The sequence below is a fragment of the Cryptomeria japonica genome, chromosome 8, assembly GCF_030272615.1.
Source record: "Cryptomeria japonica chromosome 8, Sugi_1.0, whole genome shotgun sequence".
Taxonomy (NCBI): domain Eukaryota; kingdom Viridiplantae; phylum Streptophyta; class Pinopsida; order Cupressales; family Cupressaceae; genus Cryptomeria; species Cryptomeria japonica.
Window position 1 is genome coordinate 475,609,027 of NC_081412.1, and position 144,179 is coordinate 475,753,205.

At 33.8% G+C, this 144,179-nt stretch overlaps 1 protein-coding gene across 1 annotated transcript; it reads right to left on the reverse strand.

Annotated features, from left to right (window-relative positions):
- Positions 1-95,618: 95,618 nt before the first annotated feature.
- On the reverse strand, positions 95,619-96,953 carry LOC131043751 (aspartic proteinase nepenthesin-2-like). The gene has a single exon (XM_057976982.1). The coding sequence runs from the start codon at positions 96,951-96,953 to the stop codon at positions 95,619-95,621; it is 1,335 nt and encodes a 444-aa protein (XP_057832965.1).
- Positions 96,954-144,179: the final 47,226 nt, after the last annotated feature.

A 144,179-nucleotide genomic window follows, 5' to 3' on the forward strand; every position in this document is an offset into this window, starting at 1 on the left:
AAATTACTCCATGTATTCCAAACGCCTTGGGAACAAGGGTAGTCTATGTTGAGATTAAAAAACTCCAATTTATTATGCATAGTAATTATAAGCTAATCACTAGTTTAATATTAATTATTCTTGATCTCAACACATCAAGATAAGTACGTCTATTTTCTATTTATATTTAAACTAACAAGTTTAGTTTATCCACAATTTAAACTTATATTATTAGTGATAATTAATTATATTAATGTACATGCATTTGTATTAACTTAGATTAGCCCAAATAATATTTTTTTCTCTCACAATTATGGTCCACTCATGGCTTAATTTGTACTATGTATACCCATGTCATTCTCCATTTACTTTTATAATCCTATTAACACAATTTCCTAATAGTAATAATATATTAAAAAAATAAAATATTATTGCATATGCTTTAGTTCATTGTAAAATTCAAAAGAATACTAAATTAGTTAAATATAAATTCTTTACACCTATATGGGACACAAAAAAAAAAAACCATAAACATTTAAATAAAATATGTATGGGCTATAAAAATGCATATGAGATGTGACATGACTATGTTAATGGTTGTATGCATCCCTTAGAAAATGCATGCTATTTAATAAATTCTTAAAATCTCTCTATCAGAATTGGAAAAAAGTTTAATATTTTTGTATTAAGATAAGTAGATTTTTTTGCATTCCTCGAACCCTATTACAAAGTAGGATGGTTATTAATTAGGTAACTAGATGAAACTAGGGAAGGAATAGAGTAAATCCAAACCAAGTGGGTAGAAAAGGTGTAATAAGACAAAAATTAGACAATAGAACAAGACAAAATAATAGATCAAATGTTTCTTCAAAATCAGAGTTGGGGGCCAAACATAGGCCCAAATGGGACAATCTACAAACAATAGTCTAAGAAGAATCATCTATTCCCATAAAACATTTTGGATTAGGGGAGGAGGAACCTTTCAAGGAAATAGATGAACCTCCAAAATAAGTAGTTATATTTATTAAAAAGGAATTTTGCAATACAAAGACAGAGATTCAAGAACCACCAAAGGAATAGGGCAAAAATCTGAATTACTAGGCAAGGAAAAAAATGAAAAAAAGTTAAATTTTTCAACAAAGGGTTGGTCTAACATTTAAGTTTCTCAAATTAACCTTTTATAAAAATGAAATTGATTTCAAACTTATTACTCATCAAGTTTACAGGTTTTAGATTGAACTTGTAAGAGATCACCATAAAAACATCAATCTACTTCTAGGCTTTCTAAACATATTAATTTTACTTGATTTAAATAAATTAAGATATATAAAACCTTAATATTTCATAAATAGGTATATATAGAATGATGTTTTAATATTACCTAGATATACAAGCATAGATTTTTCTTTGTCTATTTATCTAAATTAAAGAAACCTAGGATTTCTTTGCTCTGCACTCTATTCTATACATATTATAGAATCTCATGTTTTTAGATACATTTGTGAATGTTATTTGACATAAATATTTAGTAATAATATTTATAAGTCACACTTCAAAAAAATCCTAATAAATATATTATAAAAAGTGTGTGCCACTATGCGTGTGTTTGTGTTTGTATGTGTATGTGTGTTATTGGCCTTATCAATCCTTCTATTAATTGATTGTCAAAAATACTTAATATAAAGAATGTTGGTCTACATACTAGATGTTATATTATATTTTATTAATAAAATATATAGCATATGTATGTGACATTTTTCCCAATTTTATTAATAATAGGCATTTAAAAAATATTTAGTAGTTTCAAAATTATATCTAGAGTGTTGTAACTCTTGTTCTTTTACCATATTCAAAATTTTAGTGTGCAATTTGTATTATGTGATGATGTCCAATTTTTAGTGATTTTAGAAAAATAAGTTGTTACATTTTACTGATGTTATTTTCTCCATTTTCATGCACATATTAGATATTTTGTTCTTTGCAATGAGGAAGATTCATATGGTTTTTAATGATATTGTTTTTTTGATGAGACAATATCAACTGGATTACAAGAGATATTGTGTGATATAAAATCTAATTTCTCATTAGTTATAGTATCACATTTAACAATATTCTTTAATGTGTAAAGTATATATAGGGATGAGTTAAGAATGAGGACAATGTCATAGGTCAAAAAAGATATACACTTAGATATTTTAGTGAGATAATGAACACGTTGTTGGTATTTCTATGTAATTCATTGATGTTATTTTTGTTTAAGAACATTGAGACAATGGCCAATGAATACAAACTTACATTTAACATCAACTTTGTCTATACTTTAACCTTTGAAAACCCTAGGTAGGTTCTCCTAATCGTTTCAAATAAGATTTTTGTATTATGAATAGAAAATAATTTGTAGTAGATGAATTCTCACATATATTTGAAAAGGTTTATAAAATGAAACATGAAAACATCAATTATACTTGTGAAATTTTAAACATGATATGAGAAGGTAAAACAATTTTTAGATAATTTACAATTATGTTGTTATTTTTAATTTTTAAATATTTTTTGGGTTTTAGGAAAAATATCTCAATTAGATCGGTTCCCTTTTGGGCTATAGATTTTCAAAATCATGTAAACATTTCCATCTATAAATTTAATATCTTTCAATGATTAATAAAAAAAATTTAACACATGTTATTGTGAGGATCCGGATATTATTGAGAGGGGGGGAGGTGAACTAGTAATAACAATAGACTGCAATCTTTCACTAATCTGCAAATACTTCTCAAAAACAGTTTATAACTAGTACCGGTATCTACTCAATCAATCACTTAAAGCAGATTTACCAAACTACGCATTCATGTGTTTCATCAACATGTAAGAAATGAAATGATATCAAATCAACACATAAATAAATAAACCACCATATGAACACTAGGATTTTTCACATGGAAACCCAAATGGGAGAAACCACCGTGGGAATTGGTACCCACAAAATTTGCACTCTTTTGGAATGCACCCGGTTAAGAGAAGACCTGTTAGGAGTCACCTAGTGAAGCGATTTTAACCTTAGCCCTGTTAGGAGTAACCTTGATAAAGAATTTAAACCCAATTTAATGAGCCACTGGGTGAAGGGATTTACAAGATCAGGCCTATTAGGACCTACCTAGTTAAGGGATTTTAATACTGTTGCAACTGTTAGGGAACAATAGGTGAATGATTCGATCAATGCACTCTCTGCTTGCTAGTACAAATCTATTTTAGCTCCAATCTGCTTTACTTATGCAGAAATCTCAATCCAGTTTGACGCACTCTTCTTCTTTGACAATCGACACAAAAAACCTTTTCAAACTAGACCTAAATACACTTTTCAATCAGGTCAGTTACATAAACCTAATTTACAATGAGTATACATCATAGATCATATCAGATCATTACAAATCATTACTTTTAATCATATAGATCATTACAAATCATTACATTTAATCATATAGATCATTACAACAAATTTCAAGATAATTATAGCTGATGAATGATCATAACACATCATCGCACATTGATCTGGTAAGCTTTCAAACCCGTATTACATTCTTCTAAGCACTTCACTGTTTCCCAAGAAATTCGATCCTTGTACGCGCTAAAACAACATCTTATCACTTCACACGGATTCTGACACGTCACCACTAAGTTAAGAACATGAAAAGATTCATCGCCAAACCATAAAACATCACCGGTTAAAGATCTTGTTACCGGTTCTCAAACCCTACACTGAATATACAACAATCAATTATAAACATGACTTTTGGTTCTCCAAACATGATGAGGTTCCTATCATAGACTCATTATAATGTCATAATCATACAATCCAAACTACAAAATCTAACTCAACACAGATCTCTATCGCAACCATCTCCTTCTCTGTTCCTGCTTATCAGTTGAGTGCTACTTAGCAGTTTTGTTGTCCAACTCATTTCATTACCGGTTAGGCTAAACTGATAGACTTAGATAACTCATATGACATACCAAACATAAATAAAAATGGTTACCATCAATGACAACACAAATAACTAATCATAAAGCATCACATCACAATTATATCGTCACCAATAGTCCATCAATCTCATCATATCAACATCATCCTTTACTGGCACATCATCATCTCCATCAGTTATGCCAACATGCCAACAACATATAGTATTGAAAATGGTAACATATTTCTACTTAATAATCCCTTTAACAACATTATTCTTTACATTTTAATGAAATATATTACTGAAGTCATTGAATAGAAATTATCAATAGAAATCTTCATTAGAATAAATTTTCAAAGATGAACTCAATATTCCTTTACTATTTTATTATATTCATATTATTTTTTACTAAAATACAAATTTCTATGATAACATTTTTATTTATAAACCTTATACATCATATCCTATAATTTGATATCGACTCAAATACCCACCCATTATTACAAGTACCATAATCCTTTACAATGAGGCTCATATCTATTTAAATAGATCAAGAGAGAAAATAAATTTGTGAGCCAAGTCACATATGTGACATCCTACATTTGACAATCAAAAATCTTGTTGAGATAAAAAATATACAACTACTCAATATAAGATATTTCCCATTTACAACTTTTATGCAAAACATTGTACAATCCATTGGACAAAAAAATGAATCTAAATTTTCTAGTTGTGGAAAAATTCAATACTACTACATAAAACAATTAAGCTCAATGTTCTAAATTATTGGTCACTAATACTATAACTAGAATAAGGATGATTCAAAGTGACCTAGCTTGGTAACTATTTATGTAGATAATAAATAAATTATTTGATTATGTTGATATTTTTTCTTATAATTTTATTATTATTGTTATTTATATATAAAAAAAGATGATCTAAACTAGCTAATAATTTTATTAAAGTCAAATGAAAATTGCGCTTTCTTCCAAAAAGAGTTGGTAGCACGTGTGAATTTTATCTTCCATAAGGTGCTATTAGCTTGGTATTATCCATAACTATACACAACAAGTTAGCACCAAATAAAAATTGTAGTGAAAAATTAGAGAAATCAAATATAAAAATAACACTCAAAATTTTGGACAACTATCCTTGGAAAAACCCCAAGTTGGGGAAAACTAGTTTTCAAATTTGAGGTATATTATTAATATGTTTAGCAAACTACTATTGATGAATTGTTACAATCATTTTACTAATACCGAGAATACATAAAGTCTCCTCTCTGCCACTTGTTGAACTTCTAACAAACATTTGTGAAACCTCCCTCTGTAACTTAGAAGCTAGAGAAGTTTCTCCTCCTTACCCTACTAAAAAAATCTCCTTTGTCTCACTGAAAAATCAACTAATTCCTATCAATCTCTCCCTTTCAATGTGGCTCAAGGATCCCCTACATATAAATTCTCATTCAAAAACTGAAGGGCCACTGAGTGAAAGGGCTTGGAATCCCAATAAGTGTCGGTTCAAATTCCTTTGTGTTCCTAGACCTCACAACACCTCTCAAGGCTAGAACACTTGATGAGCTATCTAATTTAACACTCCCTCTTAGTGAGGAAAGTGTTCTCCACAACACCCAACTTATCACTGGAGAAAACAAATTTTCCTTTATTCAAGGCCTTTGTTATAATGTCTGCCACTTGTTGATATGTAGGCATGTACTGTAATCGAAATAATCCATGTTGTACATAATCCCTGATGAAATGCTATTTGATGTCGGTATGTTTAGACCAATCATGAAATACTGGAATGTCAGATAGTTTGATGCAACTTTGTTTATCACAGTGAATAATGGTCGACTCCATCTTCTGACCAAATAGAGCCACTAATAGCTTTTGAAGCCATATGGCCTCGCATGTAACCATGATTGTTGCCATGTTTTACTTCTTCAAAGCTTAATGCAACTAACTTCTACTTCCTATTGAAGCAAGAGATAACCCCTCATCCAATGCTAAAGAAACACCCTAAAGTGCCTTTTCGGTCTTTTGCATTAGTGTAGCCAATCAACTTGACACTATCACTCTAAGTATATTTCAACCCATACTCAATTGTACCTTGTAGATATCACAACACATGTTTTTCTATTATCTAATGCACTAACTTAGGTTCCACCATGAATTGACTAAGAGTGCTAATTATAGAACAAATGTTTGAACTTGTGTTAACTAAATATATGAGAGATCCAATAAGTTGTCTATATAAGGTGGGGTCTACAACCTTCTCCTTTGATGCTTCAATATTCCTCCAATTGGTTATCATAGGTGTAGACATGGGTCTAAAGTCCATCATCTTGAATTTTTTTAAGATCTCCAATACATATCTCCTTTGATAAAGGAATATTTCCTCATTTGTTTGGCACACCTCGAGTCTTAGAAAATAGTGCATCAACCCCAAGTCTTTCATTTCAAACTTTTCTACTAATTTCCTCTTGCAATTACCTATGAGGCCTGGTGATCTAGTTAAAAATAGATTATCCACATACAAAATCAGAATGAGTGCTTTGCCTCCAACCATATTATAGTATAGATTCAAATCTACCTCACTCTTCACAAAGCCCATCTTCTACAAGTAATTGTCAATCTGACTATACCAGGGTTTGGGAGCCTGTTTTAGTTCGTATAGCTATCTCTTTAATATGCATAGATGATTTTCCCTCCCATATGTCTCAAAACCCTCTGGCTATTCAATGTACACCACGTCTTTAATGATTCCATTTAGGAACATTTTCTTGACATCCATTTGATGAATCTGCCATCCCATCTCTGCTACAAGTGAGATCACAGATTTAATGGACATATACCTAGCTACCAGAGAAAACGTTTCCTCATAATCTATTCCCTCTTTCTGAGAGAGCCCCTTGGCCACAAATCTAGCTTTGAATTTGTCAATGCTTCCATCTAGAGCATGCTTGATCTTATAGATCCAACATGAACCAATCATTGTGTTGGTCTCTTTGTTATTGTCCTTGATGTCGGCTCGTGGTGGTCGAGATTACTAGTTGGATTGTTGACTTCTTTATTTTTGTGCAGCTCTTTACATAGTGGCTACTTGCTCATGAGGATACTTGATAGTAACACTTGTCAATTATTATTTTTTTTTGTAAGTGTTGAATTATCCCACTTGGCAAATGGTGTCCACAAGAGTTACTTGATTAAATGCATATCCTTCGGCACGTGGGTAGCTTTTACTATGGGCACTTGATATTATTCGGATTTCAAATGTCATTGTTATTTATTTTGGGGCTTGTATATCATGTTTTTAGATTTCTTTCGAAAGCATTTTTTCAAACCATAGCCGCCATGTATGCTTTTTGCAACCTCTATCAGATAATTGTTTCAAATGTTGCAGTTGGTTTGGTTTATCACAACATCATGAACAAGAAAGTGATAACGTCTAGCAGAAATTGGTTATTGTCATCATTCACAGAAGGTGGACTTCAAGAAAAAGATACAAACAGGTTTTTCAGTTTCTTTTTTGACTTTTTGTTGGCATAGTCAGGTATTTTTTCAAGCAAATACTAAAGATTCAGTTTAATGGAAAATGGAAAATAAAAGGGTTTTCTTTTAACAGTCGGTTGAAAAAGTAGTTTAATAATATCTCTTGAGTTACGAGCATTTAATTTTTATGAAGAAAGTTATTTTTATTGGTTTTAATATTAAAATCAGATGCATATATATATTTTCAAAGGTATGAAAGCAGTGTGTGTGAAAAAGAAAAAAAGATCATTGATTCATTACTTAGCTACTCTGTCTTAAGTGTCTAGAGCATCGAATGTTGAAAATAGAGTAAGAATTTTTCTTTTTAAAAGAAGTTATAAGGGAATGTTTTTGTCATTCTGCTATATTATGTTAAATCAATTTCGGGTTGACAAAATATGTATTGAAATAAGTTTTCATAGACTATTCTTGTAAGTTGCTATCAATCATGATTTTGGAACTACAAATACAATGCAATTGTAGGGTCAGTGTTGAGAGCAATTTTTCGTAGGTTCTTAAATTGTAAGATGTTGAGTCCAGACTCCATCAAAACACTTCACTATTGAAATTGTTCTTAAACTGTTATTGTTATTTTGAGGTGTTGAGCAGAGACTCCACCATTGTGATAAGTTAGATTTTTGATATGAAATAAAGTTGACAGGTTATGAGTGGTTTTTATACCCCATGAGGGTTTTCAACTCATGAAATTTGTGTCTTGTGAAATGTTTTGAAAATCTTGTCGTCTTTCATATTTGTTCATTAGGTCAAGCTCTGATATTTATGTCAGTCATTATATGCAAATTTGTGTTTGTAAATCTGTAGTATCACATGCATGTGAAGTTGTTTTAGTTCATCTGATAGTTGCAGTAAAAGATGTGTCTCATAGAAGCATATGAAGATTGTTTAGTCAATATATCCTAATCTTTCGTCTTATATCTTGTAAGGATTGAATATCTTTGATCAACAGTTCTTGTTTCTCTTTTAAAGCAAGTTGTATTGTGTTAAAAAGGTCTATCAATTTGTTCAGAGGTTTTACTTGTTGAATTTTATTACACTCTTATTCACCCCTCCCTCTTAGAGTGAAACCAATTCCAACAAGTCGTATCAAAGCTTAGGGTCCCGCATTTCTTAGTCTTCCTAGGATAGATCCTTGTCTTCAAAGTTTTCTATTATGTCTCAAGAGGGGTCATTTGTTACTAGAGCTCCATTGTATGATGGAACTGATTTTATTTTCTAGAAAATCAAAATGGAAACTTATCTGATATCTATAGACCTAGATGTCTGGAATAATGTTTGTAGTAAATACATAGTTCCTATTACTATACCAACAAATCATGATGGGAAAAAACAATATGAGTTGAATGCTAGAGCCAAACATGCTATATTATGTAGGCTCACTAAATATGTATTTGTTAAAATTATGCATTGCAAATATGTACATGAGATTTGGGAAAAACTTGAAAACATCTATCAAGAAAATGAAAAATTCAAACAGTCAAAAATACTCACTCTCAAAACTCAGTTTGAGGAAATGAGATTGAAAGATGATGAAAAAGTTGTTGATTACTTTCTAAGGATTGATGAAATTGTAAATAGAATGAGAGGATTAGGTGAAGAGGTAGAAGAATTTACAATGGTTAAAAAGGCTATTAGAACTTTGTTGCCTAAATATGAAACGAAAGTTTCTGCCTTAGAAGAAAAGAATAATTTCAATAATTTTACCCTAGATGATCTTCAAGGAACCTTGAGTACATTTGAAATGAGAATAAATAAGTTGATAATGCTAAGTCATTATTAAAAGAGTCTTCTTTCAAAACAGAGAAGAAAGTAGATGTGGATAGTGAATCAAAATTATCTGATTCTTTAGAAGCTCTATTAGTACCAAAGCTCAAAAAGAAATATAGAAACAAACAACTTCTAAAATATTTTGGATGTGGCAAAGCTAGTCATTTCATAGCCGAATTCCCTTACACTGAACAAAATGATGATGATCATCAGTTTGAAAAATACAAGAAAAAGGTTTTCAGTCCTAAGAAAAAATTCAACTTTAACAATTTTAAAAACAAAAGGAGTCTACTATGTAGAGAAGACTCTGATGATGAGTCAAATGAGTCTTTGGGTGATGAAGGTGAAATGTCTTTCATGGCTGAAATTAGTTCATCTAATACCACAAACAATAAAATGGTTATTAAAACCAATAGTCAATCAGACTCTGAGAACTGTGAGATAACTCTTGAAGGTGAATTGTTGTGTTCTCTTCAAGAGATTAAAAAACTCAAAAAAATTATCTCCTCCCAGGAGAAAAGTTCAGGTAACTTAACTACTTGTTTTCAAACTGAGTTAGATGACTCCAAAAGAGTTATAGAAAATCTTAGGTCAGTTATTTCTGACAAGGAATAGGAGATTCTAACACTCAAACAAAATATTAATTCTCTTAAAAATCAAGTTGAGGATCATGAAAGAACTATTTACTTGCACAACATACTAGGGAAACAAAAACAGTTCACCAACATAGGTGAATGCTCAGATTTTGTAGGTCAAAATATAAAAACGGAGAATAAGGAGCATATATTTCAAAATAAATGGAACAGTTTCAGATTTAATCCTTTCTTCAATGGATATTGTTTTTTTTGTAATAGATTTGGTCATAAAGTAACCACCTTCAAATTGTTGGTGCCCAGATTATAAAGGTTTGGTCAAAATTAATACTTTGGTTTTCATATAACAATTAGGTGTTTCAAGGGAAATGCTATAGGTCATACTTCAAATGACTGTAGACAAAATAAATCAAATACAAGAAAAGTTTGGAAACCCAAATAGGTAAATAACATAGAACAATGCATGCTTGTCCAAACTGCTTTTCTCTCTAGTAAGAAGACTCAGTGGGTTGTTGATAGTGGTCATTCTAACCACATGACAGGAGATAAAGACAAGTTCTTAAAACTTGAAAATTATGTTGGCAAGGTTGTAAAGTTTGGAGACAATTATGGAATACAAATAAAAGGTAGAGGGTCTTTATTGCTAAATGATAATACACCTCTTCATGATATGTATTATGTAGAAGGCCTCAAACACAATCTTTTAAGTGTCAGTTAGATTTGTGATAGTGGGTACAAAGTCTTATTCAACTCACAAGGTTGTACAATTAAAACAAAATCTGGTAAAACAACTGCAATAGGACTAAGAACTCATGACAATATATACAATCTCCTTGACTCATCAAATCATGAAATAAGTGAAGGTATGTTTCTTATGGGCCAAGTTGAATAAAACTGGTTATGGCATAAACATCTAGGCCACATAAACTTTGAAAACTTGGTAAAAATGAGTAAATATCAGAATGTAAGAGGTCTACCAGTACTCAGTAAACCTAAAAATGTTGTTTGTTCTAGATGTGTCAAAGGAAAACAAACAAAGGTAAGCTTCAAGTCAAAAGAACATTCCTCTACTAAACCTTTGCAGCTAGTTCATACTAATCTATGTGGTCCTACTAGGACAAAATCTATTAATGGTGACAAATATTTCATGTTGTTTGTTGATGACTACACAAGAATGGTTTCGGTAACTTTTCTCAAACATAAGTTTGAAGCCTTTGAAAGATTCAAGATATTTCGTAAATTGGTTGAGAAAGAATCAAATTTCAAACTTAAATATTTAAGATCATATAAAGGAGGAGAGTTTACTTCACAAGAATTCATAGAGTATTGTGAAAATCATGGCATAAAAAGACAACATGATGCAACTAGAACACCCCAACAAAATGGGGTAGTTGAGCATAAAAACAAAACTGTCAAGGAAATGGTCAGAACTATGTTAGATGAGGCCAAGTTACCTAACAAGTTTTGGAAAGAAGTTGTTCATATAGCAATTTATATCCTAAATAGAAAACATATTAGAGTGAATTCTAACTTCACTCCATATGAACTATGGTATGGCCATTCTACAACTATTAAATATTTAAAAATCTTGGGTTGCAAATGTTTTATTAAAAGAGATGATGAAAATATTGACAGTTTTTAGTCTAAGTCAGATGAGGGTATTTTCTTAGGATACTCTACACATAGTAAAGCATATAAATGCTTCAATATACGGCTGAATAAAATTATTGAGTCTATAAATGTCACATTTGATGAGAGGGTGTTTTTAGATAATAATCATGTTCAGGATGTTGAAGAGGAGACTACTTTAATACTTGGCAAATCTCTTGAATCTGTTGTTGTGGAAAATAGTTGGCAAGAGAATGTATCAAGTCCTAAAGTAACATCACCTCTATCTACACCCTCCAGGATTATTACTAAGAGGCATCCTAAAAATCTGATTATTGGGGATAAAGATGCTGGAATTTTAACAAGAAGAAGAGTTAAACTTGATGAACAAGCTCAAATTCCTAAACAATTATGTTTGGTGACTAAATTTGAGCCTAAGACTGTTAATTATGCTTTGAATGATGACTGCTGGTTGAAATCTATATAGGAAGAAATCATTCAGATTGAGAAAAATAAAACTTGGGAGTTAGTTCCATGACTTGATGCTGAAATTGTAATTAGTGGAAAATGGATTTTCAGAAACAAACTAGATGAATGTGGTAAAATGGTATGAAATAAAGCAAATTTTGTGTGCAAAGGGTATGCTCAACAAGAAGGTGTTGACTTTGGTGAGACATTTGCACCAGTGGCTCGCATTGAGTCAATTAGAATATTTTTAGCATATTCTTGTTTTAAAAATTTCAAGGTGTACCAAATGGATGTTAAAACTTCTTTCTTGAATGGATTTCTGGAAGAAGAGGTTTATATGGAACAGCCTGAAGGAATTGTTATTTTAGATAAACTTGATCATGTCTACAGGTTAAAAAAGGCTCTTTATGGCCTTAAACAAGCTCCCAGAGCCTGGTATTCTAGGTTGGATTCACATTTGATAGCAAATGGTTTAATCAGAGGTAGTGTAGACAACAATCTTTATATCAAGAGAGAAGGTAATGATATTCTTGTTGTAGAAGTCTACGTTGATGACATCATTTTTTATAGTAATGATGATGCACTATCTAGAAATTTTTCAAAAATAATGGCTTCTTTATTTGAAATGTTAATGTTAGGAGAACTATCTTTTTTTCTTGGACTGCAAGTTATTCAACTTGAAAATGGTATTTTTATTTTACAAACAAAATATGCCAAAGGTATGCTAAAGCAGTTTCAAATGGATGAATGCAATGCAATAGGCCCCTATGGTCACTGGCCATAAATTATGTAAAATGGATGAAACTCTTGTTGTTGATTAGATTTTGTATAGGTCAATGATAGGTAGTTTACTATACTTAACTACATCTAGGCCTAATTTGATGCAGGCAATGTGTATGGTTTCTAGGTTTCAGTTTACTCCTAAACAATCTCAATTTTACAATTGTTCAAAAAATACAAAAATACATTCAGGGTACTCTTGATTTTGGTCTTTGGTATCCTAGAAATGACAATTTTACTCTGCTAGCCTACATTGACACTGATTGGGATGGGTGTGTAGATGACAGAAAAAGCACCAATGGTGCGGCATTTTTCTTGGTGATAGACTTGTGGCATGGCACATTAAGAAAAAAGATTGTATCTCACTTTCCACAGCAGAAGCAGAATATGTTGTCGCTACATCTTGTTGTACTCAGTTATTATGGATGGCTCAAACTCTTTTGGATATGGGTATTATTGTTGACAAACGTCTTACTATTTTTTGTGACAATACTAGTGCTATCATTCTCTCTAAATATACTGTAATGCATTCCAGAATGAAACATATTGCAACTCGGTTACTCTTTCTTCATTAAAAAGTTTTGGTTACTGAAGTTATATTGCACTATGTTCCTACTCAAGCATAGGTTGCAGACATTTTTACCAAGCCCATAGCTACAGATGCATTTGAAAGACTTCAATTAATAATGTGAGCTATTTCTCAGTCTACTCTTGATTAATGCATTGTTTCTTGGTTGAGGGGAGCTTTGCTCTCCATCAGTAGATTTGCTTTTTACATCTACCTGTTCATCAATATATGCATCCTTTGTCCTTGAAGACAAAAAATGGGGAGATGTTTCAGATTTTGTATAGGTTATGTTTACAAGGTTACAGGTGTTACATGGACTCTTGGCAAGCTACACTAATACATTTGGGGTTAAATTCCGATGGAGGTTTCCGACAGACAAGGAGCATTGTGTGAAAATTTGATTTTTTTTTTTAAAAGTGCCCGTGTTCATCGGAATTCTGACGACCTCGAGCATTTTATAAAAAAAAAAACACAATGTATTTTCATTTTGAAAGCACAAGCAGCGACCGTCTTGCCTCCCTGCCCCCCCCATCAGAGTGATCTTTGCACAAGCAAGGTAAGGTTTTTTTTTAATTAATCCATTTTGTGCATTCCTGCAATCTTAAAATTCCATGAAATGACATCTCTTTGAGGTATTCCGTCATACAGTTCACATGTTGAGTGTATGCTACCCATTTTTGCGATTTTTTTTATTGGATAAAAAAAACCACTCTGATAATTTGGAAGACATTAATGAAGTAACTCGAATGAATGGAATGGGGATTGCATTGAACCACATAAGACCTGACTTCCTCCCATACCCACTATGGGTTCTCTTATTAGTGGGGGCCCTACGTCCTGAATCCTGTTGGACAAGAATCGACCTTTATTCCAATGCTCTCTCGATTATGATTTGATGGATGTCCATACCTTGTTTGAAAGCTCCTATTTTGGCACACGTAGGGAGGATGCTGGCAAACGTTGCATTCAGATAAACATGACTATATTTCATTGAGATGAACATGACTATGTTTCCCTTTGTATTGATCTAGGGCTACTCATTAATGTATCTATGGATTTCCCTTATTCACTATGTTGTGACAGTCATTTGCAGATTTGGGACTATCATCTTTCATAATTTGATGTCTTTAAGATGTGGGTACATTGCTTGACAAGAAAAGCTCAAGCATTTGTGAAGTTCAAAGAGTTTAAACCCCTTGTTGAATGGTCATCCAGTTGTTCTCTAAATGCAAAATGCTCAAGTAAATGAGAAATTCACTCAAAATGGTTTATCCACAACTAAAAGAAAACAACTAACCACTAAATATATGCACCAACAAAATAGTGTTGTATAGAGACCTAATCATGCCTTCATGGATATGTAGATCAAGTTCCTACATTTTAGACAAAAGAAATTCACACAATAATATATTTGTTAAACACACCCACCACAAAGATTTGGTTATGCAATAATATATTTGTTGTTAACTTTACCATGGAGGATTTGGTTATGCTTGTTACAATCAAGGTTTGACCAAACTAATTCTTAAATATACAAATGAAGATTGTGGTTGGTTGGTGACTAATTACTCTTTTTAACACCATTTACAAGATCATATCTAAATCAAGTGTCTCAAGAATTAAGCTACTACTAAGAAAATAGTTTTCCTAAAGCAAATGGTTTCTTGGGTGGCTATTTATTGTAGACAACTTAGTTCCTTCATGAGAATCAATCAATTTGGAACATGTATAACTCACATTTGTGACATGTCACTAATGCAATTCCTTAGTACTTGTTTGAGTACTATCTCCTCTATTGTTTTCTATCCACTTTTGTGTCCTTCTTAGAACAAATAATAGATTAATGAGAAGGTGGAAAAGGTGGATTCACCTAAGAGGGAGTGGATTTTCCCAATAATATGTTAGATTCTCCCAAGGATTGATGGACTATACACTTGAAAGGTAGATGATTAAGGATGATGACAAGGTGAATTTTCCTTAGAATGATAGGGTTGATTTTCCTAAGAACAAGTAGATTCATGTAAACTAGAGGATACAAATTTGGACAAAATAATGGAAGGAGACTAAAACTAGATAGATTCACCTAAATGGGAGTGTAGTCATCTAAGGATAGGAAAAATTCACCATTTGCGTAAGAAAGATGGATAAGTTAAATGATTTATGTGAAGTAGATTCACCTAAGAGAAAGTAGATTCACATAAGGATAGGTGGATTTTCCTTAAGATGAAGGGATAAGACTTAACAAAAAGAGGACTTAGGATGATGACAAGGAGGATTCATTTAAGGATATGGCATATTCATCTAAGGGATAGTGTATTCTCCCAAGAATATGGAAAAATTATTGATTGGTGGAATGACATACTAGATCAAGGAATGATACAAGGGTAGATTCACCTAAATATAGGGTAAATTCAGCTAAAAGGGTACCCATGAGATTGTGGTACTGAGCACCTATCTATGGATGGTGTATTTGGATATAAGTATGATGAAACCATGCTTGTGTATGATGAAACAAAGTCCAGATCTCTATTATAGGTCCAACATAATCTCTATTATTTGAGACACCATTTTATTAGCATATCCAATTAGGGTAATTTATGGGTTTAATTATGGATCATGTTGTCTATTTCCATGCACTATTGAACTTATTTGGATGTATTGTGATTATTTTAATTTTGAAGTTATAAATAAATTATGTTTGTACCTTAGAAAGGGTAACTCCAATTGATTTTTGGGCAGTTTATTTGAAAACTTAGGGTGATTATTGCCCTATGTTATGTAATGGAGTTATTTTTACACTAAGTAATTAACTAGAAAAATGAATTTGTATTGTTGTACAAGTATGATGAAACCTTGCTTGTGTGGTGACATATTGTGGCATTAGTAGGGATTATCTCTATTGACCACACCTTTCAAAGATAGTATCCCCTAGTTCTCCTCATAGAATGGACCATTGGATGGCTCATAGTGGTATCCTATCCTACATTTATCTTGATGGCATTGTTGATAGTTGGTATGTGGTTCTTGGTACGGGTTTCCTCTTACCCTATTATCTTATTTATATCTTTGTCCAACATGTGGAGATTGATTTTTGTCATGCTATGATGATTTTCATATTTGCATGTGTTTTGACATTATGCAAATAGATATGATGTCACACCATACTTATGTTTTGATATAGTGTAGGTGATGGTTACATGTTGTTGATGGTAGTGATTTGGGTTCAAAGACACAATTCCACACACACACACAAATATTTGAAGATGCATTTTATATTATTCCTTCTTAGTGGCGATTAGTGTTGGAAGATTTGCACACATGTAGAGAGGAACTCATGTTAGATATAATAGGTTGTGTTTGATAACATATGAATGTGCCTCATGATGTATACATATAGCTTTGGTGTGTGACATGCATGCACATTTTTCCATAAGACACATTGATATGTGAGATGTGCCCTATGCATGTCTTCTTTGTGAGGCACGTTGCTATGTGCAATGTGGCCCTAGGTGTGTCTTCTCTATGAGGTGTATCACCATGATATGTTAGGATTTATAGTGTGCAGGCCACAAATGCATGCATGAGGGACTATTATTATAGTCATGTTTTTTGGGCATGTAGCCTAGGCATGTCTTCTCCATTAGGTACATGGCCATGCCATGTGGGAGTTTTTGTGTTCATGCCACAAATGCACACATGAGGGACTACTATTGGAGTCATGATGAATCTTCACTCTATTTAGCCATAATTTCTAGTCGTATAGTTATGTAATGTGCACTTTTAGGGATTGTGAAGTTTTCTTCAATTATGCATGGATGCCCACCTTCCAAAGGGACTAAAAAGTTATCCCAGACAATTTAGTAGGTTGCCTTACTATGAGCAGCTACAAATTGTGCATTTGTTTGATACAATGCATATTGGAAAGAATATAACAGAGACATTATGGAAAATATTGGATGGAAGGCGTGATAAAGAAAAAATTGTCAAAATTTGTAGTGACATTGTGGAATCCAATCATGCAATTAAAAATGTCATTCAATCAAATAGCAATGGAGAATAGATTAATATAAGTGCCCTTCCTTGGTTATTAATGGAGCAGAAAAACAATTCTATAAAAGAAGTCATAGGAAAAAATTGATTTCCCACAGGATTTGCTGCAAACATAAACAATCTCATATCAAAGAAGAGTGAATTTGGGCCAGGGATGAAAACACATGATTGGCATACCTTCATTAAGGTAATTCATGTTCTTGTGTATTTACTATATATTTGTATACTGCGCATGTACTTTTCATTGTATTATGTTAGAAAACAATGAAAATATCATTTTATAATTGTTTCAGTACATTCTGCCTCTATCTCTCCCAGACCACTTCGACAATAATATCAAGCAAGTCGTATATGATCTTGGAAAATACATGAGGGAAGTAGTGATGTTTTTTCAATTTGTTGTATAGATATTATATTTTCCATTTGTTTTACTTGTTATGCAATATATTGTATATTATTTTGTAAAGTCTTGTTTATATATTTTTGCATCTTCAATCTCTTTTAAGTGGTTGTCACCTAAAGAAATCCACAAGGAAGATATAAAATATTGGAAGAGAAAAATCCCTCATCTAATGTGTGAAATGGAAAAGTGTCTACCTTCAACTTTTTTCAATGCACAAGAACACTACCTCATACACCAAGTTGAGGAGATCAAATTGTGTGGACCTATACACACTAGGTCAATGTGGATGGTTGAGAGGCACTTGAAATTTTTGAAGGCTTTGGTTCGACAAAGAGCACATCCTGAGGGTTCTATGGTGGAGGGATATATGGTATACCAAACTATGGTGTACATTACTGAATATCTTCCTAAGTTTGCAGCAAAAATCCACGTAGATCGCATTTGGGATCCCAACCCCATTAATAAATTTGAGGGGAGCACTTGATGGGAAAAGGTATATTGAAGAAAGTGAGAGGTAATTATAAGATGTTATTGTAGTAAATTAATTCTTCATCTTCTAAATAAATCAGTTGTAAGTGGTCTATTAATTATTTGTATAGTTGGTCGGGAGTGGGATGCGCTACATTTGTATATTGCAAACAATCTTGATTGGATGACGGTGTGGATTGAACGATGTCAACATTCTGGTCACACATTAACATGGGATGGTGTCGCTTCATTAGTTAAAGAAGCTCATCGTAATGGAGATTCCAATGTTACACAAAGGGAAATTGATTTAGCATATAGTTTAAGAGATCAACAGGTACGTATTCTTTTATTAATCACCCGTATGTTTATCAACTCATGATGCAATAATTTTAATATGTTAGACATATTGTAGGTCAAACACCACAAGGCTATGCGTTGCAATGGTCATAAATTTTGCATCAAACAGTTGGATGACACGAAGAAAACTTGTGATTCTGGGATAACTGCAGTCTTTGAGGTGACCAATATTTCATCTAGAAATGGCATACATCCTCAAGAGTCTCAAAATCGATACTATGGCATTTTGGATGATATACTTGAGTGTGACTTTAATTCCTTCAAATTAGTTATGTTCATCGTCAAACAGTATAGGCTACGACTGAATAAAAATGATCTTGATAGAACTATTATCAAACATGATAATGGATTTACAATGGTTAATACAAGGTCGTTTGAACGAGTTGGGGATGAGCCCTATGTTCTTCCAAGTCAATGTGAGCAGGTATTTTACTTGGAGGTTCCACATAAACCGGGTTGGTCATTTGTTGTTAGACATGATCCAAGAGGAAGGCTGATAATGTATAATGTGATGGAAGAAGAAGATACCGAAGAAGTAGAAGATGATATAGATGATGATCAAGATCGATAGTTAGTCGATGATGTTCCTGACGGAAATGTACACGAAGAAAAAACTGATGATGATGATGTTGTTGCTGTTGATGATGATGGTGATGGTGATGGTGATGGTGATGGTGATGGTGATGGTGATGGTGATGGTGATGGTGATGGTGATGGTGATGGTGATGATGATGATGATGATGATGACGACAATGATGACGACGACGACGATGACGACGACGATGACGACGACGACGATGATGACGATGATGATGATGATGAGGATGAGGATGATGATGATGATGATGATGATGATGATGATGATGATGATGATCATCATCATCATCATCATCATCATCATCATCATCATCATCATCATCATCATCATCATCATCATCATCATCATCATCATCATCATCATCATGGTCATGATGATGAGTTCGATGAAGAAGAAGATCAATGACATGAATGAAATGTATGAGATGTGATTATTATATTATCTATTTAATATTGATATCTTGATAGAAATTGATTTGACTTGTATGGTTACATAAATAATTCATATGTTTTGAATTCTAATGCCATTACTTAATTAATTCATGATGCACCTCTAGCTATGTGATAGATGGTGATTTAAAATACATATGTGATGGATCACATGCTTATGATGATACATGTGAATTTTTTTGAACTTTGTGTTTATTTATGGAATGTGGACTACTTATTAGCTATGTGATGGATTACATGTTTATGATGATACATATGTGATTCTTATGATGCTCAATTACATATATGATGATACATATGTGATGCTTATGATGCTTATGATATTGCAGTATTTATTGTTTATCAAATTACAAATATAATGCTTATGATGCTCAATTGTTGGTGCAGGAACCTGAACCCCTTTGACGATGATCCTACACAGTCTCATGGATCGACAGGTATAAGTCAATACACCTTACAGAAATAATATATTTTTTAAAAAGTTACAAGAAAAACAAACTTCCTTAGTTTTTCAAACCTCAACATTAGCAGCAAATCTAATACAGTTATCAACACTTGAGGCCCCAGTTGGACTTACTCAAATTTTAATCTCAACATCAACTTTATGGCCGACTTCTTCATCAATATTACCCTCATTTACAAAATATCTCTCTCATTACCAACTAACTCTCTCATTTGATGGTGCACAGGTATCACCAAATAGGTATTTGTCAGATGTGTCTTCCTCGAGTGAGGGAAATGTAGGAATAGAAGAGGAAAGTGAGACATGTAATAGATCTCAAATAGGGAGATAAACTAGAGGTCAAAAGATTAGAAGAAAATTCAGAAAATGCATGGAATTTTTTCTTGCTCAAGGGGGGTCATGTTCTTATGATGATGAGACCAAAGGTGACATTGAGGTGCCCTTGAGGTACAAACATCTACTAAAACAATGTGTACCCAAGGAACTTCCTCCTATAAACGCTGATTTTTGTGTTAATGAGAGGATATATTGCATAGCACCTTCATCGTTACATGGTTTGGGCCTATTTTCCATGGACACCATAAAGGTCTGTTACAACAAAGTTGTTGAATTGATGGAGTTTGTTGGACCTTGTTACAATTATAATGATTTGATGTAGATTGTTCGCTATAAAAAAAGTATGCGTAGGTATGCACTGTCAGCCAATTATATACAACAAAAAGATAATGATCAAAGTAAATGATTGGTTGTATACATTGATGGAAGACCAAAAGAAACAGGGAATATTGCAGGTTTAATAAATAGTACATGACTTGGGTCAACTAATAAGCAACCCAATTGCATATTTGAGGCATGAGAGGGAAATTGTGTGTTTGGATGTGCGATAAAATCAATCAGTGCAGGGGAAGAGCTGCTAATCGATTACAATTTGAATCGTATAGATACAAACAAAGTTACTATCATGGGGGTGGTACATACTATATATATACCATTTAAGGCAACTTCCAATTAATGAATCCAATAAACCATTGTATTATTAAGTTTTTTTGCTAAGTCTACTGGTTTCATTTCACTAACGTTTTTATATTTTTTCTTTGTCACAGGGCCACATGGATCCACCACATAGCACAGATAGGGGTGTAGGTCCGGACACTTCTACGGAGCAGGTAAACCTCATTGTAATTGTACAAATTAGATAGAAGCAAACTGCTACATTATGATATTTTCTTGAGTGTTTTGAAGTAATTTTGATAGTGTTAATTATATTCTTGTCATAGATAGATGTTTGGGATAAGGGAAAGGAACCTACAATACCTCAGCACCTCCATAGGGATGTGGGGCACTCGACAGTGTTATGCGCTGATGACATCGCACTTAGCGCAAACCCTATACAATTGGTACAAAAGAATATTATAAAAATTAGCCAAGAGATTGTTGATTTGGCAACCATAAGCCCTCAGAATGATGAGATAACAGAGAGGGTACAACTATTATTGTGGACAATGGAAAACTTGCAAGCAATAATGAAAGCTTTAATCATAACAAAAGTTCAATAATGGTTTATATTTTTTTCTCTTTTATGTCATTAACTAAAATGTGTATGTGTTGTTTTTACAAAAATTTATAAGGCCTCATCATCCTGGTGGTGATGATCAAGGTATTGCAGGTAGTTTAGGTGATGACCATGTTCTATATATTAAAACCACTCCTTTGTACTTGTGAACTTTCTTTTTTAATGTTTTATATATTTAATGTATTACTCTTCAGGTGTTGACATGGGTCCGAGGTCAAATCCAACTGTATTGCCAACTGCAATGTCGGCAACACGTAGCATGCATACATCATTTGTTGCACCAGCTCATGTTGACCCGCCCACTGGTGGTAGATCCCTCTTTTTCTCTCTCTTTCATTATGTGTTTATTACCCTTGAAGTGTTCTTTCTTGGAGGCATTTCATAGTGGATTCATTTACTATGGTAGGAGATGCACATGAGGATGCGCTAGAGGTGACTACTGGTGATAACATACCATCATTTCCTAGATCTTCTCGTATTTCTAGTATGGGAATGTTGCAGGCCACATTGGTGGTGAGCGACGAAGAATTGATTCCCTTGAAGATACAGAAGGTTCTAGGTACTTTAAAATTATTATTATATATAGTCTAATTGTAATTTACTTACTGATCACTCATTTTGGACTAATGATCCCATGTTTTTTTTGCAAGAAATGATATTTTTTATAAAAATCTTAATGACATTACATTGCAGATATTTGGGCCCACCGTACGTAAAAGGTGGAACATCATACGTGAACTAACCCTTATCCACTATTTTGATTTCATATCATTGCTAGAATAGTTTTTCTTTTTTCCATTTCTTGAACTATATCAAAGGTAGCTTCAGTTTCTTTCTAAATTTAACAGGTTTGTTTTTGCTTTAAAGGTGGAATGACCAAGAAAAAAAGTTAAAAGATGAACTCACAAACCGTATGGTAGGGTTGTTTGGAAATGAGACATTCGACAAGACTAAGCTCCTGGAAAAAGCTGGCACATATCTAAAGTATGTGAGGGACCAATACAAGACAAATTTAGAGAAGAACGTAAAGTATGAGCGTCCCCCCATGATTCCAGAGAGGGAGTGGAAGGACCTGATTTTGGATGCAAAGGAGAGAATTGAAAGGAAAAAAGGAAATACACCATCAGACTCTAGAAGAAGGTATGTGATACTATTAAGAATGTGAGTATGTACTAATTATTCATTATATTTATATAAGCTAACATATTTCAAACTTTTCATAGATTGAGTGACAAGTCAAAGGCAACCAAGGAAAGACAAGAAAAGCATGGGCAACACAAACTCAGCTCTGGTGGTTATATGAAACTTGCTGAACGAATTGTAAGAATCAATAAATTAAGTATCACATCAAAATATTTATAAATTGCAAACAATTTTTTTTGATCAAACAATACAAGCAAAATTCACAATACTAAGTAAAAATACAGGGCTCTGAATTCAATAGAGAGCCCATAGAAGATGACAAGAGAATTGGCTACCAACAAGGCTATATAGTCGTGGCTGAACGGCTACAAGAATTGAGTGGGCAAACATGAGATTCTAATGCATCTGTCACAATGGTAAATAAGCTAAATGAAAATTATTTCAAATTGAATACTTAACCAATAATCTATTTGATGTTAAGTTTCAACATAAAGTGACTATATTTTTTTTAAATAAGAAAGCAATGATAACACTACATGTGACATTGGAATGCAACATGATAATCATGGAACAAAACGTGTACATGAAGGTCTGGATGTGCATCCTAGTAGTGGAGGTATTCATTTGCTATTCAATTTTTTTTATGTAATTATTAATACAATTAAACATCTTAAATTGAAAATTAGTGTAGTAATTAATGTAACCTTTATTGTTAATATTTTAGAGCATGTAGTTGGTGGTGACCAAGTGGAGCATGATCTAGGTAGACAACATCACGAACGTGATGTTCCCCATTTAGGTAAAGAGGACCATTGTTATTCCTTTAAACAAATTTAATTGCAATTGGTGTATTGATTAATGTAACGTTTCATATTTCAACTCCAGAGGATCTAGAGGGTGTTCAACATGTTGAGGTTGAGGCTAGACAAAATGATGTGGAAGATGATGTGGCCTCATCAGGTAAAGAGTGTAATGGTTGTGTTCTTTAAATTAATGAAATACTTGTAACAATAATAAAAAAATGTTTTGAATTTAACCCAATTCTTTGTTATTGCAGAGGACCCCCCTTTGGTTCAGCATCCTCGTCCTTTGTATAGGACTAGGCATACATCAAGAGCATGAGAAGAGGGCATAACATCCGAAGATGGGGGAAATGATGAAGAAGACGATGCTCCACTTAGACTTTACATAGCTTCAAAAAAAAACAAAGAAAGAAATGATTGTAATCTACCTTATTTGATAATGACTGAATTTTATGTGCTAACAAATGTAATTATGTGCTAATGAATGTTCATGAATGATATGTGTTGATGATTATTGATGAATGTTGCATGTTAATGAAAGTTAATGAATTTTATGTGTTAATGAACGTTATGTGATAATGAATGAATGCTATATTTAAATAATGGATGAAAGGATGAATGAAAGAACAAATGAATGTTAGATGTTAATGGGGAATTTAGAGTGATGTTAGGGGGGGAATTTAGAGTGATGTTAATGGGGAATTTAGAGTGATGTTAGGGGGGCCTTGTTAAGTAGAGAATATTAAACTATTCTCGAAGCAAAGCGAAGCTCAATAAGATAACATACTTTTGAATATTTCATTATGTTGCACAGTTAATCTTATTGAATAATGTATGTATATTGAATCTTAATTGTAGGGTCCAATAGAGCCAACACGAACAACACCATGGTGCAACTGCAAAAGTTGTGAATATGCCTCATCATGAATAAAGCTGAATTAGTGCATTCTCTATAAAACCTCAAATGCTTTATACTTTGGAAGTTTTGAAATTTTTATGATCATATCGGTCCCCTGCCTAAAAGCTTTTTTCCTTGATTTGTTTGTGATACACATTGAGAGATTTTTGTTTTCCTTTTATGTATGCATGTCTTAACCATTCTCCAGATGCTTCCCATTCTTATTTAGATTGTTGTATTTTTACATATGTTGGAATCTGTAGTTCCACGTACATGTTTTCTATGTTCTTTGTAACTGTATGAAAAGGTGTAAAATGTGGGTATAGTCCAAAATCTTGATTACAAACAAGCTATTGTTATTTAATAGTTCCAGTGTTTGTATTAATTGAAACAGTTTAACCCTTTTAACATGTTTCATAGCAAACCTGCACTTTGTATGCAATCTTATTGTTACAGTTCAATTACTGAGGTGATGTGATTTTCAAAAGTATTCCGATGAAAACAAAATTGGTTTTCATTTATGTATTTTGTTAAAATTTTAGAGTTTCCTCGTGAACATTTAAACTTAGAAGGATTAAAAAATTCAATACAATAGTACTGGACATAATTTCAGGAGATAGAACTGAAACTCTCTCCCATGACTTCAGATTGTTTCCATGCTCTCTAGGCTAGTAGCTTTCAGACACAAAACATAGGTCTTCTAAATTTTGTCCCAACATTAATTAGTTCCTTTCTCTTCTTTTTCATCCTTTTGGAAAGAGAATTGGAAATTGTTAGGAATGAACATCTTCCTAGGTGATTTGTTAAAATACAATGGGGAACTCAATCAAATTTTAATTCACTTTGTTTTAAGTTATTATCACAATTCATTGAATTATACTTACAAAAGGCTTATATTTCCAAGGTAAAATATCAATATCTTTCTTGGGTGATATTAGATAGCAGGGTCTCTTGGCTTAGACAAAATCACCCTCTCATTGTATTCAAAGTAGATGTGTAGCAAAGCTAGATGCATCAATCGTTAAATCATAAACAAACACAAGCTCAAAAATTGTGTTACCAAGTACGCTTGGAACCTAGCCTGTAACTAACTAGTTCATACTAGATATTGTTTGGGTATGGTATTCAATTCTATTAGAATCTACAAAATAAATATTAACCTAGAAATTAATGTAAGTGATTACATTTTTAAAATTGTTAAATATAAATGATAATAAAATCAAAATAGCATAACATAGTTGATTTCATAAGAGAGAAAATGAAAAAGTTTGCAATATCTTCACTCGATATCCAAGATTTTTAATCCATGAGGATGAAGATGAGGATGAGATAGAAAACCAAAAGACAAGGAATTGTTTATCCAAGTTTCCAAATTTTTGAGGATAAGGAAAAAAACATAATCCTATGAAAGAAGGAGATTGTGCAAGTCATTATCTCAAGTTAAAAGAAATTACTTAAGTAAACTAAACAAACAAAAGCAATATCATACTTATGATAAAACATATCCACTTGGTGAATAAAATGGTACATTGGCACACCCCCTTAAGTGCAATTGAGGTAAGAAGAAATGGCTCACAAGGTTAGGTATCTATGTAAAATATGAAATAACCCCAAATTATAAAGAGAGTGTACCCTCTCAAAGTAGAGACTAGAAAATCCATAGGACAAAACTCCATCCCAAGTGACATATGTGAAGGATAATATAGACCCACCCCATCCCCTAAAGTTGGTGCCTCCACAAAGAAGAGAGAAATGCAATGCAAAATGTTGAATGGAGAATGTTGTAGTAGGTTCATTTGCAACAAATGGTGCACCTTCCTTTCACAATATGGAAATCTTGAGTTGTCAAATTGTTGAATTCCCATTCAAGTGGAATGTAGAAAGGAATTCAGATTTATGGTTTTTGAAGTGACTCATGTGTCTTGATGTTGATGTTAAGATATGATTGTTCCATAGAAGTTTCAGGGACTACAATCATTGAAGTGTGAGACCTTAATTAATGTGAAATAGAATGTGTCATGTTGCATGATATGGTGGGGATAGAACAAGTAAATTTAAAATGGGAGACGATGTAACTCGATGGGCATTGTCATCAATGAGAAGACAAATATTCTCAATTATTTCATCAATATTTGAAAGGTAAGAGTCCACAAACAGATGTGAAATGTTTAAGTAGGCCTCCCAATGAAGTGGATCTCATAGACATGAAGAATCCTATATAGAGAATCATTGGGAGCCCCTGAAGAAGAAAATTTGAACTTTGATGAAGCAATACATGATGGAGGAATATCTTGCAAGAGGAAATCAAAGTCATTATGGTGTCATCTAGATCTGAAATGTGGTCTACTTTTCAAAAAAGTAAAGATGCTTGATAGGAATGTGTCCTAGTGGGGTGAATCTAGAAGACATATAATCCTATTGCAAAGAATCATGGAAAGTTCTAGAAGAAGAAACTTTTAATTATGAAGTAGCAACATGTCTAAGAGATGTTCTCATTTGTAGATGGAGTATCAAGAGGAGGATCACTAGTCCATGGACCATGTCATTGTTGTTAAATACCTACGCTTTTGTTCATAGTCACTTGGTGTAGGAATGAATTCAATGAGATAGGGTAGGACATCCTACATAATGTAATTTTTCACTATCCCTTGTTTCAAGTACAAATGGTTCTCTGAATTTATCTTGACAATAGAATGTCGGAATTTAATACCATAATCCATGATGAAAATTGCCAAAAATAGAAATTTATCTTAGTTCACCATTAAAAAATGCTTTTGTATAGGCCTCTCGAAGATTAAGTACATAAAATTGAGACTTTATAAATTGAGTGTATGTATTAGCAATCTCCCAAATTGTTCAATGGTCTCCAAACCTTGTCAATTTTTTATTTTTATTTTAACTCAAATATGTATGGTATAGGCATATCATTAGTTGTGTGATATTTTTTTTCCTTAAATGCTTCTACGACCAGAAGAGATAAGTTTTAGATGAAAATGGGGTCTTATGGGCCTTTTTTACACAATGGTAGGTTCTTTAGACCTGAAAATGCTCCAAAAACTAGTCGATTGCCTTAAGTTACAAACAAATCCTTGTTTGTGAGCATGCTTCTTGATCTCCAATTTTGGTGGAATGAAAGATAATATTGAATTTCTCAAGCCTTTTGGATGCTTTGAAACCACCAAAAAAAAGCTACTTTGATCATTGAAATGTTGTAGTGACTTGGATTAAAAAAGAAAACTAAGTCTAAACTTTAGAAGTTAGTTTTTTCTTGTCAAATTGTTTTCAAATTTCAAATCATCCAAGGATGAAAGAGGAGTATATTTTGTTATGAAAAGATAAAAAAAAACTTAGAATCTCTTGAAACCATTGAAACATGGGGACCCCTTCCCCCTCTCCAAAATCCTTATTTTTTCAGGATGCAATACTTAGGGGAAACATCCCTTGTCGCACCACTAAGGGACATCCTAGGGACTCCAAGGAGTCTCTTGACCATCTTGAGGATGCCTATGAGTCTCCCATGGCCCCCAATTATAAACTCCAATTCTAAACAAAAATGGTGAAATTATTGTGAAAATGTCATCCGTATTAAAGGTTTGGCAATGCCCCCTAACCTTGATGGGGGATCTGCCCCAAACCCCCCACAAGGGGCACTACCCATTGGCCCCAAACCTCTACCCACCATTCTTATTGTTAATGAAATCATTTCCATTTTTTTTATGTTGACTAGTTTAAACACTTAGTATGCCAAAATTTCATCTACAATTCTTATACTTATTCTTAGTTTGTTCCCAAAGTTCCAAAACTCTACCACCATTGTTAATGTTCAAATTTCAATGCAATCATTGACATATTTTTAATGTTTATTGTAAAATTTACATAGTGTGGCAAAGTTTTATTTACAGTTGTTATATGTATTCTATACACATCCTTTTATAATTAATTTTTTAAGTTGTATATATATTTGCATCCCACCCTGCCCCCTTCGTCATCCCCATGTCGTACCCAAACTTAAGCCCTTGGTATGTTAAGATATGAAAGCTCACAATAGTTTCATTTCATATGTTAATTGGGGAAAAACCTACAATATATAGCTTCCAAGATTCCAAATCCATGAGGATCATGAAGAGGTAGAAAACCAAAAAAAGAAATTGCTTATCCAAGTTTCCAAATTTGTCACAAGGAAAAAGTAGAATCTCAATCAAAGAAGGAGAATGTACAACTCATTATATTATTCTACCTAAGTAAAAATATTACCTAATTAAGCTTTTTAATAGTGGAATATCACACTTAGGATAAAACATACCAAGGTAAATAAAATATTACATTGGTAGGCTTCTTTGGTTGCTCTAAAAGTGGTGCCTTATGAATTATGTTCTTGGATACTAAAGTTTCCAAATTCTAGGCACTCTTGATAGCTTCTCGTAGAGATTGTGATTCGAAGCCTTTAACCAAACCTTTCAATGGTTTTTGTTGATGTGTTTTTTATGCACTATGCAACACAAAATAAAATACTAAGTATTCTATCCTCTCTTGAACAAAATCCTCCCAAGTGCTAAACTACGTGATCAAATGGGATGACTCCAAGATTCCAATAGTCAGGTCTTGACTTTATATTGTAGATAGACTCAATGATTGTGATGTGATATCTGCTAGAATCACAAGGGGGACTTAGGTTGCTTGGGTCAAGACCTATCCATTCTCATGTTTCATGATTGATTTACACTCCATGATTTAGGTCATCCTTGAGCAACATCTCGACTTAGCCAAATTTTATTTTTTGTACCCTAATTCTTTAATTTTGACCCCTTACTAGCATTGCCTTAGGTTTTATTGGAATTATTGCTTCTCTAGCATGGGCACATTTCTCGGGTTCATTCGCACAAATTTCTCTTGATGAGCAAGCTAGTATCATGATCATGACTTAAACAAAATTTTAACTTAGTCAAATTATGTCCTCCAAACTTCTATGAGTTCATCGCCTTCATTCTTCATCATTTGGATGTCTTTTGTCATTGGAAGGTAATTCTTGACCACCATACCTCAATCTTGATCTATGCTATACCCTAAAACCCTAGAACCTAGTCATGTTTACAATTGAGATCTTGGTGACTTGATCACTTAATATAGCTTAATCATGTAGGTCTCATCTAACTCTGACTCCAACACTTAAGCAAATCAACCCTAGCAACCAAGTACTTTGGGAAATATCTTGCAACTTGACAACATGGGTAATGATGGAGGAATGGAAGGTGAGACCTATAGAGGTGTGAGAGAGAGAGAGGGTGAGAGGAAGAGATAATGACCTGGAGAGGGTAGAGAAAGAAAAGTAGAGAGGGAGAGAAGAAGAGAGGGATGGAGAAAGAGACCTAGAGAGGGGAGAGAGAAGAGAGATAGTAGAGAGGGATAGAGAAGAGAGATAGAAGAGAGATACCAATGTCAATCTTTTTCTATAAATTTTTTTTTTCTGAAAAATCGGCGTATCGTCAGAATTCTGACTCCAAAGGATAAAATTCTGATGATAGGCCGAGATCACGATAGTATTCTTTCAGGGTATGAGCATCCATGGTGGCCATCAGAAAGGTTCAAGGTGATATCAGAATTGCAATGACCACAAGGATAGTCAGAACTTCTGACACAAAGTTTTCAACGAGTTTTTTTGTCGGTAGTGCGATGAAATTGTGTCAAAATTCCGACGATTTGCCATTGAAATTTTGACCTGAATGTACTAGTGTTATAGGTGTTGCATGGAAGGTTATGTTTACAAGGTTACAGGGGTTACATGGATGGTTACATGGATTATGTTTAGGTTATTGGTTAACATGAATTTTTGGTTGGTTCAGAATATGCTCAGATTCTTATATCAGTTTACGTTGGTGTTAGACTGCTTTGTTAATTGCATGGTTTATGAATCATGGTTCATGGCTCATGTCACTTACTTTGCATGGCTCATGATACATGATTCATGTTATTGGTAGTACATGGCTCATGATTCATGACTTATGGTTCATGTTATTTGCAGTGCATGATTCATGGTTCATGGTTCATGGTTCATGTTGTTGGCACTATAGAGTACATATTTTGGCCATCAAGGACAAAGGGGGAAATCACTTCCAACACATTGACCTATCCAAAGGTCTAGGCACTACCTCCCAAATGTCATTATGAATGATGGAGTTGTACTCCTCCACCATAACACCCTACCACACTTGGTGTTGTGCAACCTCTTTATAGCTGGAAGGCTTGTTGTCAATTAGTTGACTCATTAATGCCACATAATTTGAATATCCCTCTGGAGGTCTTATGTCCCTCGTGTTTGATCTAGGGACTTCCACAGACTTCAATCCATATTTCAATGGCTAAAGCTCCTTGCAATTCCTTCTCCCACTTGTAGTGGTTGGAACTTTATGTTCTACATCATCCTATTGTTCCACATGTTATCCTCAACACTTATATTTGTGTCTTGCATCTGAGGTTGTTGTTAAATCCTTGGAGCTTCTGCTTACTAATTTTGATCAATTTTTGGCTTCTCATGAGATCTTCTAAAGGCATTCTCTTCTAAAAATTAACGTTGCTCCTTATGATGATCTTCCTACTCCCCGAAATATAAATCTTGTATGTCTTGGATGTTTCACTATAACCAATGAAGTAGCCCTTCTTTGCAATTGAATCAAGATTGGTGTGCTTCTCATTTGGAATGTGACAATAAGTGATATTGCAAATAATTCTAAAGTGGTTGACTTTTGGCTTCTTTCCGATAATTGCTTCCTCAATTGTCATCTTTCCTAAGACTTTGTGTAGGATTCTATTTTGAATGTAAACTTTCATGTTACATGCTTCTACCCGATATATCTAGGAAAATACTAATCATATAGCATGGCCCTAGCTGCTTCAACTATTGTTCTATTTTTTTTGTTCTATGACCCCATTTTGTTGTGATTTCTAGGTTGTTGTCCATTCTCTCTTGATTCCTTCCTTAGTGGAGAAATCCTTGAAAGCTTTCTCAATGTACTCGCCCCCATTATTTGTGTGAAGAACCTTTATCTTCTTTCCTGTCAAGTTCTCCACAAGAGCCTTAAACTCTTGTAAGTGACATAAAACTTCATCTGTTGTCTTCAACAAGTAAATTCAGGTCTTTTTGGAGAAGTCATCAATAAAGGTCACAAAAATATTCATAACCCCTACTAGAACTAGTGGACAATGGACCACAAATATTATAATGTATCAACTCTAAAATACCCTTGGCTCTACTATCACTCCTTGGAAAGGTTGTTTTTGAAAACTTTCCAAGTACACACCATTTGCATACATCATCATGTCCAGCACTTACTTCTGGAATACTTGTCATGGTTTCTCTAAGCAACTTAAGTTATTCATGATCGATGTGACCCATGCTCCTATGCCACAATTATCCCATATCACTATTACTATTGCTACAAACTAGTGCATTGAGATCTTGAACCTGCAACTTATATAACCTATTTCTCCTAACCCCAATCTATTTTGCTGACTCCTAATCTTGTGTTTCAAATACACCTTATGTCCTTGAAATAGTACATCATACTCTTTATCCTGAAGGATGGATACTGAAATTAGATTTATAACCATTCTTGGCACATGTAACACATTTAAAATTTGGATATTCTTGCTCAGCTCCCTTTGAATTGTGACTGTCCCTCTCCCAATCAGAGGACACTTGGACTTGTTAGCCACTTTTATCTAGAATTCTATCTCCTCTACTTTGTAGCTGGAAAAATAATCTCCAGCTCTCATCACATGATATGATGCCCCAGTATCAATATACTAGATTCCTATGGTGGTTGAGATAGATAGGCAATCTATAAGAGAGTACTCATCTTTGAGTCTTGAAGATAGTTCATCAATGTCTGCTAAAGTTGGTGTTTCCTTCTTCTTCTTCTTCTTCTTCTTATCACCCTTCTTTCTATTTGGACATTGAATAACATAGTGTCCCTATTGATCAGAGCCAAAACACTTGACTTTGCTCAAGTCTTTCTTTTTCTTCTCTTCTTTGGAGATGGGCCCTTTGCTTGAGTATTCATTGAATTTTCCCTTTCCTGCAAAAGCAACATTCTCATCATCCTCACCCTTCTGATCTTTATTATTTCCTATACTGACGAGATTCAATTGAAGCTCTTCCTAAGTGAAATTGCTCTAAAGGTGATCCTAGTCAGGTAGATCATGTCATCCATTAATTACTTGGACAAAGATGTCCCACTGCTTTGAGAACCCATTTAGGGTAGTTCTCATGAGCTCATCATCATCTATTTTTTTCTTGACAATTGCTAACTCGTCTTTGACTTGTCTGATCATGGTGAGGTAACTGACAATGTCTCCTCCCTATTTTTGTCTAGTGTTTCTTAGCTTCTCCGTAAGGATCAATTTCTTATTCATAGTTGCACTTTGGAACAATTTCAAGATAACATTCCACATTTTCTTGCACAAGTATCCAATCCTATAATATGAGAAATGATATGATCTTTAACCCCATCTTTAATAATATTTTTGGCTTTGGCATCCTTTTTGTGGTAAATTTCTAATAGCTTTGGATTTGTGGGTACAACAACATTGTTTATTGCATACTCCTTTAGTCCATTCTCTTCCAACAACAACAAAATTTTGGAATTCTAAATACCAAAGTTTGATGCACCATCTAGTTTGTCTTGATCTCTCAAGCCAACTAAAGCCATTTCTGAAACCCTCAAACAATAACCCCAATAAATCTAATATTGGTCAGAAAAAAACTACCAGTGTGAACTTTTGATTTCACTTTCAAGAAAACCTTGCACCAAGATATTAGCTTGGTATTATCCCTAAATATACACAGCAAATTAGCACCAAATAAAAATTGCAATAGAAAATTAGATAAATCAATCCTTGGCAAAATCCCAATTTGGGGAAAACCAGTTTTCAAATTTGAGGTATATTATTAATTTGTTTAGCAAACTGCTATTGAGGAATTGTTATAATTGTTTGCATAATACTGGCAATACAAATAGTCTCCTCTTTGTCACTCATTGAACTATCGACAAACATTTGTTGAACCTCCCTCTATAACTTAGAAGTTGGAACTTCCTCTTCCTTACCTTGCTAAACAACTCTCCTCTGTCTGACTAAAAACTCAACCAATTCCCATACATTTATCCCACACAATTTGTCTCAATGATCCCTTACATTTATTTTCTCATTCAGGTACTTAAGGGCCATGAAGTGAAAGGGCTTGGAAAGCCAATAGGTTCCAGTTCACATTCCTTTGTGATCTTAGCCCTCATGACACCTCTCAAGGCTGGAACACTTGACAAACTATCTAATTTAACAACACTTTTAGATTTCCTTCCTCCACAGATGGTGAACTATATTTTGTTGGTTTTCTTTGCTTTGCACAAATTTCTCATGTACAAGTTGTTGGCAATGCCCTTCATCATAGTCTTCCACCTAATGTGGAGGATAATATTTTCAATGTAGCAGGCCCTTTGATGGCACATTCTGCTTAAGGAAAAGAACTAGCATTTGAGGATGGTGTGGAGATGACATAGCATCTCTAGCTGAACCCCAAACACATACTCCATTCTCAAATAATAATTATAGGAAGTTCAGAGAATAAAACATCACCTACAAACTTCCTATCATAACCATGACATGAACATAACATAATAGCGAATAATAGAGTTCGTTAATAGAAACCTATTTAACTATTCTCTCAGCACCCAGTTAAATAGGAAAAAGAATAATCAACAAGACAACATATGAACCCAAAATATCAACTTTATTATTACTCAAGATAATATTTTTGTGACCATTATTATTACTCATATGAATGATTACTCAAAATCTCAAATGGTGGTGATAACATATAAATTTAGATGATTACATATAACAATCACACCATACCCCAATTTTGGGTTTCTCTAGTTTTGTGTCGATTATACACTTTGGCTTCTGACCCCCTTCTAACACACACACCTACTAAACTACTCTCTCCCTTTTAAGCGTTTGGTTGCCTAGTTAAAATACTCGATTCAATTTCTCCTCTGGCCGCTTGATTTCTCCTGTCTGTTCAGCTACCAACTGTTACTAAATATTCTCACTGCTCAGTATTTGTTCTGGCTTCCTTTTGCCCAAAGGTAACTAATCTATCATGTCCAATTTATTGTTGATGTGTCGACATGATTTGTGTCTCTTGAGCTGATGTTGCCAATAAGACCCAAGCAGTTAATTAGAAAGATCTAGTACAATGCTCCTACATCAAACTCCCTAGAAGACAAAAGATCATGTGCTCCTACACATGGGCTATCAATCAACACTTGCCTCTATAATGTTTCTTCATCCTTCATAAATCTTCAACTGCCTATCCTTGTCTTCATCTTCTTGCATTTAGTTTTGTCTTGTCTTCATTCATTTTGTCTTTGCCTCTCTCAACAGGTTCACAACTACATCTTCACAAGGACACATGGCTATCCTTTCAACTACTCCCATCAATTACATAATAATAACTCTCTCTAGGTTACAAACTCAAAATATCCATCACTCTTGTTGCTTCCTCACACAATTACCAACATACTACCATCTACCCATCGAAGATCCTGGAAGATGCACTACCACCCTTCTTCAGTGGTCTCTCATCTTTGAACCTTCTACCCAGCCTCATCTTGTTGGAGACAGTACCACAGATTTCTTTCATGTCTGCCACACACATACCTTCACAATCCTCTTCCTTACTGTAGCCTTGATGGATCAACCTGCAACCAATGAACTTGGCAACACAAAATTGGAAACCTTTTAGCAAGGTCCTGGTGTAGATTGCTTCCTTCGGTGATCTATCTACACACTCAAGATCTTATTGATTTGATACCAATTGACGTAGCAGCTCTGGCTAAACCCCAAATACACACTCCATTCTTAGAGAATAATGATAGGAAATCAGGGAAAATAAAACAACACCTTCAAACTTCCTATCAGAACCGTGCAATGAACAAAACAAAATAGAGAATAACAAAATTTGTTAACTAAAAACTATTTAACTATTCTCTCAACACCCAATTACATAGGAACAAGAATAACCAACAAGACAACATATGAATGCCCCAAAATCTCAACTTTATTATTACTCAACTAACAATGGTGATTACATACAAAGTTAGATGATTACATATAACAATTAGACCATACCCCAATTTTGGGTTTCTCTAGTTCTATGCTGATTATACACTTTGGCTTCTTTGGTTTGGCCTTATGTGGTTAGGCCGAACCCCCTTCTAACACACACACTTACTAAACCTCTCTCTCCCTTTTAAGCCTCTGTTTGCTTAGATAAAATGCCCAATTCAGTTTCTCCTCTGGCCACTCGATTTCTCCTGACTATTCGGCTACCAACCATTACTAAATATTCTCACTACTCATTATTTAATCTGGCTTCCTTTTTCCAAAAGGTAACTAATCTGTCATGTCTAATTTCCTATTTATGTGTCGATAGGATTTGTGTCTGCTCATTATTTGATCTGGCTTCCTTTTTCCCAAAGGTAACTAATTTGTCATGTCTAATTTCCTATTTATGTGTCGATAGGATTTGTGTCTCCTGAGTTGAGTCTGCCAATAAAAGCCAACTAGTCAATTAGAAAGATCTAGTGCGAGGCTCCTGGATTAGGAGACTTCCCACGTCTCTAGGTAATTTAGCCTTATAGTCATTATTACAGATGTTCCTCTTTTTTGGGTTTTTCATGTGCCGGTAGTACTGTTATGAAGTATTATATGGTCTTTTTGAATCAATGGTGCCTACTTCCATTTGGCCTCTTAGGTATGCATGGTGCTATCTTGCATGGGCTTAGAGCCTCTAGTTTCTGGCTGAGCAGTAATAGGCTCCATTTTGTTCAGAAAATTTTCTCCATTTTCCCTATTGTTGGTTGATATCCAACAAACTTTGATGTATTATCTTTATGTAATCTACTTTAATATTAATATATATTTTAGGCCTCATGCCTTTTGTAAAAAAAATAAAAAATTACTAGAGTCAACCTCTCTTCTATAAAAGAATGGAACATGAACTGACCAAAGATGTTGAGTCTAGCTTACTTCTCAAAAGGAGAGCCAAACAACATGGGTTCTATTACTTTACTAAAAAAAGGATTGATTGATTATAATGCCTAAATAGATCTTAAAGAATGCTTGAATTTCTTAATAAATTAACAAAATAGAGATGCAAATACATAGAAGAATAACACACAGTCACAAAAATGAAAATGGGATCCAAGGGAGAAACTATCACCAAACCATAGGATTTCTAGATAGGACTCAAATGCTCAGTGACCCTGTCTTGACATTTTACAGTACAATTTTTTGTTTAGATGTAGGGTCGATAGGCTCATTTTTGGTCTCTTGAAATCTAGGTTGAAACTGTGAGGACACAAGCATTGAGAAACTTTGTTTGAGGGTTTTATCTAGGATTCATGATGATGATCTCTGTCATTGATCGCTTTGTTTTCTTGTACCTCAACTCCATCATTAATTTCTAGATCTACACCTATAAAAAGCATAGAAAAAAAAATATGTTGTGTCTATATATGAATGAGCTTGCCTTAATCAATCCCTCATTTTGATATTTCTACCTCCATGAATAGTAGAGTTGATAACTAATAAGAGTGTGTTCTCTAAACTTTAAATATGTCTAAGATTGTGACACGCAATAAAAAAATCTATAAAAACATAAAATTCCTATTGAGATGCATTAGAGTGGAGTCTTAGATGATTCAAACAAAAGGTGGTATAATGTTGAACCCAGGGTAGCAAATTAAGCTTAAAGACAAAAATACTAATAATTCAAATCTACAGAATCTTAAAACTCAGGAATGTTATAATAGCATAATAACTAGAAACCTTGAGGAGATGTAGAAGTCAGTCATCAGTCAGCCAGTCCCTCTAATTCTTCAACATCCTTCTTGTTAGTGTATTAATATTACATTCACTAAATTGGTGTACTATTAGTTAGCAGCTAGTTGAAAGGTGCAGTTGAAAGGTGCAGTTGTAAAATCCTTATAGATATTTATTTAAAGATAATTGAAATAATCAAATAAGCACTTTTTCCTTTATATGGTATCAGAGCCATGTGAAAGCTGAGGGAAAAATAAAGCGATGTAAACTCTTATGTGTTTGAAGATGTTAATGGATATGCAATCATCTCAAAGAAATGACTCGTGCGCATAAGGATCTCCGACGTACAAACAACTGCAAAATGATGAAAGGAAAATGAAGCTAAGTTGTGATAAAGTTGATAGATTCTAGTCTCGTGTGAAGCATTACAATTGAATACTCCAAATTTATTTTTATTCTCCATTTTTTTTTTTTATTCTCCATTTTTTATTTGTGTTCTTTCTCAGATTTTACCTTGAAGCAAGGTAAAGGGGCAAAGAATGCAATTAATAGAATATAAGAATTTCAATTGTGGAGTAGTTTTTTATCTTTCAGGCATTGCTGCACAGATTTTACCTTGAAGCAAGGTAAAGGGGCAAAGAATGCAATAAATAGAATATAAGAATTTCAATTGTGGAGTAGATGTTTTGACAGTGTGAGTCATGGTGATCTTAGGGAGATATCATATCAAAGTTTGATTTATTTTTTTATATAAATTTATTGTAAGGAGATATAGCATTATGGAGATACAAGGTTGAACATGGTTGTACCTATGATGGAAGTCTTTGTTACGGGGAACCATTTTGATGGTATGAATCTTTCTTATGGTGATCTTGTAAGAGAATATATCTAGAAGTGTCTTATTATTTTTGTATATCTAGAAGTGTCCTATTATTTTTGTTGGTTAGGCTTATGGAGGTTATGGTATTTCTTTTGATGCTAGTTTTAGAGGATAAAGAGTAACAAGATCAATTTGGAGGTTGGTGGCATGAGAGGATGGAGGATTTCAATTATATCAAGCTTGCTTCTCGCTTTGTGATGGTGGTTTGGATGAGAGACATTTTTGGATTGGATTTATTGCTTTGATATCCTTGTATTAGTTGATAGATTTGATGAATACATGTATTGTGAAGTTTTATTTTTGGATACAGGTAAGGGATCTAGTGTTAAACTCAATATGGATTGTTGTCTAGAGAGCTCACAAGACTATGATCGGGAATTATAACATTACAAGGGTAAATATATAGCTTGGTTGATGGTTGTCCAATAATTTGGTGTTTGTTATTTGGGAGTTTGATGAAATGAGAACAAGAAAATTCAGCTTTTACAAGGGTCCTAATGAAGTTTGGCAGAGTTCCACTTGATTCAATATTTGGTAAAACTTCATGGAAAAATATCCAAAAAAATAGGTATTTGTTTTTATGTAATTAGATGTTTTTTTTGTGTAATCCTTAAGGGGTGTCCCTTGGCTATGTGAAGCTTAAGGTTTAGACAATGCATTTATAGGAACAATGCAATAAGGGGTGAATGTGAGAATGTTTATATTATACTATCTAAATTACTATACTATTAGTTAGTGGGTAGTTGAAAAGTGTGGTTGCAAAAATATTAAGTACATAGTTTTTTCCTTATATACATGTATTTATAGGTCATTCAAATGTTAGAAGTATGGTTTTCATTGCACCAAAAGATTGACTTGTTAATGCCCGATACAACCACTAGATTAATAGAATCCATAGGAGGTGGTTAAGAAATGTCACAAACTCGAGCCCTACGTTGCACAACACAAGGAGACCAAAGGTGCACACCTTGCAAAATCCCCCATAGTGTAAGCAAGGGGTTTGAACCTGTGACCCAAGATATGATACCACTTGTTAGAAGTACAATTGTCGTTGCATCAAAAGCTTGGCTTATTAATGCCCTATACAACCACTAGACTTATAGAGTCCACAAGAGGTAGTTAAACCATGTCACAAACCCAAGCACTGCACTGTACAACACAAGGAGACCAAGGGCGCACACATTGCAACATGAAATAATGAAATAAAAATTTTTCCATTCATTTAGAGCTTCAATCATCTTATAATAATATGGAATGATCAATTTATATAACTTTATCATGAGATTACCAATGATACTTAAGAATTGCAGAGTTGAGTAATCAATTCGATAGAGATTCATTATCATATTAAATCTATATTTTAAACTGGCAAAGCTACTAGCTTAAGTATGGGTCACAAGGCTAATTTTTTTATTGAAATTGAACACATCACAATAAAATGCAAATATTGAGACTAGATCATGAAAGAAGAATCTCGACACTTGACGTGGCCACCATTTTATGCTATTTTATTAGGACTAGGGTGTTGGGCACCCAATAGCTTCCAAAATATGACCGCCAAAAGGGAAACACAGATTTTGAGGCTTGTGATATAGAACCTATTCTTAGTTTTTGTATTTTATAAAAAATTAAGTGCACTATTAACAATGAAATTTGAGGATGGCATAGGATACATCTTATTGAGTTGGGCATAAGGATCATGCTATGAATGGTCCTCAAATGATCCAGGTGTATGGAGCATAAATAAAGTGCTAAGTAGAGTGTGAAATTGGGCTTTCATTAGTAAGGAGTACATTTTAAGATGCTATATGCTTATATTCATAATTAATTTTTAAAGTTTATTTTTTCTTGATAAGATTTGTTGACACGTCTTATAATAAGTTTTGAATCACTATAAAATATATACATTTTGAATGTTAAGAGACAAAATAACATACAAGACAACAATAATGACTTTATACTCTACTATTGTTGGTACATAGGAAATTAACACAATGAGATAGATGAATTGTCTTTCCCAAATAATCTATTTATATAACACTAGTATGAAAGAATATTCAGCATCTATAACTATCAAATAACAAATCCAACCTTTTATCCACATCCATAGGAAGGACATGGTCATCAAAAAATGCATCTTGATTTGAAAGATCTTCTGGTGAAGGTGCATTAACTAAATAGTTAGCCAACACTTGGCCCTTAATTGTTTTTTGATAAATAAATTTAAATTCAAATTCTAATTATAACATAACCATTTAGCGATATGTCTTCATGATCTATCTTAGAAATGAGATGATTGACACATAATATTGTATTAATTTCTCGGATTAGGTAAGGATTGTTGAAGTATGATATAATAATATAAGGTCATAGTGCAAAAATAATGGTCATAAAGTAAAGGAAAATCATAATTGTAATGATCATATCACTGAAATTAGAGATAGATCTTATAATAAAAATAAACAACCAAAAGATCAAAAATTGAAAGATAATGCTCAAATTAGAATAAATAAAATGAGTTTGAAATCATAAGTATGTAATTGAGATGGAAGAAATAGAAAGGATAATTAAAATCAAACTTACCCCCAAGAGGTGGAAAATATATTTGAAATAGTAACAAGGATAACTAAGACCAAGAATGCTCACCAAGTGGTTGAAATGATAAAGGAATCATATATAAATGAAAATATAGATTTTAATAAGATAATTTGATATAAAATTAAAAGATACATTAAGAAAGCAGGAAAGAATGATTGTCATAAATAAATTACCATAGTTAGTTGACCTTCCTTATTCCTTTAGTTTTGACTCAATTATATGATATGATTGTTCTCCAAAGAGGAATCATCTAATTCATCATCATATTATTGTTATTTTTTAATTATTATTTTCCTCCTACTTGAAATGATATGTGTTTCTTCTTATATCCTATCAGTTCTCTTCTGTTTAATTTGTAACATCGTTATGGGTTGGACTAACATCTTTATATCCCTTATTTGAATTCATAAGGTTAACCACATCAAGTAATGAGGCTTTAAACACATGATAAATTTTTATTTTTCATCTATCAATGAATTCTTGATATTTATTCTTGAATGTGATTCATCCATTTGTCCATTGTCTATGCATGAGAAGATAAGCATAGAGAATTATGTTACAATTGTTATAACCTCAGATATATCAATCGTGAATGAATCCTCATTGTCATCACTAGTAGCACATTTCAAAATTGGTGTCCTCATCCATCGTGATTTCAACCTAGAACCTAGAGGCAAAGACTATGTGGGATCCTCAGGGGTTGTTTCTTGATCAACTTTGAATTTTCTATAAAATTGCTCTTTTTCTGTGGTTTCACCTAGTTCTCTGAATGTCTCGGTGAGTTCATAGTCATTGGAGGATTTGTCCGAACCCCATTCCCATTCATTGGAGTTGCTGGAATAGCAGTTCTCTTATTGATCTTTGGAAGCCTTGATTTGTAATGCTTCTTCTGTCTTTCGAGTATTTACCCTAGAAGACATGAAACCAAGTCCTTTCGAGCACTCCTTTTTGAATGTCAATTCTGGTTGCAATGGTTGAATGATAGCTTCCTTTCTTAAGCCAAGAGGACTTTTACCATCATACCCAAACATTTGTAGGATCTTGAATCCTTTGCCATATTTTTCACGCGGTATGCTAATGTGATCCTATGTACCATTTTCAAGGTCTTTGTAAAGCATTTTGTATAAATCTTCTTCTTCCATTTCACCCCACTTTTGGAAGATAGTAGGATCCCACTTGAGTGTAATGATAGATACCCGTTTAGAAGGATGTGGTCATCCATATTCTTTTGGTGAACTCATAACTTGTTGTAAACACATGATTTGATTCAAAGTGTATTCACCCATGCCTTTGTCTTGATATTTCCCTTTAAGCTCACCTTGCTTTGATGTCGAAGGTTTTAATGATTTAGGGTCAATGTATGCAGAAGAAGGGATAGCTTCTCTATTAATTGGAATGATTGTCTCAGCTTTTGGTCTCAAGTTATTGCAGTATATAAATGGATTAGGATCACCATTAACTGTTATTTCAACTCCATTGTGAGGAAGCTTAATGTATTGGTGGTATGTAGATGGGACTGCCCTCATGTCATGAATCCAAGGACATCCTAGCAATATATTGTATGTGAGATCCAAGTATAGGACTTGACAAACCACATCCTTTGTGACTGGCCCAACTCTGAGGGGCAAAGTGACTATGCCCTTGGAGGAACACTCTTCATCATCATATCCCTTGATGGTAATTTTGTTTGTAGCATTGACAACTTTATTTGAATATCACAATTGTATTATTGTATTCAAAGTACAAATGTTAAGACCAGGTCCTCCATCTATCAGGACTCGTTTAATTTGATGTTTGTGTAGGAGGGCTTTAATGTGTAAAGGTACATTATATGGTTGGCTCATGGAGCCATCACGTCAACTTCTATGAATGTAAGGGAGTGTGGAATGGAAAGGTATCCCACCATGGCTTGAAACTAGTCCACATTTAGATCAGTAGGGACAAAAGTGTCTCTCAAAGTTTTGTCAAGAATGGTTTTATGTGCAGGGGATATGCGTAAGAGCTCGACTATGGAGATAAGTGTTGGTGTCTTCCCTAACTATTCTATAAGATCATACTCAGGTTTGGTTGATGAGGAAGCAGTGTATTTAGTTGGAGCACCTTGCAAAGTGAATTTACCTTGATAAGTTATGACATTACATTCAGAAGTAGGTTCGGAAGAAGATCCAATGCCTTTTAGGACACGCTTGGGTCTTTGGGTAGAATTCTCAGGCATTTTGTCCTTGATGATAATGGTAGAGACATAATTGTCCTTCGAAATGTGATTGACAATTGATTCATAGTAATAGGATGCTCTGGTATAGTTAGTTTGCTCATCTGTGGCTTTAGCTTTTCCCTTGTCATGTTTTGGGAATGGTTCCTTAGACATCTCATGTTCTTGATTGGATGAATGTCCTTCAATCACAATGTCACCTCTATCAATGAGATCTTATATGATGTTCTTCAGTTGATGACAATTTCTTGTCTCATGACCCTTGCTCTTATAAAATTCACAATACTTCCACCAATTTGGTTTGACCTTTGGCTCATATGGAGGCAAATCTGGAATTGTTATTATTTTGTTTGCCACTAGCTTCTTGAAAACTGGCTCTAGTGGTTCTCCCAATGGGATGTACTTCCTTCGTGATTTTGAAGTTGTTTGAGTATTCACTTGATTGTTTGTAGAGCTTGATCCAGAAAAAACAATTTTGGGTCGCACTGTATTGGCATCAACAACACCATCATTGACTGTGTTCTTGTTTTTATTCCAAAACCTTGGCTTATCTTTTCCTTTAAAGTCATCTTTGTTTTCTTTGAATATCTTAATTACTCCTTGTTCAATTAGGACCTTTTCTATTGCTAAGCCTTTTTCAATAACGTCCTTGAAGGTGGACAAACAATCTTTTCTCAAGTCATAACCAATGTCTTTGTTAACATTTTGGGTGAACATTTCTACCATTTATTTTTGTGGAATTTCACAAGAGCATCTGCTGGCTAAATTCCTCCATCTTTTTAAAAATGATGAAAAAGACTCTCCATCCCTTTGTTTGGTGTTGCACAAAGTAGTGACTGATATGTCTATCTCTATGTTGTATGAGAAATATTGGATAAAAGCCTCTGCTAGATCACCCCAAGACTTAATTCTAGATGGGAGTTGGGAGAACCATTCCATAGCTTGATCACCCCAAGACTTATTTGGTTGAATATATGAATGTTGATCATCATTACGTACATTTTCCTTATGCTAAAAAAACTAAATGTAATGATGTGCTTGGAATATATTTTTATAAAAGAGGTTGTTAGATTTTATATGTTCATGTGCATACATATAGTAGTACATAATTGAAAAATTGGAATATGAGGAATGTATTACTATTAGTCCTTAAATCATGGAAGTACACTATCCATGAAAATATTTCAAAACTCATCATCATCTAAGATTAAAAAAAAAAAATCAATTTAATAGTGAATTTTTGAAATTATAATATGCATTCTTTGATTGTCAAATATTTTATTAGCTCATATTTAATAAGATAAAAACCACCTCACCACACAATCAATTCTCATGAGACAAATAAACAGATAATTAAAAAGTGGTATACATTTTTTCATTCATCCAATATAACATTATATTGCTTCAAATAAGTTAGAAAAGGATCATTTGTTGATTCATAAATTAAAAAAAAATCATGCACTAAATTATTGTGTAATTTTTGTTTAGAACATTTTATGTACATGTTTGGTCTTTGATCATAATGCAGATAATGAACCTCACGAATATCCATCCCAAATAAATAATTTATTATGCTTTATTTTTGTTTGGGCTCATACATACTTTATTATTATTATAATTTTATTGTGTTCTATATGATGGTGAAATTTATAAATTTCTGTTATATTCATTTAATTTTGGTTTTATTTTGAAAAGAGTATTTTATAATATGTGTAGATAAACTGTAATAGGTCTTCTTATTTTGTTACATGTTCTTATTAATCATTTATCCACTTTACTACATTGATTTATCTCTATAAATTTGTCTAATCTACATATTTGTTGCTCCCATGCTTGCAGTCTACTATTTTTTAATCCCTTTTCTATATCATGATTATTTCACAATCATGGCGTCAATAGTTTTAATAATGAACTCATCCTATCCAAATTAAAAATTTAACAAACTTTGCTTATTTATGATTCTATTTTACAACTAACTAAATACAAAATTGGATGCTATATGTTATCTCTTTGGATTTAAAGACAATCGATTCATTATAAGAAATTAGGAGATCTTGTACTCAAGCACATAGCTAAAATAGCATTCTCATAGCAACACTTTAATTGGTGCTCTAAAAGGAATCTAGGTCATCTTTATCTATCTACAAGCATTTGAACAAATAAAAGTTATTGTTAAAGTTTTATAAAATGATCTTAGGTAGAGCACTTTGCAAATTAATGAATTTAAACTTCTTCCATATAAGTTTTAAACTTTTCACACTGATTTTCTTTTGAATATATATACATACATGCATACATGCATACATACATACGTACATACATACATACATATATTGATCTATAATTTAAATTTGAAAAAAATGGAATATGTGACTATTTTATGTTTTATTAGATAAGCATTTAAAAATCATATTTTCAAGTATAGTTGTGTATGTTTTGTGGCATGTGGACTTGGTGATTTCAATTACAAGGTGTATCCACTTAAAAATATAACATGAAAATCCACTCAAGTTGTAAGGGAAGACATTTATTTGAGTTGCTAAATTAGTGAGAAGATCCACTAATTTTTTGTTGCCTCTAAACACATGTAGAACCATGTGATTATGAAAAATATGATATTGGCATGGGAATCATCAATAAAATCACTAACCTACTAGCTATATTTAGCCTTTTAATCAAGAGATCAACCATGTTCAAGGAGTCTCCCTAAATATTATTTTTTCAACACCTTGTTTTTCTATGATGATGCCATTGAAGGCCTCTGTCACCTCAAAAAAATATGAATTTTGCACCCATAGGTTGATTGCATATGCCAAGATTAGACTTTCATCATTGTTTCACATGACTCCATTCCAAGCCACTTGCCACAGGTTCCCATTTGAGGAATTTTGGAAATAAAGTTAAAACCAATCATGGGTAGGGGCAACATAAATTTTTTTAAGTTAATGAGGCCACTTGGTTGGTTTTTTGGGTTGTTCTAATATTGTAAATTTCAATTTTCAAATTGAATCATTTTGGGGTATTTAAATGGTTAAAGAAAGGCTTATTTTATGTTTTCTATTATTTTAAGTGACCTTGGGTGGGTACCTATGGGTTGGATACCTTGGATGATGTCTCAAATATTTGATTGTGCAAGTACACTACCCATCTCACAAAGTCTCACACATGTGTGAGCACTTGTGTGAGAGTGTTTCTTAGAGAGTAAACAAAAAGGTGATAAGTGTCACCTCCCCATTCAGATTTTTTGAAATTGAGTTTCTTTAAATAATTCCTTGGAGGATGAATTAAGGGGTAATTTTTTATTTATTTTCTCATGCTATGAAAGGAGAGAGGAGTATGTGTTGCATTCTTGGAATTGTGAGAAGATCTTGGAGGGAGGTTTTTGAAAAATCTCCATCACCTTCTTCTCTAGCCATTGGAATCTTGAGAGGTAATTTCTCAATCTTTTCAAATGTTAATAATAAGAAAATCATAAATGAGTTAATTCAAAATACTCCTAGTTACCTGGATGTTTGTTGACATTTTTATGAGCGTATATATTATTATCTCAAAATATTGTTGTGGTTTATGGGGTTATGTTATTTGTATTTATTGTGGATTGTTGAGAAAATGGTGTCTCAACCTTGCATTTACATGTGGTTACTATTTATAGTAAGTTTTCGTTTGAGCATGAAATGATGCAAAAATTTCCCCAAAGCTTCCAATTGGCTAGATAAGTTTTGAAGCTATTAAAGTTTCTATTTTTGAAGTGTGCGATGAAAGGTTTAAATTTAATTTTGAGGACTTTAGAGGCTGCAAAATTCCCTAAAAAGTGGACATAACTAGTGCAATGGGTTACAAGGTAATAGAGCACTTTGTGATATTTCTGGTTCTTCAAACAATGCATCAACTAGACACAAGTTCACAAGTTATGGCCTTCGAAAGTTTGGTCTCCAAAAATAAGAAATATAAAATGCATTGGACACATAAATGAGCTATAAAATGGAGGTACATGTGTTGATGTGTGTTTGGACATGTCGTAGGGCATCTATATTGGAGATAAGGTTGGCTCTACTTTATTGGATGGTTTTAGCCCATGGTTTTGTGAAACCATTTTAACAGTTTCTGGTATTGTGTCTTCTATATATGAGGTTTGTGAAAGAAAGGTTGTGTGTAAGAATCTTATGGCTATTGAGCTAACTCTATATCTTTTCTTGGTGGTTCTCCTATGAAGATCTTACTCTACAAGTATATTATAATTTGTTATTAATTTTTAAATAATTTATTGGCTGGTTTTTGGAGTGTGGGATTTATCTCCCGCAAGGGTTTTCCCCATGTAATTCACTATGTTATGGTATGCATGATATTATGTATATTTTTGTTAAGTTTCTGTAACTATTGTAATGATCTATAAAAATTTTTGCATTACCCTCCTCTCAAGATTAGTGTAGGAAGTTGTCCTAGTACTTAACTTCCTTAGAATTGTTATCAGAGTCTGGTCACCTTTGGTTTTAGGTGTTGGTTGGGTTTTTTGAAGTAATCCAAATTTGAGTGGGATATTTTGTAGAAGATACTTTTTAATCATTTTATAGGATTTTTCAGATGGCAAACTTTCAAGGAGAATAGAGGTGGAAAATTTTTTAGGAAGTAATTTTGAGATATGGAAGCTGAAGATGGAGGATCTCCTAATAGATCGAAATCCATGGGATGCTATTGATGTGAATGTCTCAAAACCCTTAGATCCTATTGTGGCTGCTCGATATAATTCTATGGACCATAAAGCTAAGATTCTAATTATATTATGCTTTGCAGACTCTATTCTAATCAGTGTCCACAAAGATACCTCTACAAAGAAGCTATGGACCAAGCTTGGCAAGATGTATCAAGACAAATCTTTATTGAATCAAATTTTGTTGAGGAAGAAATTGTACTCCTTGAGAATGGAAGAGTATGGAGGATTACAAACCACTTGGAAGAATTTAATATGTTGGTGGCTCAATTGGTATTTGTTGGTGTTAAGATAGATGAGGAGGAAAAATTCCAAATCTTGCTTTGTTCTTTGCTTGATTCATGAGATTCTCTTGTTATGGCTATCGATAGTACTTTTGTTCTTTTGAATTCTAAATATGTGATGGGTGCCCTGCTTGGTAAAGATATGTGGATGAAGGCATCTATCAGTTTGTAGGAAGCCTTAAATATCCATGGAAGACCTAAGGAAAAAGACAAGAAGAATGAGAAGGGTAATAGATTAAAATCTCCTGGAAAATCCAAATTCATTAGCTGGAATTGTGGTAAATTAGGACACATCTGTAAGGATTGCAAAGAAGAAAAGAAGGAGAAAAAGAAGAAGATCAATTCTGATTCTAATTTTGAGAAGGAAGATGGTGATTCATTCATTGCATCTTTGGCTACTCATGCAGGTAATGATGCATGGTTAATTGACTCAGGTGCATCTTTTCATATGACTTCGAATAGAGATCAATTTTCTGAATATGAAGATTTTAATAGAGGTAGGATGTAGTTGGCTGATGATTCAAATTTAGACATTAGCGTTGTGTTGCATATCCCTAAACTAAAATGAAATTTATTATTTGTGACAAAATTGATAGATGTGGGTGTGCAGGTAGTCTTTTCTGATGTAAGATGTAAGATGATTAATGGTGCTATGGTGATTTCTAGAGGTGTCAAGGTCAACAATTTATATGGAAAGAGGCATACACTATTGACTGTAATAACACTTCTATAAAAAGACATGGATACTTCATCAAAATATTTGAGGGTTTTACCTTCAGTGGATGGACATGGGCTTTGAGTACCTAAGGGTTCTCTTTCTTCGAAAACAAAGTTATTAGTAGAGAAGACTATGTTATGGCACTAGAGGCTTGGCCACATTGGATAAAAGGGTCTAAGGACCTTGAAAAATAAAAACCTTGTTGAAGGTTTGAATGATTGTAATCTTGACTTTAATTTTTGTGAGCATTGCATTTATAGAATACAAAACTATGTTTAATTTTACTCGAGTTCTCATAAATCCTGTGGTGTTTTGGATCTTATTCATTCTTATCTATAGCCATAAGAGATTGAAAACACAATGTGATTCCATTCCCTTATACACCTGAAATATTTGAGGAGAGCTCATCTAACTCTGAATCTTTAGAAGAGGATGGAGAACCTCCAACTCAGCTTGTTTGAAGGTCTACAAGACATAGACAACCACCTAAAAGGTATTCACCTGATGATTGGAGATGTATTCTTTTTTTAAATACTAATGTGGATGAACCTAGATCTGTAGAAGAGGCATTAGGTATGAATGATGTAGAATCCTAGAAGATTGCTATGGAAGAATAAATGATAGCTTTGTAAAAGAATGATACATGAGATCTTGTAACATTGCCTGAAGGATGAAAACATATTGGTTATAAATGGGTCTTCAAGAAAAATATTGGTTCATATGGAAGCATTGAGAAGTATAAAGCAAGGTTAGTTGCAAAAGGCTACTCTCAGGTTTAGGGTGTTCACTATGGTGAGATATTTTCTCTTGTTGCAAAAATGACATCCATTAGATTTTTTCTTTCTATTTCTACTGCTTATGATTTAGAGGTTGAGAAAATGGATGTGAAAATTTATTTTCTTCATGGTGATTTGGAGGAGGATATTTATACGACATTGTGAGAGCACTATGTGGTGAAAGGTAAAAGTAATTTGGTCTATAAATTAAATAAATCTTTGTATGGCCACAAATAGAGTCCTTGGATGTGAGAGCACTATGTGTTGAGTTTGGGATTTGAATGTTCTAAATCATATCATTGTGTTTATTATAAATCTGATGGCAATGATTTCCTATATAGTGCATTATACGTTGATGATATGTTATATTTATTAGTAAAGGAAAATGTATGATTTCAGAACTAAAGTCTCAGCTTGCTGCTAAATTTGAAAAAAAAAATCTTGGTGCAGTGAAACACATTCTTGGGATGGAAATTAGAAGAGATAGAGTGAAAATAATGCTATGGCTAGGCTAAAATAAGTATGTAAATTCAGTTTTATGGAGGTTCAACATGCATGATTGTAGACCATTATGTATTCCCTTTATACTTGGAACAAAATTATCTATTTCAAATTGTCCTATATCCCCATCGAAGATGGAAAACATAAGTAGAGTGCCTTACTAGAATGCAGTTGGAAGTTTGATGTATGCTAAGGTTTGTACTAGACTAGACATTGCCCAAGCAGTGGGGTATCTTTCTAGATATATGTCTAATCCTAGTAGGGTTCATTGGGATGAAGTCAAAAGAGTCTTAAAATATTTGAAGGGTACCTCAGATTATTCTTTGTGTTATCATGATAATTTGTTAGGAGATGTAATTTCCCCTGATATTCATGGTTATGTGGATTCAACCTGGTTAAGTGATATTGATAGCAGAAGATGCATAGTTCTTATGTGTTTACTTTATTTGGTGTTGCAATTATCTGGATGAGAAAGCAATAGGTTGTGGCTGCTTTTTCCACTACAGAAGCAGAGTATATGGTAGCTACTCATGCTTGTAAAGAATCCATTTGGCTAAAATAAATGTATTCAGATTTTGGAATAAATCAAGGTTTAGTGCTAGTCTATTGTGATAGTCAGAGTGTGATATGCCTAGCTAAGAACCTAATATTTCATGCTTGGACTGAAAAAATTGATGTTCAGTATCATTTTGTCAGAGATATGGTTGAAGATGGCATGGTACAATTGGTTAAGGTTGTAGATTCTTTAAGTAAGGTTGTGAGCACAAATAAGTTTAGATGGTGTTTAGATCCTATGGCTTCATGATCCCTAGAAATTAATTTATTGTGTAGATACTCACTTTTCTCTTGCAAGGTGTTTGACAAGTGGGAGATTGTTGAGAAAATGATGTCTCCACATTGCATTTACATGAGGTTACTATTTTTAGTTAGTTTTTGTTTGAGCATGAAAGGATGCTAAATTTTCCCTAAAGCTTAAGATTGGCTAGATAAGCATGGTTGTAAATTTTCATCCCAAGATCATAACTATTTTTAAAGATATTAAAGTTTACATTTTTTAAGGGTGTAATGAAAGATTTAAATTTAAATTTGAAGATTTTAGAGAATCCAAAATACCCTAAATAGTGAGCATAAACAATGTAGTAGGTTATGAGGTCATAGAACACTTCGCGATCTTTTTTACGCTTAAAGTGGTTTGTTAATAGGACACACAGTTCACAAGTAATGGCGTCCAAAAGTTTGGTCTCTTGAAGTAAGAAAGACAAAATGCACTAGACACATAAATGAGTTGTGAAAGGGAGGTACAAATGTTGAAGTGTTTTTTGACATGTCATAAGGCATGTAGATTGGAGATACAGTCAACTCTACTTTATTGGGTGGTTAAAGACCATGGTTTTGTAATATTGTTTGACAATTTCTTGTATTGTATCTCCTATATATGAGGTGAGTGAGATAGAGCTTGTTTGTAATAGTTTTATGGTTATTAAGTTACCTCTGAATTTCTGGTTGGTGGTACTCTTATGATGATATTTATCTACAAGTATAATGTAATCTATTATTGATTTCTGAATAATATATTGGATGGTTTTTTGAGTGTGATTTTTTTCTCCTAAAAGGATTTTCCCCATGTAAATCACTGTGTTGTGGTATGTATGCTATTATGTCTATTTCTGGAAAGTTTCTACACTTATTATAACAATCTGTTAAATTTTTTGCATTACCCTCCTCTCAAGGTTAGTATAGGAAATTGTTACACTACTTAACTTCCTTACATGGATAATATGGTGCTTTTTTCATTCCTATAATTTATGGTGATATCTTATAATATGATTAAGAAATAAGGGTAAATCCTCCTTTTTCTTAGAGAATCTGGTTAAAAGATTGAATTAATGAGGTATTTTTATTTACTTGAAATGAGGTGTTTAATCATGAGTTAAAATTGGTCAAATCACATTTTTATGTTTATAGTGAGTTTGACTATAATCCTAGCTCATATGGAGGTTTCCTAGCTTGGGTAAGGTATGTGTGCATGCCTAAACCTAGGAGGTGAGAATATAGGTGGCCTTGAAATATTTGTGTCCTGATGCAAGTATGAGAAGATTAGAAAAAAGGAGTTGCGAATTCATCATGAAGGCTTATTATTCTCTTGGACAAAATGTACAATATTGGTGCCTTATTTTATTTTTATCATTGTTGTAAAATTATTTATAGGATAAAGTGTTTTCTTATTCCTATACAAATGGATGGTCATGATATATTAAATATATAGGAGAAAATTAAATTCATATTAGTTATAATGTATTAAAAGTTATTAAATGGAAGGTTAAAAAAGTTTGAACATGAAATGAAAAATGTATATATCAATATTTCCCCTACATATTTGGTGATGGTCTTGTGCAGGGATAACTTTAAGAAACCCCCCTTGGGTAAAGGTATAAAATCCTAGTGAATCTTTGATTATATTGAAAAAATAATAATTTTTTTGGGCATTTTTTTTAATAAGGAAAAAATATTAAATTTCGTTTGCAAATTTTTCTCAATTGCGTAAGAATTGTACAAAAATTAAGGCAAGTTTGTCATTCTTTTTGGGAAAGAAAAATAATTTTATTGAAGAATATTTTTCTATTGTGTGAATTTATTTGAAAAATTAAGGTGAATATTTCATTATTTTTGGGGGAAAATAATAATTACATTGGCCATTTTTCATATTACATGAAAAATGTAGAGAAATTAAGGCTAATCTTTCATTATTTTTGGGGAAAATAATAACTACATTGGCGAATATTTTTTAGTCACATAAAAATTGTAGAATAATTAAGGTGAATCTTCCATTACTTATTGGAGAAAAAACTAATATAGTAAACACATCGCATCTTAGGTGTAAGTGTCTTGCAGATCTGTATAAACTCTTTTAGAAAGATTCTTATTTGCATATACGAAATCTTCATCAAATATCCTTTTTGCATAGAAAAAATTATGCCTGTTAGAGGAAGAAAAATATGGGGGATAGCACAAATTTAATATTTAATGAGAAGCTACAAACATTAATCTGTGTTGATGGGCGATAGGATTATTGGAATGATAGCTTGCTTGTGGTATATTTTATATTAGGAAATGACAGATAAGTACATCTCACACATATTAATATAGTATGTGGAATAATCCAAAGGATAGACTTGACAGTCAGTTGCCGCCACTTTGCAAATCGAGAAATAGGGTCATTATTTGCATGTTGCATTTCAGAATGTAGAAGATAGAAGTTATATTATTCACATGTTACATTTTAGAATGTACAAGATAGAAGTTATATTATTCACATGTCGCATTTCATAATGTAGAAGATAGACATATTTCTAGAGATAAGTTTCTAGGAAGAGTTGTTATCTTAATTGCAAAGGTTTTAAAATGAAGTGCATAGAAGGTGCAGCTGAATTCAGGCATAAGGAAATATGACTGAAGGTTTGCAAATGCCATGAACTAAAGCAGATTGATGACTTAACTTTTAGCTGGGGGGATTTTAAAAGAGCCAAAGATGACCAGAGGGATATTAAAAGGCTTGAGTGTAACTACAAGATTTTCCTGCAGTTACAAATAATTTTGATCTCTCTAGCAACCACCATCTCCCCCTTATATTGGGTAGAATGCAGAGAGAAAGTTAGGTGAAGACACTAGACATGCGGTTTTGGAGTCAATCATCCCTGCTTGATCAAAACTCTCACAGTTATCCCCTACCAAGAAATGCAATGAGAATATTGTATCTTGGTATCCTCTGCATCTATAACCATGAATGTGTGATAGTGGCATGGCTCATAAGGTATTTTGCATTCATGGAAGCTTTGTGTGTCTCGGCACTAAAGTTTTTATGTATATTGGCCTGACGCTTTTACGACATCCTATACATACAATACATGTTACGCATTCTTGTCAATAGATGGTAGCTTGTTGCATTCTTTATGATTATAAAAGGATTACCAAGACTTTAAAGAAGGATTCAAAAATTTTGTTAGGTCTATTTGTGTAGGGTGATTTCATGGTGAAAGAAATTAGAATGTACACTTTCTCTTAGTAGTTTTTCAATTACTTAGTGAATAGACTACTATATTGTTGCTAAGATTATCTCCATTTGTACTTTTAGATGTTACATGAATGATGAATAATAATATAAAGGATATTTTGTTTTATCTATATATCACAGAAGGTAACTTATGGTAAGTGTGCATTTAGTGAGACATTTATGATGAAGTCAATCAAATGCCTTTATATTGGGAATATGGGTATTACCGTATTTTCACATTACATGTTTGAGTTGGAAATATAGAGGTGGGAGTGATGGACATGCCAGTTATTCTTCGAGAAAAGAAACAACAAACAAATTTTGTAGGTGAATTAACTCATAAACAGTTAGGGGGGTTCCTGGTGAATAACCACCTATGCATAATGCATGCGGTCAATATAGTGTTGGGGTTGGATTTTCTGATGGCGTATCATATGCATAGGGTCAGTTCGGATATTCTATATATTTGTCTTGCCATGGTGTTATATATGAGGGTTTCCAAGGAGTGGGCAAAAAATTTACCCAGATGATGTTCGAGCATGCATATTTACGTGACATTGATGCACTGATGAACAATATGGATGAGAACCTCCTCATTCCCCTCCCATAGAAATATTACATTGGGGGGTTTCTAAATTTTTGATTGTGCAAACACAAGATGCCCAGTTATTGCAGGGGCAAAGGAGTGATATACTATCTAGTATCAATTCCTCTTGTATGTAGCCAAAATCAAGGAACCTAAGGAGGGCGATTGGCATTGGAACCACTTGACCACTAAAGGGTTGCTAGATGTAGCTAAAAATGATGAGGTGGATGTGGCTGAGATTCTAGGGGCGTTGCAACTGCAAAGCAGAGAAGAATGGATTGAGGATGATAGACATGGTGTGGAGGAAATTGTAGCAAGTGAAGCTCATGCTAACTTCGCACAGGACTACTGCTCATCTGACAAGTCAAGAAAGATAGGTAGGAGAAAATGAAGGAGGAATGTGAAGCGGCAAGGAGGGCTCAAAATGTCTCCTATCCCTGAAAAATGGTGCAACTGCTTCATTTTGTTTTAAATTTTGTATTGTGGGTACTAGGTTATGGGTTGTTAAGTTTTTTTGTTAAGTACTTGTGCAATATTTTTTATCACTACTAGACATACCATGTAGTGTGATCAATGATCATTGGAAAATGCTACCGGGAATATATTTTTGGCTACAAGCCAAATACTGTTGTATCTCCATTTTTAATGTTATCCAAATGTAATGGGTGTTGGCCCTACCAATCTATTAACTTATTAAAAAAAAATTGTTTAAATTATTTATGAGATTGTATTTAGCTAAACTAATGTGTGAGATGTCATATGGGTGCTGACCTTACCAAATGATTTACTTTTAAAAAGAAAAACAACTATCTATTTAGAATAATGAGATTAAAATTGATAATTAAATTCTATTATTTTTGATTAATGAAAAAGAAGGTTTTGAAGGGGCCCTGAAACCCTTTACAAGCAGAACTTAAACAAAAAAGTTACGAGAAACAGAGAATAATAGAAACAACAAAAAACCAGCGGAAACCAAAGAAAACCCAAAAAAGGGCCAAAAAGCTAGCAGGCCTTCCAGCATTCAGATTTTTTCCAGGGCTTTAGCCAGGGTGTTGCTAATATCATACAACTCTTTGATGTTGTCTTTGAAGTTGGGGGGATCCTTTGCTAAGGCAGCCACAACTTTCTTGATACTGGCCCTAGTTCTCTTCGCAGTACCGCCCACCGGATTTGCATCACCACTTCCAGTCTAGACGGTCTCTTCTTCCAGGTCAAGATCCACGACCAGTTTAGGAGTGCAGGTATGATCAATGACCTTGGAGATGTCCTCCAGGTTTTTAATGACAACAGAGAGGATACTTGGGATAACTCCCATCAGATTTTTCATTGCTTCATTTCCCTCTTCCAGTGATTTCACCTTATTCTCCATTTCCTGCTTCCAATTAATCTTCTCTCTATTTTCATCCTCCCTATTTTCATCCATTCTAATCCCTTTCTTATCCAGGTTTTTCAAGGTCTCGTAGGTCCATCTATCGAAATCCATTCTGGCCTCAGAGAGCTTCTTGAGGTTATCTAGGATAAGCCCTTTACTAGAATTTCCCTTTTCCTCGCTATCCCTATCCTCAGTTAGGTCCTCCTCAGAGTCTTTGTTCATTTCCTTCTCAGAATTCCCTCTGGTTTCCTCATTATCCTTGAGTTTCGCTTCTTCCATCAGATGGTTGTTGTCCTTACCAGGGTGATCACTGAGGGTAGGGCTTTCTTGACCAAGCTCATTATTTCTGCTTTCTTCCTCATTACCTAGCTCATCGTCTTTCCAGTTGTCTTCACCATTGGAGTCATCCGTCTCCATTCCACTACTTTCCTTGACAATGTCCTCTGTTTCCAACCTAGGGATGCTTTTCCTTTTTTTGTTGGAGGATGCCTTCTCCTTGCTAATTTCTCCCTCTTCCATCTTTCTCTTGCCCGGAGAGGTGGAAATCCTCTTATTCTCTAGCAGGGTGAGGGTTTTGCAATGCTCATAGATGAGCAGCAGAAGCCCGCAGTTGAGAATCGGGCTGGAAGTGTTAGTCCTGTGTTTGTTGAGGGACCTGGAGAGGGATCGAAAGAGATAGTAAGGCAAGGAAACCTTTTTGTCATGTCTAAAATGGTTTAAGAGCATGAAGTGGTAGGTGTGGGCCCTAGAAAAATGGCCTTCAACCGTGATGTACTCCATAATTGCATTCAAAACCCAACCCCACAACTTCTTGATGTTTGCAGCTTTGTAGTAGCCCCCAGTAGCCTTGCTAATTTTAGCTCTCTCTTTCTCTTTTTGTGAGAATAGGTTAACCGCATTGTTGGAGACCTTAAGGTCTCAAAATAAATTAAGCCCAGAGTGAGGCATTCCGGTCACAGTCGAAATGAGCCCAGCATCCAACTTAAAATTAACTCCATAAAGTTTAAAAGAGCCATTAGACCAGTTTTTGGAAATCTTGGAAACGGCTAAGTTAACCCTACCTTTTTCATAGTCCTCAAGTTTCTCCATGAAGCTGGTAACAGAGCCCTTCTCCATTTTCGCCTAGACTTTAGGCATTGCTTTCTAGGTCAACGTATTGTTTGGTTCTTCCTGCCTTAGGTCTCCTTCCATCTTCAGATATGGGCTATTTGCTCTGTTTCTCTATAGGTAATCACTTTCTTTTCCAATGTTGCTCAAGTTTTCGAATAGGGTAACCCACAAAGCGTGCGACACTTTATTAGAGATAATGGAGGATCTGCCATGGCACCAAGTAATGATGGCTTTTCTAGCAAGGCATAAATGATGCTTTTTACTTATCATGATTAAATTGTCCTTCTCTCCCCATATAATGGTCCTTTCTAATGAACTCTTTGATATTTAAATTGAGATCCTCCTCATGCCAATTCATTTGGGAGTCAGAGTTAACTCCAGTATTCGCTAAGCAATCCGCCATGCTGTTTTGCTCTCTGAAGGCATGTTGAATAATGATTTCTTTGAAACTGGCAATGATCCCCCTAGCTTTCATGATGATATTTTCAATAGACCAGGAAGGCTCTGATTTCCCCTTTAGGCACTTTATGATATTGAGTGAATCTCCCTCAAGCCATATTTTATCATAATTTAGACTTTTGGCAATAATTAAGGTATTCAAGGCTATAGTGGCTAGTTTGATTCCCTAGAGGACCAGCCACTGCCTTAAGACAACTTCCAGCAAAATTCCTGACAATGCCCCCATATCCAACTTTATCCAGATTCCCTTTAGAGGCCCCATCAAAGTTGGCCTTGATTCATCCCTGCGGGGGGAAACACCAGACTAGACCTTATCTTCCAGTCTCCTTGCTAGTGGTAGTGGTAGAAAGGTTCCACCTGTCTTTAAAATCATCTTTAGCAGTAAGTCCTTGATCAGTGTTGTAGAGGCTTTCAAAGATACTCCTAAAGATTTTATCTACAACCACTTCAGGAAAAGCCCATTTATCCCTAAAGATACTGTTGTTGTGCTCTTTCCAAATATTCCAGATAACAATTGGCAAAGTTTGTTTCCAAGTCTCCACAATTTTAGGATTAGAATTAGGGTAATGCCATTGAAGCCAAGTGTCACCAAGAGAGTTCGGGAAGACCCAACTTAGGTTCCATCTAGAAAGGATGATTTTCTAGATATCCTAGCTAAAAGTACATTGATTCAGAAGGATGATTTTCTAGATATCATGGCTAAAAGTACATTGATTTAGAATATGGCAAGCTGTCTCTTCTTCACTGTAACAAATAGAACACCTGTTAGGAAAAATAATACCTCTTTTGTGGAGATTGTCGAGGGTTAATACCTTATTTTGGATGAAAATCCAGAAAAAGATATTGACCTTAGGAACTAACTTCTTGTTCCAGACTTTAGCCTAGATGGGAATTTCTTCCACTGGGGCACTATGAATAGCCACAGCAGAGGAAACTGAGTATTTTCCATCCAGAGTTTCCCTCCATATCAATCTTTCATCTTTGTTTTCTCTAGGGATTTTGGCAGAGAGAGCTATTTGAAGGAACTTGAGTCCCGGACACTGCTGGCTAAAGTCAATCCATTTCCCATTTCTCCAGTAATCTCTTACCATTTCTCCATACCTACTTTTGAATCGGTCTTTCCAATCTTTAATGATTGGGATTTCCTCCAGAGGTTTATCCAGGATCCATTTATCTTCCCAAAATCTTATTCTCCTCCCATCTCCAAGGTTCCAAGTTCTACCATCAGCAGCCCAGCTTTTAGCTGATTGCACAACATTCCATATGGTAGATCCTTCAACATTAAAAGAGTTGTCAAAGAATTCTTCCTCGGAAGGTTGCATATAGAGATATTTGTTTGTCCAGATAGAGTTCCATTCTCTTTCTCCCCCTTTGAATCTCCAAATTTATTTGGCTAGTAAAGCTTTATTCATAGAACCAATGTTGCTTAAGCCCAGCCCACCAGAGGGCTTAGGGGAGCAAATTTAATTCCAAGCAATAAGGGGAATTTTGTTTTTAGCTTCCACTCCCGACCAAAGGAACTTTTTTTGGATTTTTTCAATGGCTTCCACAAACTTTGAGGGGATTTTGAACAAGCTAAGAGCATACACAGGAAGATTTTGGAGAGTGGCTTTGAGCAGAGTGATTTTTCCTGCTTGACTTAGGACAACCCCCTTCCAGCCAGCAAGTTTCAAGTTGATTCTGTCAATTAGCTTATTCCAGAAGGAATCCTCAGGCTTGAGACATAGAGGAAGCCCCAAATAGGTAGAGGGAAACTCAGAGATGTTGCAGCCCAGAATCCTACCAATCCTTATTTTCCTTTGAGCCGAAGTATTGATGAAAAACAAAGAGCTTTTATCCCACTTGATTTTTTGGCCAGAGGCAAATTCATAGGTGTTCAGAATAATCTTCATATTTTTAGCTTCCATGATGGTGGCTTCCCCCATGGTGATAGAGTCATCAACAAATTGTTCATGAGAATAGACAACATTGGAAGAAAAGGGTTTCAGGCCCTTAAGATTTCCATCTTCCACATTTTTAAGGATGAACCTTCCCAGGCATTTAGCAAGAATAGTGAACAGGATAGGGGATATGTGGTCCCCTTGTCTGAGACCTCTAGAGCTTTTGAAGAAACTAGACAGGGAGCCATTGACAATAACAGCAGAGGAGGAAGTTTCCATAAGTTGAGAGCAGAGTTGAATAACTTTGTCACCAAAACCAAACGCTTTCATGATCCTAAGGAGAAACTGCCAGTTCACTCTATCAAAAGCTTTAGACATGTCTAAATTTAAGAAGAATCCTTGGTTATTCACCACTTTCAGGGAGTGGATATTTTCATGAACGGAAATGATGGAGTCCAAAATCTATCTTCCGAGGACAAAGCCATTCTACTGGACAAATATAATCCTTGGAAGAATTTCTAGTAACTTTGAAGTCAGAACCTTAGATAAGATCTTGTAGACAGAGTTACATAAGCTGATGGGTCTAAACTTGCTAAGAGAATCAGCTCCGAGGATCTTTGGGATTAGGACAATGAAGGTAGCATTCAGTTCCTTTAGGAGTCTTCTAGAGCCAAAGAATTCCTTAACACCATTGCATATGTCAACCTCCACTATGTGCCAGAAATTTTGGAAGAAAAACATGGGGAAGCCATCTGGACCAGGGGATTTATCACCCTAAAAGGAGAACACTGCCTTTCTGATTTCCAGATTAGAGGGGATGCAGAATAAAGGGTGGCTGTCAGCTTCCGACGGGATAGGAGGGATAGCTTGTAAAAGGGTGTTTTGCTTGCTGAAATCCAGGATATTTGCATCACCTAGTAGGGTACTAAAATGCTCGAGAGCTTCCTTCCTTATGTCACAGTGCTTTGTTAAAATGCCTTTATTGCAATTTAGTTTGGATATTCTGTTGGCTGCCCTATTCTTAAGAGCAGTTAAGTGAAAGAAACAGGTATTTTTATCACCTTCCTTTAGAAACAAAGCTCTGGATCTTTGTCTCCAGAAAGTCTCTTCATTAGAAATGATGGAATGGTATTTAGATAAAAGATCATTTTTAGCCGTCCTAAGATCTTCAGTCAACCCCACCTCTTGGATTCTATCCTGAACATACTTTATTTCAGCTTTGGCTTGAACTTTGTTCTTGAATATGTCCCCAAAAAACTCTTTGTTCCAGGATTTAATTTTGGCTTTTATGATATTGAGCTTTTTGGCAATTCTGAAAAGAGCCTTTCCCTCCACTTTAGAGTTCCACCATTCAGCTATGCAAGTTTCCAGAGAAGGATGGGAGAGCCAAGCTTTTTCAAATATGAAAGGGAAGTTTTTCTTTGCCGAAAAAGAGTTGGCAGTAAAGGAGATGGGGTAATGGTCAGAACCAATTTTGATAACAGAGGCAAGGGAACAATTATACTTAGAAAGTTAGTCAGGAGATATTAAAGATCTATCAAGCTTGACTTGAATTAGATCAGCTCCGGTTCTTCTATTGGTCCAGGTGAAATTGATGCCCTGGAGATCCACATCAATAAGAGCTTGGTCGTTAATGAAGTCCATGAGGTCTTGTTTCCCATCAAGTTGTAAGGGGATACCTCCCATCTTCTCTTCGTCTTTGAGTGGGGTATTGAAGTCTCCCATAATAATCCAGCTTTGATTAGCAAATTGGAGTCTGTCAGCTATAAGGCTTTTCCAACATTTAGCTCTCCCAAATTTGGTATTAGGTGCATAGACATTAGATAACACTTAGAGAAAGTTGTCCTTAATATGCTCAAGCTGAACAGAGATCCTATTAGAAGTAGTGATGATTTCCTTTCTAGTAATGGTTTTTTGGTTCCAAAAAATCCCAGTTCCTCTAGAAGCTCCCTCCGAGTTTGATCCTATGACTCCATTTTCTTTGAAAATTCTAATCTTTTCAACTTTTTCTTTAGACATCTTGGTTTCCTGAACAAGGACTACATCCTGTTTATGATCTCTGATGATGTTCCGTAACACATCCTGCTTATGAGGAGCGTTCAGCACTCTAATATTCTAGGATATTATCTTCATTCTTTAATTGGGGATAGGGTTGACTCAATGGAACCCTGTATTCCATCAACACAGTTCTTCTAGCTTTCTTGTTCCCTTTGATGTTTTAGGGATGGCCTACCCTGCTTTTTGTTCTAACTTCCAAAATCTGCCTTTTTCTTGATCTTGCTTCTAGTTGAGATTCCTCCATTGAATTCCTCCTTGTTCGATTTTCCTTCTCTCGATCCAAATATTTGGAGATTCCCATCGAGCAAATCCACACTATGAGAAGGGGTTTTATAGAGGTTGGGCTTTGGGCTTCCATTGGTTAAAAGTAGTAAAGGCTCAGAATCAGAAGGGACTTGAGCTTCATAAAAGTTTTCCTCAACCGGTTTTGATAGAGATAGGGCTGGAATGATCTCTTCCTTCTCCTGACTCACTGATCCAGCCTCCTGGTCCAGAGTGGATTCTTCCTTCTCCTGACTAACAAATCCAGTCTTCTGGTCCTCTGGGTTATTTTATTGTTCAACTTAGTTCCTTGCTCTACTTCTTTAGTTCTCTCTGGTTGGTCATTGGAGCAAAGACAATCTTATTGGTCATTGCCACTACTCCCATTCATCTTGGCTTCATTCAAAACTTCCATCATATCCTTATTTTGGTTACTCTTAGATGTTGATGAGTCTCCTTTTTTATTTATCATTTGCCAGGTCTTTTTGTTCTTGTTGTTGCTATCAATCTTGTTTTCCTTGTTTTTCTTGAGCGGGCATGATTTTGCCCAATGCCCCGATTTTTTGCAGTGGAAGAAAGAAAATGGTAGAGATTCATATTCAATAGCTTGGGACCATTTTCCAAGTTTAGAAATGATATCTATGGATTGAGGCATATCTGTCATTTGATTAACATTTATGCAGATGCGAGCAAAGACTAACCTTGATTTAGCCACCATCATCGGGTTGATCGACAAGAGTTCTCCGAAGGATTTTGCAATACCCTTGAAGACTTCCTCATTCCAGTGTTCCAATGGAAGACCTGGGAGACACGTCCAAACTGGTGCAGAAACAAAGAAGGACTGATTGAGGACGAGATTCGGGGCCCATTTCTGAAGAGCTAGGAATGACTTGCCAAACATCCAAGGGCCTTTGTAGAGAGCTTTATTCATGTCTTCTTCAGAGTTGAAAGCAAAGGTGAAAAACCCTTTGGGCAGCGCTGCCACTTCCACTTGTCCTTTCACAAGCCATTTTCTCCTTATGAAATTCTTAACATCATCAATGTTAGGCCTAAAGCAAGAGAATCGTCCTACTAATGTCATAGAAAGGCCAGAAATAGTCATATCGACCACTTTGTCTGGAACAGAAATAACAAACTGTCCAGAGGCAGGGTCTGAAATGTTTGTTACTTCCGGGAGTCCAGATTTAACCAACGGTTTCACTCCAAAGAGCGAAGACCATTTTTTTCTTTTACGTGTGTCCTGTGGGTCCCTTGGGTTCAAATCTTTGTCCTCTCCTAGTTTTGATTTTTCCTTATCTTCTTCTGACCCTTGAGGTGCCTGACCCCCTACCTGATTGCCAGTTTCAATCCCAGAAAAACTGCAATCTCTAGGAGATCCGCTGTTCCCAGGGATTCCGCCATTTCCCAATTTAAAATTTGGGATTCCCACTCCTTTTCACTTTGCACTCGCCATCCTTCTTGCCCCTGTTAAACAAAAGGAAGGAATTAAACTTTATTGTTATCAATTATTAGAGTTAGGGTTTATATAAATAGATACAGGTAATAGCTAGGGTTTCAAAATAAACCTTAAAATGATTCACTCTGGAACTCTCAATTAGGCTCATAAAATTGAAAGACATAGAGAAAAATGAGTAATGTAACAAATGTAACTATATCTCATGCAGAAAACCCTAGAGCATAAACCCTTACAATGGTAAATTTAATTTACAGGCGCATGTACTATTTTAATGTCTTTAATTTTATTATTTTTTATTTGCCATAGTTTATAAAAACCTTCAGCACTGTGGAGTTATCTTCATTGAGGACTTCTAGATAACTCTACCATTGTGCAAAGATCTGGACATTGATCTTATAGAAGATAGCCATGCATTATCACACTTAGGAGATGAGCATGTTGGGCCCACGTCCTAGCCATGTTATGTGGTATTCTACATGTCATTCATTTAGTGGTCCAAGTATATGTCATCATTGTTGGTAGGGCAAGTACGAGTGGAGTTGTGGAGTTAGTTTTGGCGAGAAACTTTGATTAATCGCACAACTATGCAATGATTTGGGTTGTTGGATAAACAAGAGGTGACTACTCAATAATGTGGCTTATGAGGAGGATAGATTGGGCCAACTCTTTTTGATGTCTCCTTTGATTTTTTACCTCCAACATGTAGAATCTTATTGGTCCACTTAAGAAGAGCCTGATGGTAGTAGGGTCCATGTGCCCCTAAAATGGTTTTTTAGGGTGACAAATCGATGGTTAATCATGAACAGGGGTTTTTGTTTTTTGGGTGGTTTTTTGGGAGTTTTTTGTAGAATTTATGGAACCCTTTTATAGACTATGGTGTACTTTTTTATTCTAATAAATAAAAATCATATTACCGAGCCAAGAAAAAACTACATTTCCTCTTTCATTTTTTTGTACATTTCAATTTTTTAATAATTTATTTAATTTGCAATGATATTCTTGATTTTTATCAAATAAATCTTGTCATATTTTGCTTATTTATTATTTGGTCGAAAATAGATATATTTTATTAATATTTTGAAAATAAGATGATAGTAAGTATGAAACATCTACCTTGGCCATGAAAAAAAATAGAGTAACCACACACCCAATCAAAACCTGGAACATACACAAAAAGCCCCCCCATAAAGTCCTCCCCCAAAAAACATCATAGTGAGCATGTTATCTTCTTGATACCCATCAAAGTTCAAGACATTCATTACAAAACATATTCACAAGCCTAAACTAGTACTACTAACAATTTTGAGAAACACTAAACCAAATTGCGTATTTAACTCTTTGGATCAGAATCAGATTGAAACCTGGACAAAGCCAACACCACATCCATTGTTCTCTTCCTGGACATCGATCTTAGCACATCTTCCACTCTCATCAGCTTTGCAAATGTCTTCAAGTCCTCCCAACCTCATTTTTCCAAAGCCCTGAATCTTTCCTTCAATTCATCTCATTTCCATCGAACAAAAGGTAAGTAATTCACCGACACATCCACACCTTCACAGAAATTAATGCCCACTCTAGGGATAGCCCATTCAGAAATAGAATTGATTCCCAATAGATACTCTTCTTGTTGGCTCGATGATGATTTTTTGGTGTAATAAATTGAATAATGACTAGTTTTATGTTGTCATTGATGGTAGCTATGTTTTGATAGTCACCTAAGTCTTTTAGGCCAACTGATAAATCATAATCAATAAAGGAGAAAGTTTATCAGTGAATCAACAAATAGGACTTCAACCAATAAACATGAACAAATTTTTATTCAAAGCAATCGATATGAGCAATCAATGAAGAGTTAGGTGATGCGGTTTTGCAAGAGTGTTGGAGATTGTATTAGGTAGATATGTTTCATATCGTAGCGGCAGATTAGATAGGATGAGAGAGTTAAGATGTACAGAGAAGTCAATCATGAAGACAACTAACCGGTAGAACAAAGTCACTAAGATTGATAAATCAGTACACATTATGTTTAATTTTTGAGTTGTTATGTCGGTGACCGACATAAGTAAAGCATGTAGTGCAAGATTGCCTAGATTCATTGAACCTAGGAAATTGTTCCAAGGCTAGTAGCTAACTAAGTTGATGCTTATAAAAAGTTTGATGAGTTATGAGATGAAGTATGAGATTGTAAGCAAATATTGAGAGTTTGATTGTGCATTAATTTGAGAAGCTCTGTATTGATGTGTTGTTGATGTATTGAGCACAACTGAAGCTGATCTTATCAAGCATAGAGGTGCTACATGTAGATTATTTTACTAGTGTTTTCATAACAGTTGCAACAGTCAAATCCCCTAATCGGGTAGGTCCTAACAGGCCTGAAATTGTAAATCCCCTAACAGGGTATCTCATTAACTTGAGTCTAAATCCTCTTTTGAGGTTTCTCCTAACAGGGCAAAGCTTTTAATAGGGTTGAGCTAAATCCCTTAACCGGGTGACTCCTAATAGGGTCTTCTCCTAACTGGGCATGTTTGTATGACCTTAATCGGTCAAAGATTTCTATTTTACAGATACTAAATCTTGTAGGTACTAACTCCCACCATTGTTTTTCCCTTTTGGTTTTCCATGTATAAATCTTTGTGCTATGTGGAGATTGATATATTGGGTGTTAGATTATGTGACAAAATTTATTTTATGTTTATTAAGCTTTAAGTTTAAAGTGGTGATCAGATTTGTTTTATTGTTTTTCCTTGCACTGATTCACCCCCCACCTCTCAGTGTTTTATGATTTTATCACTTTTGATATTAAATGTCGTAGAACCCTCTTCATCGTGTCCACCAAGTCCTCAAGCTCGAAACCCCATGCTATAATTAGGGAGTATATCTCCATATTTGTCTCGTACCTATGGTTGATATGTACAATCTCCTCCCCCATAATTAACTTCACCACCTACACTAGTCTCTCATCCTTGAATAGAAAAATATCCTATAGTCGTCTACCAGTGACCCTGCCCACAAAAGGCACTAGTTTCTTCTATTTTTTAAACATAAAGCTCACCTCTATTACTCCAATCACTACAATATCACTACCATTGAAATATTATCTTTCTCACACTTCAACCTAGTCTTTGAAGAAAATAGTACACATAGACTTAACGGACAAACAATGAAACACTTTCAGAGAAAAATATAACTATCATACCATCATAACAAAACTCAATACCATTGTCCTTCACTGTTGAAATTTTCTATTTCCATCAATGGATTTAACTCAATCCCTTCTGCTTGATGTGACATTAATTCCACCACCTTAATACACCAATCAGCTTGGCCAACTCCCACCACTTCGTACTTGCATAAATAATTATTTTCCACCACGTCATCTATTGATAGACTACGAAAATATTCAAGGTGATATTCCTGCATCTCTTGGAAGGATGTAGCCCACTTTGACAACACACCAACCAAATTATTCCCAATCCTTCACACATGAGAGACTTTGAAGTCTCTAAAAAATTTATATCTTTAATTTTTTTGAGATATTTATTTAAAAATCATGCATCTTTTTCTTCTTTAATAATTAATTTATTCACTTGTAATATTAAACCACATTAAATTTTATCTTTAATTTACTATCAGCTATCTCTTTAACCTCATATAAGGTGAAAGTGATAGTTAACTATAAGTCTATAATTAATTAATCAATCTATTTCATGGTCATTGAATGATCACAGATCAACAACATAAGATCTATTTTGGGCTAAAGTTCTAAAGGACAAAGGTTTCTTCAAAATATCCCTGAAATAGAGACACATGTGAGCATTGTCTATTTAACTATTATAAATTGTATACTTAATTAAATCTAAGACTCTAAATCTATACATAATTAATTTTAATCAATTTAATGATCATTGAATGATCATAGATCAATGACATAAGCTCTATTTCGGGTCATAGTTATGAAGGACACAAGTTTCTTCAAAAAGTCACCGGAATAGAGACATGTGTGAGCACTGTCAGGAATGAAGGTTTTTAATAAATGAATTTAATTTTATTATATTTGTTGGTGTAAATAAATATTCATCAAGGATATTATTACACTTTACTTAAGTTTACTTAGGTACATGCATTTAATAGTAGTTTGGGTATGAGACACTTAGGTGTTTGTGCCACATTGGGATAGTGTGTGTAGGATAATTTCCACCTTCGGTGGGTGATCCACCTCATGTGAAATATTTTATTATTTCTCCTACCTACCCACACCTATTGCCTACCTATCCTTGATTCTTATTGAGCCACTTCTCATGTTTGTGTGCTCACATATCCCTAGCCTTTCCTATATAAGCACGTTCATCTACATTATTTGTATGGGCAATTATTGAACATCTTGTAATGATCTAGTTGATCATATTTTTCATCTTGATAGAATAAAATTTATTCCGATCATATATTTTGTCTCTCTTATTTCTTCTTTCCATTTCCTCTAGATCTTGGCAAATTATCAAATGGTAACAGAGCCATTAGAGTGTCACTGGTTTGTCAATTGAGAGAAATTTGAGGCTATTTGAGGTTTGCATTTTGGAGCTTTCTATTGCAGGTTATTATTGAAGCTTGATGGGTCAAATATGAGGTCATCATTGGATTGAGGAGGTCCAAGAAAGTCAGTTTTGCCTTTTGTTTAATCCAAATCAAACTTCGGAGGCCAAATCTAGAGGCATTTGAAGTTTGAAGTTGCGGCGAAAAGTTTCCAGGAATTATAATTTTCCAAGCAATTTTCAAATAGCGATATCTCAGTCATCTAGGCTCCTTTTTTTGAGCAATTTTTTTTTTACGTATAATTTCATGATCTATATAGTGGTGCAGGAGTTTTCTAATTTTCGGATACAGGTTTTTCGAAAATCGTGAAATCCCAATTTTTACAACTTTGGAGGCTTCATTTGGGCTCATATGGACTCCTTTTCACATGTCATTTTTTTAGAGAGTGCATAATTTTTTGTCTACTTTCATAATCTACCAATAGTTTGTAGTGATTTTGAGTAGAAATTTTATTGTCAGCATTTGGTCTTTTTTTGGCCTATTTTGTACTTGTATTTTGCTTGGATCTCAGTTTAGATCACTGGCAATATTTGTTGAAGTCTCTTATATCTCATTTTGATAAGTTGTAATAATTGAAATCAGAAGTCCACTTTACCATTATTTGCAAGTGCCAACATGATCTTTGTATTGGGGTCAGTTGTTCATTTATATCTCTTAGTGAAATTCCATTTGGAGGCATCTTCATCTGCAGTAATCTACATGGCTTCTTTATTGGTGGCATCATTTTCATTTTTCCACATTTGAATATTTTATCATGGTGTATGCTCTTGCTTGAGAAATGTTGTACTCGCACTATCATAAAGTGCCACACCTCTTTGTATCTTATTATTGTTGACTATTTGATGTAATCCTCTTGTACGTGCATAGATTAGGAATATTTTGTGAGACTTGGTGCATGGCTCCAGTTGAGACTTAGATTGTACACATTTGTTCATGGCTCCCATGAGACTTGTATTGCAACAATATTTTCTGCTATTTACGAGTATCTAGATGATGCTCAAAGCAAGTTTTCTCCATGCCTAATCTTCTTTTTGTTGCAGCGAGTGATTCACCATCATCGACTTGTTACCTAGTTTTGTCACACTTTGACATTTTTGGTGCAACATTGGCTCTCTTTCTTCCTTATGGGGAGGTATTTTGGTCATCATCATTGGACCATCTTTGCAGGAGATTCGACATTCAGGGATTCATGGTCTGCTCTTCTCTCTTATAGGGTGGACATATTTTTCGTTCTTCTCATTCATCATTGAGAGTATTGTGTGCTTTAAGAATCTCTCTTTTTGGGGAGGGTTTTTTCCCATTGGGTTTTTCTCTCTTTCCCCACTTTATGGGAGATTGTATTTGCATTTGTACATGGGTACCTAACGTGGCCTCGTAGCTGAGACCCATCTTGCATTGCTTAGTTGCATTGTAGACTTTAGTGCATTCCCCTAAGTTGTACTTAAGGGGGGGTGTTGGTGTAAATAAATATTCACCATGGATATTAGTAAACTTTACTTAAGTTTACTTAGGTACATTCATTTAATATTTGTTTGGGTATGAGACACTTGGGTGTTTGTGCCACATTGGGATAGTGTGTGTAGGAGAATTTCCACCTTTTATGGTGTAGATCTTGTTACTACTCTATCATATCCACTTATTGTGGAGTGATTATTCCACCTTCGGGTGGTGATCCACCTCATGTGGAATATTTTATTATTTTTCCTACCTACCCACACCTATTTCCTACATACCCTTGTTTCTTATTGATCCACTTGGCATGTTTGTGTGCTCACATATCCCTAGGCGTACCTATATAAGCAGGCTCATCTACATTGTTTGTATGGGCAATTATTCAACATCTTGTAGTGATCCAGTTGATCATATTTTTCATCTTGATAGAATACATTTTATTCCTATCATATATTTTGTCTCTCTATTTTGTGCTTTCCATTGCCTCTAGATCTTGAAAAATTCTCACAATATTTAATTATTTATAAATTTATTCATTACTTAAATTTAGTTATAAGGTTAATTCATTCCCATATATATGATATTTTTGTAATATTAAACTACATTTAAATTTTATCTTTATAATTTTCAAATTATTTAATTTTCTTGTACAATGTGAATTCAATGCATTCTTGATTTTTAACAAATTTAAAACTAGTGATATTTTGCTCATATCAGAACTTTCAAATATAGTTAAAATTTTTTATTACAATTTATAAACTAAAGCGATAAAATATGAAAGTCAATTACTTTTAATTTTTATTATATTGTATTATTTATAAATTTGTTCATTACCTAGATTTAAATATTAGATTGATTTATTCACATGTAATATTAAACTACATTAAATTTTATCTTTAATTTACTATTGGCTATCCCTTTAACCTCATATAAGTTGCAAGTGCTAGTTAACTATAAATCTATAATTAATTAATCAATACATTTAATGATCGTTGGATGATTGTAGATCAATGACATAAGATCTATTTCGGGATGAAGTTCTGAAGGAGAAAGGTTTTTTCAAAAAGTCTACGAAATAGAGTTTAGAGACATGTGTGAGCACTATCAGGAATGAAAGGTTTTAATAAATGAATGAATGAAAGTTTTTAATAAAAGAAATAAAGAAAAAGAAAAAAAATTTAACCACAGTTTTTCCCTTTGAGGAAGCTCTTGAAATTAAGGGAGATTGGACTTTGGAGTAACTACTTAACCAGGGAGATTCAGAAATTAGAATCCAAATTCATGGATGTAATAAAGTCTGTACACACCAGTCTGTTTCTTCATCATTTAAAACTCAAATTTTTGGGTAAGTTCTTAAGAAATACAGAACACCTGCATCCCACATTTTTTAATTTTTTTAATCTTGTAGTTTAGATTGTAGAATTAGGGGACCTACATTTTCAACCTTGTCTACCATTAGTATTACTATCATACCAAGCTACCAGTGATGGGAAAAGCCAACGAGATACAAAAAATAGACTATGCCCAACTAATTAAAACCCTAGGTTTCACTGATGAATTCCATGATATTTATGATTCTATGATCCATGGTAGGAAATCCACACAACTTATATTTTCATGTGAGAATAAGGCCATAGAGGGCATGCTCGACAAGGCACCAAAGATTGTGTATAATAAAATATTAGGCCAAAACATAAATAAAATTGTAGTGTGGGATGTTGGATTAGGACACATGATGCCACTTGAGGTTTTACCTTGCTTAGAAATTGTCATGGTCTACGCCCAAAATTATGATGAAAATAGACGAGCAATTGTTAATAAAAATATTCAAAAGAAAATTTTATCCATTACCGAGGAAAAATTTAAAAGTTTGTTTCACTCAAAGCTTGGAGCAAGAGATTTTGGACACTCAAACATCCACATCAACCTAGAAAATATTGCTTGTGATTATGAAGAAACCGATGAAGAGGGGAGAAATAATTATCTCAAAGCGATAACAATGGATGGTAAATAATTGGATCAAAATCATAAGCCCCCTTATAAAGGAGATATTTTGTTCCATGGGTTTAGGATACTATTTCCATGCTAAAATTTTTGTCTGGGATTGGAAAATAATATGAAAGTGGGTGCAAGCCTCCTTGAAATGGTATTTAATATCCATTGTGTTAACCAACCTGTTAGTTATAATTTTGTTGAGCACATTGTTTAATCCATGCACGAACAATTTATAAATATTAAAAGAGGTTTCTCTAATGAATTTAGGTTTATAGCCTACCTATGCCATCTTCTTCTAATGAAATATAGTGGAATGTTTGAGTCCAACAAGCTTCATATTTAGGTGTATAAGGATGATGAGGCCAAAACAATGCATCCAATATATGAATGAACCATTAAGATAAGGATGCATGATAAGGGAGGGAACTACAAACATTTTGTAGACTTCTCTTTTACTCCAATGTATCATGCAATTACAAACACTCCAATGCCTAGATTGCGTAAATCTTGTAGAGATTGCATTCAATTGGGACCTAAAATACAATTGGCTGACTGGTACCTCATGGAAGATTATACTGTGTTTAGGTTTCATGGATTGGGAGTAGAACCCTATAAAATTCCTATACATGTGACAAATAAGGTTTTTGCATCGGAATATGTATGATAGATGGAGAGTACATAAAAGCTCTAATTTTATGGTCAAAAAAAGAAGAGCATATTTCTTTCATTACCTTTTTCATGTGGAGGGTACACATTTGAGAGAAAAGAATTCAGTGTGGTATATGAAACTTTGAATTTTTTTAATTTTGATGTTGACAGTTACTGGAAGTATGATCCATGCAAAATCATTAAAGAAATGGTTGTGGTGAATAAGAACACTGCAAGTAAAATCCAAGATGAAAGTAAACCCTTGTTAGAAATGTTGAAAAACAAGGATTCTCAATTGTCAACACAAATTATGGCATTGCACATATAGAGAAAAATAGAGCAAGATATCAAAACCCGAAGGTTCGACAATTTTTACAAAACACCTGATGTTCCATCTACTAGAAAAAATATCCTAGAATCTCTATCAAAGGCTTGTTTAGAGGCAAACTGGACATGAAACAAAATCAATAATTTTTAATCTATGAGGAAGAAGCTAGGTGAACCAAAGACTACTACAACTTTTGAAGATATCCTAGAGGATTATGAGTTTAGAAAATTATGAAATATAGAGAATCCATCTGAAGTGCATATGATGGTAGTGATAATGAGATACCCTCAGGTCAAACTCCAACAACTATTATAGAATCTGCAAAAGCATTTATTTTGAGTGAGACTATGTTAGAAAAATATTCTTTAGGGGCAACAAATAATGGAAAAATTGGGTTATCAAAATGGTGGTCTGGGGTCCAAAGGATAAGGCCTTTGTATGCCACTGGAGGTAGAGTTACCAGGAAAAGGTGCATATCATTGAGGCATTGGACTTGAATAAACAAATGAAGATGATAATTATAAACTTGAACCTCATTTTGTTATAGCTTCAAATCCTGACACTCAGATTCAATCATGTAACTAGAACATGGTGGATAATAAAGTGGGACAAAAAGACACTCAGAAGAGGCCAATAGTAGAAGATAATATACAAAATCCCAGTGATTAAGGCATGATGAAGAAGAAAAAGCTTATGATGAGTATCAATATAACTCTTACTACATGTAGTTCACCTTTGAAGGTATTGTTTCCATCTCCAGAACAAGCCCCTTGCCTTCAAACAAGTCTAATAACCCCAATTATAAGTCATAGTGGGATAGGATTGGGAATTGGTTTTGCATCTTTTTGTAGACCTCACAATGAATTGGTTAGAGCCACAGGCATAGGTGGAGGTTCCTACATCACTGTAAGTGCTATTTGATCATTCAAACATTCAATTGTGTCAACAACCCCAAATTTTAATTACAATAATATTGTTGATCAATTTAGAGAGAGAGAAGAAAAAAATAAAGAAAAAGGTTCAATCTAATGATGAAGTTTGCAAGTACTACAGTTGTAGAGGAATAACCAAAACCTACAATGAACATGGTATTTCCCACATATGACCCAAATAAAGAAATGATGGAGTAGAAGGTTGTTGTGCCCACAATTATAAATAAAAATAAACTAGAGAATCAGATTGATCCCTCCTAATTTCACGTTAGCACCATCCAAATAGATTTCTTAGGAGTTAAGAATGTGGACAAAATTAATGTGTCAAGAAAGACAAATGAAGTGGTGTACACATGATTGAGAGAGAGAGAGAGAGAGAGAGAGAGAGAGAGAGAGAGAGAGAGAGAGAGATAAGTTGGAGAGACAAATACAAAATTTATAGAGAGACATAAAAAATGAGAAAGAAAAGAGTAAGGCTATGGAAGAAAAGGATAAAAAAATCTTCCTCTAAATCTACAAGTGTAGAGAACGAGCAATCAAAGGTGGAACTGAATGAACAAAAGTAAAGCTTAGCTAAAAGCATTAAAAATTTTGAAAGTGAAATTTCCTCTTTAGTATAATAATACAAAAATCTAGAGAATGCCACTACCTCAACAAAAAAATTACACCAATTGAATAGAGAGAAGGAAAGAGAAAATCAGTAGGAAGAAAAAGTATAAGAAGAAAGAAAAAAAATGAAATACTAGAACAAGAGCTACAAGAGGCATACAATTATATTAAATCTCTCAAAGACAAATTGAGTGGATCTTCGAGACAAATAATAAGATTTATAAAAATAAAGATTTGGGAGCAAATAATGTAGAAGGTTGACCAATTATGTCAGTTATTTGAATTGATTGGAAATCTCATTGTACATTATGTGAAGTTGACTGAATACATTGCTCAGAACAAAAAGTTTATTTCAAGACAAAAAAATGCAAATCAAATTTTGCAAACAGTCTACAAATCCAATGAAAAATATTTGGTATCCAAGGGAATTCACGACTGCATTTATTCCTTAGTAAAGGCTCCATCTATCATTCAAAAATGTAAGAAACTATGTGAATCATAGGAATGTTTGGATAAGGCCTGAAAAAAGATGAAGAAGCTGCATGGAAAGGTGCGGAGATTAACAAAACTTAGTTTGTCGATGAGTTTTGATACAACACATCAATAAATTAGAGATGTTTCTTTCAAATGTAAGATGGAGGAGAAAATGAAGCTCAATTTGGACCTGTTTCCTAAGGACACAAAAAGGCTAACTTTCTAGCCATGGCCAAACCATTGATAACCTTGAATGCAGCTTTGGATGAAACATTGATGTCAAATTCCACTTCCAACTACGAATTGCTGATAGATTTGCATGTCACTTACTATATGTTAGAACAATTTGGAGTTCCATCAGATGGAGAGTGGAGCATGCTACAAAATCTCATACAATGATTTCATAATATGTATTGTATAATTTGTATTCCCAAATACATTCAGACTTTCTGATTTACTTTTTTTTGTAATTCCTTGAATATTGTAATTTATTGTGGCTTGAATTAACTATTTTATTTCTGTTTTATGATTCTATGAATATTTTGTCATGGCTTGAATTAACTCTATTTTATCTCTATTTTAATTCTCGAAAGGTCCTTAGAACTAAATTAGAGAAGAAGGTAGACCTTAGTGTTGGGACATTTTTAAAAATTATTGCCATATGGTTTAGGGTTTATCTTCTATGTTTTAAAAGGTTTAAGTCTAAAACCCTAAAGTCTAGGTCCTAGCTATGTTGCATTCTCTTTTTAATCTATTTCAATGGTCACCCCCGACAATCAGTTTCTGGTATCCTAAGTTATCCATTGAGGCCCATTATGTCATCCAATGATCGGCCCTTTGTGTTAGCCATCTAGTTCCCCTCTCTTTCATTTTTTGTTTAACTGTCCTCCAGCTTCAATCAGATCCACAACTACTATTTGCATGCAGTTGCATGATTAGATTAATGGGATGGAAAATATTAACTCTACAACCTGACTGCTTACATGGTAGATGGGACCCGCTCAATCTCACTATGCATATATGTGGACAAATCAACAAGTCCCACATGGAGGGCAAGTTGGCATGGTGGAAAGGTGAGCCTGACATGGTCACATCCTTTGCAATTTACTTAGAAGTGAACAATTTGGCAAAGATCAATGGCCAGAAGTGATTGCGCATTTGTACAACTAATAAAATATGCGTCCAAAGTCTAATTCCGCAATGCTCCTGCAGATGTGGCATGTGGGACCCATGAAGGCTAATGGTAATAAGACACGAGCATATGGACAACTAAGTGACATAATAAGATTGTGGGACCTATGCCCCCATTTTTTAAGTGTGATATACGGATACACTTTGACAGGAGATCTACGATAGAGATTGTTACATGATTGTGCAATTGCGAAAAGGTGCATGTCCAAGATAACTCCGCAATGCTGACATTTCCGAGGAGGTTTAAGAGGTAATAGTGAAATAAAAATATATTAAATCTACTATGTGCCCCAACATTCAAATATGAATTGCAACCTTTACCTCCTGTCATCACATGTGCATATGTGCCCGCAGTTAATCAATCCATTTTTCTCATTATGATCTCCCTCTAGTTCATATTTATAGTGCTCTGCATATTCTAAAAATTATTTGATGACTTTTACTATAATAGTTAGGGTTTCTAAGAACAAATTGGTGTTTGCACTTTCATTACACTACTACTATCTTTTGACTTGCTCTACATAATTCTAGTTTTCTCATTGTTGTCTTAACTACGTAGGATTTAATTGCAATTGAAATATATAAGCTTCTCATTTCTACTAGTATGTAGAACCCTAACCCTAGGAATGACAAATTCGTATAATTTAGGGAAGAGAAAGTTCTCTGAAGAAATAATTGCACAGCTCCTTGGATCATCAGAAACACAAAAGAGATCCAAGCCTTGGTCTCGACCATATGAATTCATCATTGATCACTCTGCTAGAATTAGGGATGCATTGATTCAACCATTAGGTTTTAGTCTCTAGAGGAGAGGCTACAAAAATAAGGAGAGAGTTCTAGTGTCCAACATATGGAATTGTAATTTGGAAAAACTTGTGGTGCCAAATGTCTATGTGAATATTGAATTGATTGCTATAATTGTTGCAAATTATAAGCCTAATACTAGAGAGATTGTGTCCAGTAAAGGTGACAGGGTAATAAAGATCACCAGAGATGTTACCAATGAAGTGTTCATGCTCAACCCTAACACAGATTGGGTTATTGATCCATAAGAGCCAGATATGGAGTATAAGAAAAGTGATCTATTATAGAAAAATATTTGCATTATTCAAGCCTCCACACATAAAGGGAGATGATAGAAAGTTGACATCAAATAAAATTGCCCCTTTCAACACAAATCAATCTATCAATTACTTTTTGGATGTACATACTATGATTTATGTCAAGTCTATGTTGTAGATGCAAGGGACCTGATTCCAAACTGGATGTTGATTCTTTGTATGGATATCCAAAGTAGGGCTATCAATAGACCTTTCAACTATGCTTTTGTGGTAGCTCAGGGTTTGCATAATGCCTTGTGTGATTTCAAAATGGGCAAATAATTTTTTTTCATTTATTAATCTCTCCTGATGCATATAATTTTTTGCAAAGCTATTAAGGTATGGCATCCTAATTTGGATATTGTAACCATGGTTAAAGGAGAGAAGATTCCGATTTAGGAATGTACCTATATCTCGGACTCAAATATGAATGAGTCAAATTATTTGGTTTTTAAAAATTTATTTATGAAAAAGCTTTTGAGTATTTTGTAGAAGGAAGTTAGGTGGGGTCTAAGCCCAATGGCTAAGGAATTTATCAGACCCAAAGCCCTTAATCCTATTACTCCTAGGGTTTTTGGTAGTCCTATTACTCCTACGATTTTTCCTATTACTATTAAGGATAGGGTGGCCTTTTTAGAAATCATGCATCAATTAAATGAGGTAGATATGTCTTTGATGGGAGTGTCACACAAGAAAGGATCGATGATCCCATCACAAGTTGTGATTGGGATGTATCACTTTTTAAATAGGAAAGCATATGATATCTTGGATTTTATGTTGAACAAGTATATACTTTGTTGAGCTAGATATAGGTTTTATGACTCTAAATGGTTTTTGAAAAAAGCCTGGGAAGGCTAAAACACCAGAGCATCAATAGAATGAGGAAGATGATGAGACCTCATAAGAAATGCAGAAAAATATGAGGAATTATTGACAAGAAAGGCAAGGTGTTTTGACATGCAATATGAGGAAAATAGAAGAAAGAAGGAGGCCAATTCTTACTCCCTAGCATGGGAGATGCAAATAATCCCAAAAGCAAGGATGAGAGAAATTTTTTCTACTTATATAGATGTTGATAGAATGCCCCTGCCTCATGAGAGACCCACTTGGATGTTATACCCCCAGTGCAGGTAGTAGAGGAGGAAAGCCCAAAATATCCTTAGTCAATTAGTTGTCCCATTTGCCCTTCTTCCCCTCCCTTGAGCCCTCAAGAACTACCATCCACATCTTCTCTTGATCTAGAATCATCACACCCTTCCCCCTCAGAAAGACTGCTTGCAGAGGTTGCCATGAAGAGGACCATGAGTGCACCATATTTGAGTGGTTGTGTTCTTCAATTCCTAGAGAGCCCTAGAGTTGTCACTCCCTTGTATATATTGTCTCTAGGAAGATAAATCCCTTTCTAGTCATATGAAGGATTTGAATTCCAAGGGGATGATCCCTTACCTCCTCATAGTTTTGATACAAGGACAAGGGTTACCATTCAAAATCATCCTAAGGAGTGGGCCCTTGGTTCTTTTGAACTTGGGGGAGATCTCAGTGAAGATGTGAGATTGAATGTTTCTAAATAATTCATGAGTGATGATGATTTCATAAATACCATGGAATTCAAGAATTTTGTTATAAGAAATTTGACACATGAAATAGAAAAGAGTAGAGGTATTAAAAATTTTATAATATGGGGAATAAGAAATATTAAGAATGAAAGATGAGGTCCTAAGAGTGGCAAAGGAATAATTGATTGCTATGACTACAAAGATAGGAAGGCAAATTGTAAAGAGTAGCAAGGTATTCCTTTTGGAAGGATGGGATATCTCTTCTGCTATTTTTTTTCATGAATTAAGGACATATGACATATATCTAGACTCAATGGATCTAGTGCAAAGAGAGGAAGTAGTATCAAGAGCACTATTTGATGATCATCTTGATCCACTAGTTATTTGGTTTCTTCATAGAGTCACAAAAAGGCCTAGTATGAGCTATGAAGTTGATCAATTATTTGAGGGGATGTTAGTCAAAAGAGTGGTTAACATTTACATTACAGAAGCAACATGCCTCAATATAAATGTGGAAAAATATACTCGTAAGGTGGCTTTGAAGACAAATGAAGAGGTCACAATTTTGAGAGAGAATGTAACTGCTTTGGAAGAACAGTTGAGAGAAGGACCAACATATACACCTCCACGCATGATTGAGTATACATTTGATGAAGATATGAGATTAAGGAATGATCTGGCTTAAGCTAGATTGGAGATAATCAACTTGAGTAATGAAAGAGATGTGCTAAAGATGGGCATTTTGCAAATGGAGATAAGAATGGAATTTCGGACCATGTTGATACAACATGGGATGAGCACAGGAAGTTTTTGATTAAGCAAAAATAGTTTTTGAGGCAACCCGAAACCCCATACATAATTTCCAAAGATAGAACAAAAGAGTATCTAGACCAACATTAACAACAACAAAACAAAATAGGCTGCAAGAGATAAGGACAACAAAAACACAATAGCTAGAGGAAAAGACAATAAAAAGCAAGCGAGGTGCTGGCAAAACACCAACAAAAACACAACCAACCAGCTACATGAAAATATTGAGACTATCAGTAGCCTCTTTCACCAGAATTAACATGGTCTTTGCAGCTTCCTTGAGGTCAAGAAGATCCTGAGGCATAGGAGCCTCCATAGTATTGGTGCTTTGTTTGGTCCTCCTCTACGTGGAGTGAGGGATATCCTTGGAGCTAGATACCCTAGCATCCATCTTCAGATCCACAAAGTTCCTTTCATTGTGAATTTTCTCCAATCTAGCCACAATAACTGACATATTGGTAGCAGACACTCTCAGCATAGCAGCACTGTTTTCCCTGATCTTTTTGAGGGCAGTCTCAATTTTCTACATCTTCAAGCTAATCTCCCCAAACCTTTCATCATATATGTACTTAAAAATCTCTATAGCTTCACCATTTTTTTGAAGGCAATCCAACATCATTCTTTTTTCATCTTCTTTCCATAGGGCACACTCATTGCTTTCAAAAACACTCCCTTTCCCTTGTTCCTTAGTTCTTGCTTGGCCCTCTTTCTCCATGATACCTTTAATACTTTCCAATTTAGATGAGGAAGTTCTTTGCTTAAGATGCAGGGTCTTAATTTTATGAAATACCCATCGTTTAAATTGGTACAGATCAACCGAGGCACTTCTAGCAGTTCTCAAGATATCGAACATGATTTTTGGTTTGTCTTGTAAGTCTTGGGAATCCAAGTCCATTGGTTCTTATTCCTGGTTTCCTAAAATTTAGGATGTTGCTTATCCCCAGAATCAGAATTAGATAAAATAATCCTCTTACCCTTCCTCTTGGGCTTCAACTTGCTAGTATAGGTTTCCTCCTCCAAAGAAATATCATTGTTGATCTTGGGGATTCTAACACTCTTCTTAGGGGGGTTAGAGGCGACAACCTTGTCATCCAATTGATAATCATGTAAACCGTCACTAGGGATATACTCCTCTTTTTCATCGAGACTAGCCTTAACCCTATTAACCCTAGCTTCCAAATGCTTATAAATTAGAAGGATTAATCCTTGATGAGCCAAAGGGCTCGACTTAGGGTTCTTAATATGGTCAGCTAGATAGTCATTAAGGGAACAAACCAGATAAAAGGGAAAGGAAACCTTATTCCCATATCTAAAATGATTCAGTTTCATAGAATGGTAGCTATAAACTTTAGTAAATCTCCCATCAACCATAACAAATTCCATTATCACTTCTAACATTTTATGCCAGAAGCTTTTTACCTGGTTGTGAATGAAGTAAGTCCTATCATGCTTGACAAGCCTCTCCTTTCTTTCTTCATTCTTGGGAAATGTCTTCACCACATTGTCATATAATTTTATATCCTTGAAGAATTTGACCCCTTCCATCGACAGTGCTGTCACCTCTGCAATTGACTTCTCATCTAACTTCACAATCTGCCAAAACAGGGTGACTCTCTTCTTATTCCATCCCTTGACAAAGAGTTTGGAAACCTGGTCCTTTTTCCCATGAGGATTCTCCATATAACTGGTTATCGTCGCCTTTTTGTAAGCTTCTCCAAACTTTCTATTCCTTCTTCCAACCTTAACAACAAGTCGGCTCATTCTTGTTAATATTGCCCCCCATTGTTTTAGCATTTCCAACCACACCTCCATCCCTAGATAAAACATTAACTCTGCAAAAACAACGGAGAATAGTAGAGCTGAGGTAGAGAAAGCACTTAATCGCCCAAAAAGCATGCATGATAGTCCACATCATGCAATCTACAAACTTCCCGCCAGCTCGACCATCATTAATAATATAGCTCGATCTAAGGGACATCATGAGATAACAAAGGAGCAACCTTACCATTTATACAAGTTACTAAGGTTTTCTCAAGAATATTTGAGATGGAAACGTTTTGTGGCCTGCTCATAATCTCATATGAGCAATACAATTACACTGTTGGAGATTTCATTGATTATGCCTCTCCCAAATTTCTTACATGACATGATCGAAAGTTTTAAAACCAAGTTTGAGATGTTAAAGCAACTCTTTATTATTCATAGGATGTATACATAGAAAATTAGTAGTGAACTCAGAGTCTTTCAATGTTTAGTCACTAGCCACATGCCTACTTTGTTTGCTAGAGAAAGAATCAGAATAGAAAGAGAAAAGGTCTTGAGATCCAAAGCAAATTGGAAGGAAGATTAGATGTTTCCTGGTATAACTTCAAATGATACATAGTTCATTAAGAAGTTAGAATCCTACATGGATGCACTCTCATGGTTCAACAATGGTATGACTAGAATGAAGTGATCAAGACAAAAATTGAAGATGAAAACTATCAATAGCATCTCAAAGCTCTCCATGACCTCAAACAATATGGATTTGAAGAATTCTAATCCTTTTTCCTTGATTTTCTATGTTTCTTTTAGTTTTGAAATTTTTAATTTTCAAATAAAGAAAAGGAAGAACATGTCAAGAGGCTTCAGTAGTTCAAGCACCATGGATTTGATCACTTCTGATTCTTTTTCCTCTCTTTTCCTTAGTTTTCAAATTTTGATATTGTAAAAGGCCCAAAGCTTGTTTAATCCTCAATTTTCTATAAGAGTATAATCAAGGCCTTTTTTTTCCATCTCCTTCTTTGACTTCTACATGTACTACAAAATTCCAATAGAAGTAGATATACTAATTCACCAAGGGTGAATAATATACAAAAGTCCACACTTATTATCAAGAATATTATATGAATCAATGAAATTAAAGATTTTTTGGTTGAGGTTTATATGTCTACATTGTGTTGTTGAGTTTGAATTTCTTTTAGCTTCTTCTAAAGTAGAATATTAAAATTGCTTACTCTATTCAAAGGGATTCTATCTAGAGAACAAGTAATAAGTTGCAATTGGGAAAATTCATCTCATGTTGTGATTGATATCAAATATTAATCATATCTTTTATACTAATGCAATTAATAGTCTCAATGATCCTGATGTAATTACTAGTGCAACACTACACTTTTATGATACTTGAATGTTGAATCAAAATTATCAAATAAATAATTACTAATGCAACCTTAATCTTGAACACAGAAAAACAACAGTATGTTAATTTATTAACTTGTAAATAGAAATTTGAAAAATGAAATTGCATATCAAAATTAAATGACATTCATAGAAACATAAAATATCATCAAGCACAATTAGGATTTTGTAATATGACAGATTAAATACATGATGCAATATGAAACCAAAAGTTTAATAAATACCGAGTAACTGCTAGTGCTAAATATCTTAAATTTGCCAAATCGTCTCATCATTATGATCATAAAATTGAGAGCTTCCTTGATTATTGTCTGTGTTTTCTCCACTCTACATACCTCCACTTGACCGCATCTCAAAACCAGTAGTACATGTCTCACTAGTATCCATTCTATCACTTTCAATTGTCCCACTTTGGTTCGTAGTGTTTCCCAACCCTCTTCTTTCAGTTTTGGACTTCCAGATTCCCAATGCCCTTTCATAAGGAAAACTTTGGACATCATACCTTGATGTATACAAGCACAAGAAATTTTCTAAATTCTTGTTGTGATTTTTCCTTATCTTTGATTTTAATAACCTCAAAGCACTAGTAACTCTCTCATCCTCCATCGAACCCAATATCATGTTTTGACATAAATCAACAAGTTTGAGAAACTCTAATAATGAATCAACCAATTGTGCGCTCTGACCTATCTTTGTCCAAACATTTGTTACTAATCTCTCTTCCAAGGGGTTCTCCTTTTTTTTTTATTCTTCAAATTGTTGCCTCATAGTTAATGCAAAATGGGCTAATTACTCTCTAAGAATTGTTTCATTTAAAATTCCTTTTATAGTTTGTCCATTGATTTCTACAGATTTGCAAAAATGGTTTATCGAAGTCATTATCCTATGATGAAAATTAGCTAGATTGAGTTCCCAATATTGATAAAACACAATAGACATGGCTTCGAGTAAGTCATCATGAGGAAATCATTTTCAAATTTATGAGGAAATAGAAGAGGCGATTTTCTTTAGACTAGCAGCCACAAAATCAACAATCTTGCTAAAATATTTCCTTGTAACACTTACTTCTTGCTTATTAGTGCGCTTTCTTGGTTCCATGATCATGGAAAGGTGGTGCATTAGTATCTCGAATCCCCGTACACTGACACATAACTCCTTGTTTGCTTTAAACTGAAAACAATTGCTACCATTGTTCAAATTTGTCAATGTCTGCCATGTAGAAAATTTTACATCTACAAATAATTTTTTTTGATTTATAGAGATTATCAAGGGTCATGCATGTTATTTTACATAGCTTAGAAAATTATGCAATATACATATCTCTTTCTTGGGATTTTTTCACAATATGGTTCATTTCCTCTAGCATGGGGAGAAGACTTGCTAAAGTTAGGATTGTCTCTATATCACATAACCTATGAAACAAGTAAGGAACATTGTCTACTATGTTGCGATGTTAATACATTACTGCAATAAAGGATCAACATTCTAAATAAAATCAATGCACGGGACCATGCAAGGAGATCCATCTGGTATTGACATCCTTAAGAAGCTTGTTCCCATTGGTTATTCTATCGGCAAAATTTTGAAATTCCAAAAACCGTTTGGGACTTCGATAGAAGTATGAGTAGATCTCTTTGATTAAATCTTCAAAATTTATTACTACAGGATATTTTCTCATTGTTTTAAAAGCGAGATTCATCTGTGGGCCATGCAATGAATGGCAATCATGTAGTTTGAACAAGAAGTTTGTAGTTTTATGCAAAGACCATTCTTATGACCTTGCATTATTGAAGCTCCATCCACTCCTACACATACCAACTTTTTTGCAATTGTCAACTCATCCATACCTCCATATTCAATTAATGAATTCTTAACTAGGTGAAATAGAGTTTTTGTTGTTGCACTCTCCTTCAATTTAGAAACACATAGTAGATGAGGTTGGCAGACATGATTCTTTACGGTATAAACATGCATACATACCCAAGACATATTATCTATTGTCGTAACTTCATCCAAAGATAATGAAATAGAGTTTGACTCTAATTATTTCCTTTATATCTTGTTTTTCAACCTTAATAAGACAACTTCTCCATTCCCAACCATTGTTTCTTGACCAGTGACTGTTAGGAAAGTTAGGAATTCCCAAAAAGTATAATAAAGTACTAATTTTTGGGGAGTCAGTCATAGGACTCCCTCTAGTCAAAATATGAAAAACAATAGTTAACCAAATAGATTTTCCCAGTTGTGCTATTGCCACTGCCTTTCCAAAAATATCTTCAAGAGAACCTCCAGATTCAATGAGCTTTTCCTATCTTTTCAAATGTGCATCATATTCTAAGGCACACTTAACATGCTGACATTGCTCCTTTATTTTCCATCCTATCACCAATTTTTCAATTTCATCTATGATTTTCTTTCCTTAAACTTTGTCGGTATGTTTTTCAATTGTGTCAAGCTTATGCTACAACCTCTTCTACTTTTTATGTTTTCAACTAGAAATATTACACTTGTATTCTATTGGAGAGTCACCATTGTTTGGATTCTCCACTGGTTCAATGAATAGATACTTTGATACCCAATAAATTTTAAAATGCCTCGCCATATCCCACTCCCGACCCAATTTTGATTTGGATTTTCTTTTCCCCTTTCCTACATCATCATCACCTACGACATTGTCAACTAGGTCGATTATCAAATTCCTACTACCCAAGGTATCTACTAGATCTTCTTCATTGTCATATGAGATATCACATTTTCCACCTTCTTCAATATCCAGTGTAAGTTGTGAATGTGATTGTGGTAGTTGTGATGATGTACCTTCATGATAATGTCTTTTACCACAAACATTGCTAAAGTATGAATTTAAGGTTTTGCATTTTGATGCCCTCTCTTGCCCTTCACCACATTCAGAAGTCTTACCCTTCTTACTCTTCGACATCTCTGATGAAATAAAGGCTGCCAAAAAATTATCTACTTGTTTAAAAAGCAATAATAGACTATAAGACTCTTTTCCCCTAGGGCCTCAAATCTAGATGTCTGAGGTCTCTCCACTCAATAAGAATGATCTAAAAATTACTAACAAATTGAGATTAATAATATTATAACACTTCAAAGAAATGATCACTTACCTTTAGATTCTCAGAGAGTAGAACAGAGCACTAGTAGATGACAATGCAACAATGGTTGTTCATGTTTGTAACTTTGCTATTGATCTGATTTGAGAGCTCCAAACCAAGTACTAGCCAAATTATGTAAAAATAAATTTGTTCTTTCATATAATCTTATACCAATCCATATTTGGCGAATATTGTATGAATTTTAAATGGTATACAAAAAAATTGGTGAATCCCGCTTAATTCTAACACATCTTATGGAAACATAGGGTGAATGAAACATTAACAAAACATATATGTTGTAATTTACTAGGCGATTATTGCTTGTCCATTGGGATTTACTTATAATAGAACTGGGAAAATCAATCCTCTTACAACATTGAACAATTAATGGTATTGGTGAATATTAGGGAGAATTAAGACACTCTTCCGAAAATGCCAGGTGAATTGGGTCCTCATGCAAATTGAACTATTAATGGCTATTGGCGAATTAGGTTGGTGCATTAAGGAACACTTCTGAAAATGTAGGTGAAAATATTAAAAATGTACCATTGTGAAAATGTAGACTCTATTGATGAAATCTTTAAATCGTTACAAATAACTAGGGAAAATGAAGGTGAATTAAAATGCATTTGACCAAAAATTTATAAATTCAAGGCGATCTGGCCACCTCAATCAGTCCAACTTATTTGCCATTTTTAATATGTCTGATACCGAATATTCGCCACTAAAATTTTCTTTGCCATTTTTAATATGTCTAATACCGAATATTCGCCACTAAAATTTTCTTTGGTCTTGTGTAAATTACAGTAATATTCTCTTTGAAATGAAATGCTCTTGCCTTAATTTGTATATATATACATGTATGTCCATTTATGCAATATGAGGTTCTAGGAATTTATGTGTACCTTATTTCTCCTTCCTAAAAAGGAATGCAATAGATGTTTTCTTGTTGAATTTGTTGAGGTAAATTAATATTACTTATTATACTTAAGTCTAACCTTAGGTTAGTTGGCATTTATCATTTCCTAGGATGCATATTTATTTTTATCAAGTGGCTGAGTTATAACTACTCCTACCTACTCTTGCATATGTTTGAGCCACATCTCATTGTTGTGTTCTCTCTTCTCCTTTTGCCTTACCTATATAAGCATGCTTATGTACATTGCATAATCATCTCAATCTCAATACAATGATCTATTGGTGAAACATATTTCTTTCTTTATGTGAATGTTTATATCTATTTGCAAGTCTTGGGAGGTTGATCACTCCTACATGGTATCAGAGTTGTCTTCTAGCAATTCCTTTTGTATATAAGAATCTTTCACCAATTAGCTTGAGGTCCCAAGTTTGAATTGGATATATATGCACCATTTCATTTGGTGCATCGTTAGTTCCATATTGGTCTTGGTTATATCTTGGCTACATTGGTAGACCCTAGTTTGATTAGCCTACATACTATTATTGGTCTTTCTCTTTTTTGATCCACTTCTTTTACTTTCTACTATTTGTGGCTTGTGGCAGCGTCGACTCCTCCCATTTTCTTGAATCTATAAATTAGTCTTTGGAATCACAAGTATTTTTTGGGAGATCTATTTTATTGTTTGTAGTTTTTTATGATAGAGGACTTCAATCATTCTTAGTAGTTTATTTTCTTTGCAAGCGCATTAAATAATTGTTCAAAGGAAGGCTCGCATTACATCATTCATTGAGATAGATCAGTTTTCTATGTCAATCTATTCGAAATGTATTTTCATCTTATTTTGTGGTGGTACAAAGGTGATTAATTTTTTTGTTTGGACTTTTGGTTTTAGCATTTCTTCTTCTACAAAGAGCCCATATAGGCAGGAGCATTCATAATGTTAAATTGCTATTTCTCCACTATTATTTGGGCATCATTTGGAAAATATATTACTTTGATCAACCTTTGTCTTTTGGCAGAGGTTTATGTTATTTGATCAAGTATTTTATAGTGTGGTTGGTTGCATTGTGTCTTTTTAGTAGATCTGTCACACCCTTATCATTGTTGGACCTATGTAAGACATTTTTTGTGATTGGCTTTTGTATTCTAATTGGAGTCAGATATTTTTTCTTGAAGATTGGGCATGCCTTCATTGACTTGCTACATATACATCATTGAATAAATCAATATCATTTGAAGGTTTGTGATCCTCAACATTTCCCTTGGCATGACCTCATTGGTAGTGTGCACCAGTTTTTGGATCAACTTGTGTAGCCCATGTTTGTACCTTGTGCTAGTTGTGATGGGGTGTATTATTCTTTGCATGCCTATTCACTCTTAGGAACCTCTTTAGGGTTATTTTCCATGCAATAGTATGATGGCCCCCATTCACAAAGTGTGAGGAGGAGAATTAGAGATTAGAAGTCTCACATTTGAACCATTGTGGAGATATTTTGGCTTTAAAAGCCTATTCTTTCACATTTCTTGATATGAACTTATGCTATGACTTTGTCTTTGCATAAGTTGTGACTTAACAATCTCATGTGCATAGTTGACTGGTCATATATCTCCCTAAGGGGCATCTAATTTTTCTATAATTGGGTTTTTATTTTCTACTTAAAGCTATATATGTGATGACACTATTTCTAGTTTTTTGAAGAATTATTATAATGGGTTTTTAATTTACCTTGGAGGGGGGGAACTATAGGAATGGGAGTGATTTTATCATATTCCTAGAACATCTTGTGAGTGTAGCATTTAGACAGGTCATAGGGTTTGAGTCTTTAAAGTTAGTTTTGATAATGTTGATTATGACATTTTAGAGTCACTTATTCATTTTGAGTGTCCTAATTCTCTTTGGACTCACATTCGAGATACATATGGAGATCATGATACTTCACCATCTCTTGATGATCCTCTTTCCGATTCTGATGTGCCTTCTCATTCCTTAGAGTGGATAACCCATAGTTGTGATCGTTTGGAGTTTTTGGAAACTTTGGATGAGTTTGAAAATGCTTTATACATTCTTGATTGTTCATTAGACATAGTTGATCTATCATCACAAGAGATTTCCATCATTCCTAATCAGCAAGTAACTATTTCTCTTCCTAATTGGGATTCCTATTTTATAGATATTGGTTCTTTGTTTGTGGAGTCCCACATTTCAGATTTGGAGGACACATTTAAGGAACTATCTCTCTTATTTGATGATAGTTGTGGTACAACTGTTGTCACTCCATCTTTGTCTTTGAATCTTGTTCAAGTCCAATTTACATTGGTTCCTTGGTTGTCACCTTCTGTTATGATTAGAAATGTACTTGATTAGTTCATGGCATCATCTTCCAAGGACATGGTGAAACATGAGAAACTTTCAAAGATATCATCATTATACATTTGGATTCCATTTCATAATTCCTATCCAGAATGAGAATCTCTTAAATTTGTACTTGGTTTATCTTCTTCCTAAGGGGAGAAATATTGTTTATAGACATTAGACTATGCTTTGTCTCCAAGCACTCACCATTTCTATAGGACATTATCCATTATGAGGGGCTATGTAGTTTCCTCCTTTACTTCCTATGGGGGATTCATTGATCGTATATACATGATATAGTCCTTGCGAGGTGTGATTGAGTCCTCCATTTGTTGGAGAAATGCTCAGAAGCCAAGATCAATGATAGGTACAACTTCCATAATTAAGAGGAAATATAAAATATTGGAAACGATAATGTATTGATGAGGTGAGATATCTAAAATTGTACATATGTTATGATTATAAAGTAATGAGCAAGAAAGAGAGCAACAATGAGGTTCTAGGGTATGTAAAACCACCTGACACAATTTACTAAGTGCATAAGTAATAAAACAATAATAAACTCAACCTTCTCACCTAGAAAATCGTAATAATACTATGTGACTAGGCTGGACTTACGCACCATAAATAGGTAAAGAACTATTTACACTAACAACTCCCCTTTAAGTGCAACTTAGGGAGAAGAAATGCAAAATGAAATGATAATGATGGTTCCTAGGAACTAGGTCATGTTAGGTACTTGTGTACAACTATTCATGTAACTAATCTCTTACAATTGGAGAAAAGGAGACAACCTCATGGGACAAAATTGCTCTCCAAAAAAGAGATAATATAAATCAACATAATGATAGGATGAGTGATGAATGGAGTTCTCAACACCAATACCCTCCAAGAACTGCATCCATCATTAAGATACAATGAATAGCCTCCCATAGGAGAGAAATTGAGAGACTATGTATCCCTTCCATAATGGATAATCTCCTATATTAATGGTAAATTTGTTAAGACAAAACAAGATCCAATGCTTACAAACAACTTGTCTCCTCTTAGGAAGAAAAAAAACCATGTTTATATGTAGGTACATTTCCCATTCTAGATAGAAACTAGTAGGAAGCAAAATCCATATGTATGATGATGTCTTTGAAAACTACTCAAGTGTCTCTTTGTCCATAAAAAATGATGACACCACACTCCAAATAGGTAAATCCCCAACAAAAGAAATTGACAAACTAGAACTATGTGGAAACTGGTATGGAGCAAGATCTAAAGAGAAAGATGATGTGATAGTAGAAATGAAATAATTATCATCAAAGAGGAGATAAATTCTCTCAAGTGTGTCCTCCAAACCTGATATGTGATACTCCATAGACAATGAACCAAAATGTCGCAAATAGGAATCCCTATCAGGAAGATAAATAGATACATCATGCAATGAAGAACTAGCAATTTGTCCTTTATCCAAGTCAGAAAGACAATGATGTTCATACTAATCAAGAATGATGGAAGTATCAAGTGAAGGTGAATCAACTACCTCAGAAGAAGAATCAGTAACCTTGGGACCAACCTCATCCTCGTCTGAAGTCTTAAACTACTCCAAAGTAGAAAAATCTATAATAGTATTATAATCATAGGCTATATTCTTTAAGGATGAAGAGGAACACTGCAATCTAAAAGAGGATAATCTAGGAATGGCTAAGAATCATAATCTCTATATAACTCCCAAATATAAGTTCAAAGAGCATGAGGACACTTAAAATCTATAACAGGCTCTAAGATGTCATCAGGGTCATGCATAGAAATGAATCTTAGGGCATGATTTCTCTTACGTCTCCAAGTAAATAACTTAGTAGGTCTGCTAGGTAGAGGAACTAGATCATACAAAAAAGGCATCAAACAAAACCAACAAAGATGAGTGATGATGTCATCTTGCCATTGACATAGTTACCCCTCTTCAAAGCGATTAATAATGGATGAAAATAAAACCCAATTTATAATTATGATGATTCTTCAAAAATAACCCAGAGATAAAGCCATTATAGAATAATGATTAAAAATTTCAATGCAATAAAAAGTATAGCCTATGAAGCTAGAAAGGGAAAATTAAAAACTTGATTGGTTGCCAAGATTATGCGCGCCCCACTGATTTAGCATAGTGGAGGGAGTCAAGTAAGTTGAATGAGTTGGCGTGGGGTCCATTGGACTAAGGCACAACTTGGAGTGTACATGCCGATTGAGGTTGTTAAAGATAATGAAGCCTCCGTGGGCATCGAAATTTGTTGGTACCAAAAACAATTGATTTAAAAAATCTTGAACTCAAGGATACACAGCTCCACAATTATTGAAAATGCCAACTATTAAAACCACCCAATATGATGTCGACTCATAAAAATGACCAAAACATTTCCAAAAAAATGCACTTGATCAATGAATTCTAAAGCAAACAAATGCCCTTGAAACATGCAAGCAATTCAAAGCAAGCCGACTGGAATGATCTGTCGGCAGTGATTAGAATCAGGAACAATACCATGCAACAATACACCTTAAGAAAATAGAACGAAGCTAAGAGAATAAGGCCTGAGTACAAAATAGACTTCATCCAAGACAAACAAAAATCTTTCAAATACCTTCACTACTAGAGACTGGAAAGAGTGTCCACTTAAGAAATCGCCCAAACAAAGAAAACAAGCAACCTCCAATTGATGATTGAGCTAAACAAATGTGATGTCAATGGAAATCGCATAACGCAGTATCCGTGTAGATATGCAAAATACAGGCTGTAGAAACATCAGTCACACAATGGAAACTAGCCTAGATAATAATAACAATGACAAATGAAATTTCCAAAAACTGATGATCCTTCAAACAAAAGTCGATCACAAATTGAAGCACCAGCCAGGCAAGGCAGAACTAAACCGCCATAAACTCTGAGATGCTCGATCTTAAATATATCTTTAGGCAAAGTAAATAGGGCCTCCGATGAATATATAACGTAGATGTTATGGCTTTCTTGAAAACACAGATGAAAACACAGAAAATGTGCTAAGCCGCCACCAAAGAGAACTACCCAAACAAGGATAAATAGTAGGCCGAGGAGACTTGATAGCTTCAAATATACCGAATAATAAATGCACAATCCAAAAAAAAAAAAGGATACGCCAAATAAATGAAGTCAATAGACTCTTAAATTGCTACCCGACTTGATAGCCAGGCAATTAAAAAAATGATCAAATGACAAAGAACTGAGCTCTCCTAAAAAATGATCGCAACTAAATAGTCAGGATCCTAACGTTGGTGAATGCCTTTGATGGAAAGAAGAGCTAGCCTATAGGCTCTCATACAATGTTGGAGCAATGCTCCCAAGCTAAGATCAACGAAAGCTACAACTTTCACAATCAAGAGAAAATATAAATCACCAGAAATGATATGCTCTACTTATAAAGGAGCAAGAAAGAGAGGACAGGACTAATGACACAATTTACTAAATGCATAGGTAATAAAATAATAAAAAAAACTATACCTACTTACTTAGAAAAGCCTAAAAATATTATGTGCCTAAGTTGGACTTATTCACTATAAATAGGTAAAGACCTATTTACACTAAAACCATCCACACATCTTGTTACTTTTCTCTCTTTTGGAGAGGAGTTTTGTTCCACATGTTTTTCTCTTTTTCTCTGTTTCTCCATTTGTAAGAAAATTCATTGCATTTTACATGGTTACTTAAAATGGTTTTGTTGTCGGGACCCATATTACATCTTGCATCTTGCTCATTTTACATATTAATCTTCTCCCTATGTTCCACTTAAGGGGAGTTGTTTGAGTAAATTAATATTTACTTATTATATGCTTAAGTCCAACCTTACGTTAGTTGACATTTATCATTTCCTAACATGTATAATTATTTATCTCAGGTGGTTTAGTTCTAACTATACCTAACTATCCTCATATCACATTGAGCCACATGCCATTCTTGTGTGCTCTCATCTCCTTTTACATTGCCTATATTAGAAGGCTTATGTACATTGTATAATAATGTCAATCTCAATATAATCATGTATTGGTGAAATATATTTATGTCTTTGTGTGAAGGTTTATAGTTGCTTGTAGGTCCTGGGAGGTTGATCACTCCTATAGTATCTATATATAATTGTCTACATAATTTCCTCTAAATAGTATTATTGTTTCAACTCACATTTAATAGACCTAAATCGCATTGTAAACATTACAAAATAATGTTCTAATGTTGATCACATGAATACATCTTTCTATTTAATAATTGGATATATTCTAGTTTAATTAAAGTGGGATAGGCCCAAACATTTTACATAACTGCTTAAAAGAAACTACTTGGGGTGCATGACAAGTGCAGACCTAGCCAAAAAATTACTGGAGACCAAAAAATGCCAAAAACCAATAGACAACCAGGATAAAACCACTAAACATGGAGACAAAAATAGACTAAACAACCAACCACTTTCCAAAGATAGGAAGGAATGGTCTACTGAGTGGGAGCATTATCATCTTGCTATTCATGGCATAAAACCTTAACTTTCTAAAAAAAAGAGAGATTTATTAGAATCTTTTTCAAAGGCTAGTGTGACCAGATCTAGAGTAGCCTTGACAACATAAATGGCTTTATATGAAAAAAATAAAAATATAAATATATTCATGAGTATATAACTTGAATCCCTTGCATCATTAAGTTCATAGCAACTGGAATTCCCTAGATAAATGTGCTATATATCTATATAAAATTATCCATATAGGAAATTCTTAAAATTGTAGTCTTTTTCATTCATGTGAATACTATGCACTATGGAGTCCCTTTGTACATATGTAAACATATAGGTCGTGAAGGTCTATGTAACCACCAAGAACAATGACCAAGCTTCATTCACTTAAATTTAGGATAACATTTAACAAAAAAGTATTTATGTATATATGCACACAAATTGATCCTATATTTGATATTGCTAATGATTGTCTTTTTGTATCTTACTTATGGCTTTATTTGATAAATTTAAAAAAAAAAAAAAAATTCATAAACAAAATAATAAATGGAAAAAATTAAATTTAGTTGATTCTTAATCTAAATAACCTAGACCAAAGGTATTCTTATGCTCAATAGCTAACACTAGGGACAAATGAAAATAAGATCTTGACATAAGTGATCAGATCTGAGAATGGAGGAACAAAAGAAAAAGATAATTAGCTTGTACCTACTTTGGCCCTCTCACTACTACTATCTACCTCTCTTTCTAAGGCTTGAATTGGAAGGAAGAGAAAGAGTAGCGACAGGAAAAGATAATTAAGATTAGGGTCAGCATTAGATGAAGACTTTACTATCACTTTTATCCTATCATCTTTACTAACTCTATAGCTATGGCCTTGTAGAATCTTATTCGCACATTATGTTGAATAAATTTTTTATCATCTTTTCTAACTCTATAGCTATGGCCTTGTAGAATCTTATTCACACATTATGTTGAATAAAAATTTAAGCATAGACAATACCTTTTCCTTATTATTTTATTGTATATGCCTCCACAATTATGAGTCGCTATATGGGCACGTATTTTGACCTCTCCTTGATTAAATAGGGAACTGTAATGTGGCAATGATAATATGCTTGTTTTATTCAATATAATTATGTTATTATTTAAATAATAAATGTGAGGGATCATTATCATTAATAACATCATTTATATGTATCATTTTAATTAGTTCATTTAGATATATGTACTACATAAGAATAGGCCTGAATTTATTAATTTCTTAAATAGATATACATTTAAATATCATATATATGGATTAAATGAATTTGACATTGAATATCATTTAGGTAATGGTGAGTTAAAACTAATATTTAAAACATGTATCTAAAAATATATCTTAAATATAATTTAAGTCAATAAATAGTTATGATATTTTGTTTGATATTGACTAAAAATACTTGGGAGTACCTTTCCCCACATCAAGGAGCTTTTTTAAGAATAGGTAGATGTTAACTCAATCCATTAGAGGACTTTATATTCAAAAGTATGAAAATTAAAGATATTTCCTCACATTTTATTTATTTTAAGGACATTTAATAATTGAGTGTCGTATAGCATCATTTCATAGCTATAGAAAAAAAAGAGTTAATTGCATATACCATGTTAATTTGTTAAATACTAGAATTTTGTGTTACATGTTGGAGATTAGATACACTTATTTTAATAGAACGACCAACTAAACTTGAGGGGTGGGGGGGTTATTGATCTACTTATAGTGTTGATTCCTTAAGGGAGATGAGTTGGTTGGTGATGAAAACTATATGTATCAAGACAATCTTCAATTAATGAGATAAGGAACCTATTTATGTCCTTTCTCAAATGGGAATTTTTGAGTCATAGGTTAATGTTTTTTTTCAGTTAGATTAGCTTGAATAATTACTATAGATCAACTATAGTAATTAGATAGGAATATAACATTAGACAATTTATAAAGGAAGAAACTATAGAGCTTCTTGAAAGAACCATATGAATGTTGTAAAAGATAGGAAAATCACCTACATGACTAAAGAATAAGATATTTAATATAAGAAGGGACAATCGTAATCATAAGGAGATACAATTACTAAGGGGAGAATATGAATAATTAAGAGGAATGATTCATGTCACTGATACTCAAGAAAATTTTATCTCAAAGAACAAAGTAGAATAAACATTAATATATAACAAAAAATATGTCGTGAGAGCTTTGATAAAATAAAAAATGGAACAACATTTTAAAATTAAGTTAAACTCTCATATAAAGAAGTAGCCTTTATTTCCATTCCATAGATATAGAAGGAATAACAAGGTCTATTTGGATGAACCCTCAAAGCAACCTCCTATAACGATCACCACCTCCTTTAGTCAGATAGTCTTTGGTCGCTTATAGTGCCATTCCATGTTGTAGTTACTTTTAGCAAAACATAGAGAAGAGGAGATCATATATTATATTAGGCACTGCAGAAAACATACATAGGACTGGAAAGAAAAAATGACAGAAACATAGGAAGAGGAAGAGGAAATGGCAGAGGCAGGCGAAAATAAAGCAGAAGAGGGTAATGATTATTTAAAGAGAATCACATTTAGTGGGCTTAAAGGAGAGTGAGTTCTGAGCATTGTCATAAAGGATGTGGAAGTTCTGCTGTTGTATGTTTCCTAAAATGGAAAGGGCATCACCGGATTCATCCATGGCAAGGCACAAGAGATTGCCAGGGAGCTGAATGAAAAGGTTGTCTACTGGAAGCTCGTAATCCACGCCGCCTTGGAAGTTGAAAGTTAGGGATGCCAAGGTAACCTGACCTGATGTATTGTAACACAGATCCAACTCCACGGAAGAGCCGTCTGTGGGAGTAAGATCAATGGCAGACGCAATTGCTTCCCTGACAGGATAGTAGGCATCCTCGGTAAGATAGGTAAGGCTGGTTCCCGAATCGATGATCATACCTCCAACGCCGTTCGATTTCACATCAAAAGTTCCAGGAGGAATTTTTACGGCTTTCCCATTAAGGGTGATTCCTGTAAGAGGAATATACCAGAAAGATGGATTGAAACTGTTCTTAATGAATTGGATTGTTTTGGCTCCGGTCAAGGAAGCAGTGTCACCGAAAATAAGAGGGCTGGTTTGTGAAGGAGAGTCGGTAATGGAATAGAGACAGTAAGAGAATTTGTTGTCTACCTTGGAGCCCAACTGTGAGATAAGTGAGAGAGGACCTCTTCCCAGGCCTATTAAACCGCCGTCCTGAGAGAAGTTTCCGAAAGTATCATGGCTGCATCCGAAAGCAATGCTTGTAACTAGGCTGTTGTTGCCGCTCCCGATGGAGAATGACTCGTGAGCTAGTTCACCAGCGGTGTAAGAAGCATCTCCATACCCATAATTATATGTGCAATCAGGATTGCACCCAGTTTTAGAAAGTTCTAAAGCACCGCAAAGAGAGTTACTGCAAGGAATTGTGGAATATGTAGATGATTTGGAGGGGTCGAAGATTGGCGTAGATTGATTGTGGCACTCCTTGCAAGGCATGCACTGAGTCCAAATCAGATCACTCCCCGTGTCCAGACTCGCTTCAAAGTTCACCGGGGGCGTTCCCACTGCAACGGTCATCAGATATTCATAATCTCCCAGGTGAATGGGCGTTTCGATGTCCAATCGCCCAGCTATCCGCTGCTTCACAAATGCCTCTATCATATTCATTCGTCTTCTACTTCGAAGCACAGCCCCACGCAGTCGCTCTGTAAAATTGGACTCTCCCGCTGATCTGCGCCTTAAATTCACCCTCAATTTCGACCTAGCATTATTAGACTGTGCCATATCATCGGACGGATTAGGTTCTCCTTCTGCTGTATCTGACATGCCTACTGTCAATGCTATTATTAACAGCACCCAAAACAATTTCTTTGCCATTTTCTTTTATGTTCCTAAAGGAAAATTTTGTACCTAAGCAGCGAGAGGACACCCAGTTTATAAGTTGAAATAAAGTGGAATCGAAAGACCTTTGCCGGCTGTTTGGATTGATTTAATCGTTAGTTCTACACCATTCTTGATCGGAGTTCTACACCATTCTTGATCGGGCCAACTGTGCCAAAGAATCCTTTGGTCTTTTGGAGATTAAATCAAGACATTTGTAATTTAAAACTGTGGGCATGACGTAAATTTTAATGAGTAAACGTCTTGTATAGTATTTTTAGACCATCTTAATAAAAATTTTGGGTGATATGGGAGACTTTCGACATTGGTTCAACAGCAATATTATTGTCTGGACTGGGCAATAAATAATTGGATATGGTATTTGCATTCAATGTTGCTGTACGTCACAAGATTGTTCATTAATAATAATTATTAAATAGTAAAGTAATACACCAACACAACTGTACTATATTAGAACGACATGATCAAGAAGGATACTGAGTGAAACTATATATAAGATCAAAATAAGCTTAGGCAAATAAAACAATTTTAAAGATTGACGGTTAAATTTATGTGGAATTAGATGACCTTGGGCATCTGTTTTGATTCGTTTAGTCCCTAAATCCCCCTATTTAGTGATCAGATATTTGCGGAATGATCAGATATTTGTCTTGGATATCACTACTACTAGTAGAGGTGTTTAAGACATTAATTTAAGACTATTTTAATTTCATCGTAAACACTTTTTTTTTATGTTTAATTTATATTTTTAACTATTTAAATGTTTCATATTAAGAGAATATAAAAATAGGTTTGCTAGGATAAAACCTTTTTTCCCTCTTCGTGCACTCATCCCCCTCTTCTCTGCTCCCGCGGCGGCATCGGCATGCAGTTTTCAATGGCGGGAAGGATGCGCGCCTTCTCATAATTCATTCAAGGGCTCCTTGAGAGAGCGGTAGTGTTGAGCGAGAATCAATGGAAGGGGCCCGTGTGTGAAGGTAGGTCCAATCAAGTTGCAGGACTCGAGCAGGTACTAGAATTTTTATGTTTTTTTTGTAAATCTTGCACTTCGTAGTCCCTGCTGTATTCACAAAACATATCGAATAGGGAAGTGTTCATATTATTTTGTTTATTTATTGCTATATTTTCTAATATTTATTTCTTATTGTTTTTTTACATGAAAATGATGGGAAATCATGGATGCCTCAGACCGTGCCCACATTCCCCAATTTTTTTCCCACATGTCCATTGCTAATGAAACTCAAGTTTAACATTGTGGTTGTTATGTTTTCTCTGTTCAAACAACATAAAACAGTAGGGGCCAACTACCACTAACAACCCCAGACAAATTGGGGGCTTTCTGTTGATAAGTGATGCTGCTCTAGCATACAGCTCCATGCAACTCCAGTTTGGACATGAAGCTATCCATTCATCACTATGCATAAGCTATTTTTAGTTAATAGTTTTTTTTTTGTTTATTCATGCAAATAAAGCATGTACTCCAGCATGCATGAATCCTTAGGACTATTTTTAGTTTTGCTTTTTGCATGAGTTTGTTTTTAGTAAATAAAGCATGTTGTGCATGCACTTATTGTATTCTTAATTTAGGGAGTAGTTTGCTTTTTTTAGTTTGAGAGCCTTAGTAGCTTTCCATGCAAAGCTAGGAATATATTTAGAACTCCAATTATTATTTATTCTTCTAGACTACAAATTCTTTATATATATAGCCTCTATGTAATTTTTTAATTAAGCTTCAATAAAGATATTGGTGTTTTTCTTCTTTTTGTTGTTATTGTTTGCTAATCAGTTGGTTCAAAGAGGATAGGTCAGGTTCAAAATTCTACAAGTGGTATCAGGTAAAATTGTTTTGGGTTAAAATTTTATTGTTGGAATTTCGCCAAAGTTAATATTTATTTCTTATTGTTTTTTGACATGAAAATGATGGAAAATCATGGATGCCTCAGACCGTGCCCACATTCCCCAATTTTTTTCCCACATGTCCATTGCTAATGAAACTCAAGTTTAACATTGTGGTTGTTGTGTTTTCTCTGTTCAAACAACATAAAACAGTAGGGGCCAACTACCACTAACAACCCCAGACAAATTGGGGGCTTTCCAGTTTGAAGGGCAGTGCTTATTTGCTCCATCCGGTTCATACCCTCATCGATCCCCTCTGCAATCGGTTGGGAACCATAATATTTTCACTGGGGATCCCTTTTGGAGAAGATTGTAACCATATGAATGTTTTACATCTTGAATTTATCCTTCGGGAAAATCAGATGTCAAGTGGGCTGACTGCCATTAATCAGCCCCAGCCGAATTGGGGGCTTTCTGGTTTCAAGGGCAGTGCTTATTAGCTCCATCTGATTCATACCCTTATCGATCCCCTCTGCAATCGGCTGGGAACCCTACTATATTCACCGAGGATCCCTTTTGGATAAGAGTGTAACCATATGAATGTTTTGCATCTTGAATTTCTCCTTCGAGAAAATCAGATGTCAAGTGATGTAATTTAGCAAACAATTCCTTCGCGAGGAATAATACTTTTGTTAAGAGTTAAGGCTATTGACAAAAGAAACTATAAACAAGTCCATTGAAATTCTTTCCATGAATGCTTCAAGTTGAACTAAGATGTTCCCACTCCTAAGAAACTGATGAAGGGAACATTAGCCCTGTCCTTCAACTGCCCCTCCTCGAGTGCTTTGTCATTGGATTTGGAGCATGAAGGCTCAACATCTTCTATGCTCAATGTTAATCTGCATATTTCATTTCAAGATGGGCTTGTCATTTTTTCTGACATAAGTTTGATGGAGTGGTATATTTTCCTCTTTACCCGGGGTTGTGCATTTAGAAGTCTGAGAATAGTTTATACCCACTTGACCAATTGAAAGATTATGGCTGTTGCCACTAGTAAATTTTATAACCTGTGAAGAATTCTCGTCTTCCTCACCTTCTGATGGATCTTCACCTGTATTTCTATGAGAATGTGTTAGTCTATGATGATTATAAACATGTGGCAATTTAAGTTGTGTATCTGAACCAGCTGCATCTCGTTGTTTCCAAACATAAGTGAGTGTCTCACGGTGTGATAAATCTGTTTGTGTTGGAGTGACAGTACCAGAGAAGATTGTAGGCAATAAAGAATTAGCTGATGATGATGATGTATTTTTCATGGCAGATTGTGGAGACCAATTTTGTTTTCTAAATTGGGTATTATTTTTACATTCTATTGCTATAATCCTCTCCTTCAAGGCATGGAATATTACCTGATGAGAAATTTAATATCAGCCAAACTAATTTCTATCTGAAACCCACCAAAAAAAATTTACATCAGCCAAAATAAACATGTCATTTGAACACCTACCTCATGAATCGATGCACAAAATTGGCTCTGCGATCTGCCGGTTGTAATTGGGTTCAATAGATGGATTCATCGTAAGCCCTTGATATTTTCTTCTATAATATATGTCTACAAAAGCATTGTGAGTATGTGCAAGCTGTTAGTTCCCGATTTGTCATTGATTTCTACAGTAGTCATCATTGTCACAAAGAAACATTCAAGCAACGTTCGTAGATTTCGGTTTCAAGTACATTTGATGATAATAACGAAGCATAGCATATACAGATTTTGTTTTTAATGAAATGATGGCAGTTTTACCTTTACTCTGATTTCATTCTGGATATGATCATCTGTGCACGATACTGGGTTGAATATGAATATGTTTATCTCTACACAGAACTAAGTTGGATACCCACATCAAACTATCTTTATCAGATTGGTCTTAAGATTTTGTTACTTTTGGTGATTGGAATCGGTTGAATCCTATAGCACTCTGTTCTTTTTATAAAGCTTCATGTTGATCTCTAGAGTTATATTTGTTTCCATCTTCCACATTTATCGAATCATATAGATACAACTTTCTAGTGGAATAAGTTAGAAGTGGTAGTTGGTTGTATTGTTTTAATAACAATCATTAAATAATCACTAGTTGGTTCGATGTTCTCTAAAATTGGTTTTGGTTTGTTAACATCGATGGTTTCTAAATTGGTTTGTAGGTTAGTTTGTTAACCAAAACAGTTACAAACCAATTCGTAAGTGAAGGATAGTTCTTTATAAGTTCGAGTTTGACATATGCAGATGGATATGTTAAGAGATTGAACTGAGTGAAAATTTTATTGTGAAATATGGTGATAGTGAGAGAGAAGAGGATGTATAAGAGAACAATGTTCTTTGAATTTGCTGCGCAAAATTATGATAATAGTTATTGATGTTTTGATGATAAATAATAGATCATAACTAGAACACTGAAGTTTACAAGACAACATATATTGGAGTTGCATAGAAACTCACTTTTAGATCGGGGGTCTCAGGTGATGAAATTCATATTTTGTTTAAAGTTATTTTTTTAAACATTTTTAATTCCAGAATCCGAATTTCTTCAGACTGAGTCAAGTGGAATATTCGTAGAGTTCTGAGAAAGATTCACAGGCTAACTAATGCTTGTCTAAATGGTTTTTTGAGGGCTATTTTCGGATCTCAAAGTTACTGTCCTTTCAGATCTCCTGCTATAAATATCTATCATACTTCTCACATCCTTAGACGCTCTTATTGACTATTCTATTCACTCATAAAGGCTTCAACCTGTAAGTCTATTGTTTGTTGTGTTTTGATGGTGCCACTACTTCATGGCTCACTGACTGTGGCAACCTATGCTTTGGACTGCTTTGATATTCAATCTTTGTAGCATACCAAGATGACTATCTCCTTACCTTGTCTTGACTGTCCACCATTGAGTTTAGGAATAAGACTACACTTTCTTTGTTACTTCTGAATCACTGTGTTTTTGCATTTGTCTTGCATTAAAATCATTTAAATAGAATGTTATGTGCCTCTTTTTACTTGCTAGGATGAGTCGTCTTTCTTTCATTCTGTTGTCTCTTGTGCCTGGAATCTGAAATTGTTGTTCATGTATTACTCTTGTCTTCCTTGTGCATCTGGGCCCTTTGACAGTGATCTCGTCCTTTGGTGCTCCTTGATGACCTACAACTTTTGTTGTCTAGGACAGTCATATCACTTTCTTCATAACCATGGCAATGTTCTTAACTGTGATCAGGCTCATCACAAGTTGTGGCTTCTCTACTTTCCAGAGGTATCTGTTGATACTACTGTCATTGTTGTCATTGTTGTCATTGTTGTAGGTCTTTTTATGGGTTTCATCTTTTCTTTCCATTATTTTCTTTTAGCTGATGTCAAAGTTGTGTTGTCTTCAATTGCATTGTCACTTAATGACTATCATCTCATTTATTAACTGTCTTTCTAAGAATACCTCCATCAAAATGACTTTTTGAGGGGGAGGGGGAGAATTAGTTTTCACCAAACTCAAACAAATTAACCTCAACTTTAGAATTGATCAAGAGCAGTAATACCAAAGAAAAACACCACATCAACAACACACATAACACATGGATTTTTTATGTGGAAAACTCGGTCAAGGGAAAAACTATGGTGGGAACCTACCCACAATATGATGATACTCTGTAGTAGTATGTGTAAATATTACAATGGGGAATGCACATGCATGCAGGCACACTGTCTAGAACTTACTGCTCAAAAACAAGAAGGGCAACAACCCTGAGGAAGGCTAACTATCTTACAAAGATCGGACAACAATCCAGATTACATTAACTAAAAGAATAGCATCTCCAAATGCCTGATTATAGTTTTGGTTAAGCACATTGTTTGCACAACAACACTTCTCTACTCTTCTCCACTATTGAAAGATTAATTCTCTTGTTCACGCATACAATACTCTCACACTCGCAGATACACTTCTTGCATGATTAGAACACTTATTTATACAAATCATCAACCTTAACCTTAAGGTCAGCTCAATACATAACACCTAATTACAAAATTACATCACACAATACATAAATCCATAACCAGACCAATACAATGTTGGCAAGGACATAGCATGGACACAAATCAAATCCACAAACATGCAGTACTACCAAATAATTTGCCAAGATCATCCGCAACATGCTAAGCAACTGAATATGTTGCATAACACGAAGAATACCACAGAAGCAATAAAATCTTTAATAACACACACCACAATTAATGCAGACCACCAAAACACATAGAAAGTGATCAAAGAACATCAAAAACCAATGTGAATTCCACTGCAATCACCACAACAACTAGGATAACAAGAATCATCATTATTCCATCACCAGATCTCATGAACACCAACTGACAAACTTAAAGATATGCTTGCAAAGTTCTAAATCATGAACCATCTAATCAGAGGACACACATGAACATCTCAAACATTATCCAAAATTTGCAAATCAAGATATAATCAGTCCCAAGTAATATGAATCAAATACAACAACTCTGCAACACTAAACCAACATAAAAACCATCCATCACACCGGATCATAAAACTCGACCAAATCACCACATAGAAGCATGGAACTCATACTAAATCAATTAGAGATAAGTATCTCAAAACCCATTAATCCACATAAGCACATCTACAACAGATCACCCAAACCAACTCTCTGCAACATAGGAATATGTGGACATCAATGACAACAACACATTCCAATAACTCTAATATCCAAAAATCTCCCCCTTTGGCATTGATGGAAACATATGAATGTGAAAAGAAATCAATGCAAATGAGGAAAACAACAACCAACAATCTCCCTCAAAATCAAAAGGATCAGCTCCCCCTTTGACAAACAACTCAAAATACTTCAGGGTTTTTCACATGCGTTTCTCCCCCTTTCATAGCAATACCAAAGACACATATAAATCATTATTTTTTCATGCATCTCTCCCCCTACCAATCTCTCCCCCTTAGGATAAAATCACAAATCTGAATAATTGAATCACACACTGACTACTCCCTCGGAGAAGCAACACCCACTCATCAATCCAGATATCAAGATAGGACTATGAAGTCCACCGGATCGATACAACTCAATGCATCTAGTTCATAGGAGAGGCAACCACCCCTAACTTCTCTCAGAGATATACAAATGTTTCTGCATGCAAAGGCTTCATGAAGATATCTGCAATTTGTTCCTTTGTAGATACATACTCCAATATGACATCCTTATCACTGACTTTCTCTCTCAGAAAATGAAACTTTATTGATATATGCTTTGTCTTAGAATGCAACATCGGATTCTTTGAAATATTAATAGCATTAGAATTGTTACTATATATAATAGTAGGCTTATTATAAACAACTCTAATATCCTTTAGCATCTGCTTCATCCAAAGTGCTTGAGTACAATTGCTAGTAGCAACAATGTATTCAACTTCTACAATAGATAAATTAATAGAATCTTACATCTTACTTGTCCAAGAAACCAACTTCTTTATCAAAAAGAATGCTCCACTGGTAGTTCTCTTCTGGTCATCATCATCACCTACCTAATTAGCATTAAAAGTGAAATCATCATTCTTCAAATACCAGAGGCCATAATCAATTGTTCCCTTCAAGTATCTAAATATCCTCTTCACAGTAGTAACATGACTTTCCTTAGGATCAGCCTGAAATCTTCCCACAAGACATACAACATTCATAATGTTAGGTCTAGTTGGAGTCAAATATAGCAGTCCACCAATCATAGATCTATACAAGGTTTGGTTAGCCTTCAGAGATTCATCATCTTTTGTCATCTTGTATCCAGTCACCATAGGAGTCTAGGTTTAGAATCATCTAACCCAAATTTCTTCAATAATTCCTTCACATACTTAGATTGAGATATGAAAATACCTTTGTCAATCTGTATAATTTACAATGCCAGAAAGAATTTTATCTCACCTATCATAGACATCTCAAATTCATTTTACATTTCATTAGCAAACTTCTTACTCAATTCATCATATCCTCCAAAAATAATGTCATCAACAAAGAATTCAACAATAAAAATATTATCATTATCAATGTTGAAGTACAAATTATTATCAGCAGTACATTTACAAAATCTCAACTTCATCAAATACATGTCTAATCTTGCATACCAAGCTCTAGGGGCTTGTTTAAGTCCATACAACGCTTCTTCAATCTGCATGCCATGTCTTCTTCATCTATCAATGAAAATCCATCCAGTTGTTCAATGTAGACTTCTTCTTCCAACTCACCATTCAGAAAGGCTGACTTCAAATTCATTTGATAGACCTCGAATTTCTTATGAGCAGCATATGCAAGAAATAGTCTAACAATTTCAATTCTAGCTACCAGAGCAAAAGTCTCCTCAAAATCTTTTTTTCTAACATCTTCTCCATCTTCATTCAGGTTATTCCGCAAAAACCATTTAGTACCAATTACATTCTTGTCCTTAGGTCTCAGAACAAGTTCCCATGTTTTTTGCTTCTCAATCTTATCTAACGCTTCTTCCATAGATTCTACCCAATTTTCATCTTTACAAGCTTCAGAAACAACAACATATTTAGGTTCAATTTTAGAAATCAAACATGTTATTTCAGCAACAATCCTTCTCTCCTAATCATCACACCTTTATTTTTATCACCAATAATTTAATTCTCTGAATGATTTGATCTTACATACCTGGGGGTCTTCTGATTATTCTAATTTTTAGTCTCTCGAACTTCTTCACCAGCAACAACATCTTGAACTACTCTCTTCTGAATCACTCTGCTTCATACTCAGAGTCTCCACTTGTTTTGAAGTAACATCTTGATCATCGGATTCATATCAACATGTTGTGATTCGCTTCTCATGATTCTCATGATTCTCACCAACCTTCACATTCCCACTTTCCACTAGCTATCTCAGTCTCTTGTTGTAACAACGACAAACTTTTCTCTTATTAGAAAATCCCAAAAAGATTCCTTCATCACATCTCGCATCAAATTTTACTATATCCTCATCTCTTTCGATATAACATTTGCTTCCAAAGATTTTGAAATATCTAATTGTAGGAAGATGACCAAACCATAGCGCATAAGGAGTCTTACCGGAATCACCTTTTATATGCACCTGGTTGAATGTATATACAACAATGATAACAACTTCTCTTCAATAGATATGCAGAACATTTCTTTCAATCATCATAGTTCTAACAATATCCAAAACAGTTTTGTTCTTCCTTTCTTGAAACAACTCCATTCTGTTGAGGGGTTCCTGCAGTAGATAATTGTCTTCTGATTCCATGGTCTTCACAAAAGAAATTAAACTCACCGGAGGTAAATTATCCACCTCTGTCAGACCTCAAGTACTTTAGCATCAATCCAATCTTTGTCTCCACTCTAGCTTTTAATATTTTGAATTTATCTAGTGCCTTCACATTTCTCCCTTAGAAAAGTGACCCACATCATCCTAGAATAGTCATCAAGTAGCAACATAAAGTATTTGTCTCCCTACAAGCTTCTCACTCTAGACGGTCCACATAAATCAGTATGCACAAGATCCAATAACCCATTAGATGAATAGAGTTTGCTCTTGGATGAAATTTTTGTTTCATTTCCCAATTGATATTCTTTACACACCAAATTAGTAGGCTTCACTATCTTAGGTAGATCTGTAATAGCTTGAGTAGAACTTATCTTAATCATGCAGTCAAAGTTAACATGACACATCCTTCTATGATATAACCAACTCTCATCAGTCTAATAAATCAATCGACTTTTATTACCAACATTTAGATGAAAGATATTACCTTTAGTCTTAGTTCCTGATGCAATTTCTATACCGGAGCTATTCAAGATCTTACACTTCCCATTCTTGAATTATAAATCATATCCCTTATCAACCATCTATCCAACAATCAAAAGATTATGCTTCAAACCTTCAATATATAAAACATCATCTGTATTATGCTTACTATCAAGAGAAATAGAACCTCTACCATGGATTACACAAGCTTTGTTGTCTCCAAATCTTACTGCACCACCATCATACTTCTCCATATTCATTAATTTACCTTTATCACCTATCATGTGATGTGAACAACCACTGTCAATCACCCATTCATCTTTCTCTTGAATTTTAGCAGTCAAAGCTTTCTGTTCAACAATACAACTTGTAGTATCAACATATACCAGATAATCTTCCTTGATAGCAGTGAACATAAATTCATCTTCCAAATTCCCTTTCTCATACTCTTCATCTGTCACACCTTCATCAACAGCATAATAAGACTTCTTTTGGTATCTATACTTGCATCTAGGCTTGTAAGTCTTATCATACTTTGACAATCTCTTAGCTCTTTCAAGACACCTTGAAGCAAAATGACCTATCTTATTGCATGAAAAAAATTTCAAAGGAAACTTTCCTTCATACTTACCGACTCCCTTAGGCAATCTTCTTGCAATAAGTGCTTCAAGCTCTTCCAATTCTCTTCCCTAATCTTCCATCTCTCTCATTTCTCTTTCATATCTGGAAACCCTAGTTGATCTTTCTCCCGGATCATACTTCTGCTTCCCGGATACAGTAGCTTTAAATGTAGTCTCAGTTTTACAATGCGATTCACCAAATTCACTCAATTCAAATGTCACAATATTTCCAACTAGCATATCCCTTGTCATAATTTTCACAATCTGGATCTCATCAATAGCATCAATTTTATATTTATAAGCATGAGGAAAAGATCTCAAACATTTAGCCACAATCTCATCTTCCTCAACAACTCCCCTGACACTCATGTTCAACACAAGATTATTCACTTTAGTCATAAAGGATGAAATATTCTCATCTTCTCCCATTCTCAGAAATTCATATTTTCTTTTCAAGCTCTGCAATTTAGCGACTTTTACATGTTTTTCTCCTTCATACATGGTTTCTATCATCTACCAAATCTCATGTGCAGTCTGCAATCCCATTACATTATTCATCTCTGCATCAATCAGGGAACTCAACAATGCTTCCTTAGCCCTTATATTATGATCAACATATTTGATCTCAGCTGCAGTAAAAAGACCATTCAGAGGAACAATGTATGCATTCTTTGTAGTCTTCCAATAATCCTCTCCAAGGCAATTCAAGTGCACTTCCATCCGATTCTTCCATATAGAGTACTTTTTTCCATCAAATCTCAGACTCTCATTTTCAAAAACAACAGTTGCCATCCCAGATCTCCCCAAGTGGTCAAGCTCCTTCTAAAGGATCTAGCTCTAATACCAATTGTTAGCAACAGGGCAATGACAATGCAGGAAAACTGAGAGGGGGAGGGTGATTCAGTTCTCACCAAACTCAAACAAATTAACCTCAACTTTAGATCTGATCAAGAACAGTAATACCAAAGTTAAAGACCACGTCAACAACACACATACAAATGGATTTTTGACGTGGAAAATTGGGTCAAGGGAAAAACCACAATGGAAACCTACCCACAATATGATGATACTCTGTAGTAGAATGTATAAATATTACAATGAGGAATGCACATACATTCAAGAACACTACCTAGAGCTCAGTTATAAAAAACAAGAAGGGAAAAAATGTTGAGGAAGGCTCACTGCCTTACAAAGATTGAACAACAATCCAAATTACATGAACTGAAAGAATAGCATCTCCAAATGCTTGATTACAGTTTTGTTTAAGCACATTGTCTGCACAAAAACACTTCTTTGCTCTTCTCCACTATCAAAAGAATAATTTGATTGTTCGCACATACAATACTCTCACACTCGCAGATACACTTCTTGCATAATTACAAGACTTATTTATAAAAATCATTAACCTTAACCATAAGGTCAGCTCAACACATAAGACCTAATTACAAAATTACATCACACGATACATAAATCCATTACCAGACCAATACAATGTTAGAAATGACATAGCATGGACCCAAATCAAATCCTTGAACATTCAATACAACCAAATAATTTGCCAAGATCATCTGCAACATGCTAAACCACCAAATATGTTGCATAACATGAATAATACAAGCAGACCAATAAAACCTTTAATAACATGCAACATGATCAATGCGCACCACCAAAACACATAGAACATAATCAGAGAATATCAACAAGAAACATGAATTCCATCACAATCACCACAACAACTCGAATAACAAGAATCATCATTATTCCCTCACTGGATCTCAAGAACACCAACTGAAAAACTGAAAGATATACATGTGAAGTTCTAAATCATGAACCATCCGATTAGAGGACACACATGAATGTCCCAAAAATTCTCCAAAATCTGCAACTCAAGATATAATCATTCCAAAGCAATATGAATTAAATACCACAACTCTACAACATTGAACCAACAGAAAAACCAACCATCACACTCGATCACATAACTTGACCAAATCACCACATAGCATCATGAAACTCATACTAAATCAACTAGAGATAAGTATCTCAAAACCCATTAATTCGCATCAGCACATCTGCAATAGATCACCCAAACTAACTCTCTGCATCACACCAATTCTCTACAATATAGGAATATATTGACATCAATGACAACAACACATTCCAACAACTCTAATATCCAACAGTTTTCACCTTGTGTGGCAATATCTATAAGCGATCTGAATTTTTAACTTAAATAAGGAAAGGGTTAGTTGTAATTGTTTGCTTCACTCAATATTAGAACTAAGTAGAGAGAAAAATTGTCAAAAGTCTATAAATGTGGGACTTGATCCACAACACAATTATTAAAGTTGTCATGGTTACTCCTTTCTTGATATATACAATGAGCTATTAATGGCTATGTAAATTTTATTAAAGGGGTCAAGTAGGTTTTAAAGGGACCTGAAACCCTTTTTACACAAAGTTGTTGTCAGAGTACCAAATGTTTTTCTATTAATGATTATGTTGATCCTTAATAACACTCTCGCCTTAAAAAGGGGCAGTCAGAAAGTTTCACAATTGTGGGACCTAATGCGACCTACGAAACAATCTTTGAGATTTTAGAAACTGACTCTTCGATTTTTAAAGTGGTTGGAAAGAAGAGAGAGTAAACAACATCCAAACTAATAGACCTTGAGGAAATGAAAAAAAAAATTCAATGCATGCAAAGCTTTCCCACCATTTAAAATTCTCCTTGATATTGGAAATAATATCAAATACCCCCACTAGCCAATCATGTATCAAATCTTGTGTTTGCACATTATATCTACTGAGCTGTCACCAGTAGTGATTGAAACAATTTTTTCTTGGATTTGGATGGATTCTCATGTACTCCTCCATCCTATTCTTTGTGACATCACATGTTTTCTTGGGCAGTTCAAACTACATTAGGATGTAGTTCTTTTCTCTTCACTGTATGTGCTAAATTTTCTATATATTGTAGTCTTTGTATTTTGAAACTTACTCTATTAATAGAGTCCAGCTTTGAAGAGCTGTTACAATTAAGGAGTCACATCATTTTGCAGTTGTGAGTGTGTAAGATGTTATGAAGAAGATTGCCATGTTTGAATATAGACCAACAACTCAAACTGAAGATGTAATGTTTTTCATGTTTGATATTTAATATAAAAAGTTTGTTCACTTTCTCCTCCCTCTTTATTCTTAAAATGGTATCAGAGCCCAAGGTTTATCGATAACCTGGAGAGCCACGAGAAAGATTGGTGTATATAGAGCTACAACTAAAGTCCCTTAATTTGATTGCAAGTTGTGTAGTGCTAGTTGTGCAATAGTCTAGGAGCTATGTAAAGCTCTCTAAGTTATGAGTTGTATCAACTGCAAGATGGTGTGAAATCCATGCGCTCCATTCTGTAGTGTTCTATTATATGTTCTATATTGTCATATTTTTGAAAGAGTAGAGTGTGCTTGTGTTTCTTGAAGGAAGATTAATGAAGGCACATAGAAGTGTCAAAGAAGTTGCTTCCTGTAAAAAATATTGTTTTGTAGAATCACTACTTCTTGAAAGAGGTGGAGTGGCTACTTAAAAAGGAAAAAAGAGCAAGATTGTTGATTTGTGAAGCTGACTACATAGACACCAAGCACATCAATAGAAGTTGCAACAATTATCAATTTGTCATTGAACAATGGAATTGTGCCCAAGAAAAATGGGATGTCTCAAATTATTGAAGATACTGCTACCTATCACAAGAGGAGGATATTATTTTCCCTTCAACGTGATACTTGGATTGCTGAAATGAGAAAGTAAGCTTGTCATAGTGAAGAAGAGATGTAGTTTGGATGAAAGAAACAATTATGAAGAAATCACTAAAGAGGTGTTTTTGTAGTTGATAAAGAAAGAGGAGATTGTTGAAGCTAAAGCATGCAAAGTTGCTATTCAAAATTAGTCAAAATAGGTCACTATCTTCATTGTGAAGTTGCAATGTGGAAGAATGGTTAAGTAAATGAAGCTGTAAAAGGTATAGTATCTTTTTATTGGTGTTTTGGATTTGTGAAGAGAAGGTTATAGAAGTAGCCAATATACTCCTAAGGTGTTAGTAAAAGGATTTTGATGTTGCTTGTGTTCAAGATTGGAGTAAACTGTTAATCAAAATACTAGATAAAGAGGAAGAAATCATTAAACTAAAAAAACAGTCGTTGGGTAGAAGGTTTGTTGTTTTTACTGTTTTTGGACCTAGAATGTTTGAAGATCAAACATTTATATGAAAGAACATCAAAGGTAAAAATTGATAAAGTTTTAGTATGTTTTGTGTTCTTTCTATTGTTAGTCTTGAAGTTTGTCCTATAGTGTGTGAGGATGCTGAGAGTTTGAGGAATATACAAGTATAAGTCCCTAGGTTGAGAGAGAGACTGTACGAGAAGTTGAAACGAGGATAGAAGTTGTTTGGTATTTTGAAAATATGGAAATATAAATGGAGTTGTTAATATGGTTGAATCTTTCAACATTATAGTTTTATGAAAAAATGTTTGAGGCTAGAAGAGACAACTAAGAACCCTGAGAACCAATAGTGTGACTCTATGGGAGGTGTTGATAAAACAAGTGAATCACACTTGAACCTATGATGGACTGGTAAGAAAAGGGGATAGAGCTCATGGTTAGAGCATCCCAAAAGAAGAATGGGATTTCCTAGGTTTGATATCTAGTATTTGAAGAGTTCAAATGCAAAAGAATTAACACTAGAATTGGTAGTTGAGATTAAGGGGGGTGCTGGAAATAATCTCAACCACCCCCACTATCCTGTCATGTATCAAATCTTTTGTATGCACATCATACCTAAGGAGTTGTCACAAAGAGTGATTGAAATAGATTTTCCTTGGATTTGGATGGATTGTCATGTAGTCCTCTGTTTTGTTCTTTGTCACACCACTTGTGTTTTTGGGTGGTTCAAACTTCATTATTATATAGTTCTTCTCTCTTCGCCATATGTGCTAAATCTGCTATATATTACAGTCTTTATATTTTGAAACTTACTATATTAATAAAGTCCACGTCCACAGAGCTGTTAAAATTAAGGATTCAAGTCATTTTGCAATTGTGAGTTTGTAAGATGGTATGAAGAAGATTTTCATGTTTGAATATAGAGAACAGCTTAAACTGAAGATGTAATGTTTGTCACTTTTGATATTTAATATAAAAAAGTGTGTTCACTTTTTCTCCCTTCCCTTGATCCTTCACCTGAGTGGCATGCTATAGGGGTTATATATATATTTTGAATCCATGATGACTCAACTAAATCTAGATGAAAATCCAAAATGACTCAACCACATATATATGAGATCAATTTGAACTACACATTCCAAAACCTGACATGCCCACTATCGATGTTAATGAGGCAAAAAAAAATAAAAAAATTCTTTTCCATTCTCTTTGATGCTATGAAGAAAAACATTATCTAGGTAATTAGGGAAAGGACATCCAATCTATAAACCGAATTAGATCGGAATCGAAGGCCTTTTCCATTTGTTTGGACTGTTTAAATCCACGTAAGGTTCAATTTCTAAGCCATTTTCTATGGCATTGTTGATCGGGCCAACCATTTGAAATATTCCTCTAATGTAATAGTATTTTAAAACAAACAGCGAGGCATAAATTCATATGAATAAATTTCTCATATGTTCGGCCCTGAGAAAATTTTAATATTTATAGAATATAGTCAATGATCCTTGGAATTAACATCTTCTCAATTGTTTCTATATGAATGGAAGGCATTATGCCATTCTATGCTGAATATATAGATATTATCTATGGAAATATTAATGTCATTTCATAAATAATAAATAAAAATATAGTCGCATAACACAGAGAGAAGATCCAATGTATAAGAAATGAGAATGCCTTCACTGTCTCTTTAGGTTGGTTTGATCCGTGCAAGGCCAATATGCATCCCTTAATTTCCATGCCATTCTAGGTATTATTGATGGGCACAATTTATTCCTTCTTTGGCTATTTGGGAGATTTGGAAAATGGATGTAATTGACAAATACAGGGAATCTGCCAATCAACCTAGTGAACATGTCCAAGATTTTATCAATCACAAACAAACCTACTTAGCTGGCCAGTGTAAATGTTGATATTTGAGTTTTTATTTAAGGGAGCTAAAACACTTTTATTTATTTATTTTTTAATGTTCTAAAATTAGAAGTGAAATATTATCATTTGTAGTTTGTCCAAGGATCAAATATTTCCATTTGCATTCCGTACGTTCATAAACTATTATTCAATATATACTCATAGAATTCCCTTGCACTTATAGAAACGATAAAGCAATTTGTGTAGTCCTCTTGTAGAAAAGATTGAGGACATCATTTTTTCACCATGCAAGTGATTCTAAGTAGAATTTGCATATCTGGAGTTACTCTAGAATAGTAATTGAAATGTCATTTCTTAAATATGAATTGCAATACTTACATGATGAAAGAGGAGACAACATGCGCATATGTCTGAATGAATTGAATTCAAAGACTTTAGATGTTGACACATAATATCAAATCAGACAAACTCATGTTTCATCATCTCTTAGTAGTAAATGAAGAGGTAGACGAGAAAAAAACTTAAATTTGTGAGGGTCAAGTCTACAATCGTAGTGCCAACTCCAAATGCCTACAAATTATATAAGAAATAGCAATGGTTATAAGGTGAATACAAAGAGATATTTCTATAGATCATTATTGTTAATGCATAATTGGGGAACTAATATATTGAAATGTGTGTTTGTGTGGATAATATAGGGTATAGTTACATAGGAATATGTATAAATAGATAGGTAAAGTAAATTTTACATAAGATTGTATTAGTAATGGATATATAAATCTATTGAGGCACTTTCTTTCAAATGGGTAAACAATTAAGTTGCAAACGGCATGGGTAATGCCAATTTCACAATTATATTTATCCTTCTTGACTTTAAGGTACATATGAATCCTCAAATGATCATGTACTTAAAATTAGCTAAACTAATAGACTTTGTAGGATGCTAGTGTGCATATTCATCCATTGACACGTATTATCCATGAAAAACTAAAAGATAGAAGAAAATAATGTGATTTATAGATTATATAATGCAGGTAGGAATTATTATGTCTTGTAAGTCATTATCAACAATCATAAGAAAAATTAGAGGAAATAGACTTAAAAAATTTACTTAGATGAAAATTTTTAGTGTTGCACATTGCTTAGAAATATATGAAAATATCACTTTGTTATTCAAATAATTCAATGACTAATTATAATAGCTTTGTTCACTCAATGCTACATGATCATGTATCTCAAATTAGCTAAACTAATGGAATTTGTAGGATGACATTGTGCATATTCAACCATTGGCATGTACTCTCCATGAAAACCTAAAAGATAGAAGAAGAGAATGTCATTTGTAGATAATATAATGTAGGTAGGAAAAATTATGTTTTGTGACTCATTATAAACAGTTATAAGAAAAATGGAATTTGTGTCTAAACAGAGTAATGGGATTAGTCTCCGGATAGAGTAAACCTAGGAGGAAGGCCAAGGAACCGCCGAAAAAGGCCAATTCTCAGAAGAAGGAGTAGAATGATGAAGATTTCGATCAAGAGGCTAGGCAAGACCAGCTGAGGAGACTTGCTAGGAACTAAGGAATCCTCAATAATAGATAATAATGTTTTTGATTAAGGATAAACAAGTTTTGAGGGGACCTGTAACCCCATACAACAGGTTTTGAAGGGACCCAAAACCCTTAGATTTTACCAAGATCTGGAACCCAAAAAATAATGCTGCCTAGAGGAATAATCATTAGAAAACCAACAGCCCAACCACAGCTGAGACTAAAAAAGAATAGCCTCTAAAATAAACATAAGGGTTTTACTAAGGCTCCCTTAACCTTCGACTGACAACATGAGTTCTCTAGGCACCCATAAACTTCAAAGACACTAGACTACAACAAGTAGCCATACATTCAGGACCATAACTCAGAGGGTTTTGAACAGCTTCCCTAGCCAACAGTCTGGGTTTTGAACTAGCCTTGAAAACCAGCAGAGAAGGGTTTTCCCAAGCTTCCTTAACCTACAACATAGATCTCAGGTTGCCAAAAACAAAGCCTATCCTTAACCAAAAACCAAAACAACAAGTGGTCAGGCTGAGCCCTTGAAAACTACTAGTATCGAGCTTGCTTGTGGGTTTTACAAGTCTCGTACAACCTCAACAAGACATCAATAAAATAAACAATAAACAATAACCAAGAGGGGGATTTTGAAAGGCTTCATGAACCTTCACAATGTGTTTTAAAGTGGCTCCCATAACCAGCATGAGGGCACTCGTCACCACCCAACATCTGATCAACACTCGCCTTCCAACACGACAGCTCTCCACCTCAATAAGAAAGGAAACCACCTCAATAGAAGCTAGAAGGAAAGAGACCAAGCACATGGAAAATGAAGCAGATAACCCCAAAACAAAGACCAGTAGCTAGCAAATAATCACATGATGCTTGGCCGGAAAGAAGGGTTTTGAAAAGGCTCCCAAAACCTTGAACATAAACAGAGGCCAGTACCAAATTACTGTTGTTTATGATGGAGTGTTGGATTTAGTACCTTTTTTCTATCTTTCTAAAGATAATTGTTATAGATAGCTTTGATAGTGTTAGGAGCATGCTAGGGCTATGGTTTATTAGTTATAGTATTTCTAAGTTTCTTTGAACAACACTTTAAATGATATCTGTGAGCCTTCCAAGAATAAGTTTAATTTTAATTTTGTGACTACTAGTAGTGTTAATATTAACTTTAATTAGTATGGTATTAGGATTTTCTATGTTGATATGATGCTAATTTGGTTGAATAGCCCTTGTGGGTGGGTAGGGTTTTAGGAACTTGTGTTTTCAGTTACATATGGGTGAGTTCTCTTCATGATTTTTGTCTTTCTTTTCACTATGTGATGTCAATTGGCATTTTGTTGATGGTCATTTTTGTTGTTTCTTGTCTAATTTTGTGAGGGATCAGGGCCCTTTCCCTTCAGAAAGTAATAAAAAACAATCATAAGAAAAATTAGAGGAAATGGACTTTAGAAATTTACTTAGATGAAATTTTTTAGTGTAGTACCTTTCTTAGAAATTGATGAACAATATCACTTTGTTATACAAATAATTCAATGATTAATTATAATGGATTGGTTCACTCAATACTATAACTTTCTATTACATTTTTTCACTTTTCATTAAATAAGTCACTAGGGGACTTATTCCCATTACCATATAAGATTTACTTTTGGAAATAATAGAAATGCATTATATGTTTCTAGTTGAGGTTACCAATCCTAATGCTTGAACTACCTGTTGGAGCCAAAAAATGTTGTACCACCTTAAAACTACCAAAATTAGGTTTTTTGTTGATTTGGATACAATTGTCATGAATTGATGACGGATTCAAATGAAAATATGCCTAATAAACATATTACTCTTACAGAGCCATGCACATATTCTTGAAAGGATATTGGAAATAAATAATACTAGTTACCTTTTCATTATGTGCTACATATTTTATATCCAAAATTACCCTAGTTTTTCACTAAAACTATCAAAGACTGTCTCCAAGAAAAACAAATCATCCAATCTAGTATTGAGTATGTTGATATTCAATTCTTCATTAACACATATAGATTATGATATATTAGGTCCTATTACACTAAATTTACCTTTCCACTTATCTAGGGTTTTGTCTTGACCTTACCCATCCTTAATATTTGGCACAACTCCCTTTTCCATTGCTTTAAGTGACCTAAATTTTTGTTTTATTTGTTTAAAAAATCTTGAAAATGTAAGAAAATACAACTTTAGGGATCACCATCATTTCTTAGTTTCTTTTATCTTAGTAGGTGTCTCAAGATCAACTCTAACACGTATAGCAATTTCCCTTATTATTGTAGTTTTGGGCATCAATGTGTCCTTTATTTATTTTAGATTATGCATAGCTAATTCATTCTTGGGAGAAAGGAAAATTCAAATTTTCATATGCCTTACATGTATATCATCAACCCTGCTTATTACATTGGACAATATATAATCAATAGGATTTTCCATCAATTGATCAATAATCTACATCTTATCCTCCTTTCCTCCCTTCATTTTTTCCTTTAGTCATTTAATCTATATAAGAGAAGATTCTCTATCATATGGAAAAGGTTTATTTAAAGATTGAATGAGTGAAAATTACTGGTTTTGGTGCACTAGTGGATGCTAATTGGGATGATCTTAATTGGTTTTTTTATATAACCACATTTGTATATGTATCCTACAATTTATAAAAATATCCCTATAGTTTCTTGACTATAGCCTCACCAAAAAGAGAAGTATTGACTACCAATGATGCAAGTTGTGGGTTAGGTGTATATGAGACCCTTTTTGTTATTACATCTACTTTTTATTCTTAAATTCCATTAACAACACTTTTCTTATTTGTGTTAGGGGTCATAGCCTAGATTACCAATGATTCAAACTTAAGGCTCAATAATAGTCCTTAAAAACTTGTTCTTCTTGCTTGTTATTAGTGAATACTTATTTTTCTTATCTTATTATTATGTAAGAGCTAATTTAGTAGTAATATCCCAATTAGGGAGTAGCAATAGACCACTATCACGTACTACTTTTCTTCACTCCTCAAGTGCCATCCTTCCAACCTTGAAGTCTTCCTGCTACAAAACATGGTTTAAAATCTCATCCCATTGGGAAGGATTGTCATTATTCCTTTCCTTAGTAACATTTATTTTGATACTCATCCTTTTTTAGCTTGATGACAAAATCTCTAAATTATTTTCTTTTAAAAAAAATCATTATCTATTAAAACTTGTTAAAATGCTACAACTCTTATATCATTGGTGTTGTTTCAGGTAAACTTGAAATTCTCATCCATTCTATTTTCAAGCATAAGTAGTATCAAAAGTATTAGAGGTGAATATGTCGGTTGCATGAACTCTTTCTCTACAACATTTCCTGCAACATCTTCAATCTCTACAAGCAATATTAATTTTTATTTTTCCTTTAAGGCAATGACCTTTCGTCATTTAGCAAGTTGTCCTTTATGGAAAACAATATCTTAAGATTTATCCTAAGGCTCTACTTTAATTCTATCCTAACATAGCATATAATTAGAGAAGCACTACCTCTTCTATATTCAAGTCTATCCTCTTTGGGAGGGTTTAATGTCTCTACATTAGAAAAATCCTTTTAATCCTAAAAATTGTATCTTTCTCTTATACAAAGGCACTAGGGTATTCATAATTAAATCTCTTCTTTTGTTCTCCCTTCATTATGCCAATCCACTTTCTCCTTACCTCAATTACCTCCTAAACTATGTGGTAATTTATTGTCACATCCTCCTCAAACATCATGGTTTCATACAAAAACAGTGGCTTCTTTACACTTAATATAACATAATCTATGAAACTTTTATGATAAAAGATCTTTGTATACTCAAGGCCCATTCTATAGGACTGTAAAATTCGTTAGGTATGTTACAATCTATCTTTTTCTAGGAAATAAAAAATTCTAAGATGAGTTGGAAAGAAATATCCCTTCCTATATCCTCTCAAATGTGTCTTATCTAAATAATTATGCTTCCATACAATTTCAGGATATCAAATCCTCTTTGGAACAAACCTAGGAAAAAAGTGGGGACTAACCAAACACCCATAAACTTTGAAGGTAGTGCTATATGTATGAAATTGAAAAACTCCCCATCTATGTGAAATTCCCAAGTTAGGAGTTCTCTTTTCAAGGCTTAAAAATTTCATAAGATCTCTTTACTAGGTATCCTCACTTGTTCTTCTTTGAAGAAAAATAGAATCCTCCTCACAAATTAATACTCAAATACAAAAATGTTTACATTTTTTTAGAGTTAGTTCAAAATTTAGGTCTAACATTTAATAGGGAGAAGAACCTTGTTATTATTTACTTCTCTTCGCTGTAAAATTGCATGATGTTGTCCTCTTCATACAAAAACCTGTGGCATAAAATAGAGTATGACCTAGATTCAAAATCCTTGTGATTGGCCTTGATGGCAACCATTTTCTTATGCTCCTTTCTACTTGAGTTAGGAGGCATAATTATATTCACTATTTCCCATAGGGTCTTGGACATCATAAGCCATATACATGAGGTCAATTAACATCCTCAATTTTTCATCCTCGCCAATCACTTGGCATAGAGTGTGATAATTACTGATGAAATAGTTTTAAAAGATCTCAAAAATTAAGTGTTCCATTTCATTCTATGAAATTTTGATAGGCATTTTTGTCTAGTCACTTCACTCTACACCTTGGGATTAACACAGATCTATAATTTTGTGCATTAAATATTTCTCTTTGAAGGCCTCAAAATTGTTGACTTTACCTGCCATTGGAGTTGGACCAAAAGAAATTGTAATGAACTCTTTTTTAAAGACTAGCAATATTAGAAACATTTATAGCTAAAATTATTGCTGAATACAGATGATACCTTTCAACAAAAACACTAATGAAGTCAGTATCCACAAAAAAATTGGGTACCACAATTTTTCCCTTATCCAACATCCAAGAATTGTAATAGGAAAATGATCCTACTATTTTATATACTAGTGATAAAAAAGAGACCATCTTGTGATTGGTATGGTGGCATCTTTGTACCCTCTCAAGTTATCAAAGAGCTTGTCCATTACATTTATTGGGCCACAAACAATTGTAGGTATTTTTAAGGGACCAAGGAACTAAATGATAATGCCCATGTCAAGCCCTTGTAGAAAATTAGGGTTTTCTCCATGATTAGGGTTTAATAATTCACTTTAATTATACTTGTTTTTCCCACAGATTAAACTTATAGCAAAAATTATAGGACTAGACACTATAAATTTATGAGATTTGAATGGAACTGATTGAGGATGATCACTTACTTGTTGCTTACAAAAAAACCCTCTTTTTTTGACAAAATTTGTAAAGAGCAAGAATCACCAAGAAATTTTTAATGCAATCAAAAGTAATCATTATGGTGATCCAAATATAGTAGTTGTTTTTCTCAAACAACTAAAAATTTGATTAGTAACAACCATCTTGCCATTATTGGATGTGATCTTGAACAACTGCAACTATCTATTTAAAAATTTAAATGCACACCATTGAATTCAGTTAGTTATGACAAGATCCACTATGTGAATTGATCTAACCAAGTTTGAAAAAACCTTTGTGTGTCTTGATGGATTTAGACAAATCACAACTTGTCATCAAGGACTACTCTTTGAGCCACAATGAATAGTAAATGTCATGTGCCAACATTCCATGTTCCCTCACTCAAGATAGGGTCCCACTAGTCTAACACAATGGGATTTGACTAAGCATTTCCTTCACTTGATTGACCGTGACAAAGACACATGACACCAAACTATTGAACTGCACTACTAAGTCACATTAGGCATACCTATATCTCAATTATTGCACAACCAACCTAAGAATGCCTAGCTAGATAGTGCACTCAATCTAACGTTGAAGGATATGTTCCTACTAGATTCATGGCACCATTGCACAACAATGTAACTCTAGTAGAGAATTGACCTTTGGAGCCGAGGGCGCAAGGTAAGCTACCGTGCTTCATCAACATGCTAGCCTCATAAATAACCATGAACTTCTAAAGAATTCATTATGGATTGGACGAGATAGACTACTAGTATCTAGGATAAAGGCCTTGGAAATAGGTGACATGACATAACTTAAAGTCATAACTTAAAGCTATTAACTTTGTAAAGAAAGTCACCAATGAAATATAATATATAGGTTTTATGGATTTAGTTGACTTCCAAGACTTAAGGTTTGATATTTGGGAAAAAACTAAAAAGGGCAAAATAAGATCAAAGGAGTAGGGTAATTTTCCAAGGTTCCAGTAGAATATTTACCTTAGTGTAATATTTCTAAAACATATAGTTTCATATATTTAATTTAATTATTATATCTATCTTTTATTTTCTACTAAGATTTGGTTTATTTGAAAACATAAAGATTTCTGTTTTACACAAATGGAAAATAAAAAATAGAGGGACATCTTATGGAATATTGTCTATATATTATGTATTGATGTTCTTTCTTTAATTAAAGAAGATGGTGTATATAATAAAATGTGTTATAAAGTAAGCATAAGTCTAAATATAATTAGTATCGTATCAAAAATTTATAATAAATAAAAACCATGCATACTAGATATTTGAATTACATAAATTTATTTTTAAAGAAATAATTTTGTGATTTTTGTACAAAATATCAAACTATAAAATATAACCTTTAAAATATATATAACTATAAATAAGAAGTTAATAAAAAATAGGTATAAATTTTAATAATTTTTTTATTATGTAACAAACAGGTTTTGAAGGGACCTAAAACCCTTTAACAAGGTTCTACATCAAAAAGTTGCATGGAAAAATACCCATTAACACAACAACCCAAAGTTAGCAAGAGACCAACAAAAAACCAAAACCCAGCAAAGAGACAATGGAAAAACATAAACTAGTACAAATTTTTAAGGGCCTCCAGCTAAGTCATGTTTAGAGAAATTTTCTTAAGCTCTTGAATTTCTTGGTTGGCATATTTCTTCTTCAAATTAGCTCTAGTTCTTTTACAAGGCCGGACTATTTCCTCCTTTTTTTTGTCCAAGGCATCCACATCCAGAGTAGTTCCTTCTTGATGGAGAGTTTCAAGCTTTCCAACCATAAATTTTAATAAATTATGTAATATTTTAATATATATTTTTCATCTTATCTAATCTATAATCCACCTTATGATCACAAGAATGTAATTGTAATTTTAAACTTGTCTCACCAATAAATCAAGTCTAAATATCCAAGTGGAATGGCCCTTTTACCCTTTCCTACCAAAATTTGACTAAACAAACATTTATTTATTTCATATCATGTAATATTATCTATTGACATTTATAACATCGATGATTACAGTCATCGAATGAAGTAAATCTTATCATTCCAAAGCATTGAAAGGTCAAACCATAATTAAATTGTTAGGACTGATTTACTAAAAGGAGTGAGAAATTATATCCTAAGCATTTGGATTTTTTTCTTTGATCTTCTGTATGCATTTAAATAGTTGATGTAAGAAAAGAGTTTTCAAAAATTGGTTACATAAAAACACATCATATGCATTTTCAATATCATGCATCATGTTTTTGATAGGAGAAATATATAGAATTGTGGATAATGTGGATAAAATATTGAGGTTCATGAAAGATGAAATAGTGCAATTTCATGATTTTATGTATGCCCATGAATGTATTGTTTAATAGAGTAGAAAACAAGTATAAAAATAAAGAGAATTATTAATAAAGGGGTTACATATTTCAAAAAAAAAAATCAATTTATCAAAAATATTCATATATCACCTATAATATTTAGTCACAAAGCTATGTCTCTTCATCCAACATATTTTAGAGAGACAATCAATTACTAAGAATTGAATATACTCTTATATTTACCTTTATTTGAGATCAGTTTATGCATGTGTATACATTTTATTAAATTATCTTAGATTGATCTTAGGAAAACTCTATTTTCCTCTACTTTCTGGTGAGTTTGACAGATCTTAGATGACCTAGTCTTCCTAATATAGTTTGAAATCTATATTAAAATGTTTCTACATTTGTATATATTACTTTTTATTATATAATTTTTTGAAATTAATATATTTATTTCATCCTTTCACTTTATTTATTTACCTTCTATTTATGATTTGGTTCTCATTTTCATTCATTACTTTTTACCCACCTTGGTTAATCATATAAACAGTTTCACCTTTAGATATTTTAATTTTTCATTTTTAGATATTGTATTCTTTTCTATTTATATTTTTATCGTGGATGTTTCTCCCCTTTTTTTTACCAAGTTCCCACCATGATGAGGACTACACAATGAACGAAACCAAATGGAAATATATGTGATTTGTTAATATATTATCATATTAAGATATTTCACAAAATTGAATACAAAACTAAGTGGTAAATGACTTATATATATATATATATATATATATATATATATATATATATATATATATAAACAAATATAAATAGTAAATATTCTTGTATATGCGGAGCTTAGTTGTTAGGAAAAATGACTCTCTTATGTTTATCTATGTTAATATACAAATGGATACACATTAGTATAATTAATTAATACTAAAAAGTATCATTTGAAAATTAAGAATATTGAGCTTGGTAATTGAAATTTCTTCAATTGTAACTAAAATAGATGTATCTAGCTTGATGATGTACAAACAAAAGGTGAAGATGATTTGAGCATCAAACTAGTGACCACCTTGGAATGAGGATTCTCTATCAGCTTTGAGTATATATGGGTCCTATTTTCTAAGATGGTTACTTGATCATAATATTGTCTTATACATAAAACCTTGGGTTACACATGTTGTAAATTTCTACTAGATAATTTTCTTAGTCATCATTTTTCTCTTATCTATATTTTGTAGAATATTTAGGGTTTTGGAAGTACTTAAAATCACTTTTTAGAATTGTCTTTTGTTTACAAGGCACCTATTTAGATCAACTTGCACAATTTGAAAAATATAAAAAAAAAATAGTTTTCATGCAAATGTTTGTAAATCAATTATGTCAACCTAGATACCTTTTAGAGCATCAATTGAATAGTGGAGATGTTAATTTTATTCGAATTTTGTGTCTAAATACTAAATCTCTTGATTTCTCAAAATGAATACATTAAATCATTTAAATACAAGGGCATAACATCTATCATTCAAACTTGTGTTTAGTCAAATGAAAGTCGGAAGTTGGTCACATGTAGAATTAAGAATCTAAATTTGGGTGTGATGATTTTGTAACTGAAAGGATGACTCCATGATTACAAACTAACATGAGAATAAAAACTAGACTAAATTACAATGGATAACATGTGTACAGAACAAGAATAAGAATGAGAAAATAAAAAAATTAGATTATCTAAATATATAAATGTATGAATATAAGAAAAATAATAAATGATTAGTGTATAAAAGAATGTGTAGTAAAGTAAAACATATAATATAAACAATGAGATCTAACTTTATATAAGATCACAGTACTTATCTATGTATAAATTGAAAATGCTACTTAAATAAACACACAAAATTATAAAAAATTAATATAAATATATAAATTTCATCATTACCATGTAAAACATAATTAAGTAATAATTATAATGTTTGCAAACATATAAATAAAGCATAGTAGATTATTTATTTATTTAGAAAAGTCTGTTAGAAGGGTTAACATAAGCTACGAGAGATGAGAGAATGAAGAGTCTCTCTGTGGGATTAAAATCAATTGGGAAGACAGCAATATCCGACTCCAGAACCGCACGCTCGGACTCCGCAGCAACCGCCATTTAAACCATCGCTACAGTCACTATTAGTCTTTTATACTATTGCTATTATTAAGACAATGCACAACAATTTCTTTGGCATTTTCTTTTCGGATTTAATCTCTCACCATTCTGTGTATTATCGATAGAACCATTTTCTGTTCGGATTGCTCAATATGTATATCTCAATTTCTACGCCACTCTGTATAGCATTATTTATCAGGCCGTCCATGCCAAAGATTTATTTCTTCTAGGTAGATTTAATCGAGATAATAGTAATTTTAATACTTTATGGTGTCGGCACTGTTCCGGTCAAGAAAATTGTTCACGATCCTTTGAATTGATGTCTCACAGCCGATTTCGATATGAACATTTTTACATAAAAAAATATTAAATGAAGTAGAGAAAAGTTGTGTGGATGCTCCGCAGGTTTTTTGGGCATATCTACAAAAACAGATTCAATGTAGCAAGCATTAGAAAAACTTAAAACTTTAAAAGATACAAGAAAGTAAAATTTATAGTAACCTACTCTAAGCGATTGCTAAATAATATTTTTGCATATATTTAGCCTTTATCTAAATGATATATTTTTGGATTGGAGACAAGGAATATTGTCTTTGGCACCCATGTTAGCTTGTTCATTTCCTTTCTCTAGTTGGGGGTCCTTACCAGTAAAGATAGTTCTATCCAAATGATTCTTATAATTTCCCTCAACATGAGATTTCTCATTTAGTAGATGAGTGAATGTTTTTGAATCAACAGCTATTTTACCCTCAATATTCTGAATACTATCCAAAACATGAGATTTCTCATTTAGTAGATTGTAACTTAATCTTTTTGGGAGCGAGAACAGTTTTAAACTTAAAAATATAAGCTTAGTGTGTATAGTTTAAGTCGTTCTGTTTTTTTAATTATGAAAACACAAATCTTGATTCAGAAGAGATTGATAAAGTCGTACCTGTGTCTATGATAGGATCCAAAGGAATCCTTTATTTTCTTTAGAATGGCAGTGTCTGAAAATTATATGGGGAGATTAGGAAGGTGGAACCAGAGAGGAAGAGATTGACAGGATATAGGCAAAGATGTTAAGGGTTTCCAACCTAGGGCAGCTAGCAAGTTATCTTTGAACCAATAGAAAGGGTTTCTGAGAATTTCATTTCTTGCTATCCCATCATCAAAAACCACTACAAAGCAATTTTCTGGTAAAAGATGGAAGTAGATGGAGGCATACCAGTTTGAAGCAATCCAATTCTGAAGGGCAGAAAGCGAGACCATTCCTCCTTGGATGAGAACAAGGATACCGTTCTCCTGCAAGTATTTATCCAGGAGATCCAGCGGAGGGTCAAGAAGGTTTAGGGTTGGGATCGATCTCCAACGTCCCAAATCAGATGTTTGTTTTGCAGGGGAACACCGGGCTCCCGGTGTGTTGGGAAAGTTGGGTTCGGATTATCAGGAATCTTTTTTCCCTTATTAGGCTTAAAATGATTAGGACTTACTTGCTGGTACTCTTGCTAGTTGTCCTTCACAGGCGCTTGATGATCTGAGAAGATGGGAAAAGGGTTAAGAACCCTATTGTGCCCTAATGTAGCCTGTTAGTAAGGCAAGGGTTTGCAAACGTTGACCCATTTCCCGTTACGAAAAGCCCATTGGGGCACGTGAGAATCTAAGTAGGTGTTGTAATACCCTGCTTGCTCTGAATCTCAGACGATTGCCCAAGCCCAGCTATTTTTGGACCCTTCAGCTCTACCATTTCTGCTTCATGCCCTAGCTGCCCGTATCTTCGTGCTCTATTCCCTGTTTCTGAGCCATCATTTTTCTCTTACTTGTATTTTGAAGAATATTGGGGTTTTGGAAGTACTCACTTTGTAGAATTGTCTTTTGGTAATTTAGATCAATTCATAGAATTTGAGCAATATAAAAAATAATATATATATTTTTTTTCATGCAAATGTTTGTAGATCAACTATGTCAACTTAGATATCTTTTAGAGCACCAACTGAATAGTGTAGATGTGAATTTTATTTGACATCGAATCATTTAAATACAAGGACATAACATCTATAGTACAAACTTATGTTTCATCAAATCAATGTGAGAAGTTCGTCAAATATTGAATTAGAAATCTAAAGTTGCATGTGATGAGTTTGCATTTGAAAGGACAACTTCACAACTACAAACTAATATGAGAAAAAAAATTACACTAAATCACAATAGATAAATAGCATATGTACACGAACAAGTACAAAAATGAGAACACTATAAAATAAGATTATATAAATTTATAAATGTGTGTGAATATGAGAAAGAAAAAAATAAATGATTAGTGTATAGAAGAATGTGTAGTAAATAAAGATATTATAAAATAGGACATCCAGCATCATATAACAGGCCACGGCTATTCTAGCTCCAAAACAAACCTTTCTAGAGCGTGTTAGTGACACTTAGTCAATAGCAACCGTTAATTGCAAGATCGACGGTGTAAAACATGCAACTAACATGCATGTTAGGCAATCCATAGTGTCTTTTTGGAACCAGAATAGACGCGTCCCATATAAGATCAGAATACCTATCTATATATAAATTGAAAAGACACTCCTTAAATAAACATAAAACTGAATAAAATATAATATAAGTATATAAATTTCATCATTACCATGTAAAACAAAATCAAATTATAATTATAACATTTGCAATCATATAAATAAAGCGTAGTAGATTATTTATTTAGAAAAGTCCGCTAGAGAGTCAAGTGTTTGGCTCTTGCAGGGTTATTGCCATTTATACCATCACCACACTCACTATCAGTCTTGCAGTAACGTCCCACCCAAGAGGAAGGTCTGCTTCTGCATTGACTGGCATACCTCATGCCAATACTATTGCTATTACTAACACAATGCAGAACAATTTCTCTGCCATTTTATTTTATGCTCTGAAGAAAAATATTATGTAGCTATATTTAAGCCACTTTGTATAGCATTATTTATTAGGCCATCCATGCCAAAGATTTATTTCTTCTTCGTAGATTTAATCGAGTTATTATTAATGTTAATACTCTATGGTATCGGCAATGGTCCGGTCAAGAAAATTGTCCACGATCCTTTGAATTGATGTCTCACCACCCATTTCGATATGAACATTTTTACGTAAAAACATATACATGAAGTAGAGAAAAGCTGTTTCGAGGATCCATAGTAGTTTTGGGCATATCTACAATAATAGATTCAACCTAGCAAGTACTAGAATTGTTTTAAAATTTAGAAGACATTACACAGAAAGTAAAATTTACAGTAACCTACTCTAAGTGATTTCTAAATAATATTTTTTCATATATTGAGCGTTTATCTAAATAAAAGTTCTGTGTGGGACTAATATTGTGAGTATCAATTAATTATTAGTGGTGTTCAATCAAAATTTGAATGAGGTATAAATTTAAGTTATAAATAAACTAAATTATATATGTTTGTGTTTCTATTTGTTGAATTTAGTCCATCGTAAATGGAACCAATTTATGTTTTGTTATTTGGCCCAAGGTTAGTGTACACATTTTATGCAATGTGTAATAGATATTACTTCTGATTAGCCCCTTTCAATATATCTCTATGTACACATACTTATATGTATGTATTTATGTGTTTATCTATCTATTTCAAGGCACTTCATTTATCATTGATAGGATTTAGTGTGGGCTTTTAAGCCCGAAAAGTGTCAATAAGCCAGGAATCGTCGGGAGCCTCCTACCCACGGACAGGTGCAAAGTTGTTGCTATAGTGTCTAAATTTATTGGCAAGGTTTCTAAAAATTGTATCTTTGGGTGTGATGTTGCTTGCAACATTTATTAGAGCTAGGTTTATTGTGGCATGGGAAGACTCACTGTAGCCATTTCGAATGGAAAGGACAAGTGATAATATTTGTGCAGTGCATTGGAGGTTTTTTTTTATTTGCGCTTTGCGCAATGCGTTGAACGTTTTTCAATTTACATTTTTTATTTATTTTTTCAACAGAAAGGTGACGTATTGTGTATTCCTCTACGCAAGTTTTTGTGGGTGGGAAGGAGGGCATTTCGTTTCAAGTTTAATGGTTTGCATTCCTCTACAAAGGTTTTCTTTCATCTATCTAATGAGAAATAGGTCAATTGTGGGTTGGTGGGAATTTTATCTTAGAGCGAGCAATTTTACCAACCATTGGCGAAGCATAGGTTTTATTTTGTGAGTTTTTGTTATTTTTTTAAAGTTTGATTTATATGCTTTCTTCTAATTGTGTTTGTGTGGATGGGTTGCAAGTGTGGGCTATCTGGAAGGACAGTGACAAACCTGGTTGCTAATGTAATTAGCTTATCTTTTTTTCTTCTGTCTTTGCTTTTGTGTAGTTTGTAGAGTGTTGAGTGTTGTGTATTTTAGATGCTTATGCATAAATTGTGAGAAACCTGAAAATAGAAACATGAAATTACTTTTGGTTTGGAGTGGTCAAAGCAGACAAAAGACATGCACAGTCAAATGTTATGGGAAAAAACAAATAGATTATGAGGCATGGTTAAGTATGACATGTTTTAGGGATTTTGTCTATCACGGTGGTTACTATTTTATTATTTTCATTTGCACTTTGTCTATCAGGTTATTTCGCCAAAATGGTCATTGTGTTGTATATATATATATACACATATACATACATATGTAATGTACACACACACGTATATATATGTATGTGTATATAAATGTATATATGTATATATATGTGTGTATGTATATACATACATACAAACATGTTTTAGGGCTTTTGTGTATCATGTTGGTTACTATTTTTCATTTGTGCTTTGCCTCTCAAGTTATTTCGCTCAAATAATCATTGCACTATGTGTGTTTCTTGTTTAGGGTTTTACATAATTTATTCCATGTTTGGTTTGAGTATTTTTGTCAAACAATAATTAAACTACATTATATTGTGGTTGTATATATATATATATATATATATATATATATATATATATATATATATATATGTCTTTGTGTGTGTGTATATAATCCTATAGGCTCTAGTGAGGGTTGTTAAGCTGAGAAAAGTGTCAGTAAGTTGGGAAAATTCTTCCACTGGGAGCCTCCTTCCCATTCCTTGGTGGAAAGCTGATATTGTAGTTTCTGAATTTATTGGTGGGGTTTTTTAAAAATTCTATCTTTGGTTGCAATGTTGCTTGCAAGTTGTGGAACTGAAGTGGCATTTATTAGTGCCATGTCTATTGTGGTGTGGGAGCACTCACTACATCCATGTTGAATGGAACGGACAGGTGAGGCATGTTGTGTCATGTGTTGATGGTTTTTTTAATTTGTGTTTGGTATTTCATATTCCAATGGCTGCAAAAAATAGAGAGTTGTGGTGTTTTGTGGATGGGGAGCAGGGCATTTGGTTTCATGTTTAAGGGTTTACATTTTTATGAAGAGGTTTTTTTTATTTATCTGGCTAGAAATGGTTGAGTTGTGAGGTGGTGAGAATTTTAAACTTCTTAGCATGACTGGTGTGGTGTGTGTGTGTGTATGTATGTATGTATGTATGTATGTATGTATGTATGTATGTATGTATGTATGTATGTATGTATGTATGTATGTATATGTAGATGTATATGTAAATGTATATGTATATGTAACGCCCTGCCAAGAAACCCTAAAGGAACAAACTAACATTCTAGAAAAAGTAGAAATATATATTTTTTAAACTATTAAGTGAACGTTTTATAGCATTAGAAGGATAAAATTAAACCATAATGCACAACTAGAAGACATCTACTAACTTTCCCGTAAGGTTTCACAATATTGTTACTAATCTAAACGTACTACACTTGAGGAATTGAAACTAAACAAAGATAACATTGATACATATGAGAGAATAATCCAAAATAACATCTAAAGTAATCTCTTAAAGACATTCACTAAACCATACAATTACATTGCATCATATAAATATTTTCTAAGGCTACATTTATTGAAAACTAGTAACGACCGTTTATCATAACATACCAAGTAATATATAATGAACATGAACACATTTAATTTCTAGATCGAATGTACTGTAGTGGCATTGAATCATTTCATTATTGGAGGAAGGTACTTATGATAAAATCTAAGAAATTAGTTATAGATACCAATGTAATAAATAAATTGTCACAAATGAACAATTTTCCCATGCATGTTGGTTCAACATATAGTAGCTAAATATAGCTATTAGGACTTTTTTCTTACTGCTAATTACCACAAAGTTATTTCCATATGTATTTACCTCTTATATAACAACATTCCTAACTATTTTGATTACCAATTTGATTGTCCAAAAACTAGGATAAATACCAAAATGTTATATTCAATCCATGAATTTTTGGGCAATGGGAAGACCATCTCGAACACAATGGAAATGAGCATTCTAGAGATTATATTTAAAACAAATTGCAACAAAAAATCCAAGTCTTTGAGCTCCATAAAGTTATCCACAAAAATCCTATTTCTGCAAACAAAATTTTATCTAGAGATAAAGGGGGAGTTCCAATGAATATCATTAAGAAGATTAAATAGATTTTTATCATCCATCAATATTAAATAAAACTCACAAACTTATCATAGGTGTTTCCTAGTAAACTTTCAGCTTCAAAAATCATGAATAGTTCATAAATCTTCACCGATAACATAGTAGACATATTCTTCTACTTGTAAATGCATAGGTTGCTTGAATGGTCTCATTTCCTAAGTTCTCTTTTACCATAAATAGATGCAATGAAGCACAAAGACAAGTGTAGACAATTACCAATCCATAGGCTCTAGGAATACCCAACGATTCCCTCAACCAAAAGCTAACAAAGCTTATCTATTGGAATATTGTTTAGTAATTCCTCCCACTTGCATAGTTTTATGCTTTTAATTTTTTTTTTTTATTTGAAATGACTATGTCGTAAAAACTATTTTTTTTTTTTTTTTTTTATTTCCAATAATACAAGTTTTCCACTATCTAGATGTATCTAAGACCTCTATATAATGAGGTAGTTGTAATTCATTCTCTATCAATTAGTTTAATCCTTCATCAATTGATCAAGATGCTCTTGTAATCTCTTTAATCAATAGAATAGTTTATTTATGTTCCAATTTTATATTTCTTTCATTATCGATCCTCAAGTCATAGCGACATCGATATGTAATAAAATCCCTTGGAAAATAACTAAAAATGAAGAATAATTGTTTGAGCAGTGAATTGAATATTCCTTTCTAAAGATAACTATAGAGATGACAAAGAGAAATTGGCTTTGTCAAAAGGAAGGCTTTAGAGCTAATTGAGGATCCTTTATTGGACATCTGAATGCTCTTTAAGGTTGTGAATATCACTTCACCACACAATTGGCATCACTTTTCTCCAAAATCAACCAAGGCACAAAAGTCTTGTCATCAATTCGACAACATTCTTATCACGGGTCCAACACAACAAATTGAAGGATATTACATAGTTGATAATGTAAGAAAAATACATGCTTGAGAAAAAGATCTCACTGCTAATGATATAATATTAGTATGATCATGATTGATCTTGTCATGACTAGGGTTTTCCTTCATCTATGTGTAAATCCCCTTAAATCAGCACAAATTTTATTGCATGTTTAAAAGATAGTACAAACTCCAAACATGTTCTAGATGTCACTAAAAGAAGTTGACTGGTGTAAGCATGGCATATGTTGGTTTATGTCAGAAAAATTCATAGAACTAACATGGCAGAAATTTTTAAAATGGGCTCTCATCTCTGAACCGTGACTTGAGATGTCAAACTCTACTAAAAAGTACTCTCTAAATTATTACTCTTTCATAACAACCCAAACGGAAAAAACTGGATCATTACACCCACTGTTTGAAAAACAAGCTATTTTTCGCATATTCTAGTCTATAAATTCAGTGCTCTGTTCATAATAATAATAATCATGGTCAACAACATAGTCATAGTTTTAAAGTTAAACATATTAATAACTTACTTGAGATCATAATTTCATCACATCTATAGTGATGCTTACCATATCACTACTTGTACAAAGAACTGTCAATACAAAAAAAATCATGTAAATTATTACTTGTATTGATGACCAACTACTATTTAACTAAAATCCCTTGGTATTAAAAAATTAACGACAGTATTCATGCATTACAGGTAAGCAAAATATGTATCTTCCCTTCTCAGCTAATTAGTTTCCCAAACATTACTTTATAGGGATCCCACGTTTGGCTCAGCCTAATCTAAATATTAAGCTTAGGAGATAAAACGATAGAGAATCAAAAGTCTGCCTCTTTAGCATGTTAAAGTCAAAGTCAAATACATTGGCATACATAAATTAAAGTACTTATGATAACTCCAACATACTTAAGGTTACTATTTGACTACAATAGTATAAATAAAGGCAATAAAAGAGAGTTCAGATATCACTATTGTCACTAAAAGACCCACTAGCAACTATCAGATATCTGTCATAAGAACACAATCCAGGTATAAACCCCTCTCCCAGCATCAAGGTGGCCCATAATGGTAACGAAGACATGAGACGGTGTAAGTGCAGCAATTATGGCATCACCGAGGCTGATGTGTTAGAATGTGAAAAAGGCAGCTGATAACTGCACATGTTGTAATAGAAATGGTTGTAATGCATAAGAGTATGACCAAGATACAGATCCCCTCAAGCCCAATAAGGTAGTCAATATCTCTAAAGGCATAGAGATTACATGGTGTATCATGATAATAAGGGGCTGCATTATACGGTCACCTTGAAAATATCTTCATTAAATTTAGTCAATATCTTCAAAGAATGCTCTTCAAGTATACGATGAATCAGATCTAACTTTAATATAGTACTTATTCATACATACATTGAAAATATTTTTCTTAAATAAACACAAAACCAAAAACATAATACAAATATACAAATTTCATCATTACCATAGAAAACACCTTTAAAATGCAATAATACTGTCTCTAAACATCCAAATAAAACCTAGTAAATTATTTATTTGCGATAAATTCGCTCGAGAGTCAAGTGTTGGACTCTTGCAGGGTTAACATAAGCGAGTTGATATGAGAGAATGAAACGTCTCTGTGCTCTGTAGGATTAAAATCAACCGTAAACACAGCAATATCCGAGTCCCGCACCACATTTTCCTACTTGGCAGCAACTAGCAACGTCAGAACCTTGGTTGTATTCACTACATTCACCATCAGTGCTGCAGTGTTTAAAACTGCACAGATCCTGTCCTTCACCCATACCTGACATTCCCACTGCCAATGCTATTAACAACACAACGCAAAACAATTTCCTTGCCATTTTCTCTAAAGGAAAAAGTTGTGTAGGTGAGCAGGGAAGGTCATGCAATCCTATTTATAGAATAGAATTAATGTGGAATCGCAAGGCCTTCGCTGTCTGTCTCAAGTAAATCCCTCGATTTCTACGCCATTCTGTTTATAATTGATAGGACCAATTTATTTCTTCTTCGGTCTTCACCGTCTGTTTGGACTGCTCAATATGCAATGCTCAATTTCTACGCCATTCTATATAAAATTATTGATCGAGCAAACCGTGCCAGAGCCTCCTTTATTCTTCGAGATTTGATCGAGACATTTGTAATTTAAAATAGTGGGCAAGACGGTATTTATGAATATTCGGAATTCATATAATTGTAATACTCATCCTTCGCCTTTGGACAGCTCAGTATGCAATGCTCAATTTCAACGCATTATTCATCCGGGCAACCAAGTCAAATATTCATTTCCTCTTCGAAATATTGATCAAGTTCACCGTTCGTCAACAATCCCGCGCAAATTTAATTTTCTTAAAACTATTTCTCCCGCCTTCGACCCGAACAGTTTTCATTGGGAGCTTTGGACGTCCATCAATACTCTGGTAGACATGTATGCAAAATGTGCAAGCATAGACAAGGCACGTGAACTGTTTGACAGAATCCTTCCTATGCAGTAGATGCGGCCATGGACAACAGCAGCGCATCGACTATTACCGACATCTGAAAAGCGACAAATATTTTAACTTGAATACTAATGGTGTGGCCTATCACCTGCAAGATGGTCGACTTTTTCGTACTCAATTAGAACCCCTTTTTGCCGTGATTTCTCTTACGCCATCGTCAAACATTTTGACCTGAACGTGCTCACGGTAAAGCAGGGGGCAAATAAGAAAAGACTCTTCTAAATTTGTCAGTAGCAATCAGGAAGTCATAGGATGGGGTTCCTTTCAAAGATAGCGCATAAAATACAACTAGCATGGTATCAAGATGCAACTAGGTGGTGTGGAGAACAGATTAAATCAGTGGTACATGGTCCATCTATCAAATAATGGCACAACTGCAATTATTGGTATTCTCTACCAGATTGGAGCTCCTGATCATTTCCTAGAAGGGTAGCATAATCTTTGTATTCATATTGTTCTAGAGTCACCCTTTCCATGATTTTAATTTATTCTTACTCTCTCCAGTAGTCTCACAAATTAGATCTTACAGATGCTGTGAATAGAACACCACCCAAATATTTACTTAAGATGCAATCAACATTAAATCCTTAAAAAGATATAAATTCTCCCACGGGTGGCCTGCGGTGTAAAAGATCTTTGACTTCTCTTTATTAACTACCCCAAAAGGAAACGTAGCAATCTAGGATGTCATTTGTTTCCACCTAGTTAGTCGCCTGTAAAGAATGCCATTTGCATCCGCCAAGTTATCCCCTGTAGACAATGGTATCATTAGCAGGTTTTTTGAAGAGCTAGAGACTCCAAGCCCCAAGCAACATGAGCCACATTCTACAACCTAGAAGCAACATTTTTTTTCCACTCTCCAAAAAAAGCTTGTTCCATAAGAACAAATAGGAAAGGGGATACTAGGTCAGCTTACCTTCCATTTGCCTTGAAGACTAGCGAAAAATTTAATAAGATTTCTATTGACTAGAATAGAATAACTGTTAGTGGAGATGTAACTCAATATCCACTTGAGTCATTTTTCCCATAACTCACACTAGAAACAACCAATTCACTCTCTCACAGGATTTGCTAATGTACAACGATCCCGTCATAATTTTTTTTGAGTTGATAATTGAATGTATGGATTCATGGGCCATAATCGTCATATATGAAATATTTTGATCAAGAGTAAAATTACTTTTCCTAGAGGATATTATGAGGGGACTAGAATAGAATAACTGTTAGTGGAGATGTAACTCAATATCCACTTGAGTCATTTTTCCCATAACTCACACTAGAAACAACCAATTCACTCTCTCACAGGATTTGCTAATGTACAACGATCTCGTCATAATTTTTTTTGAGTTGATAATTGAATGTATGGATTCATGGGCCATAATCGTCATATATGAAATATTTTGATCAAGAGTAAAATTACTTTTCCTAGAGGATATTATGAGGGGAAGAAATTGTTTTTGTCTATTTGCCACCACTTTCAAACCGATCCTATAAATTATGTAGCACAACAAAAGATGACAAAAAAATAGATAAGTAATCACACTCCATATTGTTTGGGATGAGCAATATATTAGTGTTGTTTAGGTCTTTTTGAATCTCCCACTATTTTGTTGATTCCTTTACAATCTCATATGCTTGTTTGACCAAGCTTCCCAAACACTTCTAATTGAAAAAAGAAATAAAAATATCTACCCAAACATTTCTAATTGAAAATGCAAGAAAAAAATCTAGCCGAGTAGAGTTATCAAGATGTGATTGAAAGGTATCTCTTCCTCATAGAAGGTTTTCATTAACATTTTGTTGATGTTTTCCATGAGAGTGGGTAAGATATTTTCTAATAGACTTCTTATCTCCCATGGATTTGAAGCCTCTTGCAAATAGAAACAAGTTCTGAAAGATGGAGACAACTTCATTTTGAATATCTTCTACCTTCAATAGCCATTAAAAATCAACATCTAGGATTCTTCCAAAACAAAATTTTGTTGCTAATTTTAGTTTTATTATGAAATATCTCTCTGTTCAATTCACCCTTTGCCAATTAGGTATTATGTTTCTACAAAATTTCCTCGCTTACCAAAATTTTAACATGTGCCAACAATATTTTTCCTTTAAGTATTTCTTTTGAAACATAGTATTTTGAATCAACACCTATTCAAATCCACTAGTTGACTTCAATTTGATTGTATTCTTCTCCTCGCAATTTTTTCCAAAGAATTATTATTTCGTTCCTTAAGCTTCCCTTTTCAAAAAAATAGTTTCATAAAAAGCTTGAGTTCATTTTACCCTTGTTTTAAAACTAGCTTCTATTCACCACTTCTTAATCAAATCTAACAAATCATCTCCCTTGAACTATATTCATTAAACCTAAATTGGCATCACATTCAACAAATTTTCATTTCTATTAAATTATTGAAAGTCTAGTTTGAAATGAGAGATACAAGACAAGCCACCTCATCTATATCATTTAAAGACAAGGTCACATAAAAGCATCCCTAAAAATGAACTCATTATTTCAATGGAAACATAATAATGAAGAGATTTTTATTTCATACCTTTGACTTATCTCCCAATATTGAATGGTTATATACATTCATCCAAATGAAGGCTAAATATTATAATAGAATTCTTACCTTAAGAAGCATATAATTTGGGGAGGAATAGATTACTTCTATAGGCACATGACTAGGATTCCATATGATTCCTAACCCATAGGTTATAGTAGAAGTGTCTACAATGAATTTCTTACACTATAATAAATAGTGGAAAGCATAAAGAAAAGGATGATAGAGTCACGTAGAACTATAGAAATGTGCATAGGTAGCCTATGAGAGTTGAGAGAATGTTATGGATTTTAGTGAGAAAGAATAACATTGTAGGCCATGGAGGTCAAACAAATGATTTGGTGAGAATAAGCTTCCCATAAGAAATTTATTATAGTTAATAGCATGGAGAAGCCATGAGAAAGACAATGAAGTTAATAAACATGCATGTGATTGAATGTAAAGAATGAAAAATAAAGGGTTAAAATTATGAGTGATGTTGGTAAGAATGTGTGAGAAACAAAGTGTGTGAAATCCACATAATACCATATAGGATCTGTGGCACAAGAAGGTTGATTTTCATGTCTTGTTAGTTTGAGAAGGGAATTTGTATGTGAAAAACATAAAATTAATGGTTACATATGAGTAGTAAGGTCATAAGAGAGATAGAGAGAGGGGTTGATATAAATAAAATTCAAATAATGTAACTAGCTATTGTGGTAATTGGCAAATAAATTAGTTTGCAGGTAGAAATAAATTGTCATATAGTAGTGTCTACTAAAGTGTATGCAACTTCTTTTTAAAAAAAAATATCAAGGATGCTTATGGTTTTGATTGCACACTTCCTACAATTGATATTTTGTTGATGGCTCATGTCCAAGGAGCTTGTTAGATTTTTCGTTCAATCAACTACTAGGGATATTGTGTTATATTTTAATATTTGTAAGTAGATTACTAGTATGATCATGAGGGAGTTCATTATTGTAAGGCAATAATAGTTTAAATATTGTTAATAAGGTATTCATACTATTATCAAATGGTTATGTCATATTGAATTCTCCCAATATATAAGGAAATAGTCTAATAGGACCACTTGTGCAAACCATAGAAGGATCTAAACTGGATAAATATGTTGAATCTTTTTATTTTTGTTCTCATTCTTTATAAATTATTATAATTATTATGTTCTTTATGAAATTTATTAGGAATTGGCCAAGATGTGAGACAATGTTGTGTTATTTTTCATCTTCTTGGCATATTTTGAGAGAGCATCATTTGTTAGGCAATACCTAGTTCAATGTGTGTGTCAATCAACTGGTATTGTCAAAAGGAACAACCTCACAGATCCTACAAATTCTAAAGTGTGGAGGATCTCAACCTTTGGTTGAAGCTGAAGGCATCTTACATAGAGGAATTCAAATGATTCTTCAAAGATGATAAAGGCATGTCGAGACTACAAAGTGGGTAGAACTGAGAGGAACTCCCCAAAAAAATGGAAGGATGTGGGCCTACTGCTGATGAAATATTTTAGCTTAGATGGGCACTTAAAAACATTTCACAAAATGATTTTTCCTATGTTAAACCACCTAGGGTATAATATATGGATGAACTTTGCTTACTAGGATTTCTCTTCCTTATCTTGATCTCTTGCTAGGGCTGAGGTCAAAAACTCTCTACTCAATCATCAAGATTTGATTTTTAGGGTTTATAATTCTCACCTTGACTTAATCCCTCTTGGTGTGTCCCTATAAAATTACCATAACCCTTTGTCAGACCCAAATCCAGTGATTAAAATTTTTACGTCCCCCATGGCAAAATCTAAACCTAGTATTGGTTCCTCCTCTAAACATAAACTAGTTCCCACCTACTTTAATCACTTAAGGGAAGTGAATCAAAATCCTTCTACTCCACCTCCGAAGAAGGTGGAGATGTTAGAGTCACGTGATGAGGAGGAGATAGAGGTTTTGAGTCCTCTTTTTATTCAGAATTCAAATGGTCCCCAACAACTTCTGAGGAGACTACCTCTCTTATCCCTAAACAGGAGATTCCTGACCTTGAAAAGAGCTCCATTAACTTGGAATATACAATCTTCAAGCTAGAAGAGAATGTGGAATGATATGAATTAGTCATCAAATGACTTGTTTGACAATTTGATGTGGCTATCAAGAAAATTAATAGACTCGAGGTAGTGGTAGAGGTAGGGGATAGAGTGGACAAATTGTTCATGGATTGAAAGGATGAATGTGTCTATAATCCAACAACTAACATGGGCGAGAAGCTGGAAAATTGTGAGAAGGTGGAAGGGAAGATAAAGGAGCTCTTAGAAAAGGTGATGTAGAAGAACAAAGCTAGGATGGTGTTGGATTTAAAATAAAATTAGGAGACCCTAAAAGTAAAAATTGAGGAGATGTATAATTGAATCCAAGAGATGATTCTCGAAAATTCAAGCTCCCTAAATATTATATAGGAGTAGATAAACCACAATAAATCCAAAAGAAGGGGACACACTCTTTCCCCTTCTAAGTCTATGGAACCTCTTGTGTATGTGGTTAAAGATACTATTGATTCAAGTACCCCAGTCTCTACTATTGATTCCAACAAAAAAATATATTTTTTTCTGATAAATTCCTTAGTTTATGTAAGGACTTACAATAAGCCAATTATTCCAACTAGTAGATCATCTCTTTGTGTCTATGGAGGTTGACTAGTTATGGTGTAAGTCTTGGTGGTTTGTGCTGCTATTTTTTTCTTTGATTCTTTTTGTGAATAGTGGTTTTTAGCAAAATATTAGCAAAATAAAGAGAGGAAATATATGTTGCCTCAAGAGAAAAAAACATAGAATAAATATTGATTCTCATGAAAGGGTCCAAGATGGAAACACAAGTCCAAAGAATTAGATGTTAGTTCCAACGAAAATAACACAATCAAAACAGACAAAAACCTCAAAATGCATACCAAGAAAGATTAAGAATCATGTAAATGAATCATGAAACAAAAATAAGAGAGAAGACACTCCATTAGATGATCCAAATGATGCTCATATATAGCTCTATCTTGTCTTTCTCCTCTCCAAGATCTAAGTGAGTGTAGCGCTCAGTTTTTAGCACTAACCATGGATGTCAAATGGAGATTCAAAAATGTTTGAAAATGATCTCCCTATTGCTATGCAAATGCTAGAAATAAGATTGATATGAGAAAGCTTAAGTGTCTATGCTAATTAAATTATAGTAACAATGTTCTAATGCTTCCTCTTTTGCTTGAGGAATGAGGCTCTATTTATAGGCAAAATACAAGATTGCATGGTCAAGATTGATGTGATTTGTAAAGGGATAGGATTGAATGATCTTCAATCCATGTTTACAATATTCAACAATGAAACGGTGAAAATTGTCAACATGAGAAGCCTTGAGAGGAGAGGGAAAAATCATTTAATGCATGAGATGACATGAGGGTTACCCTCCATTGTTGGAGCTATAGGATAAAGCTCTTATCCAAGGGTAAGGTTATTACCCAATGGGTAAAATTTTGTGCAAGGTTTGCCCATGGTTAATCCTTGACTAAAGGGTCAAGACCCATGTGGGTTAGTGTATTGAAGAAGGAAAGCATTTATGACTCTATAAGAGTCTTAAATAGTTGAGATGATGGGTTGGGAGTTAATTTTGGTTCAAGATTATGCAAATGATTAGAAGAGGGACTAGGCTAATTTAGAAGGGCTTAGAAGAATCTAGAAAGAGGTTAGAAGAATCTAGAAGGAGGTTAATGAGCAAGTGGGTGAGGATAATTTAGGTAATTTTAATTAAAATAAAATTTATTTATTTCAAATAAATTGTGAAACTTGCATTTGTTGGACAATGCAAGTGAATTAGATATTTTAAATAAATATTGATTTAATTAAATAGGGATTTAATTTTGGTTTTAAAATAAATTATAATTTATTTAAATGACGGGAAAGGTGGAATTAAATAAATTTATTAAATTTATTTAACTAGAATAAAAGAATAGGCTAAGGTGAATTAATTAAATGTAAATTTAATTAATAGAAGAATATTAGCATATTCAATAAATATTAAATATTCATTTGATTAGTGCACAAATTTATGTGTCTACATTTTCTTCTCTTTGAGATGGTGTGGTTTATCGCATTGTTTCAAAGAAAAACAAGAAAGCATGGTACATGCCCCATCATGCTCCAAGTTGGTGGTTAGGTATGCCCCCTCGAGAGATGGGACAAAATTTCAAAAATTTGGGCCATCTCTCAAATTCTTTTAAGATAATTAGGCATGGATAGTATAGAGGATTTGGGAATGAAGTATGGAGGAGAAGGATAAGCCAATAAGTACCCTTAACATAGATCAGGTAGGAGAGATGGTACAAAAGTAGTGTTGTGGTGAATTTGATGGATGTTCTATAATTGATCAATATTAGCTGGACAGTCTAGTGCAATTGATTAAATTGCCCCAGTTTAGTCAAAGTGTGATAGTTGATGTTCGTTGTGCACTTGGATAGCATAAAATTTGAGTAAGTGAGTTAAATTGACCTAATGATACTTAGAAAATTGATGCAATTTCCCAATGAAGTCAAGGTATTTGAAGCAAAATACTCGTTGAGACTCAGATAATTGATGTAATTCTATATTTTTATTGTGTTTGATTGGTTGACCAATTGATAGTTTTTGCATTTTAGGTTGTTTGTAGCATTTTCTAGACTCAACATACCTATTGAGGCTAGGAAATTGATGTAAATGGCTATTGTAGTCTAGGTGTGCATGAGTCGATGTACCTATCTAGACATAGTAATTTAATTTTCTTATAGGATGACCTAGGTAACATAGGTTACACAACCCCTCCTTTTAGAGATAGATTGTGATGAATGTGGCTTGATTGGTTTGATTGGACACGATGTAGGGTATGTGATGTTGATGATCGAGATGGGGAGGGTGAGGTAGGGAAGTCAATTTTAGATAGAATGTATGGAGGACCTAGTACTGATTCCTATGGAAGAGGATCAAAATTGAGTTATCCATTGACATGAATGGTGTGTGTATCATTGTACTTACTCATGATTTTAGGGAGAGTCCTTTACACTTAGCTTTCTCATAGCAACCCTGTTGCTTGCGTATGCATGCACACCAAATATTTAAAATGTATGAATGAACAGATGCATGGGCAATATGCAAGGAATGCAATACAGATAAGATGAAATGGTGATCCATGGCTTATTCATAATACTTTATTTTGTCATCGAGCGTGGTAGTACCGAACTTGGCCAAAGTATTAGAAACCACGATTGAGCATTACACCTATAAAAAACATCGCAAACAAGGAAACTTCCCTCCATTCTAGTTCATATACACATGGTCAAGGTATACATTGTAGTTAGTAAGCCATAGTGATCCATGACTTGTATTTTTGTATAGGATCTCGTAGCTTAGTGAAATTCCCACATGGACATCATTAGTATTTGCCCCAAAACATCATTGGAACAATCCACATGCAAGAAAAAAAAGGAAAAGGATATCATGAACCATCCTGGCCACTTTAATCACTTGTGGATATCCTGGAGTAGCATAGGAACTTGATATATAAAAAGAAGGAATTTGACCAAGTGCCTATTAGCCAAACATAATCTTCCCGTCAAAGAAATATGTCTCCATGTCTTGTTTTGAAGGAAGGATGCATCCTTGTTTTAAGGCAATCTTGTGTATATGTTGCGTACATATTTGCTTGTTTGTTGATATGATAATTGGTCATCTTTTAGGTAACCCAAATGTTGTTTCTATCTAACTAGATGTTTGTGTATATTGAACAAGTGTATTGCAATGTTTTTGATTGATTTTTACATTTTCTAATGTTTTTGGGTGTTTGTTTTGTTTTGAATTTTTTTGGTTTTGTTTAGGGCATTTAATAAATATTTTTGAGATTTTTGAGATTTTGGAAATGTTTTTGAATTATTTCAGGATATTTTTTCGAATGAGTAACTCGGAGAATTACCAGCATCTAGAATCCACTCCCATCATATATTAAAAAGTTGCCCCTAGTTAGGTGCCAGGGTCAAAGCCAGATGCAAGACACATGAGGTATTAAACCTAATTTCAAATCAATAAGAATCTATGAGAGATATGATATATGAGCAGATGCAATGGATGTGATCACAACAAGTCTTAAAGACAATGGAGTCACAACCTTTACGAATGGTGCCTATTTGTTAGGTTTATACCATTGTACTTATCTAAGGCACAACCGAAGTGCTTTGCACCATTTGGATGAATGATTTTTCTCTACTATTTTCTTGATTTTTTTAAAAAAAATTTGGTACTTTTTGTAGGACCTTTTTTGAATGTTTTTGGTCTTTTTTGAGATTTTTTGATCTCGATGCTCTACATAGCTTTTGTATGGAAATTTTTGAGATGCATGCTATTGATTAGATTTTCCAGTGGTTTCCCTTCTGAAGTTTCTAATTGATATTCCCAAGACACGAAGACTATAGTGATGAAATATCGACCCAACCAATTAGATTCAAATTCTCCTCGATGTTTTCTATTTGGTTGATTGCGAAGATTCTCTCTAAGATCAAGATCTCCTACCTCAAATCTGCGAGGTCTGACCCTATGATTGTAGCATATTCTCATGTGTTGATGATAAGTTTTAAGGTGATTATAGGCATCTTATCACTTCTCATCAAGCAGTTCCAAGTCTTGAAGATGAGAACCTTAATACTCTTCATCATTGATCAGATTGTGAAACGAGACCCGTAGGGACGGTAATTCAACTTCAATAGACAAGATGACCTCTACTCAATATACAAGTAAGTACGGGGTTGTGCTTCTAAGAGATCAAATGCTAGTCTTGTTTAAGATCCTTAATATGTTCTTGTTTGAGTCTTATGCTTGTCCATTTCCTTGTGGGAAATATGGGATGGAGAAGCGGTGTTCGATATGAAACTCCTCACAGAGTTCACAAACATCCTGATTTTTG

What these genes read in the sequence shown, in the direction of transcription:
- LOC131043751 (XM_057976982.1), bottom strand. Translation starts at nt 96,953, where the DNA reads ATGGCAAAGAAATTGTTTTGGGTGCTGTTAATAATAGCATTGACAGTA.